The sequence below is a fragment of the Sebastes umbrosus genome, chromosome 12, assembly GCF_015220745.1.
Source record: "Sebastes umbrosus isolate fSebUmb1 chromosome 12, fSebUmb1.pri, whole genome shotgun sequence".
NCBI classification, from domain to species: Eukaryota; Metazoa; Chordata; class Actinopteri; order Perciformes; family Sebastidae; genus Sebastes; species Sebastes umbrosus.
In genome coordinates this window covers 23,567,302-23,689,197 of record NC_051280.1, presented here as the reverse complement: position 1 = coordinate 23,689,197, position 121,896 = coordinate 23,567,302, and the positions used below count along the sequence as shown (strand labels likewise).

The 121,896-nt window shown below is 40.2% G+C and overlaps 8 protein-coding genes and 1 non-coding gene across 12 annotated transcripts; 6 read left to right on the top strand and 3 right to left on the bottom strand.

Annotated features, from left to right (window-relative positions):
- Positions 1-301: 301 nt before the first annotated feature.
- Positions 302-8,350, top strand: stk25b (serine/threonine kinase 25b). 2 transcript variants are annotated; one of them, XM_037786533.1, is made up of 11 exons: positions 302-750; positions 3,086-3,316; positions 3,432-3,488; positions 3,600-3,708; positions 4,431-4,588; positions 4,893-5,078; positions 5,431-5,576; positions 6,522-6,627; positions 6,718-6,789; positions 7,788-7,924; positions 8,102-8,350. In XM_037786533.1, the coding sequence occupies exons 1-11, from the start codon at positions 721-723 to the stop codon at positions 8,214-8,216; spliced, it is 1,347 nt and encodes a 448-aa protein (XP_037642461.1). In that variant the 5' UTR covers positions 302-720; the 3' UTR covers positions 8,217-8,350. The 2 variants fall into 2 exon arrangements, with proteins under 2 accessions (XP_037642461.1, XP_037642462.1); XM_037786534.1 differs by having other exon boundaries at positions 303-750; positions 8,012-8,350.
- Positions 8,351-9,244: 894 nt separating this feature from the next.
- On the bottom strand, positions 9,245-20,774 carry sept2 (septin 2). Of its 2 annotated transcripts, none has more exons than XM_037787790.1 (13): positions 20,621-20,774; positions 18,747-18,788; positions 17,367-17,481; positions 15,333-15,419; positions 15,090-15,213; positions 14,714-14,848; positions 14,453-14,570; positions 13,322-13,423; positions 12,933-13,078; positions 12,345-12,467; positions 11,252-11,312; positions 10,799-10,895; positions 9,245-10,492 (listed from the first exon to the last, which is right to left on the bottom strand). In XM_037787790.1, exons 2-12 carry the CDS (start codon positions 18,768-18,770, stop codon positions 10,809-10,811), a joined length of 1,122 nt encoding a protein of 373 aa, XP_037643718.1. In that variant the 5' UTR covers positions 18,771-18,788; positions 20,621-20,774; the 3' UTR covers positions 9,245-10,492; positions 10,799-10,808. The 2 variants fall into 2 exon arrangements, with proteins under 2 accessions (XP_037643718.1, XP_037643719.1); XM_037787791.1 differs by having other exon boundaries at positions 12,384-12,467; positions 20,621-20,773.
- A 1,994-nt stretch (positions 20,775-22,768) lies between these two features.
- On the top strand, positions 22,769-22,840 carry trnap-ugg. The gene has a single exon. It is a non-coding gene; the product is annotated as a tRNA-Pro (tRNA).
- An 8,775-nt stretch (positions 22,841-31,615) lies between these two features.
- Positions 31,616-33,288, top strand: LOC119498020 (transcription factor Sox-14-like). Its single transcript, XM_037786485.1, has one exon. The coding sequence runs from the start codon at positions 32,094-32,096 to the stop codon at positions 32,793-32,795; it is 702 nt and encodes a 233-aa protein (XP_037642413.1). The 5' UTR covers positions 31,616-32,093; the 3' UTR covers positions 32,796-33,288.
- A 2,680-nt stretch (positions 33,289-35,968) lies between these two features.
- Positions 35,969-38,661, top strand: cldn18 (claudin 18). Its single transcript, XM_037786484.1, has 5 exons — positions 35,969-36,283; positions 37,407-37,571; positions 37,728-37,884; positions 37,977-38,090; positions 38,202-38,661. The coding sequence occupies exons 1-5, from the start codon at positions 36,064-36,066 to the stop codon at positions 38,290-38,292; spliced, it is 747 nt and encodes a 248-aa protein (XP_037642412.1). The 5' UTR covers positions 35,969-36,063; the 3' UTR covers positions 38,293-38,661.
- A 1,399-nt stretch (positions 38,662-40,060) lies between these two features.
- selenof (selenoprotein F) lies at positions 40,061-49,225 on the bottom strand. Its single transcript, XM_037788028.1, has 5 exons — positions 49,082-49,225; positions 45,522-45,689; positions 42,069-42,132; positions 41,484-41,533; positions 40,061-41,286 (listed from the first exon to the last, which is right to left on the bottom strand). Exons 1-5 carry the CDS (start codon positions 49,127-49,129, stop codon positions 41,155-41,157), a joined length of 462 nt encoding a protein of 153 aa, XP_037643956.1. The 5' UTR covers positions 49,130-49,225; the 3' UTR covers positions 40,061-41,154.
- A 1,420-nt stretch (positions 49,226-50,645) lies between these two features.
- hs2st1a (heparan sulfate 2-O-sulfotransferase 1a) lies at positions 50,646-79,591 on the top strand. The gene is made up of 8 exons (XM_037788040.1): positions 50,646-50,934; positions 51,069-51,246; positions 72,078-72,331; positions 72,466-72,551; positions 73,667-73,805; positions 73,998-74,095; positions 75,975-76,132; positions 78,034-79,591. Exons 2-8 carry the CDS (start codon positions 51,123-51,125, stop codon positions 78,255-78,257), a joined length of 1,083 nt encoding a protein of 360 aa, XP_037643968.1. The 5' UTR covers positions 50,646-50,934; positions 51,069-51,122; the 3' UTR covers positions 78,258-79,591.
- A 4,430-nt stretch (positions 79,592-84,021) lies between these two features.
- pkn2 (protein kinase N2) lies at positions 84,022-110,118 on the top strand. 2 transcript variants are annotated; one of them, XM_037787064.1, is made up of 23 exons: positions 84,022-84,390; positions 93,909-94,073; positions 94,353-94,488; positions 98,960-99,114; positions 101,607-101,736; positions 101,844-101,989; positions 102,292-102,505; positions 102,831-103,016; positions 103,191-103,300; positions 103,425-103,568; positions 103,744-103,819; positions 103,978-104,134; positions 104,250-104,376; positions 104,873-105,012; positions 105,404-105,479; positions 105,877-105,968; positions 106,124-106,300; positions 106,562-106,624; positions 106,704-106,780; positions 106,962-107,104; positions 107,246-107,353; positions 107,641-107,721; positions 107,811-110,118. In XM_037787064.1, exons 1-23 carry the CDS (start codon positions 84,370-84,372, stop codon positions 108,012-108,014), a joined length of 2,928 nt encoding a protein of 975 aa, XP_037642992.1. In that variant the 5' UTR covers positions 84,022-84,369; the 3' UTR covers positions 108,015-110,118. The 2 variants fall into 2 exon arrangements, with proteins under 2 accessions (XP_037642992.1, XP_037642991.1); XM_037787063.1 differs by lacking the exon at positions 84,022-84,390 and adding an exon at positions 92,427-92,571.
- A 281-nt stretch (positions 110,119-110,399) lies between these two features.
- gtf2b (general transcription factor IIB) lies at positions 110,400-118,718 on the bottom strand. The gene is made up of 7 exons (XM_037787065.1): positions 118,574-118,718; positions 114,768-114,880; positions 113,065-113,198; positions 112,750-112,896; positions 111,910-112,039; positions 111,344-111,625; positions 110,400-110,900 (listed from the first exon to the last, which is right to left on the bottom strand). Exons 1-7 carry the CDS (start codon positions 118,588-118,590, stop codon positions 110,767-110,769), a joined length of 957 nt encoding a protein of 318 aa, XP_037642993.1. The 5' UTR covers positions 118,591-118,718; the 3' UTR covers positions 110,400-110,766.
- Positions 118,719-121,896: the final 3,178 nt, after the last annotated feature.

Genomic DNA, 121,896 nt, shown 5'->3' with positions numbered 1-121,896 from the left:
TCATTGTTTTCTGTTGTTAATTGATTTCCAATAATAAATATATTACATACATTTGCATAAAACAAGCATATTTGTCCACTCCCATGTTGATATGAGTATTAAATACTTGACAAATCTCACTTTAAGGTACATTTTGAACAGATAAGAAATGTGTGATTAATTTGCAATTTATTTCATTGACTGGATTTTGTGCATGTGCAAATAAATAAATAAATATATACAATGGAAGATATTTTCAGGTGTCTGAGCCTAACAGAGCTTTAGAACTACAACTCCCACAATTCCCCCTTCCTCAAACACCCCACTGCGCATGCGCCCCTCCGGCTGGGCCATTATTTTGTCCTCCTCAAAGCTTCAAATGAACAACAGGCTAAGCGTTCCTTTGAAATGAATTAAATATTAATAGACGGAAAGGAGCAGTTCGTCTTCTTGTGTTCATCACCGCCGACATAGATGAAGTGTGTCGCTCAGTAGCTGGTTGTCTCGTTGTCCGGGGCTCTTCAAGTCCTCCGTTTGAGACTCGGGAGGCCGAAAACAGAGCGCGGAGTGACAGCCCCGTTACAGCCAGCAGACTGGGTGTTTATCTGGCTGGCTAGCCTCCTAGCTAGCTTTCCTAGACAGCTAGAAGAGGTGGAGGGAGAAAACCCCTGAAAGGACCATTTGATAACCTGGGAAAGAGAGAGCTGTGGCTGTCCCTGTCCGGTCCAGCCTGCTGAGGGGATGGCACACCTTCGAGACATGCAGAACCAGGTACACATCATCTCTACACCCAACTGTCACCTCCCTTCTTCTTCTTGTCCAAGACAAGGAGAACCCCCATGACTGTCAGGCTTTCCATGAATACATGGGTGGTGGGGTCTAAGCCAACAATATATATATATATACACACATATGTATTCTTAATATCCTTGACATAGTCAGCATAATACCTTCCTATTCATGTTATTACTTGGACTCTAGATCTGTGTGCCAGTATGTAATTCAGGATGAAAGTACAGTTGTTTTCTTATAATAGCAGAAAATTAGTGTTGATATTGGTGATTTGGAGGAGAGGAGGAACTTATAATTTAGTCATTACATTTCAAATGTTTTAAAGGTCCCATATTGTAAAAAAAAAGTGAGATTTTCATGTCTTTTATATTATAAAGCAGGTGTCAATGCTTTATAAATACTGTTAAAGTGACTATTTGTAACTTTCAGAAATGCTTGTTAACAGCGACACCTGTGGCTGTTAAGTCAACGAAAGTCAGCGTCAGGCTCGCGCTTGTGCTCGCTCTAAATAGACATGAACGAGCATCGCTCAACACAGTGAAACACGTCAGCTAAAACCACAATATCACCTGCTTGTTAGTAATGTTAGCTGACCAGACGAAGGTCTCTCCATGAACCACTGCTGATCCTAGTGTTGGCTTTTCCTGCTTCAGCCTCCGGGGTTGAAGCAGGAAGAGAAACGTTATTGTCTCCCGACTGCGCCCGCAGGGAGACACCGGCACCCGGTCGGAGACGACAACGTTTCTCGTTGCGGAGCCCCGTCACTTCACAAGACACGGGAAACCTCTGGTGGTCTGGAGGAGTTGCAGCATTTATTTTACTGCATAAACGTCCACTGTACTTTCACTAGATATTCTCAGAGCTACTAACTCTTCTGCGGTGTGTAGTGAGTGCGCGTTCACGTGTAGAGGTGGAGCGAGACAGCGAGAACGTGCGCGGTGTGTGACTGAAGGCAAGCAGGCAGCGGAGCAGACTCCGACCACACGCGAGCGCGCATAGGCGAGCGCGCATAGGCGAACGCGCATAGGCGAGCGCGCATGAGATCCCGACCCGGTAGATTTATACGTGTGAAAAGTTACAAACAGTCCCTTTAAACTATCAAAACGCTCAATATATACGGAGAAATACACACAGCCTGTATTCAGAAATTGTGCGTTTGAAACAAGCCGTTAGGATTTCTGTCCATTTGTGATGTCACAAATATACAATATTTAGACCATTACACGTTTTTTAAACATAAACATTCTGAATGTGTCCCAGTTTATTTCCTGTTGCAGTGTATGTGAATAACATCAGCTGACAGGAAGTAAACATGGACCCAAACTTTTGCCTAGCCTACTGTATACACACAAATATATGAATAAGTTGTCACATACTGTAGATATTAAAAGGTCCCATATCGTGCTCATTTTCAGGTTCATACTTGTATTTTTATGTTTCTACTAGAACATGTTTACATGCTGTAATGTTAAAAAAAAACTTTATTTTCCTCATACTGTCTGCCTGAATAAACCTGTATTTACCCTCCTCCGTTTTAGTGCATTTCAACGGAATTGCAACGGAATTGCGTTGCTAGGCAACAGTTTAGGTCCATGTTTACTTCCTGTCAGCTGATGTCATTTACATACACTAAAACAGGAAATAAACTGGGACACATTTAGAATGTTTATGTTTAAAACCGTGTAACCATTTACGTATTGTATATTTGTGACATCACAAATGGACAGAAATCCTAACGGCTTGTTTCAAACGCGCAATTTCTGAATACGAGCTGTGTGTATTTCTCCGTATATTGAGCGTTTTGATAGTTTAACAGTATTTATACCGCACTTAAACCTGCTTTATAATATAAAAGACATGAAAATCGCACTTTTTACAATATGGGACCTTTTAAATAATTTGAAATGTAATGACTAAATTTTAAGTTCCTCCTCTCCTCCAAATCATCAATATCATCACTAATTTTCTGCTATTATAACAAAAACAACTGAACTTTCATCTTGAATTACATACTGGCACACAGATCTAGAGTCCAAGTAATAACATGAATAGATATGAATATTATTGACACAGATAAGAAAGGTTAATGATCATCTTTCTATCTCAGCAGTGCACAAATAACATTATTATATAGGCCAACAGATAGGTGTAACTCCTCCTGTCCCATCTGATTAACCTTTTATACAAGAGCGTTATGTGTTATTTGCTCTTGTGGTGTTCAAGTGCTCGGCAAGACACACACACACTCCTATACACACATATGTCTCTACAGTCATCATGACACACAATGCTTTCTTTGCCGTCCCTGGACCAGAATACCCGGTTGGACCCCGAGGAGTACTTCACCAAGCAGGAGCGGATTGGGAAGGGATCCTTCGGAGAGGTCTACAAAGGCATCAACAACCGCACGAAGGAGGTGGTGGCGATAAAAATTATAGACCTAGAGGAGGCGGAGGACGAGATCGAAGACATTCAACAGGAGATCACAGTGCTGAGCCAGTGTGATAGCCCTTTTGTTACCAAGTATTATGGATCATACCTGAAGGTGAGATGATGACGCGAATAACGAGGCGATACATATATACACAGATTATTTCCAGTTATCAGCATGAAGATGCTTAGAGACACGCAGTATTTTTTAAATATTTTTTTCCTCTCAGTCGACCAAGCTGTGGATTATCATGGAGTATTTAGGTGGAGGATCTGCTCTGGATCTGGTAAGGAGACATATTTTTATACAGCTTACAAAGTGCAAAACTTGACTTGTTCTTGTCTCTCTCTCTCTTCCAACTTCCACATTTTTCTGATGTATTTGTTCCTCCTCCTAGCTCCGTCCAGGGCCTCTTGAAGAGACTTACATTGCTACTATACTGAGGGAAATACTGAAGGGGCTGGAGTATCTGCACTCTGAAAGGAAGATCCACAGAGACATCAAAGGTAATAAAAGTCCCTCGTTTTCCATTTAGCATCTTCATATTATTTCACTGTGTTATCCTGGCACAAAACATCATAATTCAGAGCTAATTTTGCAGCTTTTAACTGTCTTGATGTGACGAGGGAGCTGCCAGGTAACAACACGTATATCCAGTCTCAACCAGATGCTGCACCGAATAAGTCCACACACTGAAATATGCTACCAAGCTGCATTATTGTATTAACACCATCTGTGAGCTTGAAATCTCACAACATACTGTAGGTGTTAAATTTATATCTGCGTGTGTGTGTGTCTGGAGCTAAATGTCTCATCTCTGCAGCTGATGTTGTGTTCTTACATTTTGGGAATTATTAGAGTAAATAAATGACACCAAGATAATGGTCTGTTTCCATTATGTTATTTATGTCCTGATGACGGAAGCTGCTTGTGTTCGCCACAATGAAACTGGGGAAGAGGCTGCAAAATGTTGTTTGTCCTTCCATCTGTACTGCACAATATCCCAAAAGCTTAGATTTTGATAAAACGTCTTCAGGGAATAATTCTTGTTCTGGCATTTCAAAAACTACGCTCGATCGGCCTAAAAAAGGTGCTACAACACTTCTTCTTTACTCATGATTATCTCAAAATGAGACCATCATTCGTGCTGGATAAACTTGTTTTCAGCATTACTTGTTCTTGGGTTTTTTTTTTTAACCGTCTTTCTCCTTCTGTCTCTTTCTCCCAGCTGCCAATGTGCTCTTGTCGGAGCAGGGCGAGGTGAAGCTGGCAGATTTCGGGGTGGCCGGACAGCTGACAGACACCCAGATTAAGAGGAACACGTTCGTCGGCACGCCTTTCTGGATGGCTCCGGAGGTCATCAAACAGTCCGCCTACGACTTCAAGGTGAGGCCAGAGTCTGTGGACCGGACAGGAGAGACACCCTGTGTTACTGCTTCTTTGAGTGAACGCTGTCTTTAGGTTTGTTTGCTTGTTTTTTTTTTCCCTCTCTCACTTTTGGGTGAAAAGATGTTTCACGTTAGAACTTTGAGCCCATAAAGAGATTTGTTATTGGTGGAGGCACAGATAGGTAGACACTACATGACATTTTCAGCATGGGAAGAATTATCATTTTAGTTAAGGAATTATATTTTTCCAGTGTCTGTATGTGAAGTTACCATATTTACACATTTCACTCCCCCCCCCTCAGGCTGATATTTGGTCCCTGGGAATCACTGCCATTGAGTTGGCTAAAGGGGAACCTCCCAACTCTGACCTCCACCCCATGAGGGTCCTTTTCCTCATCCCGAAGAACACTCCACCCACACTTGAAGGACCTTACAGCAAGCCCTTCAAAGAGTTTGTGGAGGCCTGTCTAAATAAAGACCCTCGTTTTGTAAGTAACACACCTGCATTGTAGCAGAACTGAAATGGGTCCGACATGCTTGTTTGTGGATAAATAAGGGATAATCTGGGAAATAATTCCAGATTGGCAGATCATTTATCCTAGCAAATATGTTTTTGATTGGATTAGCAAGCCTTGTCCTTAATAGGAATTAATTTGTGCTGTGCTTTCTCAAATATTCAATCCAAATCACATTCTTGTTATGCACCAAAGATATGTTAAATCTAAGTAATGCGACGGTGGACTCGTTACTGAAGCTTCTTCTAGTATGTTATAGCTAGACAACTGATCCTAACTGTGTGAGCTCCAGAGTCACTGAATGTTTTCTACTATGTCTACACAGAGGCCAACAGCCAAAGAGCTCCTAAAGCACAAGTTCATCACGCGCTACACCAAGAAGACGGCCTATCTGACGGAGCTGATCGACCGCTACCGCCGCTGGAAGTCGGAGGGGCACGGGGAGGAATCCAGCTCCGATGACTCGGATATGTGAGTCACAACAACACACAGTCATACACTTGAGGATTTACATTTCCCAAAGGGTCTATGAATCACAGCCGTGTTGTTGAATTACTGACGTATTAGAGAATTTCAGGATGATTTACTAGAATAAGTAGTATCAGTAATGAACCTATATGTGTTGCGTATTTTAATATTTCTCTCAACTGTACAAGCTTGTGACAAGTACCAGGACTGAGCGTGTGGGCAGCTAACTCCACGTATATCGTTTTTTAAATTGTACTGCAGTAGGGATGACGTATTTTTGTAGAACAACCAGGAAGTTAGCATCACCCTGTGTTCCCGAGACAAAAAGCCAATGAGATTTTTCCATTGGGTTTTGGATTTTTGCAGAAAATAAACTCTATGGCAAACAAACATATATGATATTTACACGTTTTGTTCAGCAAGATGATCTCCACAAATGAACACCACTTTTCTGATTTTTGAATGCTATCGCCGGAAGTAAAAAGCTAACGTTAGGCTATGAACAAACTAATCCCACGGTCTCATGAAAGCGGGTATACACAACGAGGCCGTAAAGGCGGATGAGTCGGCGCGATGACGTCTCGTAGTCCGTTTATAAGACCTATAAAAGCTTCAACGTTCACGAGTGGAGTATTTACCGACATATTTTATGTCGTAGAACACAATGTTAAAATCTCTTAAGCTTGTGTTAAGTACTGACCTTATTTCAGACATCTAACTTAAAACCCATTCAAAAAAACCACTGACTTCCAGACGAGGGAACCGGAAGTGCTAAAAATAATAACTCATTCCCGGGTTTTAGGACTCATTCCTGTATCACTCTATGGAAACATTTTCTCTGAATGTTCTAAAATCAGGTTAAAATGAATTCATTCAATGAGAGTCGGGTCACATTGGTGTTTTTAAAAACCTCTTTCCTTCATTCTTCTCTCTCCATCCGTCCTTCAGGGATGCTGATGGCGATGTGGATACGTGTCCCATGTGGACCTTCCCCACAGTCAGACCCAACTCTATGAACAAGTTACAGAAAGGCTACACGCACACAGATTCAGACGTAAGACACACACAAACACACACACACACACACACACAGAGTACAATCTTTGTTTTGTTTTTTCCTAACACTTTTTTTCCTTCTTTCCAGTCAGGAGATTTGGTGAAAAGGCAACCCAAGTCACAATGCTTGTCTGCTTTGGTAACACCCATCTTCAGAGAGGTAGGCCCAACTGCAGGCGACTTTGAGCACAGTACAACAAGAGCAGGCCTTAATCTAAAGTAGTTAATCCTCTCTAAAAAAAAAGTGGCTTTTTTTAAACACATCCTCAATTTGGAACAGAAACTTGCTGACTGTTGTTGGACGAAGTTAAACAAGGTGTAATTTTAAACACCAGTGTAAGCCCTCCTTAGTGATGGTATGTGTACATAGCGCTGGCCTGAGGTTGCTCATAATAACTGCACTGGATCACCAAAAGCCCTTTTAGAAAATAGGCAGAAGATTTCTACCTGGTTTATTAATTGCATAGATAACGATACAAGTCTGGGTTGCAAAAGTGATATTATCTGCACTAGTGTTGTCAAAAATATACAGCTGCAACTAACAATTATTTTTTTCATTGTCGATTAATATGTTGATTATTTTCTCAATTAATCAATTAGTTGTTTTGTCTAGAAAATGTCAGAAAATGTCGATTAGTGTTTCCCAAAGCCCAAGACGACGTCCTCAAATGTTTTGTTTTGTCCACAACTCAAAGATATTCAGTTTACTGTCATAGAGGAAACAGAAAATATTCACATTTAACAAGCTAGATTCAGAGAATTTTACTTTTTTATATATATAAAAAAAAAATACTCAAACAGATTAATCGATTATAAAAATAGTTGGCGATAAATTTAATAATTGACAATTGATTGATTAATTGTTAAAGCCCTACAAAAATATAGAAGTATCGATACAGAATATTTGAAACGGTACTATACTCAGTTTGCGAAGTATCGAAATACACGGGTACCAGCTGCACGTTCTGCTCTCTCTTCTCTCCGACAACGAGTTGACACACACATACTGCAATGAGAGGTCAATGATTTATTGTTCAATAAAAATCTAATATTTTATGCTCTCAATGTTGTAAATTTTTCCCTGTGGTATCGGAAATCAATATTTTTCCAGGTACAAACATATCAAATTCTTTCTGTTTGATTTTTCTCTACCTCCAGTTGAAGGAGAAGCGGCGGGCGAGTGGCGGGGGCGTAGGAGCCATCGAGGAGCTGGAAAACGCCTTCAACCTGGCCGAGGAGTCCTGTCCGGGCATCTCCGACCGCCTCGTCACACACATGATGGAAAGAGTGTGCAGGTGATATACCAAACCAGTATAACCACAGGGTGCGGCGGAAAACATTCATTTATTTAAATAAATCCATTTCATGTCGTTCTTTTCCAGGTTTTCTTTAAACGGTAACACCACCCCGTCTTCGCGGTGAAACCCCAGCTGGATGTAACTTAACCCCCTGCTCCCTTTTCTGTCTCCCAGACCCACCCAACGCCTCAGACAAGGACCACAGAAGACCACCCTCTTCCAACCCCACCCCTCTCCTCGTATCTTTGCACCCTTCCCAGTCCTGTCCCCCAAGAGATCTTTTAATTAGTTATAATTAAATATTTTTACAGTTTTTCTTTAAGAGCGGAGAGTATTTAAAACAAAAAAGCCATGACATTTAGAGCGTTGTGTATACCTGTTAGATTGAGAAGAAAAAAACTATAATAAAGTCTATGGAAAAAGTCCCGTTGTTTGGTGTTACTCTGCTTGGTGCTCACATACAGACATTACATCTGTTCAGCCTCATAGACTAAACATATAGATTGAATACGCATCAACACTTCCTCCCACTGTTCAGAAGTGAAGTCAATATATCCCGGATACGTGAGCTGCCATCTTGAGATTTTGACGTCATCTGGAGCCAGAGTCTGCGCAGTAGTAATCGGGTGGTGGAGCCGCCGCAGCATCAAGGTCCCGCCCACCCCCCTTGCACGAACCAATCGCAAGCCGAGCACGGCTACAGCTTGTCAGCGAGAGAGAATCACAGCTGCCAATCATGACGTCGCACCGCCTTTTTATAGCATCAAATAACTAATTAAAAACCAAACTTGTCAGAAAAACAAACACATGAACATACATCAGCGTGATCAGAACTACCTAAAATGACAGAAACTGTCTTTGAGAAAAAATTATTCAACGTGTATTTCAACTTTTTAGTTTGGTCCATATCCCATTCATACATGTTAGAGCTCAGTCAAATACTGTAAAATGTACTGGTCATTAGGGGAGTATTCTTCAACATACCTATAGAAATAATTAATGTTAATATTTATGGAAGTTGAACGTGTGTTTATTTCCTTTGTTGATTGTTAAACTATCACATACACACACTCTTCTTTCTAAATAAAATGATGTAAGCTTGGGGTTTTGGTTAATTAACCTCTCCATACACTGTACTGTAATTACCCTGTTAGTCAGGGTAGGGTCATGGTGGTTTTGTCTGCCAGAGTCGATTAATCTCACTGAAATGAAACACACAACGGGAGCAGAGCACATCAGCTGATGTGAATGTGGACGAGCGTCAGGCTGTAACTCAGCGGGGTGTAACCTAGATAAATCAAATAAAAAAGGCTCAAATCACAGAAGAGATTAATAAAGTTTAATAAAACTTATTACAATATATGCATCAAGAACAATATTTGGTGCTTTATAATAATTGGCTAAAAACAGCACAAAGAGGAATGTCGAGAACTCACATCTTGGCTGGTGAGGGAGACGTTGGCTACGTTGACCTCATTAGGTCATTTTTTTAATCTCTGCGGTTGTGGAAAACCACAAAGTACTCAGCAGTTGGGACAGGTAAAACTTTATACCTCTTCACTGCATCAATGAAAACACAACAGTTAATGCTCCCTGGCACATGACTTCACTTTACAGTGGATAGGAAACATGGAGTAATTACTTCGAGTTGATTGAAAGCACCAAACGGAGGCATCGAGCCTCATTAGCACGTCCTTCATTTGTCTACAGGAAGACTGGAAGAGGTCAAGGCTCACAGTTTTATTTAATTCATATCTAACTTTAAAAGGAGCTTAACAACACTTGACTGCCATCGTACTTAAAGACACTGATCTGAGAACTGCACTAATGTTAAGTCTTTGACAGGAAAGGGAGAAGCTGATGAGCACTAAAGGGAGAATTCACCTGAAAGGTTGACCAGAAGGGGTCGAGAGTTGCATGCAGATGAGGTGGGTGATATGTTTTACACTGAGCAGGGTGGACTATTTAATGGGAAGCTTGTGTGGTCATTTCTTAACCAGAGGGAATATGAAATCATCTTTTCTCTTGACAAAAAGAACATCGAGATAATGGCATAAAAATGGCGGAAAAAGCTACTTTAGCTACTATTTCTCACCATAGCGGACTCTCCCAATGAAGCTCTTTCACAGAGCAAAGGTTAGCACGTGATCTGAGAGATGCTTTAGAGCTAAAAGCACTGAATACAAGCAGCAGTACTTTGGTTTTCTAAATAGCAAAAAAAAAAAAAAAGAGTAAGGGAACAAAAAAAATGGAAAATGAACAGTTTGTATCAAAGATATATGCCACCGTTTTAAAAGAAGGGTCGCGTGACTTCATTTGAGTAACTGGCAATAAAATGAAACAAAATTTAAAAAATGAAGAAATAGAACCGTGTGAAAATATATAAACATAACATTGTTTGAATATACTTTACTGTATGTATAAAAAAAAAAAAGACTCCAGATCCCATGTAGGATTGGAATAAAAATAGTGGCAAGCAGTACGAGTCAATAACCAGATAGCCTTTACACGTCCTCTGCTATCATCCTCCTCTCTCTAGTCAAACTGGAGCAGTGGCTCAAATACCTAGAGTGGAAAAGAAAAGAAAAAATTAACTAAAATCAAGCCTTACCTCACAGAAGACCAGCATCTACAGATAACAAAGTCTCATTTAGGTATTTAAGATACATAAAATGCAGATTCGGCAGATACTGTAAATGCAGAAAATGAGTTGCCGTGGCACATTCGTACGCGCCCATGGTACGAAAAAAGTAAGACAAGAACACGAAAATGTTCTTGCATGAAGCCCATTGGTCAGGAAATATAGTGTAGCGTATGCAGTGTGTCAGCGTTACAGTGAGTGTTGAGTGTATCCGTGGGTCTTGCTCCTACCGTAGACTTTTCACACATGTTGGCCGTCGCCCTCTCCGTCTCCCTGCTTCTGCATCTGGAGCTGCATCTTGGCGATCATCTCCTGCATTCGTCTCAACTGTTCGACACAAAGCATCAACATGTATGACATATGGGAAACAACAACTGCATTTTATTCGACTTACAGCCCTACTTTAATTGTAGGACAGTGAATGATCTTTAAAGGAATAGTTCAACAATTTTGGAAAACAGTTATTCACTTTCTTGCTAAGAGTTATATGAGAAGATTGATACCACCCTTCCTCATATGAGTGGTATCAATCTTCTCATCTAACTCTTGGCAAGAAAAGAAATAAATGTATTCCCCAAAATGTGAAACTATTCCTTTAAGAAACCTGGACAATCAAGAACGATGATCCACGATTTTTTTCTTCCCTTTTTAATAAGCCCAAAGTAGTGTGTGAAATATCTCACCTCAGCCTCCTTCTCCTGCAGGATCATATCCTTGTCCATTTCCTCCGGCTCCGGTCCCTTTCTGCATCAACACAACTACAGTTACTTTTGAATCAACCTCTAATATTTCTGCATATATATATGCCAATTTAAAAAAATAATCATTAAGTTAAATGCACAGTCAGAGAGGTTATAAATGTAGAATCACTTTGTGTGGTGATTTAAAGTCAGCGGAGAAGTTTGTGAATGTGTGCATGCCTGAAAGTGCACGTTGAACCATTTTAAGTTGTAGTATTAGGCAAACATGACAGAAGCCACATTGAGAAAGTGAAGAAGGGATCAGTGGGTTAGTTGTTCTTTGCAGAAGAGAAAAGTGGGCAGCTACAACAAGTAACTACAAAAGAGATGAAAGCAGGAGGATTCAAGAGAGAAGCAGCGAGAGTCAGGGGAACAGCGTTACCTCCCCCAAATGAACAAGAACGGTACCTCCAACAGTCCACTCATGGGATCGGACAAACCGAGACCAGACGGCGGGGCAATGTGAAGACAGTAAAACCACTGCTGTATCCTGGGTTTGCTTTAGAAGAAAGTCTAAGAGAATCTTTTTGGTCTACATTGAGGGTTAAATGATGATATGTCCACTCTATGTTAAATGACACACACAGTAATCCTGTTTACGACCTCTACAGATACTCAAACTACACATGCCATTTAGCTACCAACTAACCATGTAGAACCACAACCCACTACAGCCCACATCACTGGATCCACTTCGGCCTCTGAACTGATGTAGAGAACATGCAAAATGATGAGTTAGAGCTACTGTACTACAGAATGATACTAGTTCAACGACATTATACTGCATGAATCGAGAGCAGAAGAATAACTGGTAGTACATCTAGTAACTCAGCATCCATATACACAGCTCTGGATGTTTTGGCTGGGTTTTATCACTGTAATATCTGTGGTTTCCGTTGTGCACATGCCTCACTTATGGCATTTCTGTTGTTGTTGTTTTTAAACACAAATGTATAAATTATATACGTCTAATCAAAGGTTTTGCTGTTTGAGGTGGGGGAGGTGCAGAGAAGCAAGCTGACAGACAAGTACGTACGCAGGAGACAGAGGCAGAACGTAACCATGGGAGGACAACCTTCCACCCCGTTTGAGGCGGTCCGAGCGGAAGTTCTCGTAGTGAAGGTCCTGGGTCACTTCCTGTAGATCCTGCATGTGGGTTCTGTGGGGTTGTGGAGAAGTCACCAAACAATAAATACACTTGCTCAAGACATTTTTGAAAACCACAGATGTTGGCTTCACTGTACCTCTCGTGGGCAGAGGCTCCACCATAACTTGAGAAATGTCTTCATTTTAGCCCAACTTGTGTGAACCACATTACACTGCTAGTATCTATCGTTTTTCTCCTTTCCTGCCTTGGCTACAAACCTTTTTCTAATTAGCTACACCTTAACAAAAAAAAGCTATTGGCAGGGGTAGACTTGCTCTCATTGTGTTTGAAGGCATCCTGCCAAACAACAACTTCTCCAAGTTAGCCACGGTTTCTTTCCGCAGCATTTGTTGGGAAACAGATAGTATATACACACAGTCTGGCAGGTCAGTAACTCTCAATATCACCTTACTCTTGTCACTAAAACTTTGGAGAAAAAGAAAAAAGCCGTGGGTTTTGGCCTCCTCTACCACTCACATCAGCATGATCCGCAGCTTGAGGAAATCGTTGTGCTCTGGATTCTCCACTTCCACCACTCCCCAGGGGTACAGGCGGCCCCTCACCTTCTTGCCTTTGGCCTCAATCTGCTGGTTGGATCCCACCACTGCGAATGGGATGCTAGCCTGGAAAAGAGGAGTAGTTCATGTGTCTGCGGTCGTGGTTTCAACCACTCTCATAAATAATTACGACACTTAAAAAACAAATCCAGAGAGTAATGGGATGACTTAAGTGGAATTTTATAAGAGGATATAAAGCTGACTGCTTTTATCCATTACAAATTCTCAGTCCTGTGGTTGGCAAAACCATCAACTCGTCTTTAGCATGAAGAAATTCAAATTCATTCAGGGATGAAAATGAGGGTTTACCTTGAGGATCCTGGTCTGCTCTTTGAAGTCCTCATCCTCATCCGACTCAGCATCAGGAAGGTGGTAAATCTTGATGCCATGCTCATCGATCTCATCCAGAATCTTATCAAGAAGACAGGGACAAAACACGGGTTATTATCACCTGTTATTACCTGTTATATACTGTACAGGCTGTAAATCAGTGTCTCCCAAACTTTTTTTCTGGGAACCCACTTTTCAAAAATGACAAACCCAATTCCATGGTCCCGTTCCTGACCATTACCTCCCTTTCCGCATCACCTAGTATTATCTTGAATAGGTAAACCAGCCACGTTTTATAAATCCCATGAATGCATTTAGGCAGAGTTAACCGCTCTTGTTTTTTTCCTCATCAGTAAAACAAAGAGAATATACACTAGCCTTTTATATTAGATTCAATGCTATAATTAGGCTACAATTATCAGAACAAAATGAACATTCAGGCTCCCTCTTGTGGCTCAAAGGTGTACCGCAGATATAAACGTTAAGTAAAATACTATGGAAGAAATTCTGCAAACTTATTTGGCAATCCTAATAAAATCTCCTGCGACCCACCTGTGGGACACAACCCAGTCTTTGGGAGTAAATGACTATTTGAAATGATTATTTCCTCTTCAGCCAGGAATTAAAGGGATAGTTCGGGTGTTTTGAAGTGAGGTTGTATGAGTTACTTATCCAGAGTAGTAGGCTTCGAAGAGAACTTAGATAAGTTTCACTTTCAGTTCCCCGTCGGAGAGGGCTGTCTGACGGCAAGATAGTGAAAATATTCTAAATATAGTGTATACTTAAACTGATATTGATTTATTTTAGGTGAGCCTTTCTTTTAGGTGACAAAAATACGTTTTGATGCTGCTCCCTTACACAGCAGTACATTGCTCTGCTCCTGTGCTGGTACTCCTGTCTATTTCTCCAAGCTGGGGGCATACCAGCCGTCATCTACTGTAGGTATTACACGGACTATGGATATGTATATATATATATATAGTACTTCAGGTACAAACAGTATATTAATACACTGGGTGGCTAAAACAGTGACAATGAGCACATGATAGCTACTGTTTATTTCGGGAACTTGAAAAGATTGTGAACAATGGGTGACTCTGTTGTCCTCACCCTGCGCTTGAGCCTCTCCCTCTCTCTGAGGGTGAGCGTGTCTGCCTTGGCGATGACAGGAACCACGTTGACCTTATTGTGAATGGCCTTCATAAACTGAACATCCAGGGGTTTGAGGCTGGTCGGACAGGAAACAGACAGGCACGGGGTCAAAAAGAGACAAGAGAGAAATTCGAGCCAGTATTTATGAAAAACAAAGAGTGAAGAGGGCATAATAAATATAGTTAGTTAAATAGATAAGAACTTCATTGGAGGACTCACCCGTGGCCAAGCGGGGAAATGAAATAGAAGCAGCAGTGAACTCTATTGTCAACAATGTGTCTACGATTTAGACCGCTCTCGTCATGGAGGTAGCGCTCAAACTGGTCATCGATGTAGCTGATAATGGTGCTGAAACTGGATTAGAAAAATATACACACATTAAACATACACTACGTATCTCAGTATTGTACAAAGACTCACACACGCAATGAATAAATTCTCATTTGGACTTATAATATTTGAACGAACATTTATATTTAACTGTCCAACGTTAGTGTCTAATCACTGTTCAAGATCACAGGACTGTACACTGGGTAATTTAAACTTAAAAATACCTCATCTCTTCATCAGCATACACCCTGAAAAGATTTCATACCAGTCTTGGCTGTTGATGGCGTCTCCGTATCCTGGTGTGTCTACCACGGTGAGACGGAGCTTCACTCCTCGCTCCTCGATTTCTACCGTTGATGCCTCGATCTGAACCGTTCGTTCTATCTTTTCTGTTGGGAGAAACAAGATGCAAGAACTCATAACAATATGGGAGGACAAAGTCAGCCCACGATGAAGCACTTTTAATACAAAGTGCTTTAAAACAAGGATCATTACGGGTGTGTTTTACCTGCTGCTCCAGGGATGACTCTCTCGGGGTAAAGGTCAGTGAGGAACAAGCTGTTGATCAGGGTGGATTTTCCAAGTCCAGATTCACCTTTTGACAACAGAGGGGAGAATGAATCAATCATCATGCGGTCAACAACAGTATGAGACACAAAGTGAATAAATATTACACAATTGCTGAAAAAGCACAGTCAGGTTCTTGTTGGTGAAAACCTCTTCTAATACAGCGTTCAGTTTCAATGAATAGAACAAAGGAGATCCTCACTGTGCTGCAGGAAACAAGACAGCTGCCTGTGACGCACAGCAGGCCGCGCACCACACGGAAATACATGATACTAAATCTGACTTCAGCATTAATCTTTCCCAGAACAGTGTCAGCCCTAGTGCCTAGGAAAGAGTCAAAGTGTTCATAATCAGTCAGCCGCATTCAGGTGCTACGAGTCAAGAAGAAGACCACTGGATAGTTTCACTCTCTCACAAATATTAGAAGCAAGAACTAAGAACCTGGATAGATATCCTCTTCTAGCTGGACTCCATCACATAGATGAGAATCTGCACTGAATTGAAGAAACTATAAACTGAAGACTTTGAGACCAACTTTATTTGAATGTCTCTGCTGATATCATCTGATTATGAATGAACTAAACCATACAACATAATCAAACTAAATCTCAACTGGCTGCCTCTGAAACTGGCTCCATATACCAACAATAGGTGTTACGCTACTGTAAACACAAGACAACAGACAATTTAACATCCACAGTTTGACTGATGAAGCTTTAAATAAAAGCTGATTCCAAGACATGGATGTACCAGACTAAAAATAGCTTTCCACTGATTTTTTTCTGCAGACCCACTGAGCGTTGTTTTAGTCTAGCAGTACGCCTTACTTCTGTCTGGGAAATCCATAAAACTACAGCAGCAGTTTAGCTTAAGCAACAGCAGTGAACAATATTTTAGAAACTATATGTAAGAAACTATGTTCCTGACGTCTCACCGTCACAGAGTTGCAGATGCTGAGACATAAACAACCTAAAGCTTGTGAGCTTTACCCAGGAATGCTGCTACTGTGGTTCCCACCGGAGCCGTGACAAAAGATTTACACAAGTCTTTACTGTATCCTCAACTGGCAATTTTACAGAAAGTAATATATGGAAAATCCAAACCGACAAGTACATTATGTACACTACAGTTTCAGGGTCATGTGGAAGCGGGGCTTTAGAGGAAAAAGTACCAGCGTTTTAGGGCAAGCATAAAAAGGGATGCATACTGAGGAGAAATTATGAGTTTTCATAGTAAGTATATTGGTTCTATCTGTGGGGGAGAGCTGCAGCTATTTAAAAGTACAGTAAAACCCTGATATATAAGAACTAGAGTCACACAGAAGGTTAAATAAGCACTCAATGGGTATTCTTGCAGTAGAGGGACCAGCGGGCCTTGTCCACTGTGTGAATCAATCCCTCGAGGCCTACTGGCTACATTCCTCTCTGGTTTATTTTAAAGCAAAAGGATGAGCAGCATTGAGGGGAGCTTCTACCCTCCCCCCTTACCAACAAGCAGGGAGGTTCACACAGTCACAGTGTTCACATCAAGAGTTTACGCTGACGCCAGCTGAGCAACCACACTGATGTCACATCTGCCATTTTCTACAGACCAAAAGCCGTTCATGCATACTAATACACCTATGCATTACTGCAGATAAGCTCAAAGACAAAACAACTTGCTTACTCTCAGCATGCAAACAAAATGAGGCGAAAGAGTTGTAAAACAAGGCCATTATGAAAAGACAGCATATGACAGCAACATCTGTATATTGTGCAGGCTAATGGCCGAGAACCCATCGTGAATTTATCACAAAACAAACTCACTTGAGCCAAAAAAAAACATTCCTCAAATGTCCATGTTCACTCAAGCTGTCTAGCATGAACCTTGTTATCACTGAGATACACTATCATTTTCCAAACAAAATAAAATCAGCACCGCATGATGATGAGAAGAAAAGGACAAAACGAGAAAAGGCTTGAGATGACACACTCACCTACCACCATCAATGTAAACTCAAATCCTTTTTTTACGGACTTGCGATGAACCTGATTCGGCAGGTTGGCAAATCCGACGTACCCTGGAGTCTCAGGGTTGGTGAACTGTCCCTGCTGTAAACCAAAAGCAAAGTGCAAGGTCAGTAGAGTCATCATTTTTAAGAACATGTTTGGTGACATTAAAACTTAAAGGTGCAGTATGCAGGATCTGGCGGCATCTAGTGGTGCAGATTGCAACGAACTGAAATTTCTTGTGTGTGCTAAGTGTGTGGGAGAACTATGGTGGCCAACATGAAAACGTGAAAACGCAAATGGCCCTATCTAGAGCCAGTGTTTGGTTTGTCCGTTCTGGGCTACTGTAGAAACATGGCAGCCGCTCTGTGAAGAGGACCCGCTCCCTATGTAGATATTAACGGCTCATTATAAGGTAACGAAAACACACTTATTAATATTGTACTCCATTTCTGCCAATAGATCCCCTTAAATGTTATACACTGTTCCTTTAAGATGAAAGAACATGGCTCTGCACATACTTCAGTTAAAACTATTTTTGTCATAAATCTAAATCAGCATTAAGTTAAACATGGTTTGGCTACTGTATCATTATAGCAACAACATGACAGCTAATTATTAGTGCTAGAGCAGACACCATTGAGGAGACATCTGTTTATGAACAGGCAGGATATTTAGGAGGGCTACAGTGACTCCTCTGCAGTCTATTTGACCTTCCACCCATCATTCCAGTGTTTACAGCTCTTTCCTGCACAGAGCTAGATGTCAGTGAGAATGAGAAGTGGGCCAATATGGCAGCTTTTCAACACCCCTGTAGCAATGCTACACAGTGACAATGTCAAATCCAATACAAAAAGCTACATGGTTCCTTATTTAGTTTGCTCATTTTGGCCACACAGTCTTGAAAGATTTATGAACCCTCCCTTCCCTGTTCTTTCAGCAAAGGTTATGTTGATAAGCCCGATAAGCAGCGTGTTCCGGCTCTGCCTTCGGGCCTTTCAGCCCGCATAAAGCTACATCAGTGAGTCATGAGGATGGCGAGCAGCACACTGAACATATGTCCGAGAGACCCAGCTTTCAACGGATAATATTTGCGTTTTAAACAACACCACGATGCAGAAAATAATGTGAGGAAAAAGCGGAGAAGCACAAAATGTTCCACTGAAATTAGACGTGAGAATGCAAAATTAAAAAAAAAAAGTTCTGGACTGAATTAAAAGACAGCACACTTTATGTTTACATTGATAACAAAATAAAACCACAGAAGATTAAGTTTTAACTCCACGATTAGTCTAGAAGCAGAAGTATGAATCAGGTATTACTGCATACTGTAGCTGTTCAGATGGAATATATCTGGTTTCTGTTACCTTCATTTTGTCAGCCTGAGACATTTTTTCTCCTTGTTACACCTGAAAGAAAACACAGGATGTATCACAACTTATTCATCATTTTGCTACAATTCTGGCCTCTATGGACCTTTTCTGAAATGGAGGCAATTCATATAGACGCATACTAACAGGCCTGACTGTGTGAGAGACAGGAAGTCTGGTTTGTGCTCAGAAAGGTTTGTGAAAGTATGGTGTCTCACCACAAAAAACTGCATTTCCTGCTAAGATAGCTGCATTACAGCTGCGTCCCACTACAACACTATGATTTGAGGATAAGTCAAGTCAATTTTATTTGTATAGCCCAAATCACAAATCACAAATTTCCCTCAGGGTTTTTTACAATCTGTACAGGATACGACACCCTCTGTCCTTTACAGTGCAACCCTCTCTAAAAGAGATTAAGCCATGATTATGCTATTAATCCCAACTGGTATCATATGTTTACTGCCTTGGTTGCTGTGTTGTAGTTAAGTCGGTGTGTTATATTGAAACACACTAAATGATCTGAAACGGTTAGAAACACACCCATTGCACTCAGACTGCTAGGATGAAAACGACTGTGTTCACAGACTCAATATAAAATTGTGTATTTTTTACCGGCTGATTAGACAAATATATAATCAGCCGGTAAAAAATATACCCATATTATGAGTCCAAGCTAGTTTTAGATAGATAGATAGATAGATAGATAGATAGATAGATAGATAGATAGTAACTTTATTGATCCCGAGGGAAATTCAAGTTTCCAGCATCACAGTTCCATAGTGCAAAACATGTTAGTAAAAAGGCAGTAAAATATACCAGATATAAAAATACAAGGAGATGAAGAAAACTGTTAAAACTAAATATAATGCAGGGTAACAGCTGTGATACAGGACTATTAAAAAAGTGAATATAGTGCAGAAGAAAACTGTTAAAGATGAATATAGTGCAGGGTAACTCCAGTAGCTTAGTCTATGAAAGTGCACTGTGTGCATTATTATCTGTCCTGCAGACCTGCAGTTAGGCTCAGACACCTGAAAACCTCTTCCATTGTATATGCTGCCACATTCATGACCAATATATAAATATACTAGGGCCAATCGATTAAAATATTTAATCGCAATTAATCACATGATTGTCCATAGTTAATCGTGATTAATTGCAAATAAATCACACTTTTTATCTGTTCAAAATGTACCTTAAAGGGAGATTTGTCAAGTATTTAATACTATTATCAACATGGAAGTGGGCAAACATGCTTGCTTTATGCAAATGTATGTCTATATTTATTATTGAAAATCAAGATAAAAAGTGAATATAGTGCAGAGTAACTCCAGTAGCTTAGTCTATTAAAGTGCTCACTGTGTGTATTATTATCTGAAGCTAGTTCTAGCTAATTGAATAAGCTTTGGCCACTTTAGATTTAGCATAGAAACATGTAAAGCTAATGCTAACTACAACTAGCATTGCCAGCTAACAGTTAGCTTAACGTTAACCGTTATTTGAATGGGAATTAGCTGGTTGTTTAGCAACGGCTATCACAACGGCTATCATAACGGTTACCCAGTGGGTGTAATCTGTGCTAAAGCCGACATCTGCACATAAAACAACCTATTTTAATGTATTGTTCTTGTAATAAAAGCTATTTGACAAGCGAACAGTCCTCTCTAGCTGTTCAGTAAAGCAAAACAAGTGAAGCAGAGCGTTAATTACTAACTAACGTTAGCAGAGTAGCTTCTGCTCACAGGATGTGAACTTACACAGCTCGGTTAGCTCATGTTAGCGTCGTCGGTTTAACCGCCCTTAACACGGAACTGAGACAACTTAGATGATGAATAAGTGATGAATTAGAGGGAATAAAGGAGTGTTACCTTTTACAGTCTGTCCGCAAGAGAGTACAGCGCCGATAGAGAGACTCGGAGAGGCGAGCCGGAGATGAACAGCGGACTTGGCGGACACCTCAAATTCTTCAGATTCCGGTGCAGCAGCTTCCTTTAGCTCATAGACCACAATGCACCGGGCGAGAGAGCAGCACGGCCAACACTACAACATGAAGACTTCACCTCATATATGTTGACACTTAAAGGTCCCATATGGTAAAAAAAGTGAGATTTTTTATGTTTTTTATATTATACAGCCGGTTTAAGTGTGATTTAATACTGATTTAATTCAGTTTTTATGCACCAAATATCTGGAACAAGCTCCCAGAAACCTGCAGGACCGCTCCAACTCTCACTTCTTTTAAAACAAAGCTTAAAACTTTCCTGTTTGCGGGTGCCTTTTATTCTGACACTGCACTATAATTTTTACTCTTTTGAGTTTTATGCAATTTTAGCTTCTATCCTAGCTTTTATTTTTAGCTTGTTTTTATTTTCTAATCTTTAATGTTTTAATGTTTTTATGTTTTTATAACTGTTTTAATTATTTCTTAATGTTCTTTTGCATTTTGTCGCAATGTTCTTGAATGTTTCTGTAAAGCACTTTGAATTGCCCTGTTGTTGAAATGTGCTATACAAATAAAGCTGCCTTGCCTTGCCTTGCCTTGTTAAACTATCAAAACGTTCAATATATACAGAGAAATACACATAGCTCGTATTCAGAAACTGTGCGTTAGGATTTCTGTCCATTTGTGATGTCAGATATATATTCAGGCACACAGTATGAGGAAAATAAAACATCTTGTAGTGTACTGTTTAGCTGTAAAATGAGAAAGTTTGTGACCCGGCAGCCATGTTGAGATCAGTTGAGGAAATACCAAGCACCGCCCACCAGCCGGAGCACAGCCAATAGGAACGCTCTCTTTCTGAAATGACCTGTGATTGGCCAAAGTCTCCGGTCACGGCTTTTTTAAAACCTGAAAACAGAGTCATGAGGAGGTGCAGAAGTCCTAGTTACCTCTCAGAACACTTGAATTACAATATGCTGAAAGGTTATTATGGAATTTTTTCCCAATGATGACAAAAATATACTGCCTACTGCCACTTATATATCACCCATACACTGTCACGGTGCTTGATAATAATGTTTATGATTTTAATGAGCATATAAAAGCTGATATTATAAATACGACGTGTAAGCAGGTTGACTTTAAAGGTCCCATATCGTGCTCATTTTCAGGTTCATACTTGTATTTTGTGTTTCTACTAGAACATGTTTACATGCTGTAATGTTAAAAAAAACAACTTTGTTTTCTTCGTACTGTCTGCCTGAATATGCCTGTATTTACCCTCTGTCTGAAACGCTCCGTTTTAGCGCATTTCAACGGAATTGCACCGGAATTGCCTTGCTAGGCAACAGTTTGGGTCCATGTTTACTTCCTGTCAGCTGATGTCATTCACATAAACTGCAACAGGAAATAAACTGGGACACATTTAGAATGTTTATGTTCAAAACCGTGTAATGGTCTAAATATTGTAGATTTGTGACATCACAAATGGACAGAAATCCTAACGGCTTGTTTCAGACGCACAATTCCTGAATACTTCTGTATTTCTGTGTGTGTTTCTCTGTATATTGAGCGTTTTGATAGTTAAACAGTATTTATATATCACTTAAACCTGCTTTATAATATAAAAGACGTGAAAATCTCACTTTTTAAAATATGGGACCTTTAAAGTAAACAATCAATCTGGTCGCTGCTGTACATGGATAAAAATGGATATGCACAATTTGACTTCATCTGAAATAGCTAGCTAATGTTTTACAAAGGGGTATTTGTCATTTAAGCTCATTTGAAAGCTGTTAGGAACTTTTTTTTCCATGCAGACTTAACGTTAGCTCTTACAGTAAAGAGCTCACTGGTTACAAGCTAGGTTAGCTAGCTATAACATGGATGCTTAAAGAGAACAGCTATAGCTAACTTATTAACTTGTTAACTAGCGTTAGCACTATTCCTCCTGGTTAGTGTTTTGAAATACTGTACAGTTTTAATGACAACTTCTCAAAGCAGTACAATTTTAAGATATGCAGACCGCCTTAGAGTAAAAATATAATATGTGCTTCTTTCCCATAATGCATGTGGCTCGTTGGTCTAGGGGTATGATTCTCGCTTTGGGTGCGAGAGGTCCCGGGTTCAAATCCCGGACGAGCCCAAGTTTTTTCCCAGAAACCACATTGTTTCTATCTTAGTATTGTCTATCATAATTTAATGCACTCTTGTACGTTTATACTTTTTGTTCTGTTGCAGAAATAGACTTACCGAAGCTCAACTAGTCATGATCTAAAGAGCTTTGTTATGCTGCTGTCTAGTGGACTTTAGCAGTACTACAATTAGGGGTTTCTGTTTATTGTTTCATTGTTAAGGTCCTATATTATAAAAAGTAACATTTTCATGTATTTTATATTATAAAGCAGGTTTAAATGATATATAAATACTGTGAAAGTATCGAAACGCTTAATCCACAGAGAAATACACAGACCGTATTCAGAAACTGAGCTTTTGAAACAAGCCGTCAGGATTTCTGTCTATTTGTGATGTCACAAATATACAATATTTAGACCATTTCAAAGTTTTAAACGTAAACATTCTAAATGTGTCCCAGTTTATGTCCCCGTTGCAGTGTATGTCAATGACATCAGCTGACAGGAAGTAAACATGGACCCAAGTGATTCTGTTGCAATTCCATTGAAATGTACTAAAACTGAGCATTTTCAGAAAGAGGGTGAATACAGGTATATTGAAGCAGACAGCATGAGGAAAATAAAGGGTTTTTTAAACATTAAAGCATGTAAACATGTTCTAAAAAGAAACCCAAAATACAAGTATGAACCTGATAATGAGCATGATATGTCCCCTTTAATATGTCATTTTGTATATTAGCTAAAGGTCTAGATCCTATGTGTTATTTTTTGCACAAGATGCCTTTTCATCTAGCTACATAAACACACAATTTAGTCTCATGTAATCTAATTTGAGTCCCCCACAATATCTTCATACAACAGATATATTGTGTCAGTAAACACACCCACACCTCAGACTGTATTTACCCAAATGCAAAATGTTAGCAGTTTAGGTATAGGATGGAAAAAGGGAAGTAGTGCATGCACTGACATATTTCAGTTCCTCTCTCTTTACCTGTGTAAGGGGGAACTTATCATCAGATTTCCAAGAGCTAAAAAAAAACATGCTTACAAATGAACACAGTCATACATATACCTGCCTTATGCACAGTCTCACTCCAGTGTTGCAGGAGGAGCATCATACGATACTTAAAGATATGCTCACTTTAATGCCGTTCTGTCTTCACCCAGTTGGGGCTTATCTGAGCTTGCTGTTGTGACAGCATCTCGGCTCACCTCCTCCCTCCAGTCTGGCTCAGGACCGCCACTGCTCTGCTTTAACACCAGTCCAGGCGATATCTCAGTAAATACCACTCTTTCCCCTTTCTGTTACAGCAAGCATATCATCGCCACAGGAGCTACACTATTTCCATTATTTCCATAAGCCTCTTAGTGGCACCATGCTCTGTCATTTGCAGAGTGGCTTCATACTATGAAGTGTGTGAGTTTCTATATATTTTAAGTGCAAGTCTTTCCTAAACCCGCCCTGTAAATATGGCAAAAGGTTTCTGTTCTACATATGAATGAGAATGGAAGTTGCTTTAAATGGATACTGTATTCCCATTACTCAGAGAGAGGAGGTATTATAAAGGTAAAGGACCATACCAGTGTTTTTGCACGTCCTGTCACATGCTGTGTTATTTCCACTTTCTGGGCAGTTACATGTTTCCTTTCACTTCTTAATTTGCTTTATAAAACTGCAAGAAACTTGGTGACGTGAATGTAAAAGACAACATATTCTGCTTTTATTTTATATTATTATATACTTTATTTTTGTCAAATTTACATTATCATTTTGGGCTTCAAAAGTCCCCACTGCAGCTCTGCGCAATAATAATGTGTAAATGGACTGTGGCTCATGATTTAATAAAAAGAAAAAAATGTATGAGTGCTCCTCCTTTATGTGAATTAAATGGACTTGCTGCTTGCCTTATTGCACCTTAAAGGACTTAAAGAGATCTAATAAAAAGGCATAAATAGAGCCCGTCCCCCGTTTACTTCCTGTTTTACAACAATAACATCACAAAAAAAGAAGAGGTGATGGATTAAGATACCTGTCAAGCAAATGTCTAATGCTTTTCAGAAATAAGTGGAAACCTGCAGCGGCTGGTGAAATGTAAGAAAAACACATTATAAAATGTAAATATTACAGAATACTTAGTAGTATAGTAGTATAATAGTAGTTACAGAGGGAAAAAAAGAGAAAAGGATGATGGTCATATTATTGTTTTTAGAGAGTCTGTGTCTAAACATTTACATCCTTACCACCTTACACAATGCTATACTCAAAGGTGTATCCCTAAATACATTACCAATTATTAATAAAACATGAAATAATACATTGTAGATCAATGGTGATGACAATAATACCTGTGTTTTCAGGTTGTTAGCCTTTAAATAAAACTTACTTTTTATCACATTTATTAATACTAAAATGTATGTAACTGCAAGCCAGGCATGATTGGCTTTCAATCCCATAACTTTTATGCAGTTTAAAGGAAAAGCAAGCAGAGAATATACGCCAAATATATTAATTCCTCACTTTAATTACTAATCTTAAAGTCATCCTCTTTATACCTGAAGGTACTATTGGATTTGTTCTCAGGGTCTCACGAAATCACAGTAATCAGGCCAAGAGCTGATTTTCTCTGCTTCCTAATTATTGGCAGCGTTATGAACCTCAGGTAACATCTTTTAACTAGATAATTAATCCAAATATCTAATTAAACGTGGCTCACTCTCTTCTGAGCTTGACTCGTGTGTTACCCTCAGAAACATCACAGATTCTGAGTTAGGTCGCTTTAGTGCCAGTAAAAGACTGTCTATAGTTTATTAGTCTTCTATAGTGCAGATATGGAGGACGGAAGCTGCCAAAATAACAAATTAATAAATGAGTCAATAAATAAACGAGCCAATGAATAAATAAATGAGTCAATAAATAAACAAGTCAATAAATAAATGAGTCAATAAATAAACAAGTCAATGAATAAATGAATCAATAAATAAACAAGTCAATGAATAAATGAGTCAATAAATAAACAAGTCAATGAATAAATGAATCAATAAATAAACGAGTCAATAAATAAATAAATAAATAAATAAATAAATATTAAATAAATAAATATGCCATTAAATGTACCTAAAATAATATTAAAAATAAATGTAGGCATTAATTAATTGATCAAATGTGACATAAATTGATACTTCTGTTTTAATTTGCTTTATATATTTGCCTTTGTATTATTTCCCATATCTATACTCTTCTATTTAATTTCCCCTTTTTATTTATTTCTGCAGGATTTTCATTTTGCATTCCCTTCCCCTATTTATTTTCCCAAACCTATTTATTTCTGTATTCTTTTCCTTATACATTTCTTTACACATGTCTTTATGCATTTCTCCCTCATTATGCAAATGAGGGGGCTGTCATTCAGCATGTGTCATGGGGTCAGACAGCATAGATAATTTGCATAATGAGTCAATGTGTAAAGAAATGTATTAAGAAAAGAATACAGAAATAAATAAGTTCAGAGTCATGACTTTGGAGATAACTGTCTCTTCACACAAACATTAAAAAAAATCATTTTTTTAATGCATTCGAGCCGTAATCATGGTTGAGTTTCCTCCTCCCTCCATCGCCACGCCATCATCACCCCCTTAACCAGCCTGTCATTTAAAGTAAGCAGCCGCCTGCTTAGCCGGCACCTTTCACTTCTCAAGCAGGACTTAATTTACTGCAGGACATTTTAAATCTCCTGCCTCTGTGGCACTGAGTCGCTGACAAATGCCTGGTTGCAAATGTATCTCATTGACTGCTGACTCGGTTGTATTACAAGCCGGCTGATAGGCGCTGCCACAGTAATGTGGCCCTCAGGTTTATCCTCAGATGTTGGAGCAAGTGTATTAATTTAGTTTAGATGGGGCCTTATGAAAAGTGTAGTGGCAGGCAGCAGATCTCTCTCTCTCTCTCTCTCTCTCTCTCTCTCTCTCTCTCAACCTCTCGGGATTGAAGCTATCTGCCACAGAGCCGAAGCATATTCCACCATCAATGTGTCAGGGGGAAAAGCTATTAAAACCGCTTTACTTTTCCTAAGTATCACGAGAATAAGCACAAGATTTAGTGAAATCCCCCCCAGAGCACTGGAAATCTCAGGGATTTTCCCCCTGAAATGTTTCTTAATGGGCCGCTCAGAAGTGTCAGAAACTCTTGTTACACTTCAATGTAGTTTTTGGATTTCAGTGTATTTATTTGGAGCTGAAATGACAAAATTTGAAGTATGAGTGCATCTGAACTTTCCACATAATCAGATGGAAACCATTCAGCAATTCACTACTATATACAATAACAGTAATTCCAGTATGCACGTACTGTGTAGGTTACGTTTCTTTCTTTTTTTTTTTAAATCTCTCCATTGAAATGACAGATTTTCATGAAATAAAAGTGTGTATTGATACTGAGAACATTAAAAATGAATCATGTTGAGGAAGGTTTACCATGATGTGCAGCAAAGCATTGATCTGATGAAGCAGAGTTTAGACCTGAGCAGTGGGCCACATTTACACACGGGGACCTTGGCCTTTATCTTGTTAAGCCAGCGATCCCGACCAACATTACTGTCTTTAAGAGGCTGAAGCTGGTTCAGTCTTAAAGCTAGAGTGATGATACCAGCTTATCAAATAAGATTCAAATCAGATAGGCTAAATTTTGGTGAGGAAAACCTAGCATGGCCATTTTCACAGTGGTCCCTTGACCTTTGACATCAAGATGTCTGAATGAAAATGGGCTCTATGAAGGTTCCTCAAGGTCTTGGTGTCTTTATGTGGTATTTTGGAGGGATTATTGATCAGTTTTATCAATTCTCGAGTGGTAAAATTGGTTGAATTTAGCACCAAATCTGTGTAACAAATGGTATCAACCCCAAAAATTGCTGCAACAACTTATGAAACATAATAGAGCATTGGAATGACCATCATTTTCTCTCTTTTTATTGTTTCCTTAAGAAAAATGACTAAGACAACCTAAACCATAACAAATGAAATAATATGTACAGATAGTAACTTTAAATTGAAAAACAAAGTATTCAAAAACAAGGGAGAAGGAAAATAATGATAATAATAATAATAATAATAATAATAATAATAATAATGATAATAATAATAATAAATAAATAAAATATAAAATTAAATGAAAATTCTAATAAATTCTAATTACAAAAATAAAATGAAAATAAACAATAATGAAGAAATATTAATAGATACAAATATATAAATGACTAAAATAAATTCACACACCAGATTCAGGTTAATTTTCTCTTGATGGACTAATCATCGGGGTGCTGGATGCAGCAGCTTCTTCTACGCTTATGACAGCCAATGTGAAGAAGAGCCATTTGTTCAGGTCTTTTTCAACAAAGGAAGATGACATGCATATTATAATCTATCCAAAATGTATAATCTCCTCTATTAGTATTATTGGACTCTCCCATGGAGCTGCCATTAAAGCCAATATAACCTGAGTCAGATAATGCAGCAGCATCACTGAACAATACAGTTGCCTCATACTTCAGCCATTCAGAGAAAGAAAGAAACTGCATTTCACAAGATAGGCAACAATCAGCTCTGCCAGTAATTATTCACTTAATCAATACAGTAAATTAGTAGGACACATTAGCATTTTCTTCTCCAGCGTGGAGTCGACTTGATGGATTCTTTTCTTGTCAGCCGTTGGCACACACTCCCCCGGCCCCGAGCGCCCGGCCTGCCTCTCTGTGTCGCCTTTCATTCCCTTTTCACCCCCGGGTCTTTCTGTACCTGTCAATTTCTTTCTACAGTGTGACTCCTTAATCCACCTGAGTGCATGGAGGACAGTTTTGACATAAGAAGAAAAGATAGACTCCTAAGGAGAGGACCAGTATCTTTAGAGCCCGGGGGATAACCGGATTACGACAGCCATTTTGTGCTGCTGGCAGTTTTTCTTATTACCCTTTTTTTTCCTCTCCCCCCTCATCTCTCCAGAGTTGAAATGCTGCCCTTTAGAAGTCACACCAAACATTGACTAGTACACAAAAACACATAGTCTCTGTGTTTTTCCTTCAACTGAAAGCTTTGAGCAGAATAAAAACGTAATCTTGACAGACGATAGTAACAGTTTGCGAGGAACAGATTTCTCCATACTGCCCTTCAGGTGCTCTCATGTTGTTGTTGTTCTCAGGACAGTTTTTCTTCTCACTGTGGAAAACTCTCTGAAACATGGTTCCACTGTGAAGGTAATCATTGTCTCTGTGTGGCGGTGGGTGCCTCCTGTGTGTGAAGGCCTGAACCTACAGCTCAACAGATAACAGCACAGACAGATCAGCTGTCTGACCCCTGCTGCCAATCACTTTATCCCTCCGGCCCGTCTGCTCAGAGGAAAACCCGGAGAAAAACACTCTCTGAAGACGTCTTATCATCTCCACCACCGAGGCAGCGAGCACCACTGGATCTTTTGTGTCCATTTACTTTGCCTTTGAAGAGGCCTGCGGTGCCTTTGATTGTGGGAGGTAAATGAAATAAAGGCCTCCTTCCTCGCTGGTACCCTGATATCCAAGTTTATCACCGCTACCAAAAAACCTAAACCCAGAGCTCCAACTAACCGCCACAGGTCTGTCTACGGGGAAAACACATCGTGCTTCTGTCCTGGTAATAATCCTTTTTTGCAGGAGCCATTTTGGGTGCTGGAAGCTTCCACTTAGACACCCAGAAAGACGGTATTGAATTGTAAAATGAGCTTCCTGAGTCCATACAGTAATCCCCCTGTTGTTACCTATGAGCTACATCTTCTAAAGAGTAGCAGTGTACACATGCAGTATATAATTCATAGTTAAGTTATAGCTCAGACTTTTCTCCATCAATGTCATTTCAATAACAGACGAGATGGCTAAAGCGTATAAATATATACAGTATTTGATCAGATAAGGTAGAGTAATTATGACAACCAATGAGTCACCCAGTGCCGGTGAATTACGGCTGTGATTAATATTGATTTTGTAGAGTATGAGGGAGGGAGAGGTGAGCCGCTTGTACACATATTGATATATAAGAAACCTGCGTGGCATCATGGGAAAGAATTCAAATGAGTGATTGGGTCAGTTTTTAGGACTAGTTTTTAAAGTACGAATTGGGAGTGGTTTTGCATCAAAGATGGAGGAAAGTTTGGAGTCTCCACCCACTGACCGATGTCCTATTTGGTTTAATTTTCTTTAATACCGGGTCGTGTCCGCTGCATTTTGGAGCAGAATTTGGTAGTTTTAACAACTTTGGGGCGGTTAAATTCTGCACTTAAAGGCAGGCTCTGTAATCTTGAGAAACTAACGTAGAGTACCGTAGATTTTAAAAATGATCCAACCAAAAAACACAGCCCAGTGTTGCCAACTCTTTTCCAATGAAAATAGCAGCACTAGCTCCAAAAGTCCCTAAATCTATAGCGAGAAAGTCACCAAGTCGGCAACACTGACCGTCCGTCCCTTCAGGCCTCCCTCCAAATCCACTCCCACACTCACTACGTTCACAATGAACGAAAACAACGAATAAGGCTATTGTTAGTTCGCTGTGAAGCAAGCAGCCTTTGGAAGACTTCGGTGACGTGCACGGGCTGAGTGCACGCAGGCAGGCAGGTCATTTTAATCAGGCCGATTGAAATGATTGAACGTGTTTATGACAGTCCTGTGACAGCCACAGATACTGGATTTATTTTCTTTCTTTGTCACAGCATTTGATTTATTGATTGCTGTCGGGATGTGATGAGAATTTCAACAAATATAACAAAAAAAGTATTTGAGCAACACTACCAACCCTTTAAAACATCGATTTCAGCCTGATTCATCTACTTTTTGACCCAATTTTCCACCAAGATGCAGTTTTTCTCCTCCAGAATGTTATTCCAGGTAGATTGGGGAGGGATTTGAAACAACATTTTGACTCTCAAATTGGGATATAAACCAGTTACGTTTATTTTGTGGGTCTGTAATTTCCTAATCATTTCCTTGGAAGTTTCCTGGACAGAACAACCTGATACTAATTATGACAGTTATTTTAGTTCAGTGTTTTTGTTTTTCAGAGGATTTTCCTTGAAAGAAATGCTCCATTAAAATAAAACTTGCAGAAAATACAATTAACAGTTGACCATGAAAAATCCAAGTAATAACAACATTTAGAGTCAAGTCTCATTCAGTTGCACGGGGTCCATTATGATGTGTGTAAGCAACATAGAAGGTCAACTTTTTCGTCACTTTCATGCCAAATATTTGTAAAATAAAGACAAAAAAGATGATGAGATGAGCAGCCAGTGATTGTTGGTTTTGAAAACTGTCACTAAAAGTGTCACTCAAAAGCACCAAATAGCTCCAATAAGTTCTGGAACAAATAAATATGTCATTTAGTGTAGAAATGTATATATTTTGTTCAATTTAAAGCCAATTTAAGGGTAAATAGTGGGGGGGAAAATGTGGAATCGAATGGTTTAATAAAAGAGATGAAAACACTTTGATTTGGTGCAAAACATAAATCTATAAGGACTTTTTCTTGCTAAAATGCTGAAAGGATTCTTCTAAAACAGACTTGTGAAGTTCATTATTGAGCAAATGAGCCACATGGGGTCACTACAGGGCAATGAGGTGCAAAATAACTCCCATATTTTACTACCTTATTCCTTACAAAAACCTTCTGATTTCTAGCTTTCTGCATGTGTTGTGCAGCAGATTACTCTCTTCAGTGCCTCAGTAGGAGAGCCTATAAACTGTTGGTAGAGGGAGAAGAAGGAGGAGGGAGTCCCTCAGAAATGTTGTACAGTCACTTCTTATGAAGGGATTACAGTGCTCTCTCTCATTCCCATTGGCTTGGCCCTCCGTGACAGCGGTGTGGTGATGAGTGGTTGACATGCCCAGCATCATCATCCATAACAAGCTTCACAACTTGGTCTCTGTGTGACTCCCATTCATTCATGCACCCACAGGCTTTGCAGCTTTATGTACTTTTCAGTTCCACTTTTGTGCGCAAAAATGCTTCAGTCAATTTGGAATCTTCTTATCACAGACACAGAGGAAACATTTCTCAACTGAACCACTTTTTTCACCTTTTTACGCACGAGATGAGCATCCTGGAGAGGTGACTTCAGACAGAGGAAACATTTCTCTATACTGACCACTTTTACCTTTTTACGCACGAGATGAGCATGATCTTCCTGGAGAGGTGACTTCATTTAAAGTGGTGTGTGTGTTTTTTTTTTATTTTTTATTATTATTATTATTAATGAATGTGTCAGCTTCTGAGATGGCCAAACCTTCAGATCACATCAAGAGACCCATGAATGCGTTCATGGTGTGGTCCAGAGGCCAGAGGAGGAAGATGGCTCAGGAGAACCCAAAGATGCACAACTCTGAGATCAGCAAGAGACTCGGTGCTGAGTGGAAGCTGCTGTCAGACTCCGAGAAGCGTCCGTACATCGATGAGGCCAAGAGGCTGCGGGCTCAGCACATGAAGGAGCATCCGGACTACAAGTACCGACCCAGACGCAAAGCCAAGAGTCCTCTGAAGACGAGGGACCACCGCTTCGTGTTCCCGCTGCAGGAGCACTTCAAGGGCTTTTCCATGGACTCCTTCCTCGCTCCCGTCTCCTCCTCCTCCTCCTCCTCCTCCTCCTCTTCCTTCTCGCAGTTCAGCACCGGAGCTGTCCAGAGGATGATACCGGAGATACCGATACTGCCCTACGGAGCGCACACGTTTGGGTACCAGACTGCTGGAGGAGGGATCGGAGGTCTGGCTTGCCACGGACATCAAAACCTCCACACCCACCAGTCCTCCTCCAGTCCTCCAGGATACGTGGTTCCGTGTAACTGTAGCGCTGCCTACAGCTTACAGCCTCCTCAGGTGGCTTATATCCTCTTCCCCGGAGGAGGGATGACCAAGAGCGGCATCATGGACTCCTACTCTTCACCCAGCTCCTCTGGGTGACACACAGACAGGCTGGATGGATGGATACACTGAGGAGCAGGACGCACCGGGCAGAACGGGACAACTTTGCGCACAGGACCTCAGCATAATATGACAAAATGACATGAAAAGAAACAAAACTACATGTTTTCATCCTACCAATGTTACATCCAAGTAACAACAAAATTTAGAGACTTTTTTTATGGTTTTTGCTCATCCGATGAGAGGGTGTCCAGGTGTGACAGGACCTCCCCATCCCATAATATGACAAAAGTAAAAGAACTACATGTTTTTATCTTAGAAATATTACATCAAAACTGAATTTGATGTAATAGATGTTATGTTTTTTGCTCATCCGATGAGACAGGACCCCCCATCCCATAATATGACAAAAGAAATAGAACTATACATGTTTTCATCCTACCAATATTACATCAACAGTTGATCATGAAAAATCCAAGTAACAACAAAACTTAGAGACTTTTTTAATGTTTTTTGCTCATCCTATTAGAGGGTCATAGGACAGAGGGTGTCCAGGTGTGACAGGACCTCCCCATCCCATAATATGACAAAAGAAAAAGAACTACATGTTTTCATTTTACCAATATTACATCCAAATGAAAATGTAGAGATTTTTTTAAAACGTTTTTTCCTCATTTGATTAGAGGGTGGTATACTGTGAAGGACAGAGGGTGTCCAGGTGTGACATAACCATAATATGACAAAAAGAAAAAGAACTATACATGTTTTCATCCTGCAAATATTACATCCAAATAACAACAAAATGTAGAGACTTTTTAATGTTTTTCCTCATCCAGACAGATAGAGGGTGTTCAGATGTGACAGGACCACCCCATCCCATAATATGACAAAAGAAAAAGAACTACATGTCTTTATCTTACAAATATTACATAAAAAAGGAATATTATTCTAGTGTTTCTGAAGATATTAAACACACGATGCAGACAGGCTGGATGGATACACTGCAAGACGCACCGGGCATAACTGAAAAAGTTTGCGCACAGGACCTCAACATAGTATGACTAAAAGAAAAATAACTACTTGTTTTCATCCTACCAATATTACATCCAAGTAACGTCAAAATTTAGAGATTTTTTATGTTTTTTCCTCATCCGATTACTGTGAAGGACAGAGGGTGTCCAGGTGTGACAGGAGGACCTCCCCATCCCATAACATGACGAAAGAAAAATAACTACATGTTTTCATCCTACCAATATTACATCAAAACTGAATATTATTCTAGTGTTTCTGCAGTTAAATACATTTAGAAAATGCCATAAATTGCTGTTTACTGAGCACCAAAAGACACCACAAGTCTCCACAATACACCAATCTCTTTTAACAAAAACAGAAATGGAAACCAGTTTAAAATAAAATGCACGAGGCCCACATGTAACTCTTTTAAATAATTGATCAACATCAACAGGTTAACTGACCTCAGATAAAGATAATCATAAAGCTGCTGTGGATATAAGACAGCAGAGGAAGCCAAACAGCTATTCAATTAATAGAGAAAATAATCAACAGATTAATAAACAATGAGCCCTAGACATATTTATTAAGACATTATCCATAGGCCTACATTCTTACATTTGGACAGTAACACCTGTTTGTCTCCAGACCAATATACATGTCTCAGTATGTAGGCCTGTTTTTTTTTCTTTTGAAGTGGAAATAATAAATGTTTCCATTAATAAATGTCTTATAATTGGAGTTTTTTTCCTGTTGTTTTCAGAAGATTTGTGTAAAGACTGTTTATATGAGCAGCTACATCAGTTTTGGATAATAAGTCAGTTGCTGTTCAGTGAACGATGTTGGTGTGAAGTTGAATCATTTTATTGATATTATAGTTTATATTTGAGACATTTTTCTTGCATTTTTTTTAACGTCTACTGATTATCAATGTGTTCTTTTTAAATGTGTTTTGTTAGATGTCATTTTATATCAGTTGTAATAATAACTGGGGGGAAGTGTGTTCTCATGTTCCTGACACCCTGAGCGTCTCTTATTTAAACAAGCTGACCGATAAGATGTACAACAGAAGTTTACACAAACAGATATTATTATAATGCAAAAAAACAGAAGTTCAATTGAAGTGACAAACATAACATTAAATCCTCTTTAGTCCCATCATGTTTGGAGACTGCTGTAGGAGTTTCGTTGTGTGTGTTTGTGAGAGGGAGAGCGAGAGCCAGGCTCACGATAAGAGAAGAATAGAAACTTCTCTCCTCCCCAGTTGTTGACAGAGCGATAAGGTGATATGTTGAATCATGGAAATCGTATGAGGTGCTGTTTGTTTCAAAGTTAGTAAGAGGGAATGAGTCGTCACACTGAAACCACTGAGCTTCGGTCTCCATGTATGACGACTCGTGATGCTCGTCCTGTTATCTGTGATGTAGAGTTATTAAACAGGAAGGATGCTGCATCTGTATATTTGGGTCATTTGGAGGTATCTTTTTGCCTTTATTAGATTTTACACAGTAGAAAAGCAACATGACTCAGGCTGGACATGAATCAGGGACGTTGTAATTTACATGGTCGGTATCTTAAAGTCTTCACCACCAGGACGCCCCAGTCAGAGGAGAGAAAGTGCCAGATGTAAAGATTTCCTCTTGCTGAAGTGTCCTCAAGCGAAACACCAAATCTTAATCAATTCAAAGGTCCAGGGATGCAGCTCTGTAGCTGAGCTTGACCTCTGACCTTTAACATTACTGGTTTCTCACATCTGATATGAACTTTTACGTTCTTTTCTAGGATAATGTCATAATCGAGAATCTCCACTTGTCAAGTGTGTTATTTTCTGGTGTGTTTGTCTCGCTTCCTGTCCGGTGGTCCGTTCTGCATCATGTTTTAGTGTGTGAGGGCGTTGGCGGGGCAAATAACTGCATCATTTACTCACTGACCAACCGTCGGCGGTTCACCTGAAGCCCCGTCGGAGTCAGTGATTCAGTTTCCCGTATTTACATTTAAACAGTTCTTATTTAGGTGCCAGGTGCGCCTATCACCACTGTGTCCACACCTCTCAGCACAAAGTAGCCCAACCCACGCTGCTGTATCACCCACTGGGCGAAACCCAACCGCCTCCACCCAACGCCGCCATCACTACAAAGTGCCACTTTTCATCCTCTGCCCGCACACCACACACCTGCTCACCTTTGGCACCAACTCATTTACACAGCTATACTTCAAGTATTCATCTATTTAAACTGGGCACAGACCATCCTGTGCCTCCCAGTATATTTCCTAACATCTGAAGGAGGAAACAACAATGGCGCCTTCGGTTCTGCAGAACGGTGGATTCATTCTGGGTTTGGTCGGTGCAGCAGCCCTCATCGCTGCTACTGCCATGAACAAATGGAGTGTCAAGGACAGGCAGGGGGACGTGGTGACGTCTGTTTACACCTACAAGGGTCTGTGGCAGGACTGTGAGACCGCTTCGTCAGGGTTCACCGAGTGTCGCCCGCTCTACGGCCTCCTGGGCTTCTCAGGTAGGACGAGATCTCTTGTATTTTAATGTGCAGAGCTTCTCCAGTGAGTTTGAGGCCATTGCTATTCTTATAATTAAACACAAACTGTATCTAGAATAAGTCTCCTTCACTGTCGAGGCCACAAGTTAATCTTTTGAGGAAATTAAAGCAGTCTTGGCTCTGGAACAATGATGCAGCGAGTAACGAAGTTTCAGGAAGTTGTACGTTTCGCGGAAGTTCTCTCACTATTTGTCAAGATCCAAGAGGGCCTAACTACTTCTTCTCAAATGAACAAGGAAGGAGGTTTTTCAAGTCGTATTCAGTTGCATTGAACCATGATGATGTGTGTAAGCAACATTTAGGGGGGCAACTTTTTCCTCTCTCTGCGTCACTTTCATGCCAAATATTTGTAAAATTAAAAAAAGGATGATGAGATGAGCAGCCAGTGCCTGTTGGTTTCTGAAAACTGTCACTAAAAGTGTCACTCAAAAGCACCAAATAGCTCCAATAAAGTTCTGGAACAAATATCATGTAGTGTAGAAATATATATTTTGTTCAATTTAAAGCCAATTTAAGGGGAAAGAGTGAAGGGTAAAATGAGGAATCGAATGGTTTAATAAAAGAGATGAAAGCATTTTGATTTGGTGCAAAAATTAAATCTATAACGATTTTTTCTCGCTTAGGTGTTGAAAAGATAAATCTCCTTGTAACTATTTAGTGTAAATTAGTTGATGATATTTTAAAATAATTTCTGTCGTCCTTACACTAACTCTTGCTCGGGCGTCGAGCCCACTCCTATCTGTGTTTGCATTAGCCCTGGTGCATTCTGGTCACTATAATGGACAGACTTAGTCAACACAGTTATCAGAAACAGAACAAACAACAAGCAAAGGGCAGGTTCCTACAGCACACCTACTGTAGGAGAATACAGGTCACATTATCACCTTAAATACATCATCTTCTCTGGAAGATTATTATGATGCAATATGAGGTCTAAAGGCAAAAGTCTTCTCCTTAGATGCATGATTTATGCCACATGTGATGCAGATTATTGTGCAATGTAGAGCTTCTTGGTAGAGTAAGATACAACGAACTAATCAGTAAATTTCAGACTCAGTATGAGGGTGTGTTTTCCGTCCACTAGGTGCTTTCCAGGCCGTGCGAGCCCTGATGATCGTGGGCGTGGTGTTAGGCGTCCTCGCGGCGGTGATATCCGTTTTCTCCCTGACCTGCCTCACGATGAACAGCATGCCAGACACCACCAAGGCCAAGATGAGCCTCACCGCAGGCATCATGTTCATCATCGCCGGTATGGTTACAAATCACATGAGAAACATGAAGTTTCACTCTGACATCTCTGATTGTTATGGAGTTTCACATATTAACGGTTTATTTGTGAAGTAAATAAACAACTTTTTGTGTCACTCTTGTGTACCCTCTCTCTCTCTCTCTCTCTCTCTCTCAGGTGTGTGTGGCATCGCAGGAGCTTCTATCTACGGCAATCAGATTGTGGCCAGTTTCAGGATGTCCACCAACTATGGAGGAGGAGGATACGGAGACAACATGGGTGGAGGGATGGGAGGAGGGATGGGAGGAGGGATAGGAGGAGGAGCGATACCCAGGTAGGACGTAAAGATGATTATTTTGTTTGTGTTTAGGGATTTATTATTCTCATGCAGGACCTATACAGTATACGTGTCGTTTGTCTTCACAGATACACATTTGGCCCTGCTCTGTTTGTAGCCTGGATAGGAGGAGGCATCCTGCTGATAGGTGGCATCCTGAAGTCACTGGCTTTCAGGGAGATGGTGAAAGATGAGAAACCACAGTGAGTCGCCTCCTCACAGATTTATAGTTGCTCACCTACTAACGTCTGTGGATTTATTTTGAGCGTGTTTTTATGCTCTTTTTACAATTATTGTTGCCTCTTTCTTTTCAGTTACCCGGGTGTCGCTTACAAACCTCAGCCCCGCACCAAAGCCGACCTCGGTGATCACCATTCAGAGAGCGGCAAGAAAGACTATGTGTAACTCCAACATTAGTGTTTACCAACCGTGTGCTTTTAGCTGTTCCCGTGCAGCATGCTTTGTATGTTTTTTTAGTTGCCTCACATTCAATTCTACGTATTTACTATCTGATAACGGGAAGTCAATGATGTCTCACATTGTAACAGCAGTCCAACATGTGGAAGAAGAAGTTTAAAGTTGTGGCCAAATATGTAGTTTTCACATGCACATCTCCGTGGTTACTGGATATTTATAAATGCTGTATGTAATTGAAACTTTTTTTTTTACTTGAGCTGTGTTAAATCATTTTATTTTTATGTTAATAAAACACTGATTTGTGAAATATGTGGTTTGAATTTCTCCAAGAATATAAATGGTATAAGAGAATTTAAACGCATCTGATTATTGACATGTGAAACTCATGACTTATATACAGTATAAGAGTAAAGGCATTATGCACCAAGGTTATAATAGTTTAGAATTTACAATTATTTTTTTATTTTAGCTTAGACTTTGATTTCATTTAATTTTAGTTGGTTTTTAAAGTGCGTTTACTAGTTTTACTTTAGTTTCAGTTTCTGAGAAAGGTTTAATTTGAGTTTTTTATATATTTAGTATTTGTTAGGGCCATAACAAATATAAAATATAATTTCTCAAGTATGTAGCCATATACATGCAAAATACATGGCTGGAAAACTGTAAGAATGGTCATGTTTAATGTTTAATCTTAAATTGCAGCATACTACCATCTCCTGGAACGTTCAATTTCTGTTTCAATGTCAAGAGAATAGACGGAAATTCATGCTGTCTCCTTTTTTTGGTAGTGATATATTATATATTATATGAATACTTAATTAATGCCACCAGAAATTAATTTATGTTCATTTTTTTTTAATAGTTTTTAACCAGGCAATATCATTTCAGTTTTGTTTTTATTTAAGGTTAACGTTTTTATTTAGTTTCAGTTTAATAAAAATGTTTTTCACTGCTTATTTATGTTTTAGTTTCAGTTTTAATTTACTATAATAACCTTGCTATGTGCTTGGTTTAAGTGTTGCTACTGGATCTGTAGCCAACTTGCTGTAATGATCTGCTCAATTTAAACAACTGCCAACAGCACTTTTCTTTAAAAAGAAGCTGCGCAAAGTAAAATCAGGAGTTACACTGCTGCTCTTTGTTTATCCAGACTGGTAGCTGTATAAAAAAATGTAACAGGAGAAGCCAAAGACGGTAAATCCAGGTCAGGGTGTCTCTTGATACAGTATATTCCTGTTATCTATCAACACTTTCATGCTGCATCGTCCTGTACTGGAAAAGATGGTTTTTGGTTCCCTTTCATGGAATAACCGATAAGAAAATACAGGGCAAAATCTACCATCCATAGATAACTGTAATTATGTAAGGAAATCGTAAAAGGGATGAGCATAAATATTTTTTTCCTATTTGAAAGGGAAAAGCTTTTTACTCACACACATAGATATTAGTGTAATAGTTCTAGAGAGATATATTTGAGAGCTAGTTTTGGCAAAACATTTAGCAATTTAGTGTGAAGGAGCCACTTTCTAAGCCTGTTTAATATGACTGCTTTAGTGTACCTGCATGCAATGTGTCCACCTGTTGGAGCAACTGGGTTGCAATACTGTTTCATACCACTAGATGTCAGCAAATTCATGTCTGTGGTTTTAAATCAGTATGAGGTGAGTCTGAGATCATAGAGTAACAAAGATGATTGTGTTATTATCATACGCTTCTGTTTACCATTAAAGAAATAAATTAGCTACTGACAGAAAAATCATCGGAGACTTTGTTTATTGTTGCATATTTAAACGGTCACCTCACTCGCTCAAAAACAAGCATCCAAAATAAACCCAGTTTCTCTTCAGAGCAGAAGATGCCGACAAACACAAACTGAACATCAGAACTCACATCCCAAAAGCTGGTTTACTGTGAGCTCTTCACTAACGGGTGCTTCGGCAAAGACTTCTGCATCTGGAGAGCAACTAGGATTCATTCTTACTACAAATCCCATCAGTCATAATGTTGAGCGTTATAAAAAAATAATCATACGAGAATATCAGACAGACAGAAGGGGAACATAAACTCCCACAGGTAGACAACGAAAACAGTTCATGATGTGCATTATTGTTTTTCAACCCCTCCCCGCTTTGAGCCATGATTCATCTGTATTGTCGATCATTATTTTGAGTGTGCTGCCTGTCGGGGCTCCGTGACTCTCACATAAGTTATTTGGTAAAATCCAGACAAGAAATTCTGGATTTTCAGATACAAAAACAGTCATATAGTGATTTAACAACCATCTATCAAGGCCAAGTTGTGTACAAATTGGTAAATAACTAAAGGGTCGGTTCACCCAAATTATGAAAAAAAGCATGTTTCTCAGTAGCTCCTAGTAGACTTTAGCCATAAGGATAGTTTTTATTTGCTTTCAAGAGTTTCTCTTGAGATTTCTGCTGCAACCTAAAGACAATGGAGGAGAGTGTATTTTTGTTTGTTGTACTCAAAAACATTGAAAAATTTGATTTACAGTGACAAATCTTTCCAGAAATAGTGTCTCAGTTTTCAGTGGAACTATTTCTTCAGCAGAAAGTAGTTCCAATGAAAACCGCTGACAGTGTGTGAGGTGGTTTATCTGCAGTGACCAGGACACAATTTATAGAAAGACAAGTTGCTGTTGGAATATTTTAAATGTCATTTTTCAGTGCTGCGAGCACCACAAACAAGACTCCATTTACTTGAAGGTGGAGACAGAAATCTCAGACACATAAAACAGAAAATATCCGCATGGCTACACACCACTAGAGGTGTTGTAATTTGGGTGAACCGACCTTTTAACTAAAGACTAAAAACAAACAAACATACACGCCTCTATATCTGCTCTAGTTTCTCACTCAGGAACTCCTCCACGCTGTCTGTGTTCCACTTGAGGATGCTGAGCTCCTCAGCAATGTTCCCGTTATCGTCCAAAAGCTTTAGTACAGGATCTGAGCCTCTCACGTACTGCAGAGTGGGAGGAGGAGGGGAGGGGGGGGCGAGAGAGAAAGTGTTAGGAAGACAGGTTTTCCCTCAATACTAATGAAAGATATTCAGAGACATGGTTGTGTGAGTCATCTGATTGACATAATCTGATTTCTCTTTGAAATTGCATATTTTTATCCAGATGTAATTTCATGTGCGTGAGATTATATCATCCCTACCTTGATCTGAAGACCCTTGAACATCTTCGGCTTGTCACTCCTGACAAAAGCTGGAAAAAAAAAACACCAGTGAGACAAATGTTAGGTAATGAATCAGTCAATTAGCCTTTCTATTTTAGCACCGAGGTCTGTAATTAGTGACAACTGCGAAACCTCCTGGGAATGCGGCGTTAACAGCGGCGGAGACAGTTGAGAACACAGGATGGCTACAGCTGAGGAAAACAAACGACAGCCATATGGCGCAGACGGGGCTCCAGACGTCTACCCCCATACTGAGGCGAGCTGATGTAACTCCATCAACGTAACCTGACACTGAATTAACCAAATGTTACACTGAGCAGAGATGGGAGGTCTGCTCCCAAGACACAGGGGGAAAAAAAACAAAAAAAAACTTCAAAAGCTTGTTTGAAAATCGGCCCTCGGGCGTTTTAGACCACCTACTGCCAAACGTGATTTCAGGAGGATACGTTTCACACACACATTCCCATTGATCAAGACACAGAATCACACAAAGCTTAGCTGCAGGAAAGAGCTGAAAAAGGTAATAAACATCAGAGTATAATCATGTTCCAATAGAGAACTCACCTTGGACTTGAGGGAACCTCCCCAATTTTCATCCACACACCTCAAGGATGGCCCCACCATAGAGCTGTGAGCAGAGAGACACATTGTCAGGTAGTCCATAAGGAGTTTTTTTCCCCCACACACATCAATGCCCGCACACAGAGACAGAACGGGCTGCTGCTGCTGCTGCTGGTGCTGGTAGGACGCCTGGCCCGGAGGAGTAATTTGATTCAGCCAGACTGATTCATAAACGTGTCCAGGCGACTCCTTGGGGGTCATTAAACCGTGAGGCTGTGCATATGGAGCAGGGCTGATGGATGGCCGTTTGTGCAGGACTCACTTGTAATCAGACCTCCAGCACCAATATACAATAAGTTAGAGGAAATTGGAGTGTCACGGCAGTATTTCACGACCACGCTCGCCGTTTCAGTCAAGAGGAGAGAGAGTGGTAAATGGCCTGGGTTGGCCGGTTTCACGCGGCAAATTAAATTACGCATGCAAAGCTGCGATCGTCTCTCCCGTTCCTGCCCTTCCACCCGTCTTCCTGTAAACAATCCAGCAATGCTGAAATTAAATTTCAATGCCTTTCATTTTACCACACATGGCAGATCAGAGAGTCAGAGTCACGACTCTGTTGAGAGCGGGAAACTAGGAAACAATTGATGGAGCGCTCTAACTGGACTCCTTGGAGCATTTCAATGTTTCAAAATGCTTCCTAATGAGCATAAGCATGAAAAGTATTACTTTCTCAATTACTCCATCCATGTATTCTCTTTATCTCCAACAACCTCGCAGGCTGAGAGAAACTATGTTCACCAGAGCCTGAAACATGGTGATGTTTTTAAATGAGGTAGTACGGTCAATAAAAGAATAAAAAAAAAAACAGGTCCTGATCATAAATAAATCAACAGTTTTTTTCCTTCTAAGTTTAATTAGGATATGTGATATTTAAAACCACAAAAATCAAGACTTTCAAACGATGTTGTTTTTTTCCTCATTAATTGGGGATTATTCTGAATCATTCAACCCTTCTTCAACAAGACAACATAATGATTCTGTAAGCCTCCAAACGCATTTTAAGAACATTTTTGGTGCGAGTCAAGATTAAAGGATAAGGCTGGCAATATTATACATTCTCTTATTGTTGACATGAAAACACCTAAACTAACAATGCATTAGTGTGTGTCTCAATGCTTTCTGACTTCCCCAGCTTGTGGGCGACCCTCAGCCCCAAGCCCACTAGTTCCTACTGAAGACATGCATCTTTAAAAACAAGTCACAAATATAGAGTTGCATGTTTTAAACAAGGCTAATTTATAATTTCCTAAAGCAGCTGGGCACTGCAGCTTTCTGCAAACGTTGCCCCAAAACTGCATGTGATTATCATAAAGTGGGCATGTCTGTAAAGGGGAGACTTGTGGGTACCCATAGAACCCATTTTCAGGTTAAGGGAACCCTTTGAAAATGGCCATGCCAGTTTTTCCTCGCCAAAATTTAGCGTAAGTTTGGAGCGTTATTTATCCTCCTTCCCGACAAGCTAGTATGACATGGTTGGTACCAATGGATCCCTGGGTTATCTAGTTTCATATGATACCAGTATCTCCACTGTAGCTCTAAAACTGAGCCCACTACAACCTAAAAAATCGCAAGTTGCATTAATGAGTTCAAGAAATTAGTGCCGTTAAAACAAAGTTGTGTTAACCCGTTAACTTTGACAGCCCTAGTCATAACATATTTAAATTGTGCTTGTTTTAGGATTTATATATGCACTTTGATATATTTTACACTTTTATCTGTTTTGAATTCAAGAATACATTCTTCTATTGGCATTGAAAAGTGCTATATAAATAAAATGATTCTGATTATTTGTTGGGGACTATTACTTGTAAGTGGGATTGGGTCATTGTTGGTTTTGGTCTTTTCATGGGATTCATTGATGATAAGAAAAAATATAGAACACTGCCAAACGTATCCTCTATGGTTTAAAAGGCCTGAAATGAAGGCTTCTCTTATGTTTTGTTTTTGTCAGTCTGGCCTGAGAGACTCTCAGGAAGGTTTTCCTGCTCTACAGAGACATGCAGTATAGTGGTTAGGTCTTTGAGAGGATGTGCCTTCCCAGTATTTGTTTGTGGTGCTAAACCTACAGTTCATAAAGTTCCAACGTTGAATACCCAAAGGTAAAAAGGACAAAGATGAATAATCTCAACTTCACCGATTTATTCTGGCCCTGTCAAACAAACATGCTAATGGTTCGGCCCTGGTGGCTTTCATCAGAGCATCATCAATGCTGGGACCTACTGTATATGTGCACCACGGTGCTCTGCAGAGAAGCGAGCACACATTTGAAAATGAGTAACCGAAATGCCATCCATGCCCAGTGAATCTTACTAATTGACAAGGCTGCGCAATAAGCCATTTCTCAGAGGGTTTAATGACACGGCACTGATGTCAATTGCGAGACTGAAAGAATTCTTAAGGCAGATAATTGTTGCTGTCTGAGGAGAAAATGTGCTTAGTGACACTGTCGTTTCTGCTGGTACCCTCAGAGTGCAGCTTGAGACACAGACAATTGCTCTTCTAAGTGACATTTTCACTCAAATCGCGAGGAGGAAGAGGAGTAATCTTTCCTCTAAGTGTCTGTCTGAAACAGAGTTATCGTCAAGAGGTGTAATGAGGTGTGCACTTCACTTTCCCAAGGTGCAGTTGCTAGGATACCGCACACGCTCTGGGGGCTTTGCTTAATCAAAGAAGAATTACATTGTTTTTCCACCATCACTTGACTAGGTGTTTATCCTTCAGAGCCGAACAGGGACTCCTTTTGAATCCGCTGTAATCACTGGAGCACAGTTACACCTCCTCGCTGCTTACAGAGAGGTTTGTTACCGCAAAACTTGGTATTTTGACCCCCGTGGGGGAGTGTCAAGCTAGGGGTTAAGGAGGCTCGACTCCGAACATCAGAGAAGGAGATTGAGACGGACGGCCACTGACAGAGTTTGTGTGTGGCAGCTCAGATCTGATGCACAGCTGCAAACAGTGTCAACAGACCCAGCGACAGGGAGGCTAAAATGAGGTTGTTTTTAGTAGCAGTTCAAATGCCGGAGGTCGTGATCCTGTCAATAAACGTGACACATTCTGACCCGGAGGTCCTCCGAGTGCTGCTACTGTCCACTGAGGAGCCTGTCGTCTGTGAAGCTCAGCAAATAACTAGAGCCAGTTTGTAGATCAGCTCAAGACCCAACAATTAATAAACTACCTGTTGTGCGTCATCACATTTGTCAAGTCATGCAGCACAGAATAACAATAAATGCCTTTCATTTGATCATTTTACTACATGCGCATTTGTTTACCTGGTTTCTGGTTACATTTCCTCCATTCTCACTACAATCTCCTTTTATAAGGTCTTTGTAACACACCCCTCCCTGTGACTGAATATAGACAGGCAATTACTTTCTGTTTGCCTGTTGTTCCCTTTACCTTGCGCCCTTCCATCTGGGCCTCCTGCTGGCAGCAATGCCCGCAGTCGGGCTGGAGCTTGGTGAGGCTGAACTCCCCGAGAAGGTCACAGGAGCTGCATAGCAGGTTGCTGGAAAAGCCCAGCTCCCGGCACGCCTCAGACGACAGATCGGCACTGTACGCCGACAGCTGGGGAGAGGAAGGGAGAGATAAGAGTCCCACAGAGAGGAACAAATACAAGGCCACGTTTTAATAAAGTGCTTACTTCTCATATGCAGATGCGTGAGAATAAAAAAGCCGATATGGCCGTCCTTGACCAGAGAAATACAATTTTGTCGACTAATCGATTAGTTGATTTTTATTCGACAGAGCTGTAAAATTGAGTTTCTCCACAAAGAATCACACAAAAGCACCCCTTTAAATCTCGTGTTCACCAGAGATGTGCTCATAAGTTTCTTAGAAATTAGTCATTCAGCATGGAAAAAGAATAAAAAAAAAAACTGACTAAAGAAGTTTTAGTCGACTAAGACCAAAACGACCAATTAGTCGACTAAGAGAGAGGCAGACCTAGTTACTGATAAAAAAGCCTGAAATTAGGAATTGACATTGTGGATAATTGAATGCTTTAAAAGTTTAATAAAATCCTGAAACAAACACAGATGAGAACTGTGATGTAACTTGTATGTAGTGCTGCGAATAACTCTAAATTACAATGACGAGTTCTGTGTTATTCAGCCTATAGGACAGTAGTGCTAAAACTACAACATATCATCATCTATGATCTGCAAAGTTTGTATTCAATTAATCAAAGAATCTAAGCCCTCAGTGACATCTTAAGAGTCCTTAATGTCTCTCCCCATACTGCCATTGTCAGGTTTTCCAGAAAACTCTAACTGTAACACCTCCAAGCAATTAGATATTCTCGCTTTCATTTCCCTACAGGCGAGACGGCATCTTCTTCTTCGCTGGAAGTCCACTAAACCTCCCTCCAGCACTCACTGGCTCAGTGACACCAGGTCCTTTCTAAAGCTAGAGAAGATTTAGATATACAGTGGGAGCTAATTCTGATAAGTTCTTTAATAAATGGCAATCTTTTCTATTGTTCTTTCACTGTCTTGCAATCTCTGTCCCCTGACTGACGGACCCTCCTACCCCTTTTTTTCCTTTTGTGTTAGTGGGATTGAACTTTGAATAGTATGATTTCATCTTTAAAATGGAGAAAGTATGGCTTGTCTTTCTTTTGATCCATTGAGATGCAAAGTACACGACTTTGATTACTTTATTATTACTAGGTTTCTACTTTTTGACTGATTCTCATTGTTAAATTGACATAATTTTCGCTGTAACTACATAAGTTCTTAACAAAGCATTTGTTTGATTTGTGATGTGGAAAGAAACTGTAATCAGCAAATGTTTGGTATTTTCCTTTGATGAGGACTTGTAATTCATACTGTGCAATATTTTCAGGTGGAATTTCATTTCATTATCACTGTGCAATATCATTTTTCCACTTGTGCAATTTTATTAATAGTCTGTTTATTGTGATTACAGTATATACCGCTCCTATTTTTATATTTCCTTATAGTTAATTGTTCATATTTTGTTTCATTTTGTTTAGCTCTTTTTTTTACTGTGCTAGCTTCTTGTTTTTTTGCACTATCCCCTTTGCTGCTGTACACTGCAAATTTCCCCACTGTGGGACTAATAAAGGAATATCTTATCGTATCTTATCTTAAAATGGATTATCAAATAAGAGCATTAGACTCAATTAACTTTGACTTAATTATAAATCATTTCTGCACAATTCTCAGGTAGAAGAGATGTGCTTGTCTGGTAGGAATGTGGGTAAACAGGCAAGCTAATTAACAGTCTGGTGAGGTGTGTTCATCCTGTTTGCAGCTAAAGAACAAACTGTAGTGAAAATGTCCTGGACCTGGTGTCATATTGAATAACAGAGGACTCCGCTGATGCTTCAGGTACTTTTGTTTTGTCCATTTTTCCTTGACAGACAAGCTAATAATGACCAGGATTGGATAAGGGCCTTGTTTCAGGACAGCACGGTTTCAACATTTTATTGAGGAATTATGTTAGTGATATTGACCGGAAGAAAGTTTGGTCCTTACCGCAAAAGTTCCTTCTAACAAATAAGGTAAAAGAGGTGTCATTTAAGTTGATCCACAGATTCTATCCAGTGGAACATTTCTTACAAAAGTTAAAGCGTGACATAGATGTAAATTGTTCCTTCTGCGAATCACATTCTGAAACTTGCTCTCATTTATTCTGGTCCTGTAAATATACATGTGTATTGTGGAAAGATGTCAATAATTTTATACGTGTTAACATTTTCTCAGATTTTGCACTGTACTATAGAAATATTATATTTGGTTTCTATGATTACAGTGAAAAAGACAGTAATGCATTTTTTCTTATTAACTTAATTTTAATTCTCGCAAAGTTCCACATTCACAAGTGCAAACTTACCAAAAAAAAAAGCCTAATTTCTTTGTATTTATGAAAGAAATGGAATTATATCTGTCAAAAAAGCAATGAAAACAATGAATGTATGCAATATCTTTAAAGTTTTTAAGTGAAATTATTGTCATACTCTTGGGTTGTCTTTTTTTTTATTATTATCTATTTTTTTTATTGTGTTTTTTTTTTTTTATATTTTATGTTGGTTTTGTTTAATTTCTGTTGTCCTTTTATGTTTGTCACAGCTCTTTGTTTATGTTTCCGCTATGCTTCTTCTGTATGTAAACGTGTTTAATGTTTTCTGGTGTTACTATGTATCTCCACTTAATTTAATGCTTTTATTGGCCTTTTATTGACTGTATTTGTTACCTGTTTATGTGTCTTTGTCCTCATTTGTTTGTTGTGTTTTTAGCTTGACAGCCCTGTGCTTGTCATTGCTACTTTTAATGTATTTTTTATTATTGTAAAGCACTTTGTGATTTTGTATCTGTGAAAGGTTTTATACAAATAAACTTTACTTACTTACTTAATATACTGTCATGTTGAAATAATAATAATAAAATAAAATAATGAGCATGAGTATTTACATCCGGGTAATCTGTTGTCTCTTTCAGGATTCAGGAAACTAGTCATCTCAAATTACCCCATAGAAATACTCACCTATCTAATGTGAGCTGTATCTGAGCGTGTGTATCTGTATTATGCACTCTCTTTCCTTGTCACTGCGGTTACTCTATGACTCTAGCTGGAAATAATAACAATCTTTTGACTAGTTTCAGGCGTTTAAAGGCTCATTTAGGACAGATTGTGACGGGAAACATTTATAACACCGGAAGTATTGGTTTACAGTTGCCTTTCTCTTTCAAACACACACATTTCGGCAAACCAGTCAGTTTATACATGTTATATATAACATAAATCAGTTATCTAACACATGAATCCGTCCTCCAGCAGGGCTCTCAGGTTAGGACGAGAGAGCCACGTCATTTTGAAGCTCAGCAGGATGCGGCTCATAAAACTGAACATCACGTTAAGACAGCTGACAACCGACAGCTAGGATAACTATATAAAGCTCCACAGTTGTTTATGTTCAGTGTTATTGAACTCACCGTTTGTAGCAGCGAGAGGAGCCACAGGAGATAAACCTCTCCCGACATCTTAGCCTGCTTTGTTAGCGAGAACTACTCTGAGGACCTCTTTAGTTTCCGGAAGAGGCTGCCCGCGCCGCGCCTGACCGTTAAACTTCATAACTCTATAGCGCCTCTCCAGTGGCTCCCTGTGGATTTATAAACATGGACATTAATTACTGTTTTTTTGTTTACATTTTCATTTCTATTTATCATTGTTGTAGGTCTATGGTACGACGGTAGTATTAGGGCCACATTGAGGAAAATAAATAAATCTGAGATTTCGAGAATAAAGTCATAATATTATTTTCTTAGTTACAACTTTATTCTCGTAAAATTACGATTTTATTCTCGTAAAATTATGTCTTTTTTCTCGTAAAGTTATGACTTTATTCTCGTAATATTACAACTTTTTTTTTCTTGAAATAGTATGACTTTATTCTCGTAATATTACAACTTTTTTCTCGTAATATTACGACTTTTTTCTCATAAAGTTATGACTTTATTCTCGTAATATTACGACTTTATTCTCGTAAAATTACGACTTTATTCTCGTAAAATTACGACTTTTTTCTCATAAAGTTATGACTTCATTCTCGTAATATTACGACTTTTTTCTCGTAAAGTTATGACTTTATTCTCGTAATATTACAACTTTTTTTTCTTGAAATAGTATGACTTTTCTCGTAAAGTTCTGACTTTATTCTCATAATATTACGACTTTTCTCTTGTAATATTACGACTTTTTTTCTCATAAAATTATGACTTTATTCTTGTAATATTACGACTTTTTTTCTCGTAAAGTAATGACTTTATTCTCGTAATATTACGAATTTTTTTCTCGTAAAGTTCTGACTTTATTCTCATAATATTACGACTTTTCTCTTGTAATATTACGACTTTTTTTCTCGTAAAGTAATGACTTTATTCTTGTAATATTACGATTTTTTTTCTCGTAAAGTAATGACTTTATTCTTGTAATATTACGAATTTTTTCTCGTAATATTATGACTTTTTTTTCGGAAAGTTACGACTTTATTCTTGTAATATTACGATTTTTTTCTTGTAATATTATGACTTTTTCTTGTAATATTTTGACTTTATTCTGTAAATCTCATCTCTTTTTTCCCTCAGTGTGGCCCTAATACTCCGTAGTACATTTGCACTTTGGTCCTCACTGCATTAGACTTATATACTATATACTTAGACTATAAACTGTGTTACCTTCATCACAATGATCAAATGTTTTGTGGCTCTTTTGATAGTAAAGGTTGCTGACCACTGTCATAACTGATCGTTTTTTTTTTTTCGAAACAGTTCGACGCTTTCTCACATAACATCGTTAATTTAAGTTATATTATTATTTTTTTATAAATATTTTAGTAGTTTAGAAGATTTTAATTTCATTTTAGTTCAGGCATATTCCATAGTCGACTCAAAATGTCTTTCTTCTTCGCCGCTCTGCTGTTACCATGGGTTACCATCGGTTCGAAAAAGTAACGGGCGACATCTGCTGGATGAGTTCACGGTCAGTTTGAGAAAATCGTCCAATCCGGTTTGAACAGGCAGCGACTCTCGACGAATAGATATCCTCGGCTGTGTTGGTGGACTGTTGATACATCCAATGGGCCAATGAGTGGTAGTTATAGTGTGTCCGTGTGGTGCGGTGGTGGACACACACTTGGATGGGACCAGGACAGCAGCGCTACATGGCAGGCGACAGCGGCTGGTACACCCCGGAGCGACTATCTGGACAAACCGTTAGATCTCTACGACGCTCCGCTGTTTGGAATTGACGAAATAACCAAGCTGAGCATGAACGCATCGCATTTAAGGTAATCAGAGGATATATACAGTGGGAGAGATATCTCCACACACACAGAGGGGGAGAGAGAGGGCCATGCTCAGACACTCTTTGTAATCACCGTCGTGTGTGTGTGTGTGTGTGTGTGTGTGTGTGTGTTTGCAGCGTCTCCTTCTCTGAGCATGGACTGATCAAATCAACCCCTCTCTGGATGATTTGATGGGGCTGCTCCGAGTCATGATGCCGCCCAAGTTGCAGCTGCTGGCGCTGCTGGCGTTCGCAGTGGCCATGTTCTTCCTGGAGAACCAGATCCAGAAGCTAGAGGAGTCCCGGGGGAAGCTCGGTAAGTTGCAGCTGCAGCACCGATCATCACATCCCATATAGTCACACAAACACCTCCAGGAGCATGCACCGCAGGCCAGGCTGGCTGGGTGTCACATGCACATATATATATGTGCATCACCATTGTTGTGCATTTGTGATCAATGTGCTGAGAGAGCTGCAGCACTTTCATGCAATGTTTAATGATGTGCAAGCTGAACTTTGCATGACCAATTCAGAGTATTTGTAGTAAATTGAATGCCTATACAGATACCTCTCATATTAATCTGTGCAATGCAGTGTGGGATTGAGGAGCTGTCTTCAGCCTGTTGCCCCTGTGGCAGTATGTGTGTGTGTGTTTGTATACTTATGCAGCTGCAGAAGCAAACTGTTATTTTCATCATTGGTTAATCTGACAGTTATTTTCTAGATGTGATGAATGGTTTGGCTTATGCAATGTCAGAAAACATTGGAAAAGATATTCAGTTTATATAATGATTTAAAAAAGCTGCAGAAAAGCATTGCAAATCAGTGTATTTATTCAGAAGCTGGAACTGGAGCATGTTTGTCATTTCTGCTTCAAAAATAACATAATTGATTAACTGATTTTCAAAATAGGTGCATCATTGGTTAATCTGACTGTTATTTTCTAGATATGATGAATCGTTTTGCATATGCAATGTCAGAAAACATTGGAAAAGATATTCAGTTTATATAATGATTTAAAAAAAGCAGCAGAAAAGCATTGCAATTCAGAAGCTGGAACTGGAGCATGTTTTGTCATTTCTGCTTCAAAAATAACATAATTGATTAACTGATTTTTTTAGAATAGTTGCAGATGTATTTTCTGTCATCGACTGAGATTAGAAACCAGCAGCTAATTTGGAAGTATAGGATGTGCAGTATTGTAGCTGGTGGTTCTGGAGTCAGCCTGGAAGATGGGATGGTCACTGGTCACTGATGAATAGGGATGCACCGATCCGACTTTTGCAGTGACTTTGTCGTCTTCCAGCACTAGGATCAGCATTGATTCATGGAGAGACCTTTGTCTGGTCAGCTAACATTACTGCCAAGCAGCTGAAATATAGAGTGATATTGTGGTTTTAGCTGACGTGTGTCGCCTCACTGCTTTGACGGATGCTCGTTCACATTCAGGTAGCGCGTGCACATGGGCGAGCGCGAGCAACAGGACGCTGACTTTAGTTGATTTAACGGCCACAGGTGTCGCTGTTGCAACCAATTTCTGATTCTTACAAACAGTCCCTTTAAACTGACTTAATTTTCGCTATAACTACATAAGTGATTAACTGATTTTCAAAATAGTTGCAGATTTATTTTCTTGTCATCGACTGAGATTAGAAACCAGCAGCTAAAGTGGAAGTATAGGATGTGCAGTATTGTAGCTGGTTGTTCTGGAGTCAGCCTGAAAGATGGGATGGTCATCGGTCACTGATGAATAGGGATGCACCGATCTGACTTTTTCAGTCTCGATACCGTTAGTGTTATCTGGGCTTTGGGTATCGACTGATACCGAGTACTGATCCGATACCAGAGTTTAATTAATGAGCTGTGTGGAAGTGACTGGGATCATTCTATTAGGCAACATCAGGCTTGACTTAAACATTGCTCTCCTAACTTTGTAAAACAAAATGTAACAAATAAATACATAGATACAAATTTAGTGAATTTTTATTTATTATTAAAATAATAAATTGTACACCAGAAACCTGGAAAAAAAAATCTGAAAAATGAACAGGAATTACATTTCAAGTAAAAACCTTTTTAATGCAGCATCAAATTGGTCAAAACGTAAACAGGAATTAAAATCCCTGTATATAATGTATATAAACATAGAATTGAATTGAATAGATCGGCCCCATTGTCACCGATATCTGATCCAGTAATTGAGTCGGTATCGGTCCGATATCCGATCCAGTATCAGTATCGGTGCATGAATATACAGTACAGGAAACCTTTTTTTGCTCCAAGTTAAGTTTTTAGTGATATTCTGCATACATCGGGGACGCCACCCTGCTGCAAATCCTCTCCTGCCCCTTTACCAAACTCTCCTCTCCTCTGATTGAAACGTGGCCCGGCGCTGCGTTCAAATCTCATTGCTCGCTCCCATCAGGGGCTCACTCCCAATAAAGATCTGGGACATTGCAGGATTATCCCTCTGGTGCCTCCACTGTGGGGATTTTTTAAGGAACAGCAGAGCGGTGCAGACAATCTGAGGGTGCAGCCAGCCAGCGTACCTCGGGGGTTCAAACACCACCTCTTCTTGTATCATTTGATGAGAGTTTGGAGCCTGCTGCTGAAGAGACAATTTTCACTGCAGTCGTTTTGACACGTTATAGCAGGAAAGGCACAGGTGTAATCAATACCATTAAAAAGGGCTGCGGTGAATTCCATTTAGGTGAGGCACTTCCTTGTGTTGTGCATGCTGGCTCATTCAAATGGCTTACAGGGACGACACTTAATGAGACAGAGAAACTGCTCATTTTATTGGTAACACCTGTGCTATGACTGTGAAAAAAGACCTATTACACTTTAACTAAAGGCCTTTTTCACGGAAAACATTTTTACTTGCCACAGCAGGAAAAGCACAGGTGTAATTAATGAAATAAATTATGGCTGAATCCATTTAGCTGCTTTGATTTCAGGTTTGTTTTTCCTGCTATGACCTGTCAAAATGTCTGCAATGATAAAAGGCCTATTACATATTTTAAAGGCCCTGCTCACCCACACAGGTGTCATCCTGGATGATTAAAGTGAGGGCTGTCACGATCATGAATTTTAGTTGGCGATTAATTGTCCTACAAATGATTGCGATTAATAAATTAAATGTCTTTTTCTGTTCATTTTATGCCATGCAGTGTTGCTGTTGTGTTTGGCTTTGCAACTAAATCCATGTTGTTAGTTTCAACGGCTGCTCATCAAAATGATGCCAATTAATCTCCTAATAGTTTTGCTAAACTAATGTTTCATCTCTCGCTTTGCTGCACAGATTTATGTTAAAGGAGCAGTGTGTAGGATTTAGTGGCATCTAGTGGTGAGGTTGCAGATTGCAACCAACTGAGTACCCCTCCGCTCACCCCTCCCTTTCCAAGCGTGTCAGAGAACTACGGTGGCCTTCAGTTACGTAAAAACAGTAAAGGCTCTCTCTAGAGACAGTGTTTAGTTTGTCCGTTCTGGGCTACTGTAGAAAACATGACGGACTCCATGAAGAGGACTCGCTCCCTATGTAGATAGGCTCATTCTAAGATAACGAAAACACAACGATTCTTATTTTCAGGTGATTATACACTAAAGAAAAATAGTTATGAGTATTATATTCCATTTCTGCCAAAAAGAAAATCCTACACACTGATCCTTTAAATAGCTTGATCTAAAACTGTTGTTTATGTAACAACATGGTTCAAGACTGTTAATTAACGTAGCTTTCTTTGGTTTTGAGGAACTACAGAGACAAACTAAAACATAACCTGTACATTTACTGTACTGTGCATAACCAATGCCTGGACCCAAGCTACTCTTATAACACCATGCTTCCATCCAAACATGTTTATGTGAATTATCTAATTAGAAAAGCTGGATGGAAGCGACAACTCCAGCGTAACTTTCCCCAGAGCTGTGAAACACACTGCTGCACCCGTAGGGGAGACTCCCCACTATAAATCAAGAGACCCGTTATCGGCACCTCTCTGTCATCATGTTGCTTCGTAAGCAACAAATATGGTCTCATATGAGCTGAAACACAAAAACCTGTCCAACAGCTTTTTGTTTCCATGGTTTTTTCCTGCCATTGGGACCTTGGGTTCAGGTAGACAGTTTAATTGCCTCAACCAAGCTGAAGCAAACGCACCTAATTCCTTTTCTATTAGTAACAGTGGCTTTAAATTCCCTTTATTGTGGAATCTAATGACTATGCAAAATGATCGCGGTCATCTAAAATAATCGCGATCACGTAATAATTGCGACAGCCTGGGTTACTTAGACCTCTGCTCAGGGTGGCGTTGGGTCATTACTATGCTAGTAAATATGACAAACTCTATGTATTTATGAGAGTGATAAAGGTGCAACAAAACTAACAAGAGAGTCAGTGAAGCCCGGTCTGTACAGACCCACACAGTCATGAGAAGAGGTCTAATTAGCCCAAATAAGTGAAAACACCTGTGTGTGTGAATCACGACTGCGTCGGGGCTTGAAAGGGCTGCAACTAATGAACATGCTGATTAATATGTTGTCTTTTTCAGTCAGCGCTGTCCTACCGTCTGTCCTGTGTGACGACTTCAAATACCTTTTTTTCTCACCAGCTGTCTAAAACCCGAAGATATTGAATTTAGAGTTACAATAGACCTTTTCAAACTTGACAATTTAATTATTCTAAATGGGCAACTTTGTATTTCCTGTTCCAATAATTGTTAAAGTACATTTTCAAGCAAAATGCCCATTATTTGAAGATTCCAGCGTCTCAAATGTGAGAATTTACTGTTTGTTTCTTGTGTTAAATAATAATGGTAACCGTTGAATAGATTGTTGGTTGAAGAAAACATGACATTTTCACTATTTTTTAATGTTTTGCGGACCAAATGATTCATCAAGAAAATTATTTGTAAGGAAAATAATCATTAGTTGCAACCTTAATTAAATTTCTAGTGCTATAAAACGACAATGTTGACGATCAAAATTGTTCAAGATTAATTTTCTGTCATGAATCGACCAATCTTTTCAGCCCTGAACATTTTTGCTTGATAATTTATTTATTATCAGGTTTGTTAATTGATTAATCAATTACCCAATCAACATAAAAATCATCATTTCACTAATTAGGGCCTTAAATAGTTGATGTCATGCCGCTTTTACTGGGATTACAGCTGACATGATTAGTCGATTCATCAATTAGTCGATTGGGAGAAAATTAATCTGCAATAATTTTGATAATCAAGTAATGATTTTAGTCATTTTTCAAGCAAAAATAATAACAATTCACTTGTTCGAGCTTCTCAAATGTGGGCATTTGCTGCTTTTCTTTGTTTTCCATGTTTGTTGTCCTGGGGCTAACAGGTAGGCGAGTACAGCTTTGTCAGATGAGTCAAGGATGAGGTCAGTGTTGGGAAGTTTCCAGGCTAGATAGTGAATAAAATAGTTAAGAGTCATCTTCATTGAATAAACTATCCCAGCTGAGTTTTCACATGTTGGAACAAACAGGAGTCCTGGGGGGGTATAGATGGCTATATTGGCCTGCGACATGGTTTACTGCTGCTGTAAAGGGCTATACTTTACACCTAGGGAAAATCCACACTCTCCCGGGCTGCACACACACACACACACACACACACACACACACACACACACACACACACACACACGATGCTGAAACAGAACCTGAGAGGCCTTTCAACCGACTGCCCACATCACGAGAATCTGTTGACTTGGCAAAAAGCGCTCTGATGGATGACCGGACTGAGCAGACGTCTGAATTATGTGCTGCATAGCCAAATAGTTGTGACTGAGGATTCAACGGGCACGATGCTGACAGACAGCCACAGGGGCCGGTCACGTTACCAGGTACGCCTGCTGCACGTCCATCTGTGCAACAATTAAAAAAAAACAGCCTAACAACCACAGCAAGGACAGGTGGCGTCCAAACCCAAATCACATCTCCGTGAATGACTGCTTTGCGTGGTAAAGACGGAAGAAGCTCTATATGTCACCTTCCCGGCTGCATCGTGTTTTCACATGTTCACAATTAACATCACGCGGGTTGGTATGGCCGGCGCCTTCTCCTATTGCCTGACACGCAGGTTGAATCATTTCCCCCATTAGACGCCCCCCCGCAGCGCAGACAAGCTGTGATTTGCTTCCAAGCTAATCGTCCTCCCAATGTTTCCCCGAGAAGGCTCCTGCATTACAATCATGCCGCGGTGCAGCTGTGTGTCCTGCTGTGGGCCTAATCCATTATTCTGACGGTATTTCTCTCCGGCTGCTCACCGGCACTGCTGCCGGCTGGGTCAACAGTAACGCACACTGACTGTGCAGGGATAGATGAATGGAAATAATAAAGTTTCTTTAATAAAGAGCAATGAGCGGGGATTCAGGGCCTCTTTACCCGTCAGGGTTGCCTTTAACTCCCTCTCTGTCAGTTTCAGACGCTCACCTTGAAGGATTTCACGCTATTATTTTTGTAGTCTGAGACTGACATTGACGTCAAAGAGGAGACGAGTGTCTGAATTTTATTCAACTATCTGTACTTTTTAAAACCGCTCCTAAAAGGCTCTAACCAGAAGGATGTTCTGGTTCTTATAAAGAGCTGAAATGAATTGGCACGTCAGAATAAAAGTATGTAAATTGTCTTGTTGAATAATTTGTACTCGCCAAAAAGATGAATATCTTTATGCAGGGGGATCATGTGGACATCTGCATGACTGTTCTTGTGAAAATCATACAAATAATATGATTTCCTCTTTTAATCGTTTGCGTGTGCAGATTATTTTGGCACTGATTTAAGTACATAGCCGACATTCAGGAGGTTGGATGTAGTAGGTCTGGGCGATATGACTGAGAAAATGTTCATTACACAGTCAAGTACACCGTTATTTGTGGAACACCTGTCCCCGCTACCTGCTTTTATAGATTCAAGCCACGCTGAACTTATTTCCTCTGGGAGGTCATTCATAAACACGAAGACAACCCTCGTTTCCATCGTAGAAATCCCAGTTTTTCTATTCTGTTTTGATCCTAAAAAAAACAGTTAATAATGTGTAGCCATAGGTTGCAGGTTAATTCTAGAGGTCATTGATGGCATGTTGAGAGCTGCGTAAATAGAAACGTTGCGTATTAAAACTGTCACCTCGTGGCCCTTGTAACTGTAGCAAACAACCTCTTCACCTCTGTGCCCTGCAGGCCGTGTGAGGGCTGCGTGTCACCCAGACACTTTTACCCCCACCCCCCCCTCAGCGTCATCGCCTTTTTATCTGCTGCCCGTTATTCAGCCTGATTAAAGGAATTCAATTTCCATCTGTTGCGTGGTGATATTTAGTCCCAGACACAAGCGGCTCTGTGATGAGCTCTGAGAGAGAAGAGAGATGCTGTTGAATGCTGAAGAAGGACCGAGATGCATGCGCTCATTGTCGCCGTGTTTGCAGAGCTGACGCAAGACTTTTAAGCATTCATTTGTCACCGCGGCCCGTCGCTCCCGGGCTTCGGGTTTGACTTTGATTGTCATGCCAAGCACTCGCAGCCCGGAGCCCACCCTCACACGGCCTGGTCAGGAATTTGCTCTTGAGAGGACGCCGGTCAGGCATCGCTGGTCTGTCCTCACACTGCGTGGACTTTGATTGGACGACTTTATACCGTGGAGCCGCCCTGCTTCTGCTGCTCAGACCCCCCGCTGCACATCCTTCATCCTGTCACCGACGAACCTTGAGAGCTGTGTTTGAAATTTGACTTTATTGATGATCCAAGCATCTACCTTTCACTCCCACACATTTGTCAAGTGTGTGTCAACTGGTTTCACTCAAAGGGGCTGCAACACCAAACGGTTGCTTCCTCTTTGAAGCTAATTGGTGACACATTGGTAGCACTAAACTAGACTGAGCCACGCAGCTCCACCTCAACCTCCTAAACGTGCAACATCCGTCTTCCTCTCGTTGTTCCCCTTATCCTTTCTGTGGACACGGCAGCACTCGGATTCCCTTTGAACTCTCCCTGACACCCCACATCTCTGTTTTTAGCTTCCCTGAGGGGTATAAAGGGTGCATGAGTCATTTGCTTTCACTCTGCACGTTGGCATCTGCTACCACGAGCAGCCGGTAGCGTCTATCGCCTGGACCTGCCTGCTCAGTCGCTCTCCGAAACACGCCATTTGAGCGGCTAATGGAGGGGGGAGCCCACAGCGGAGACGGGCGTAGGTGTCGGGGATGGATGTGTTGTGGGAGGAAGGGAGGCTGAGTGCTAATGGTCATACTGGGCTTCTGCCGTATTGTTAGAAGCATGCTTTGATTGAGGATTTACGGCCCCTGGCGCGCACTTTTGTCTGACAGGGGAATGTGTTCCCTGCAAAGTGGCGCGTACGGCAGCATCCGGAGCCAGCGCAGTGGCGTTTGCCGCCGTGGCAGGATGACAGACAGGCTAATCGGGGTGTTATGGACGGTTTCACACCCCGGATGTAATTGGAGGCCGTTCTAGAAGAACACCCCCGCTCCAACACACCCACCCATCACTCCCTCCTCAGCTGGCCTCTCCACCTCTTCACACAGACACACTTTCTCCTCCTCGCAGCCTCCTCGTCCGTCTTCATTTCTCCCCGTGTCACCGTTGGGCAGAAGTGTCAGTTCACTCAACTCGAAGAAATGGCCCTCGAATAACATGTGCAGGCCTGATTATATTGAGTGGAGCTCTGACTGATGGAGTCATTGTTTAGTTGAGGTGATAAATCAGCAAACAGTCCTGCAGAGATGCTCACAGTGAACATTGATCCTGAGTGCTGTGCTGATGTGACTTTTCCTTCCATGTGGTCTCTGAAATAATCTGTTTTTCATTCTCCACGCTCCGTTTTAATGATGATAAAAGCTACAAGATCAAATTTAGACACTCCGGAGCTCGCACCTTTGCCGTACCTAGTTAAAGCCTGTGGGGGTTTTAGACTGATAATGGATCCTGTGGTTGTAAACACGTGACAGCAGGTGTCAGTTTCTTCGCTGCAGAGTGAGCAGTGTTTCTTTTTTCTCTTCAGCTCCTCTTCTGACAGGGGGAAACAGCTAATAAACCTCTCTCATGATTATAACTTATAATGACAGTACTCTTATCCAGCGCCTTCTGGATCAATAGTTGTAAACAACTTCTTTATTTGCGTGCCGTGTCTTCTTTGTGATATTCAAATCCCTCTTGTGTTTTACTAACCCCATTGGATGAGCGCCTGAAAGGAGAATATCCGCCGCTGGCTTTCGGAAATAAGGTGCTATCAAAAGGAGGAGGAAGTGTGGAAGGGGGATGAAATGAAAGAGATGATTTAATTTTCATTGCGACAGAAATATTTAAAGCCCCGGCTTGTGAAAATCATAAGCCCCTACAAAAAAAAAAAAAAAACGGGACGAAGAAAGCCGCCTTCAGCATTTTACAACCAATTTCATCAGAGGGGGGATAAAGGAGGAAGTGAGGTGGCCGAGCGGCGATGCCCTTCTCCTTTCTCAGTCCCCAGTTCAACTTTGCTCCTATTAGTTGTAGAGCTGGCTTAAAGCTGCCTTTATCTTGTTTTCCTGTAACACCAGGCGTCCTCAGGGACCAACTGTTAATGTGGTGCTTCTACACTTTCCCCTCCTCTCCTTGTCAGACTTCACCTCTTTTCTACCCGTCTGTGGCCTGAAATCAAACTCTAAGTTCATTAGACAGAATACAAATAAGTACATGGCAAACAGCTGTGCTGTGTGTGTAAGACCTTATTAATGAAATATCTGGGTTGCTGAATATTCAGCTCGTACGCTCAGACCGTCCCCTGCTGAGCGAGGATCAGTAGATTTATGCGTCTGCATCTCTTTCTCTTTTTCCTTGTGGTGTTCATATTTTTTCTCAAACACTTTCAGTAATGCTGCACACAAGGTTGACTGATTAAGTGTTGTTTTTTATTAGACTAGTGTCTATATCTATCCTGTCTTGCCTCTCACTAACATTAACGGTGAACCAATCCAATCCACTGGATTAGTGTTGCTGCTGATTCTGACCTTATTAAACAGATTGGGTCAGATCTGTCAGACGTGATTGATTGAACAATAAATACCGTCTCTGTCACTGTTGTTACAAAAAATGTAAATACAGTTTTATAAACCCAGAAGAATATAAAATAAATTTGCACAAGCATCAAAATAATGTTTCTGTGGTAACGGTTTTACTCATTAGGGTTGCAGCTAACAATTATTTTCATCATTTATTAGTTCGCCAATTACTTTTAGGATGAATCCATTAATCTTTTAGCCCATTAAATGTTAGAAAATAATGAAAATGCCCACGGTAATGTTTTCTCATTGCTTGTTTATTCAATTTGCAGTGATTGAGTGCTATATATTTACGTACATTTATATTAACCTAATGAAATTGGTCTTTTTGTGACCAAGACTGTAATAAATTAACAATGTACTATATTTTAATAGTAATATACTTTAAGTTTAACATAGTAATATAGTCACCAATAGTTTATTTTAACACTGAACTTTGATTGATGTTGTAGCATTTTTTTAATTTGATTTATTTATTTAATACAGGCAAAATACACATAACAAACATGACAATATGATGACGCGACAATATAACCTCACAGAAAGAAAAAAAAATGAAAAAAAACAAAGGAAAAGCTTAGACAAAAAGAAGATAAAAAATAAATAACAAGTGACAATAATAAAATAGGATCCCTTCAGTTATTCAAATAATTGAGTTGACAGTAGCGATACATTTAAAAATTGAAATATACCTATGGCAGGTAGAGTGTATTTAATATTTTATATATTCCCACTCTGTATTGTAGCATTTTATTAGAATAATAAAAGTGCAGATTCTCACCTGTAAATCAGAATATAAATGAATGATTATATTTTTAAAAAGAAGCACACGTAGGGCAGCCTCTATGTGACTTTCATTACCAAAACCTGCCGCCTACATTACCCACAATGCAACTTGAGCAGCAATGGTTTGGTCAGAGATTTGGGGGTGTTATGCTAGCAGCGGCTAATGTAGCCTCGAGCTGCTCAGGCAGAGACGAGGAGCGGACTACAGAGCTCTGGTTAAGATCACTTCTTGCTAAATCCACATCCTCAGATTTTCTTCTTCTTAAAACTTGAAGGTTACATTCCAAATCGCATACTTTCTTTTTACTCTTAGTACATACTGATGCTGCCCTTACAAAGTACGCACTGTTGCATGCAGTATGCATACAATTGGGACATACTACTTTTGTAATGCGCCTTGAACTTTGACCCTCTTGCTCACAAACCTGCAGTACGGAGGATTGTGGGTCGGAATAGCCAGAAAAGCATGCTGGCTTGCATACTGCAAAATGTGACCGAATGTAGTAGGACGTCCTGGTATTTTTTGGCATACTGCATTTGACATAGATACTATGTATTAGGACATACTAAAGCTTTTTCTGGCATACTAAATAGTATGGGTATTGGGATGCACAGACAGGCTGTATTTGAAACCGCACACTATACTAGTAGTACGTACTGATTTGGCCAAAATGTAGCATGCAGTATGCGAACAAAAGCAAAATGGACAGTATGCCAAAAATACCCGGATGCCGTACTGATTCGGAAAAAATATCCAGTATGTATCGGACCAGTCTACCTTGCTACTGTATCCCACAATGCAAAGCGCTGGATCGGTCACTTTCGGTCATTTTTGTGATGTAAAGTAGGAGAAGTTTGCTATTGTCCGTGTTGTTTACTTCCGCTTTCCAGAACCGGAAACCTGCGAAACCCGGCCTAGCGTACTGCAAAATAAATCGGTTTACGTTCCATACTACTACTACTAGTAGGCGGCTTCAGACCCAACCGACGCTGCCTCAAATGACATCACTTCCTGCTTGAGCCACAAAAGGCTTTATACAACTGTGTACACATATAATAGTACTCCCCAAGTCCTGTAAACAGACTTTCATGTGTGAAAATTGGTGTAGTTCCCCTTTAATATTGCAGTGAGCGTGCCGGAGATGAATACATCATATTAAACATATATATATTTATGGTGGATGGACAGTGAAAGAGATTTTAGTGGGTAAATCAAACTGAAACTAAAAGCCATAAATCTGATTTTGAAAAGCGAGGGGGTTGTTTTAGCACCACCTTAAGAAGTGATGTGTATTTACAGCCTCGTGTGACCGTACACACAGAGGAACGATCCAAAACAATGCCACATATTGGAATCAGTATCTAGAGAGTGAAAGTGTGATCCTCTGATGGGGAACAGCGGTACAACATCCTCTCTGGATAGATGGCCTGCAGACGCTCAATATAATGAGATGAAAGCAGAGATGAGACACACAGATATGAGCCTGCAGAGATGAACTGGTGTCATCGTGGCAGCGATGTTCTGTATAACGCCGTTCTCGCTCGTTTTTTCTGTGTGGGACAGATTCTCTGCGGTGTTCACCTGTCCCTCCCACTCATCATTAAAACTATGAATAGCTGTCGTGTGCTCTGTCTTAATAGAGTGTGGAGTTCTCCCCGGACTCCCATACATGCATTATTAATTATCTGTTGCAGGGCCGAGAGACGGGAGAGGGAAGGGGGAACATCAGATATCTGGGTTGGAGCTTTGCAACCAGATCTGCGCTGTTATGCAAACATTGTTTGTTGTTATATTAGGAATATGAGGGCTCTGAGCAAAACTGGGAGTTGTGTTTCAGTGTGAATCTATATGCGTTCAGCTACTGTAATTTCTCCCACTTTTACGCGCTCACAGATTTGACTGCGGTGTTTGTGAGGCTGTGGTTTCTTTTCCTCTAACAAATGGCTCTTCTCTTGATAAGAGTTACCCAGATATTTTTCTCCCTCGTTTTGATTAAATGCCTCCGAAAATGTTGGCTAATTCCCACTGCTTAGTCATTGACGATCTGTGCCAAGATGAGATCTGTTCCAATCAATCGCCAACCCCCCTCCGCCTCCCCTCTGCAACCTGTCAGACCCGCCTTTACTTAACAAGGCAGGGGAATGATGGGATCTGCCATCTGTGTAAATTGCTCCATAATCTCATCTGACTGGCTGTTTTCTGATGAAGCAGACAGAACGTGGCCCCCTTTACTCTTTCTGTTTTCCCAGACATTATTGGCTCACCCGTCAGACGGCACTACCGGCTTCGATCGCGCAAAAGACATATTAGGGGAGAAAGTGGCAGGTTGAACCATGCCGATTATCATCTCCATCTATCCCGGATTGTTATCATTAGTGTAGGGACATGGCTTGCATTTAGACTAGGTATTATAAATGGGCCACATGTGGCCGAAGCTTATTTAGTGTACCCTCGAGTTTAGTCCAACAGCTTGTTTTTCATCTGTAGTTTGTGAACTCGACAGAGCGCAAAGCACCCCCGTCCTCAGCTGCTGTACATTTAGAGCCTGTTATAAAAATAAAAAAAAAAGGTCATTTCTGAAGTTTAGTGTTAACATCTTCCTCCTCAGTAACACTCAATGGAGTAATTATGGTCTCAAGACTCATACCCCAAACCACTTAACCACTTTAAACCGTCTGCCCAGTGTTGTCTGTCAGCGCTGACAAGGCTCAGTTTGTCTCGTCTCTATATATGAGGAATGCTTTGTCGGCATTCTCTGACAACCGCACTCTTGTTTTCAACATCGCCGCCGGAGGAGAAAGAGCCGTTTCCATGTTTTTCCAGGATACACGACCTTCACGTCGTGGATATGTTGAACTCCAGGGCCCGGCGGCAGGCAGCATCTCTCCGGAGGACGGAGCACCTCCATCGTGCACCTGCCGTTGTGTTTCCCCTCACCTTTCCTGCTCTCCTCTGTGCCTCCTAGTAAAAGCAGAACTACCGTGAAAGTCATAACAATGAAAAAGTCTTCAGCTTGTATTTCACGCGGCCTCACAAAGCAGCGGTGCCAAGTCCAGGGCAGGAAATATCACGTCACCGTGCAGCTCGTTATTTACGAGAATCTGCAATGTAGCCAGACATTTTATTTCACTATACTTCACCTCGCTGGGTGCATCAGTTGATTTGAATTTCAATAGTGTGGAGCCTTTTCTGTTGCTCATATTGCCGTCTGACTTTAATATATTGTTCAGCACCATTTCTAGCATTCCCAATCAGACTTTTATCCTTTTTTATGATAAATCTAGAGGACAAAACAGATAGAAACTCCCTAGATCTTCCTGTAGAGAAGACATCTTTGTGTGTTTCTGTGCTTTGCTGTTTCTCAGTGAGTGTCATTCATTCAGTGACTCTCGTAGCTGGATTACCAACTGGATTTGGTCAATTGATTAATTGCCATTTGTCAGGAAATTTGCTAAAGCTGCAACAAGTGATTATTTCATTGATCTATTCAGCTTTTTTCAGAATAATCGATACATAAATGTAAAACAAATAGCCACCAAAATCTCTATGAGCCTAAGGTGACGTCTACAAACGTCTTGTTTTGTCCAAAACTCAAACTATATTTCGGTTTAAAATCATATAGAACAGAGAAAAGCAGCAAATCCTCACATCTGAGAAGCTGGAACCAGCAAATATGACATTTTTTTTTATGACTTAAACAGTTTATTGATATTAATGTCATGCATTGTAAGATAATCTTGTCACCTGGTCTTTTGGGGTCCCCGTGTCAAAACCAAGTTGTAAGGTTTTTACTATGTTAGTTTATATTGGGGAAATATTGGGGCTTGGGGATGCGATACACTTACCGTGCACGGCAGCTGGATTCTCACAATGTCACCAGATCTTGCGAGAGTCACAGGATCACATATCACGTGAAAATCCATCTCGTCAGGCTTCAAGTAATACGTTTGTGTTCGGCAAAAGCCAGATCACGGACCAGTCGGCATCCTGTGAGGAGCTACGGGCCACTACGGGCGTGGCTTATGTCTGTGTGAAGACATGGAGTGGCGGTTGTTTGTTATAAACAACAATGGCGGCTCCTGAAGAAGTTAGTGTAGATGCTGCAATAGCATCAGTTATATCAGAACTGGAGATTTTTTCTTCAATGAAAGAAGAGCACAGAACGGCACTGAAGGCGTTTCTCGATGGAAAAGATGTTTTTTCGCTCATCTCCCAACTGGCTTCAGCAAGAGTTTGATTAACAAATGGATCATCCAATCACCTGCCAAGTATTTTTTTAAAAGTGCCTGCCCTTTCTCTGTTCTGTGTAACAAACCATCTGGCACGTCAGGTTAGCGACACACCAGTTCGGTAGTGATACTGACCTTATTAAGTGGACTACCAGACTACATCCATTCAGTCATGGCAGGCCAATGACTCCGTTTTTTGTGCCACAGCAAATTGGTATACCAGTTTCAAATGTAGGAAAAAGAGATCACTAGTGTGGAATCAGTACTCTGTGTCGTTGAGTTGAGGTGTTGGAATCAATCATGAAGCTGCCATATGCAGTCTGTCGTGTCACTGTATTTAATGGGTGCAACAGGATACATACACAATGCACAGACGGGTCAGTGGGACCCCAACAGCAAACTTTTACCCTGGGCCCCCTGACGGGTTAATCCTGCCCCGGCTGTTATAAACAGTCAACAAGTTGTTTGGCCACATTTTCGTGACTTTCCATGTTACTCAGACCTGGTCCTTGTGTCTTCCTCTTTCCTCTGTCCCCCCGACCCTCCCACCTCTCCTCTCTCTTCCAGCTGTACTGTGCAGAGCAGACAGAGCACAGTGAATGAGACCTTTCATTCAGTGTCAGTGTCACACTTGTGTGTCAAACCCACAGGGGGAAAAATTGCCTCAACTTCAGCAATTTACAAAAAAGCTCTCCCAAACAGTTTCACATGAACTCAAATGCATCTCATCTTTCTCTAAAACAAGAGAAAATCTATGAAATGCTGCGTGTAGCATAAAAGCATTGGTGTCTAGTTTAGAGGAAGTTTTATGTTTCGGCGTGCGTGGTTGTGTACGTCTCTGTTCCTGCTCTCATACTGAGCCTGTTTGAAAGCTCCGAAGGCGTTTTTGAATGCGCCGAACACCTTCACAATCACTTTAATGAAAGCGCTCGTTTATCCGTCTCCTTTTTTCAGCTCTCTGCAGCTGCCAGCAGCAGCGTTGAGGCGCCGCACAACAGCTTCCGCTCACAGCATGTTTCATATTCCCCGTCATCGCTTAAATAACAATGGCGAGGCAGGTTCAGCGCTGTTAAATCAGGCCGGTCTGACTTTATTCCTGTTTCCTGTGATGATCCGCCCTCTGCTAAACGGATCCCAAGACTGAATTAGAATAATTAGAAATTCGGAAGGGCAACGGTTTATCCAATTGTTGGTGAGTGCTGCAGTGGTGACATAACTGTCCCCTCGAAACCTGGCACCGCAAAACAGCAGTGTGCCCAAGTCTATATAGAGGGAAGAGTGAGGAACAGCACCAGCAGCAGCGGCAGACTAACTCGATTTTTATACAGCAGCAACCTAGATCTCCTCCCTGTCATCCTTCATTGATTTTGCAATCCGGCGGCATCCGAGCAGAACCATACAAGCCGTACACCTCAGTCTGCCGCTGATAGCCAATCTCTATTACCCACCTAGCCCAAGGCTCCGGTTCGAAGGGCTAACCCTCTCAGGGGGAGCAGACGGAGAGGGAGAGAGGGCTCCGACCGGCGGATCGGAGCGATGATAGATTTATGTGCCGCTTGGAGAAAGGATCATCTTCTCTCCCCCGTTTTTATTATCCCATCAGATCTGACGCGACGGCAATAATACATGACGGCCTGTCACATTTTTGCAGATCTGGCGGCGAAATATGAATGATGATTTCAAATGCCGCCATCTAATCAGCCATGAAATTGCTTCAGTAAATATGTTCAACTACCTCCTGTCTCTCACTTTGAATGAAACTCTGAGTAATAGGCTTGTAGTTGTCACAATGTTTAAGACCCGTGTTGGCTTCACGGTTCATAATTAGCTTTTAATGCACAGAGACGGCTTGAGGGGAGGAAACTGACGGAAATGTGGAATGAAAGGAGGCCCGCTGTGTGGCCATAGTAATTCAGGCTTTTGTTCTCTAATTAAATGACCTCAGAAGGGAGCGCTAAGCTTAAGTTTGTGTGTGTGTGGCGCCCTCTGATATGGAGGTCTCTGCCAAGTGTATTCAGCCTCGCAATGAATAGGGCGTCTACTACAAAGCCTAAGGAGCCCTCTCCGTGCCCGCTTCGCCTCCTTGTTGGTTGTTGGAAACTTGCCACAAAACACCATGTCTTTAACAAGTGGTTTCTGGGCCCCTTCGCATAGTTCAGGACGTTGTAGTTGGGGACACAGTAGCCCCCGGCCTTTTTCTCACTCTCACCCACCTTCTCTGAAATAAAACTGAGACATTGCCAGACTTCCTTGCGAGCTTGAACTTCACAAAAGCTTAAATTAGTGTGTTTATGCCACAGCAAAGCAAAAAGAAAGCTTACATGATGATGCATGCTCTCCCGTTTGGCCCAGTTCAAAATATGGACAAGAACATAGCTTAAGTCTGTAGCAACAGAGTGCCAAGTCACTCAATTAACACATATTCTCTCATTTAACTCTAACGGTATCCAAACATTTGTCTTATTTGTCCATCTAGTTTATGAGATATCTTGCTCCGAGTCACAACAGAGGTGTATAGAATTTAATTGGTGGTGCTCACAGCAGTAAAACAATAAATTTAATATACTCAACAGCAAGATCTCTTTCAGAAACAATATCCCCGTTACTCTGGATAATCCACAGACCTCGCTGTCAACAGTTTTCACCGAGAGCTTCTTCAATGGAAAGTTCTTCCAGTGAAAACTGTTGACAGCGAGGTCTGTGGATTATCCAGAGTAACAGGAACACTCTCTCTCTGAAAAAAACACATCGCTGTTTTTCTTTTCTTTTTTTTTATGTGCTGCTCACTGTAGTGAAAAATGTCAAACGAAACTCTGTGCACCTGAGATATGTGAAAACCTGGGCAAACCACGAGAAGTAAGTGAGAAAGTCTGTGCCTGAATTGGACCAAAAAAGGTGCCAGTAATTCAGCAGTTTCAAAAACTATGACTAAATAAGCAACAATCAAAAGTTAAACCTGCATTAACATGTTTCCTTGGGAGCATCAAAACCCCGCCTCATATTGACATATTAACACAGTTTAAGCTGATATGACTCACAAATAGTTGTCTGTTTACACATCCGGCCAATATGGAGCAACATTAACATTAATTTTGAAGTTATGGCCACCTGGTGAATGTCAGTCCAAATTATACTCTCTACGGGCTCTGTTTTTGGTCTCCACCAACTCCTGAGGGGGATATCTGGCTCTTTAGCTGCTAAATGCAGCTGCACACATATGCAGATGTGTGTGTTGCTGCCGGAAACATCACTGATGAAAGCCATAAGAGTGAACAAAAACATGCAAATCGCAGGCCTTAAAAGCAAAACGATGAACTGAAAGACCCCTAAAAAGTCCCATAGAGCTGAGGGGAACTGCAGTCAGGTGATATATTTCTGTTGGTTTGTCACTATGAGCAACATCTTTTACATTACACATAGTCATTTGACCCACTTATAATATAAAAATATTGATTTAGAGCTGCTTTAAAGTAAGGAAGAAAACATATTTAAGAGTTTAAACACCAACTCGACTAATCTGCGTCATCAGGACTATGTGGAAGTGGTTAGATGGGATTTGACTGACAACACAAGAAACCCCACAGAGGTCATTTAGATTCAAATGTTGCTGAATCCCGATCGGTGCACAGAGGTACGTGACGTCACCTTTTCCCAAATGAACCCAGTGAGAATAGAGTGCTACAGGAATGAGTCCTGAAAACCCGGAAATCAGTTAGCATTTTAGCACTTCCAGTTCCCTCTTATGGAAGTCAATGGGTTTTTAGTTATAAGCCTGAAATAAGATCTGTGGTTAACACAAGCTGAAGAGATTTTAATGTTTTGTTCTACGATATCCCGCTCCTTTTACCTGTCTTAAAAAAGGCGGTTACTGACAAGAAAATCTAATCTGAAAATTGTCAAAAATCCAATATTCAATGGAAAATCCCATTGGCTTCTTGTCTAGGGAACCCAGGGCGAAGCTAACTTCCTGGTTGGCCTACAAAAATACGTCATCCCTGCAGCACTCTATAGCACAGATAAAAACACAAATACAGAAATCTTACATGTGAAATAAACACAGCTATTCTAACTGTAAGACCCGTCGCTCCTAGTAAGAAGCTGATTGAGAAAGTCTGTTTCCAGGGCCTTTAAGACTGTGAAGCAGACATCTGGTACTACGCTTCAGACTAAAGGCGGCTAATATTTATGACTTGCATTGTCACAGGTTGCAGTCCGACTCTATTTTTTGTCACTGTCTTTCTCTGTCACCCTTCACTGTACTCTGTCATAAAAATAATCCTGAAAGGACATCTGAGCCCGAGCGATGAAGTTCCAGCATAGCAACTGTTATTGCTGTTGTTGTTGGTTAACGCGTGCTTTGGAAGGAGGCGTGAATGAATGTGTCCATTACAGTTGTTCCGCACGCCTGACAGCCTTCAGCCATTACGGCCACCTGGCACGTCTCCACCGCGCCACCGGCCTTGGGGAGGGAGGGGGCAGCAGCAGTTGCGAGCGTGGGGAAGCGGCGCGGCTCCGTCCGTAACCTGATCCAGCTCTGATGAGTGGAACATTAACAGCTGCTCAGGAGGGTGTAAGAGAGGGGGCACAGCGAGAGCATTTCTGTCTGTGTGTTGTGTTGCGTTGTGTGCGTGCCCACGTGTGTTCGCACAGATGAAGGCGAGGGCGGCGGAATCGCAGTTGACATCTTAATTGGCCACCGGAGCCAGATGCCAGCCTGTAAAGCCGGCCAGTCCAGGCTGCAACAGTGTCTCAGCAGCCAGGCAGGGCTTTAGGGAAGGGCTTTAGGAGCCCGCTGGCTCCACCGAGGGCTCCCACGGGTATTAGGTGCTCCCTCCTCACACACACACACACATAAACACCCTTCTTCTTCTTCTCGCTCCATCCTTCCTGCGGAGCACTTGGAGGCATTGTCAACACCAGTCAATCTGAGGCAAAGAAAAGCCCGAGGGCAACAAAGGCCCGGGCTTCTTTGTGTTGAATCTATTCACACACCGAAGCAGCGAGGTCTGGCTTCTCTGCCGCTTCATGCAGTGTTTGGATTGAGATACCTCCGCCCTCCTCATTTATAGTGTATTGATGTCCTGTAAACGTCCAGTTAGCTATCAAATAACTGTAGCCTTACCGTCTAACCACCAGCCTCTAACCTATTCACCCTTTCACCCTCGTTATATGATCCTCTTTTCTTCCGAAGAGGAATAAGAAGGAAACTAGGTTGGAGAAATCAATTCCATCTTAGAGTCTGTCTGAAGCACACAGAGATGTACTCGGCCACATGACGGTACATGTATTTGATCTAAAACGGGAGCTTTACAGACACTTCTTCACTGTGCGGTTGAATAAGGAGAGTGAAAGTAAAGGTAAGGGACTGATATTAAAGTGGAATCTGATAAGCGAACAAGAGCGGCGGCGGCGGTACGGCAGCGTGAAATAGGCTGCTCACAAAATGATTAACTAATATTCCTGTTTGACATTATTCTTGATCCTCGGTGTGAAGCAGGAAAGGAGTTTTTAGCTATCTGTTCTCCGAGAGAGACTGTGCTCGGGTGAAATGGAAATTCATTTTTAATGAAGTTACAGTTTAATCTCACTCACACACACACACACACACACACACACACAGCGGTGTTACTTCTGACAAGGACAGATTCATATCTTTATGTGGATTAGGTTTAAATTTAATTCTAGATTTTGTAGAAGAGATGTCAAATATGCTTCAGCTCAGTGCTATTTGAGTAAATGAGGCGTGTCAAACAGTGACCCGTGTATAAACAGAGATGTGGGAGTTGGAGAGAGATGGTAGTGTTTTTGCTTGCACCCACGAGTTTAACTCCTCGTATTTTTATTTTTGGTGCCGGTCCACATTATACAGTATTTATAAGCGCTTCCTGGCACTTTTTAAAGAGAAGTTCTTCATTCACGTATTCTGCTCCACAGAGAGGTCAGAGGTCATGTTCAGCTCCAGAGCAGCACTCCTGGATCTGGTTGGAGTTCATATAACGAGGACACTTTTCTCCTAGTCTGCAGTATTAAGGTAAATAAAAAAACTTCCTTTCGTCCCCTCCAGAGCGAGCCATCGCCAGACACGAGGTGCGAGAGATCGAGCAGCGGCACACGCAGGACGGCCTGCGGGAACGGGACTCGTCGTCCTCGTCGCCGTCCGAGAACGAGGACGACCTCGTCATCATCTACAACCGCGTGCCCAAGACGGCCAGCACCTCCTTCACCAACATCGCCTACGACCTGTGCGGGAAGAACCACTACCACGTCCTGCACATCAACACCACCAAGAACAACCCGGTCATGTCCATACAGGACCAGGTCCGACACTGACACCTTTAACATGAATTCACTCTTTCATTAATAATGTAGAGGCCTCATATTCCTACATTATTGTCTCTATGGTAAACTGTTTGTACTAAAAAGAGCATTTTATTTTACCTGATTTGTTTCAGGTGCGGTTTGTAAAGAATGTGACTGAGTGGAGGGAAATGAAGCCGGCTTTCTACCACGGACACGTCTCCTTCCTGGACTTCACCAAGTAATTACATTGTCTTGCATTATAATGGCAACACTGTAAAAAAACGGTTTATTCACCCTGCTGTGGTTTTGTGCAGGTAAACTCCCCCTTGTGGTCATTCACAGCGTTTCACTCAAAGTGTAGGGTATTGATCTGAATGTAGCACAAAGTAACATTGCTGATCCTCTAACCTGTATGTTTTAACAACAAAATAATCTCATTATTGAGCTCTTAAATCTGCAAACTGTCTTTAGAATTCATATTAAAGCAGCAGTAGGTAGAACTTGAGCAAATATGATTTAAAAATTGTTATTTTTATAAAATGGTTACTATATCCTGACAGTAGTGCATGAGACAGGTAATCTGAAAAAAAAAATCATGTTCCTCTGTGTCCTCCGGTGCTCCTAATGGCATCTGCAGGATTTCACAGAATGGAGGAAAAATCAGAGCCGAGCTGGAGCCTTGCCGTCTCTGAGCAGCTGTCAATCACTCGCAAACTCGATTAAACGGTCAAACTGGGCAGCGCTGATCAAATATGAATCAATATTCTGTTACTGTAATGCCTATTTCTCACCTCAAATGTTTTCAGAAACATCTTGTAGTGTACTGTTTAGCTGTAAAATGAGAAAGTTTGTGACCCGGCAGCCATGTTGAGATTAGTTGAAGAAATACCAAGCACCACCCACCAGCCAGAGCAAACTTTCTCATTTTACAGCTAAACAGTACACTACAAGATGTTTCTGAAAACATTTGAGGCGAGAAATATGCATTACAGTAACAGAGTATTGATTCATATTTGATCGGCGCTGCCTAGTTTGACCGTTTGATCAGAGTTTGCGAGTGATTGACAGCTGTCTCCGTTGAATGAACAGCCAATAGGAACTCTCTCTCTCTGAAATGACCTGTGATTGGCCAAAGTCTCCCGTCACCGTCTAGATTTTCTAAAGCCTGAAAGCAGAGCCATGAGGAGGTGCAGAAGTCTAGTTTTCTCTCAGAACACTTGAATTACAATATGCTGAAAGGTTATTATGGAATTTTTTCCCATTGACGCCAAAACCATTCTGCCTACTGCAGCTTTAATAGTTGGATTCAAGTCCTGTTGAGTGTCTCAACCCAATCACTGTCATTTCTGTCAGGTTTGGGGTGAAGAGGAAGCCCATCTACATAAACGTGATCCGGGACCCCATTGAAAGGCTGGTGTCATATTACTACTTTCTGCGTTTCGGAGATGACTACCGGCCCGGCTTGAGACGCAGGAAACAAGGAGACAAGAAGGTTAAAATCCATCAATACTCTCTTTCTATTGTTTAAATAGTCTGTCTGTCTTCAAACAATAGTCAGGTTCCTATATGAACACTGAAACAGGTTTTGCTTGCTGTAATCATTCATCCGGTTCATGCTGAGTTTTTGAAAATCAGCATGAAAAGTATGAAAGTTAAATTTGACAAGTAAGTGTTTGTGTTTCAGACGTTTGATGAATGTGTATCAGCCGGCGGCTCAGACTGTGCCCCTGAGAAGCTCTGGCTCCAGATCCCCTTTTTCTGTGGTCACTACTCTGAATGCTGGTAAGTGTTCAAACACCTGCAACATCATATTTCCACCTGTGCAATTGTGTGAATAGCCTGTTTATTGTCAATACTGTATATATTGTTCCAATTTTTAATATTCCCCTTGTTTATATTGTTCCTATTTTTATATTCCTTCTATTTAAATTGTTCATATTTTATATGCCTGTCTACTTTTGTTGTTTTGCTTTTTACGCTGTATTGTATCTGATTTTAGTTTTTTACTGCTGCTTCTTGTTTCTGCACTATCCCCTTTGCTGCTGTACACTGCAAATTTCCCCACTGTGGGACTAATAAAGGAATATCTTATCTGATCTTATCTTACCTGACGCTGTTCAGACAACACTGAGTCAGAATTATAATTTGAAATAACAGGAAGAAAGCTTGATTTATAATAATAATAATAAATAATACATTTATTTATAAATCGCTTTTCAAAACAGATGTTACAAAGTGTTCACAAGACAATAAAAGCAGATAAATAAAGCAAAAAAATATATAAAACAGAACATCACAGTACATATCGATAATAATAAAGCGATAAAATGGTAAAACAAGGTGATTAAAAACAAATATATATATATATACATAAATGTGTATAAATGTACACATGCATACACAAACAGATGTATACATACACCCATACACACATGCTTCACCACACATAAAAAACGCATACAGACATATAACATTGGGACCTTATAAGAATGCTATATCCTAAAATAATGTTTTCAAAAGTTTTTTAAAGTGGATACAGAATTAGATCATCTATATTTTTCTTATTGTCAACAAGTTCCATGAAAAGAACAAAATGAACAATGAGTTGATCTTCCTAACAAGTGTTGTCATTGTATGTAAGCCTGTTGTATCTTATTCCTCTGTGTCATAGAGCCCCATTGTTGTCCATTCTGGTGCATTAATCACTCACTGGCACACCAAATTAATCCTCAGCTGAAATAGCAACAAATTTACCAAATTATTTTGCCTTTCCTGTGACTTTTATTTCATGTTAACGTATTAAGTTTAAATGAGTGGCTTATAGGGGTTATGTACCACAGATCGGGGTAGAGAAACCCATTGTTGGTTTTGGTCTTTTCAGTGGGATTTGTTGGATTTGAGAAAAAAAATCACCAACCTTATCCTTTTTTTCACCTGAGGCAGTTCAGAGAGTTCAGGAGGGAGGCTGTATCAGTTTTGTTTCATAACAGCACAACATTAAACCTCTTAGTCCTTTTCTATCACTCATCTTCTCAAGGTCTCTGATAGCTCTCTCAGCCTTGATCCGTTCTCTCTTCACGATGATCTGTATCAATCTCTCTCTCTCTGCCCTCACTTATCCCTCTCGCCCTCCCTTAAATCTCTCCTTCACTCTCTTTGCCCTCCATCTTTTAACCATCTTCCCCCCTGAAGCAAGTTACTGACTGAAGGTCTGAGTCTCTAAGAGATTGAGTTCACTGTGGTGCACTGGCAGCTTATTAAAGCACCTTGGAAACGTAAAATAAATACTGAAGACAAAAAGGTGCTGCCAGGTCAGTGTTTAACGAGGCTTTGCCAGAAAGTTACTTTATAGGTCTAAACAATCTACTTCCTTCCTTATTATTTAATTTCCCGAACATGACAACACCTGCCACTGACTTAATTTTTTTTTTCCATTCCTTCCTCTGGTCCTCCTGCTGTCTCAACCCTCTCTGGACTCTGTTCACGTCTCACTTAATCATTTTTCCTGTCACTGTCTTTGTACCTTTCAGCTCACTCTCTTCCTCCCCCACAATTTCTGTCTCTTTGCAAATGTTGTGATCATTTTACATGCAGCAGAAATGTCACTATCTCAGCGGGATATGAAGAGAAACTAACCACAACGAACATGATCTCTGTGCAGGAACGTGGGCAGCCAGTGGGCTCTGGAGCAAGCCAAATACAACCTGGTGAATGAGTACATGCTGGTCGGAGTGACAGAGGAGCTGGAGGACTTTGTCATGATGCTTGAGGCCGCGCTGCCGCGTTTCTTCAAAGGAGCCACCGAGCTGTACAAAACAGGTGCCGCATCTGCTAAATAGTTGCTGTTGCATATTTTTGTTTCCCCCTCACCAATATTCTAATATACTGAAAAGCTACTTAATGGCTCCCTCGCATTGCAGCGCTAAAAGTGTCTGTGTGCTGTGGTTGCATATTAGCAGTCTGAATTGCTCCCCTGAGAATTGAATTGTGATCAATATGCACTCGTGCCTCTCGCTGATGTAGTTACAGATTAGTTACGAGTGCAGCCAGAATGAATAATGGAGGGTGCAGAAGAATTAAATCTGACAGTGATGTAGATGTGCTATGACTCAAATGTGATGTTAGCAGCAGATACACCCAAGTACTCAAGTTAATCAGGTATTTATTTAATGAGTTTAAAGACTGAATACCCCCACCCCCCATAAAACAAAACAAAAAAACAGATCTTAGTATTCTGACTCATGTCACAATAATCATTTCAGACGTTTTGGGAAATACACTTACTCGCTTTCTTAGTGAGAGTTAGATGAGAAGATTGATATCACTCTCATGTCTGTACGCTCAATATGAAGCTACAGCCAGCAGCCAGTTAGCTTAGCTTAGCATAAAGACTGGAAACAGGGGGAAACAGCTAGCATGGCTCTGTCCAAAGGTAACAAAATCTACCTACCAGCCAAGACACCATTTAAGTACTGTTGCTCCGTCCAACCAGACATCAATATGATAATGCATCAGCAATCACTTAAGACTGTAGTTTGATTTTATGATTGTTGCAGCACCAAATACAACTTATATAATCATTATAAGCCCATAGTGAAACATATATGATACAGAAATTGTGTCACCAAACAGTACATGCCACCTCACTGTGGGCCAATATTCATCTCTCTCACACATAATGCACGCATATACGCGCTCGCACACACAGAGGGAGAGTCTATGTTACTGTGTTAATGGAGAACCTCTTTCTCTTTACGAGCGCCAGTCACCTCTCACCTTTCACTCACTCAGTCAGTCAGTAAGAGAAACAGATCTCAGTCAGATCAGCATCCCGTTGCGTGCCAGGTAGCGCTTTCTTTCAGGGCTTGAGCCCTGTTAAGCCCATGCATTAAAACGGCGGTGCTACCAATACTTCTAAAGCTCACAAACTAACACGTTGAATCTTTGATTTATTTTGTTTTTGGACTGTGTTACATGTGGGACTATTTCTTGACCGGGTGCAGTGATGTTCTGGTGTCTACGCTGGTTGCCAGTTGTAAACTCACAGTGGCGACAAGACTGAGATGTTGCTGCGCCCCGGCCAAAGAATAGTCTCACTTTTAAACCACAACTTGATGTCTTTACACTTACTATACGGATCAAACAACTGTTAAACAACTGTTTCCAGTCTTTATCCTTAGCTAAGCTAATACTCTCTTGGCTGTAGCTTTATTTACCATAATGAGAGTGATATCAAGCTAATTCTTAGCAGGAAAGCGAATCAGCAATCTTTCAAAAATACTCTTCCATTAAGGATTTCATATTTACAGCAAGCTCATTAGTGAACTTATTGAATTTTATTTTACTTGCAGATTCATTACATGGATACGGCTTTGAGCCTGAAACACTGCCTGTATCGAATCTAATGTCAGTTATGAGCAGAAAAGACTTCATGACTGCATGTCAGATGGTTTCTTGTAGGATAACAATGACGGGACATCAGAAAACCTGGTCATTAGAATGATTCACAGTTTAGGGCTCCACATGAAGTTGTGACATGGAGAGGAGTTTGTTATAAGTTGCCAGTAAATAGTGCCAATGAATATTTGAAATCCTGTAACAAGAAATAACTACTTCAACTAAAAAAACTACTACTACTACAAAATAAAGCTGTAGTAACATTAAACTGAGTTCATGTACCCACCAGACCTCTTTAATCCTCCTCTCCTTTTTAATCACAGGAAAGAAATCCCACCTGAGGAAGACCAGCGAGAAGAAGCCGCCCACGAAGGAGTCCATCGCCAAGCTGCAGCAGTCGGCCATCTGGAAGATGGAGAATGAGTTCTACGAGTTTGCACTGGAGCAGTTCCAGTTTGTCAGGGCGCACGCTGTCAGAGAAAAGGACGGCGAGCTCTACCTGCTGGCACAAAACTTCTTCTATGAGAAGATCTACCCCAAAAACTAAAGAGGCACATGTCCGTAGAAGAGAGGACACTGGGTACAGGCTCAGGTGGATAAAGAGACTAATAGACTACAGGTGACTGGTTTGTACTTGTGATTGAGAACATAACGTGGAGCTGCAGAGCAACCCGCCTCTGTTATACACGTCTGTGCCAGCCAACTGGACAGGGAGCTCGTGTTTCGACAGCAGGTTGTGTTCCCAGCAGCCCCGGGGGCCTCCACTCCACTTCACTTTCATGTCAAAGGTCGTCTGCGTAGAGGACCTCTGCCGGCACTTGTCCGGAGACGGCCCGTCGGACCTCGGCTCCTGATTGGCTTCGCTGTTCTCCGATCCAGAAAAAAAACATTTTCATCGGCTCTGTGCTGTTTGGTTGTGTTTGGTTGTATTTTAACTCTTTACTATGGTTGTCTTTTGTATGTAAAGACGGTGACATGTTCCATGGTGACACGACATCTCCACGTCTCACCACCCACTACTACTAACTTAAAGAGATTTTAAGTGTAAAGAAACTGACTACTGTGCTGTATTATTGGACTTGAATGAGATCTTTTGAGGTTTTTATGAAATAAAAATCCTGTGACCATGGACTATTTACTGGGACAAGTGTTTTATACTTGATGTGTTTGTGTTGGATGTAAATGCGCAGCTTTGCCCCGAGGCTTTTCCTCCGTAATGAAGGTACACATGATATCACTGAAGTGTGTGAAGATGCTGCTGCTGTAAATATTTACTACTTTTTCAGTCCTACTCAACCATAAACAGATTTGCTACCGCATAAAATGAACACATTTGTACTGTTAACACCCTTTTAAAGTTACAGTCTGTGCATTTTATCAGTTTGTTCATTGCTTTCAACTCTTTCATTTCACTTTTTAGTCTGCCTTTTATTTTCTGTCATTTTATTTTCATCGTAGAACCAGTTAAACACGGGCGTCCACAAGTATGTTAGCCTGGAATATGATGACACTTTGGGAAATGCATTTGCTTTGTTGTTGAGTTAAATCATGAGTTCGATACTCTAATATCAGTCCCTTACATATAAGGCTGCAGCAGGTTATCTTAGCTTAGCATAAAGACTGTAAACAGGGGTTTATAATGGCCTTTTATTGGCTGATTAAAGTGTCTTATTTACTCTTCACAAATTGCTAACTAAAAGTCAGAAAAGATGAGCTGCACAGATGTTTTCTACTGGATGTACTGCTACATCACAACTCCTGAAGTATTTAAACATACATATGACTAGGTACTCATTTTTATCTGTTCCTTCTCTACACCCAGCTCTCCTTGTTTTGCAGCTTTTGCCAGATGGAACATAAAAACATCATCTTTTGATTACCAAACGAAATACACAAAACATTTTTTTTAAACTACCAGAGATGCATGTGTGTTCTTTAATATAATAAATATGTTGGTGCATCATCACCACCATCACCATCATCAGGTACAACAGAGCAGGGAGTGGTAAAGACAGATAAAGCCGCTGCTGTGAAAAATTAAAGCTGGATTATATCCGGGATGGTATCCTGCAGAGGGAGATAAAGAGCTGCCAGGTCTGCTCCTGCCTCACACTGTGTGTGTGTTTATCCAGTTTAACATCATTTTCATCTCCTCCTATAGTATTCTTTCAGTATTTGATATAGTGATTGCAGCGAGGTAAATATGTTGCTGCCATAAAACTTAATTTATTATAAAAGCACAGAAGGTTGTCATGCCAACCTGGATGTTTATAACATGTTCTCTTGTTGTAGAAAGTCACTATCTTGCTGCTGAAAAAGAATAAATTGAATAAGACCATGGTTACGTGAGGTGAGAGGAGTCACCAGAGAAAGTTTATGACCCAGTGCCGCCGCCACTCAGCGCTACTCATCCCTGCTCCCACATAATCCCTGGACAGTCATCAACTATTGGACTCATCCCCATTAATCTCCGATCGTTTTCCAGTTACAGCTTCCTGGTTTTGGCCCTCTGACCCTCTGACCCAGATAAACATGGAGCTTTTCAATTGGTTCCTTGATTCCTTTTACAGTGTAGAGTTTTATGTGGGGATGTCAGGATTTAGAAGGAGTCAAATTCAACTAATCAGCACCTTTTTTACCACTTTTTGTGACCTCACTTGACCAGAATGACGTGTGTGTGCAGAGTTTGACACTAGAAGGCTGTTTTCACATTAATCTGCCGGAGGGGGGAAAGTTAAACGTGTGTGCTTAAGAGCATGATTTTGTGACATCACCACAACTAGCTTGGATCCAAAATACAACACAAGAGTAATGTGGAAACACTTAGAAAGAACCTTTCAGTGAAGAAGGAGACATTGTGTGTCTTGTAAGCAAAAAATATGAACATAGATTCTGAATTGTTCAATGAAGCAGAAGGAGTAGATGCTCTTTTAAGAATTTCTTACAAGGAAAAAACATATCCGACACAAATTATTATTCAAAGCAGAGTATTTATATATGTCTTAAAACATGTATGTAAGTATTTTTGTCATTTTAGCCTTTATTAGATAGTACAGTACAGTGGAGAGCTTACAGAAAATGAGGGAGGGCAATATTCAACAAATGTCCCAAGCCGGTGTTGCACAAAATTCTGTGACCTATAGGAATTTCAGCAATATTGCCACAGAATATAGCAACTATATACTGTATAGTATATATATATTTGCTAACACCTATCAAAATACAGTAGGCTATGTCATAAAGTATGATGAAAACATGTGCAACATATGGCTGAAAGTCCTCGTCAGGTCACAGAATCTGACGGGTCACAGGATTTGGTGTAACACCGGACTTAAAATAGGCGGAATAGGCACCATGGTCAGGGTCCCAGCCAGTGATGGAAGAAGTATTAAGACCTTTTACTTAAGTAAAAGTAGCAATACTACAGTGTAAAAATACTTTGTTACAAGTAAAAGTCCTGAATTCAAAGTCTCTAAAAGTACAAAAGTATTAGTATCAAGATATACTAGTATCAAAAGTCAACAGTAGGCTGCTCACTGCTGGTGAAGGTGGAGCTAAGTTTAAGTACTTTATATACTGCTGGGTAACTTAACCTGTGATAATACATCCTAATGTATTAGATTTATTTTTTATTTTCTATGAATAATGTGAATATACAAAGTAACTAAAGCTGTCAAATAAATGTAGTGGAGTAAAAAACAATATTTGCTTTCAAAATGGAGTGGAGTTAAAGTATAAAGTAACTTAAAATGTAAATACTGCCTCATAATTGTACTTAAGTACAGTACTTGAGTAAATGTACTTAGTTACACTGGTCGCAGCCACCTATAGGCTTCCTTATGCATTAGAACCTTGTGGGGCAATACCTGCCTGCCTGCCCAATAAAACGTAGTCAGCATACTATAAATCAGAGCATTATCATCATGTTTATTATGGGTAATAATAATAATAATAACAGAGCTGGAGAACCAACACAGACCTTTCTGATAAAGGCAGATATTTATTAACCAGATGATACAGAAACAGCGTTACACACCATATCATATCCGGTCTTTCCTCCCACCAAACACCCATTAAGTGTAAGTTGTGGATATTTCTGACACACCATATTGATCCAAATATGAAAGACAAAACCATCCCGTCCTGTCTGTCCTCAGCCAGCCTCTGGACAGCGAACACATCATTCACAAGTCCACCTAACAAGGCCTCTGCCATTTTTTATTATGTGGACAATGCTCAGTTTATGAGCGTTGTTGTCCCCACCAATAAATATTTGAGACACCGTGCCATAAGCACAGAGAGAGTGCACCGTCCCTGAGACATATGGCGTGTGATGACTGTGTCCCTGAGGGTTATGTAATGCAGCAGTAAGTCTTCTCACCGAGGTGTGACATGTCATGTATACCAGCCCCGGTGGAGGAGAGTTCAGTGTTTGTGTCCTGGGGTTTCTTCATCACGGCTCCTCCTCATCTATCTGGCAACTCAAAAGTAAACTGTGACTCTCACAGTGTTTAATATTGGCAGCTTTTGTTTGCACTGCAGCTCTGGTTGTACAGCAAGTTTGTACAACATCTGCATGATCCTTTTGATTTGAATTATCAATATTAAATGGTTGACTGTCTTCCTTAGGGGCATTTTACTCAAGTAAAGTACTACATTACATTACTACATTACATTTTGAAGCAATATGACTTTATTTGAGTACAGTATTTCTGCTTTATGTTAATGCATTAAAAATAAATATATAATATTTATTAACAAATAAATAAATAAAAAAACTCAGAAAATATTTTGTTTGCTTTTTGGAGGGGGCTCATTCTGAGTACTTTTATGTACTCAAATGTCTCTATGTTTGAGATACCAACGTCAAATACATTTTGCTGATAATATGTACTTCTACTTCAAAAAAAGTAAAAAATAATACAATATTTATAAACATATAGCAACTCCCTTACATTTCAGAGGGAACTGTTGTATTTTTTACTTCTTTTTTTTCATTGAAGTTTTGCAACTTTTACTAAAGTCAAATATCTCAATACTTATTTCAAAAAAAAATTTTTTGTTTTTTTTTTACATTTTTTTTTTCACTGAAGTTTTGCAACTTTTACTAAAGTCAAATATCTCAATACTTATTTAAAAAAAGTTTTTTTTGTTTTTTTTTTACTTTTTTTTTTTTCATTGAAGTTTTGCAACTTTTACTCAAGTCAAATATCTCAATACTTATTTTAAAAAAAGTTTTTTTTTTAATTTTTTAAAAAAAAAACGTTTTTTTCATCGAAGTTTTGCAACTTTTACTAAGGTCAAATATCTCAATACTTATTTCAAAAAAGTTTTTTTTTTTTTTTTTTTTAATTTTTTTTTTCATTGAAGTTTTGCAACTTTTACTAAAGTCAAATATCTCAATACTTATTTCAAAAGTTTTTTTTTTACATTTTTTTTTTTTCATTGAAGTTTTGCAACTTTTACTCAAGTCAAATATCTCAATACTTTTTTAAAAAAAAGTTTTTTTTAATTTAAAAAACAAAAAAAAGTTTTTTTCATCGAAGTTTTGCAACTTTTACTAAAGTCAAATATCTCAATACTTATTTTAAAAAAAGTTTTTTTTATTTTTTTTTAAAAAAAAAGTTTTTTTCATCGAAGTTTTGCAACTTTTACTAAGGTCAAATATCTCAATACTTTTTTCAAAGATTTTTTTTTTTTTTTTTACTTTTTTTTTTCACTGAAGTTTTGCAACTTTTACTAAAGTCAAATATCTCAATACTTATTTCAAAAAAGATTTTTTTTTTTTTTTTTTACATTTTTTTTTTTTCATTGAAGTTTTGCAACTTTTACTCAAGTCAAATATCTCAATACTTTTTTCAAAGATTTTTTTTTTTTTTTTTACTTTTTTTTTTCACTGAAGTTTTGCAACTTTTACTAAGGTCACATATCTCAATACTTCTTTCAAAAAGTTTTTTTTGTGTAAATAAATAAAAACAAAAAATATTTTGTTTGCATTTTGGAAGGTGCCATTCTGAGTACTTTTATGTACTCATATGTCTCTATGAGATACCACAGTCAAGTACATTTTGCTGACAATAAGTACTTAGTGAATTAGCTGCTGCAGTAATACCTCTGTACTTCTACCATGAGAAAGTTTTGCAACTTTTACCAAAGTCAAATATCTCAATACTTCTATCAAAAAAAAGTTAGGACAAATTCATTTTTATAAAAAAAAATGTAATTTTAGTGTTGATTTCAGGTTAATAATATGAAGTTGTGTGTGTTAACTGTCCGGGCTGAGAGAGGGCAGCAGCCCAGCAGCAGCAGCTCCTCTGGGCGGACGCTTCCACTCTCTAAACCACCGCCTCTTTCTCTCAGCAGCACTGGGACTTCATGCTCCAGCTCTCTTTTTTTTTTTTTTTTTTTATTATTTATGGACCCCTCTCTAAGGACGGTGTGACCGCCTTCAATGAAGTGTGAAGACGACAACATGGGAGGCCCCGTGTACCCGAGATGACCGATGCTTTTGGTCCAAATAAGCCCGTCTTGAAGAGGGAAACTTTGAAACAAGGAGCTTGTTTTCGGAGCTCCAGCCTCCTCGCCTCCTCGCCTCCTCTCCTCCTCCTCCCCTCCTCTCTCCCCGTAGGAGCTGATTCAAAGGCGAAAAAAAAACCAAGATGGCCGCCGATTCCGTGCAGGTAGGAAAAGTTGACAACTGTTGCGAAAAAGTGCGCAAAAGTTTCTCCAGAGGGGCTCAACTTATAGTCTTATATCCTTAAAGTTGAGTCGCTGTGAGTGGGTAGTGTGTTATAGACGTTAAGGAGCCTCTAGCTTAGATCTCAGAGGGGTTTGTGTGGGATTTATCCCTGGATTGAGGCCTGGGAAACAACAATTATCCCAAAGTTACTTTCTCCTGAAATATTTTTAAATTTGTAACCGTTGGTTTTAACCGTTAACCGTTGATTAGTGTAACGGCCGTGTTTGTTTTAAACGTTAGTGTCGCTGTAACGTTTGTTAAATAATGTCTCCTTGAACGTTAACTAACAGCACTAACGTGAAGTTATAACGTGAAGTTAACCTGCGTTACTGTTTGGGGAAATAAACCGTGTCCCTCCATGTATTCATATTAAACCGGTAACGCCATATGTTTTATCAGTAATGCAGTTAAAATAGTTCCACCTCCAACTGGTTTGCTTGACTTTACGTTTATTTTCAAACACGTTACAAACCGGATGAACTGAAAACACTTGCAACGTAAAAATAAGTCTATTCTAACATGTAAATGTTAACATTTTGTCTGTTTTCAATGAGGATCAAGTGCTTGTAAGTAAGCCTTACTAGTCATTGTCTCATTATTCTCTATCAACGGTCATGACTCACTGATTAATGTGGTTTCACTTGAGTGACGTCACACCTGGAATAAAGTCCTGCAGACTAAAACACAAGTCAGTCCACACAGACCTGCAAGTCATCCACAACTTTATCCAGAGTAAAGTCAAACATAGGCAATATCTTCCAAAAACTAGTATTCACGTCAAAGCTAAGACCACTCTGATAATATAATAATAATAACAATAATCTTTATTTGTATAGCACCTTTCTAAACATAGTTTCAAAGTGCTTGCACAGATACAATGAAATACAGACAAAGTAAAAACAACAATAAAAGAACAAAACATAAAGACCAAATAATGATAAAACTAAAACCCGTAACCAGTGGTATCAAAACAATAAGTTACTACACATATACCAAAAGAGGACAATATAAGGTGTGGAGTATTAGGGCCACATTGAAGGGAAAAAAATCTGAGATTTCCAGAATAAAATCATAATATTACGAGAATAAAGTCATAACTTTATGATTTTTTTTTTTATATTATGAGAATTAAGTCATAACTTTACGAGCAAAATAGTTGTAATATTACGAGAATAAAGACATAACTTTACGAGAAAGAAAGTCGTAATATTACGAGAATTAAGTCATAACTTAAGGAGAAAAAAAGAAAATTACAATTACTACTTCATAATATTATGACTGGCTGACCCCTGATATAGGACTTCTAGCCGTAGCTAATTTGCAGACCTTGTCCCTGGTTAGCCTAATAAAAATACCTAATACCACATCATACATAAAACATCGTACATTACAATCAATTTACGTATATGTATGTTCCCAATCAGAAATCAGTGATCACATGTTTGGTTTAGTTTCAGCCAGTGTTTCACCTTTTCACTAAACCTTTTCAGGTCAGGTTGTATTTTTATTTACGTTGAAAAATGTATTCCTTTTACTGAAAAAGATGACTGACCGACTCTGCAAGTTACCATTTGTTGATCCCCTTGTAGTGCTATTCTATTGGTATTCATTTTTGTGACAAAGTACAGCTGGGGCGAGATTGTTCACACATTTAAAAAATAAATCAAGTTGATATTAGAAAACTTGATAAAACTGAGCAACTTATACTAATAACAATAATTTAAATGTTTCTCAATAATTTCCCGGGGCGGGAACAGACTGAGGCAACAGGTGGCTGATGCCTTTACTGAAGCAGTTTAATCATAAAATGGCTTATTATACACTTAGATTTATTTTAGTCACTCGGCACAGGCTCAAATGCTTTATCTGTGACGTACATGGGTGACCCAGCCTGATGAACTATATTTTCTAGCATGGGTTTATATAATTTAAGTGGTCACAGTAACCCATATTATACTTAGTCTGAATACAGTAAGCTGATGGCAAAACAGCTGTAGGCTAGCTAGACCATCTGTTTCCCTTTCCTTATGAGGACATAAATGCATAAAGATGTCCTTTATTTGGGATCTCATCACAGTATTGGTAAGGTTTATAATCAAGCCAATCATTAAACCAGGCTAGATGATGTAAAGTTAAACTACTTTATCACCAGAGCTGGCTGAGAATGAATGACACTACGTTACATATTGCAAATCTCTTAACACATGATATATGATTTAGAGTTGATAAATGATGATACAGAATAATTGTTAAGCCCTTCCAACAACAATATACTTCAGAATCAGGTTTATTTCGGCATGTATATACAGTACATACAAGGAATTTGACTCTGGTTTTTAATGCAACTCTCACAATGAATTAACACAGAATAGAAATAAAAGAATAAAGAATACAATAATAAAAAAAATTAAAAAAAATTAAATATCTATATACAGTCAAGTGTTCGTACAAGTCAAGTGTTCAGGAGTTGTAAAAAATACAAATAGTGCAAATGAATAAATACTGGATGGATATACATGGACTATATGATTACTTACAGCATGTACATGTGGAGATGTCTATATACTTTATGTACACAGTGTAATATGCACATAAAGTGACAGATGATCTTCAGGACTAACAATTTAGTTTCAGGACATTTACTTTATATATATATATTTATTACATGGCTTTGTTGAATACTCGATTCTGATTGGTCAATCACGGAGTTCTACGGTCTGTTGTTTCTATATAGCAGACCGTTGCTATGTATAACAGACCGTTGCTATGGGCGCAATTCTGATGTCGGACTCTGGCGGATAGTTTTTGAGTCAACTTATTGATTTCTTAAGTAAGTAGCCGTGTAATAAGCGGGATAATGTACAGCTAGCGGGTCATTGTGGTGAAATAAACCCTTTCAGGGCGATGCAAGACAGTGCGGAATTGCCCTGTCTGGGTTTATTTCAAAACAATGACCGGCTTGTTGTACATTATCCCTTACATATTTATTATTTAATATCCAATGTTATCCGTGCAAAAGGGGATAAGTCATTACTTAAATTTCTTTTAAAGGACAGATACAAATGCAAAGACAGTTCACTGAATATACTAATATTACAGTTAGCATTTGTAGTATGAATTAATCTGCAAGGCTTGTCCCCAGATGGGCTTTTTGTTTAAAATGAAAACCAAAATGTATGTGTAGTTAACATCCATCTGTTTGGACTGAATGGAAGCTAGCACAGTGTTTGGACTGTCAGCATTAAGTTTGTTACTAGTGACAGCTGATAAATATCAATAACACAAGCTCAGCCCCGTGTTGTATTCCTAAATGAGATCAGATCATAATGCATTTTACATATTAGGACATTAAATATACCATCTGTAAGTCCTGCTTTCTCTATTAAAAGATGCATCTATGTTTAGCTGAGGTCGACCAAGCCAGCTAAACTTTAACATATATCACCATGGTGGTTTATATGGAGCGGAACCAGATCAACTCAGCAGAGCAACAGGTGCTTCACTGCAGTTTATCGCTCGTTCTCCTTTGTGACCCTGTGGCGTCAGTTTTCTGGACACACAATAAATCGACTGTCTGTCCCGCTCAGAAATGACCGTTAACATTGACCTGAAGTGCAAGACATTACCTACAGTTTGACTTGACGTGGGATATGTCTAATGCTCGTGTGAAGGCTGCATTTGTAGGATCCGCGTTTATTAGCCTGCGCTGCTATTTCTGGTTGCAGCTGAGCACTAGGCTGTGGTCAATACTCTGCAGCCAGCTGTGGGGTATGACGGCCGGGTGTCAGGTTGTAGGTCGAGATAGGCCTCTCGCAGAAATGGCAAGGGCATGGCTTTTTAAGCATGATGCTTGGATAGTGGCCTCAACTTTTCCATTGTCCTATTGTCTGAATGGGGCTCTTGTTGTTGGACTTGGAGCTTTCAGACTTAAAGAGCAAGTTAACCTGCTTACACTTAGGCTCAGACCTAATGTTTGCTTTTACCTCACAGTTTCCTTTCATGTCTTGGGCATGAAAAGAGCTCTCAACATGTGTATTTAACAATTGCCTTACTTTTGTAAGAATATAATCAACAGTTTAATAATTGTTTTAATTAGGGGTGGGAAAAAATCGATTCACCCATGTATCGCTATTTATTTATTTTTTTACAATTTTGAAATCAATTTTCTTACTGCGAGAATCAATATATTTGAGTCTATGCAGAGATAGTAGGAAGTCACCTCCTTTTAATGTTGTAGTCTGAGTAACGTGACGTCATATCCGTTCCGTATCCGTCAACCAAAACAAACCGCAGCCGGCCACAGCAAGCCGAAACGCAAAAGTAGAAAACGGTGGAGGGTCTGCTGGGATACGACCTGCACCCTCACATTTTAAATCCAAAGTGGTAAACACTACACATACAGTAAATGTTGGGTTCACACATTGCCAGGAAAAGCAGAGCGAAAGCTGCATGCTAACTCTGTTATTTACAGGAATCGTTATCATATTGCGGTAACATGCGGTCAAGCCAGCCGTCACTCGCATCTCCGTGGTCAAATTGGCCGACGCTACAACTGTAGAGCACCCATATACTGACATTTATGTTTAATGCATTCCAACGGCCCCGATGGAGCTGACCATGGATGTATAAAGAGAACGGAGCTGATGGGAGAGCTAGCGACGGACTTGGCGAAGTTAGCGGAAGTATACACGTGTGACTTCGTCTGTTTTTCAAAATAGGATGTTAACAAAGGGTATATACAAAATACATATATGAAAATAAGATTGATTGGATTATATTCACCGGCGTATAAAACAATACATGTCCCATGTAATATCGAATCGCAATACTTAAAAATCGCAATACATATAGAATTGGCACCCAAGTATCGTGATAGTATTGAATCAGGAGATAGGCGTATCGTCCCAGCCCTAGTTTTAATACAGTCCCTAGCTACAGATATACATTTTATTGCTTTTATTTTGTGGGGATAATCAGACCTTATTCTATCCATCTAGAAAATTAAGCACCTCTGTGTCCTTTCAGTTTTGTAATATTGAATCAAACATGTAGCTTAAAGGTTTCAGATACAGTCTTTTCGTTTGAGCCTTGAACATTTCACAGAGCAGTGAGCAGAGCCACACTGACAAGAACAAGTTCCCTCCATCAATCACAAACTGTATGCATTGTGCTGCAACGAGTGGAAACATTTGCTTACAGTTCCTGCTTCACTTGTCTTTGAACCTAATAAGTCTGGAGTTCTTGGCGTGGCGTCATTCCCCTGACAAGGCAATGCATTTGAGCAGCAATAAATGATAAGGGCTGTACAGGTAAAAGAGCAACTCGAGGAAGTGTTGCAGTTACAGAGAAACAAGAGGTGAAACCAATCTTGCAAATGAGCTCTTGTTTTCTTTCTTTGGATATAGTTTCTTTGTTTGATCTCAAATTAAAGCGCAGACCTTGTGGGTCTACTAGCTGATTTATTTTCCACCTTATCTGATTGGCCTTTCATGGATTTCCTTGTATTGTTGCGCTGTAAAATAGGCCCTTTAGGGTGTCCTCACGCTGTCCTCATACCACGTCGGGCAAACATGGCTACAGTGCAAACAAGTTTTGCAGGGCAGGGAGCTGAAGAAGAGAGCTGCTTCTCCCCCCCCCCCCCACACACACACACACTATTATTCCACTTCCAGGAGTTGTGACCTCCATTTTACCTTATGAGTCATCAAGGAGCCAGGATACGTGCAAACTATAGTTTCCTCTGAGGTGAGCACCTATAGAGGAGAGTGGGAGGGGGGTTTCACACATCCCTTATTGTACCAATCTTGATTATTTTCCCAACTTAAATCATTCAGAAGTAGAGTAGCATTTACCCTGAGGAACTGTGTAGCTGAGGCACCCAGATCCTGACGCAACTTGTCTTACGGTGATCAATTGAGTTAGTAGATGACGGCCTAAATGATACCCACTAAATATGATGGCTTTTGCTGTGTGAAATGTGGCCTCTCTTCTTGGAGAGAAGGTGGATGTGGTCTTTGTTTGAGGCGAGGTGGCCAACCTCCAAAATGAAACATTGTGGCCGGGAAACCCTGCATTTTCTGTGGAACTGTAACATGGAAAAAAATAGTTTACAGCCCATATTAGGGGTGGGAATCACCAGAGGCTCCACGATATATTATCCCAATACTTAAACCTGCAGGAGGCAGAATGTTTTTTGGCATCTTTGGGCAAAAATTCCATAATAACATTTCAGCTTATTGTAATTCAAGTGTTCTGAGAGATAACTAGACTTCTGCACCTCTTCATGACTCTGTTTTTAGGCTTTAAAAAATCTAGCTCGTGATGGGAGACTTCGGCTAATTGCAGCTCATTTCAGAGAGGGAGCGTTCCTATTGGCTGTTCATTCAACGGAGGCAGCTGTCAATCACTCGCAAACTCCGATGAAACAGTCAAACTAGGCAGCGCTGATCAAATATAAATCAGTATTCTATTACTGTAATGCCCATTTCTCGCATCATATGTTTTCATAAACATCTTGTAGTGTACTGTTTAGCTGTAAAATGAGAAAGTTTGCTCCGGCTGGTGGGCGGGGCTTGTTATTTCCTCAACTGATCTCAACATGGCTGCCGGGTCACAAACTTTCTCATTTTACAGCTAAACAGTACACTACAAGGTAATTCTGAATACATTTTAGGTGAAAAAAAAGTCATTATATTAACAGAATATTGATTCATATTTGATCAGCGCTGCCTAGTTTGACCGTTTGATCGGAGTTTGCGAGTGATTGACAGACAGCTGCTCAGAGACAGCAAGGCTCCAGCTCGGCTCTGATTGGTTGTTTTCCTCCGGTCTGGGAAATCTTGCAGATGCCATTAAGAGCACCAGAGGACACAGAGGCACATGATCTTTTTCAGATGTCTGCCTCATGCACTACTGTCAGGATATAGTGATGTTTATAAAAATCACTTTTTTTAATCATTTGCTTCAATTCTACCCGCTGCTGCTTTAAGTCACGATACGATCTTATTGCGATTTTAAACATTTTGCGATATGCTGAGTATTGTGATAAGATATATTGTGATTTATTACCTTTTTACAACGGCAAATTATGCAGTTTGTCAACATCTGTTTTATCTAATAAGTTACAGTATTCACCTCAGAGTTTTCATTCACATATCTTGAGGTCAGAGGTCAAGGGCCAGTTTTTCCTCGCCAAAACTTAGCCTAACTTTGGAGAGTGATTTAGCATTCTTCCTGACTAGCTAACGTGGTATGGTTGGTACCAATGGATTCCTTTGGTTTTCTTTATGATACCAGTATCTTCACTCCAGCTTTAGGACTGAGCTACAACCTCTGAAAGACAGAATAGTGGCCGAGCCTGCCGGCGGGTCGTCATATTGTTAAAGCTGGGCAGCCTGGGCATACAAATTTCAGCTTCGTCGGGCGTCGTTTGCCGTGCGGTGTACAGGGGGGAACGAGAACTGGTTAACTCCTCCCGACCAGCCATCGGACAGTTGGATGAATTCATAATAATTCATAATGAGCACTTTTGTTTTGAAAAAGCTTTGTTTCTCAATAGATAAAACATATAATCAAACTTCCCCATCATCTACACTGAGACTTTAACACCACTCCTTACTGTGTTTTGAACCTTCTTACAATTGTGGGGGTGTCATTTCACAGCTTCTCTCCTCCACCACACAAGTTGCTTTGCAGGGGGGAGGCCACAATGGACACAGCCAGTGTTATGTTTTTAACTTGGGTTAATTTTAGACACAGTCCTCTCCCTGGAGTGAGATTAGGTCCCATTCTGGGCTGCTCTGACCTCACAGAGTTAGACGCTAAGAGGGATTTGGCCGTCGCTGCTCAGACGGTTTATCTTCCCTGTTGATGTCAATGGGCTGTGTGAGAAAGAGAGGGCTGTAGAAAATCGGATACCAGCGGAGTGAATGAGCGTGGCTTTGGATGCAGCCTCTGCCAGCTATCGTGTAGCCTAACCTTTTGTGGTGGAGGATATCATTTCTCTTAACAGAACTTCAGTGGAGTTTATGTAATGATGGTTAGTGCTGGTCAGCAGAACATGAGAGGACGGGTTGGTTCAATTGATCTAGAGATGGAGTTGGCAGACACCGATGAAGTTCAGGTAAGGCAGAGAGATTAGTGAAACATGGATGTTATGTCTCATTGACTTGCTCCATCCTCTCCTCAGGCAGTTGTATTCATAACAGTAGCCCACTAAATTGAAGCTAATTGCATTAAGCCAAATGTTACTGAGTGTTTTTGGTTTGACTGCTTTCTTTTATAGTAAAGTCATTATAATGAATGCAACAAGACACAGATCTCGTGGTCGTCACAGAGTGGCGATGTGCTGTTTTTCACATCTCATTAACGCCCTCATTTTATGAGTGGTATAAGTTAATTTCCACACACTTAAACTCTGGCTCGGATTCAGAGGTTTCCAGCGAGCTCTGGATTGCTTTTTTATACGTGTTGAGTTGGTTATCTGGAATCGCATACAAAGTGTGATTTGGAGTGAGTGCTTTTTACACTGATGATTGAATCACAATTATAACTAATTGAGCAATTATTAATACGGTACCAAAGTGAGGGCAGGTGTAACGTTTTGGTTTGTAATTTGGCCTGCTTGCTCTATGATGACTCACTGGTTGAAATGTTGTGGTTTCATAGTTGTAACCATGCAACACAATTAAAAGGTGTTATTGTCCCACAACATATTTTCGAACCAAAGAACTTACACTGAGTCCTCAGATAATCACAGACGTACTCTGTCATCAACTAGTGTAATGTAACTTTAAAGCCGAAGCCATTCAGGAAGTGACGGCTAATCCCTCTTTAGTAACGGTAACGGCTTTAAGGATGCATGTAAATGGCGTCTGACGCCAGCAGTGAAAACACTGCGTACAGAGGTTAGCTCAAGATCAAAACACACCACCACTGGGTCGATCTCCCAGTACTCAGGTTGGGCTGCCGGTGCTGAATCTCATGTTCTGTCAGAAGATATTGTCAGGGCATTTAAGTCATTATAACTTTTATTTATTTGAAATATGTTGATTGGAGAACTTGTAAATAGGAAATTATTATTGATGCTCAAGATTAGATCACTCATATTTCACACAGATTTTAGCGGTTATTATGAGAAACACAGTGACTGCTGGGATGAAACTGTCTGGAGCTCCGCCTCTGTTTTTATCGCTTCCTTACTGCTGTCATGAGCTGCCACTCATGACAAAACGGAAATGCAAAATTGTGGCTGCTTTCTGTTTATATTGATAAGTCCTGTTGGTTAGACTACTTGTTGACTGAGTCACTGACCTCTGTATGTCCTCTTCCTCCTCTTTCTCTATCATCCCATTTTCCTTTTCCTTCTCTTCCTCCCTTGCTGACCTCCTCTAAATTACATTCCGCATCTTCCCCTCATCTCCTTTTTTTTTTCCCTCCTCCTCTGCTGTCCTCATACAGGGGGATGCCAGGGGCCAACTGGTGGCGGAGCGACTGGGTCTGGGACACAACCTGGACCTGTCCGACACCATGGTTCAACAGAAGCTGGACGAGATCAAGGAGCAGATCCGCCGCGAGATCCGCAAGGAGCTGAAGATCAAAGAAGGTGCAGAGAACCTGCGAAAGGTAAAATCACTGAATGTTATTTCTCTCAAAGGCGTATTGTTTTAGTCTTCACTTCCATAAAGTTGGATTACTCATAAGAGATAGATCAAAGGTCAAAATCGAAGACCTTTTACAACTGATTCCATTGGCTCAGTAGCACTCAGTAGCACTCAGTAGCACTCCCCATGACTAGTAAACTGACATTCATGATTCAAACTGGTGAAGTTTCTCTTAAAATCTTTGCCATTAGATAAATTGTCAGATTTTCTCACATCTCCTCCTCCACTCTCCTCCCTGCAGGTCACCACAGACAAGAAGAGCCTGGCTTATGTTGACAACATGCTGAAAAAATCGAACAAGAAGGTCGAGGAGCTTCACCAAGAGCTGCAAGAGCTCAACGCCCACATCGTGGTCAAAGACCCTGAAGAACTGCTAGGTAACAACAGAAACACTACAGCAAAGCAGCCCCAGAGGATTTAGTAAACATTAACCAAGTAGTAAAGACAGTTGACATAAGCTAAAGCTATACTCCACTTCTGTACAAATACATCATTGTTGTAGTTGTGTGCTTTTAGGTCAGCTCCTTGTATCTAAGCATTGACTTGTAGGGTTAGTTACATATTGCTTCACATACACTGTACGATCGATTTTAGCCCGTTTCTGGCCCGAATTTTGAGCCAGACGTAATTTCAGCTTCATCAGGCGTCGTTTGCCGTGCAGTGTATAGGGCGTCGGAGGAACGATTAACTCCTCCTAACCGGCCGTCGGACAGTCGGATGAATTTCTGGCATGTCAGAAATTTTGGTTGGCCGTCCACAGGCTCTCGCACAGTTGAAGCAGAGCCACGAGCTGAGTCCCCAAAGTCAGGGCCTTTTTTTCTCCCCTTTTTACAGTAATCAGAGCGTAGCTATGAAGATAATGTACAATAGATATAGTAAAATGTAGCCGGCTTAGCTCCAATTCTCTCTGCAAAATGGACAAGCCATACTGTCCACATCTTCCTGGCCAACTGCGAGTCCATCTACGCCGGCGCCTCTTTTTTTTTTAGACGTTTCAGCAGACAGGATGGCACAGATGATGAAGGTAGCACGTTTCTGTCTTGTTAGCATCGTGACCCGTACAGACCTCTGCTAGGAAACAAACTTTACCTGCCTCGGAGCTTTCAAACAAATCTTTATTGACAACTGTCAACAGCTGGAAGGTATCATAAATCGTGAGATTTGGCTTTACATCGCAAACGATCTACTCGTACAGTAGGAGTGGGAATTACACAACAACGTTTGTAAAATCGTACAGCGCATGCCCAGCTTAATTTTAAGTTTGTTGCAAATGCATATTATGGCTGGGTAGATGATTTTGTCAGAGAAGTGTCAGAACAGCACCTATATGAGCACAGTGAGTGTTTGGAGGTGACTCACTCTCCAGAGGCTGACATTGTTGCATTCCACATTCCTCCGACAGTTACAATGAGCTGTCGATTGTTCCCCTCCGAGGCTGTTGAAAGCCCGCTCCTGTGCGTCTGTCGACGACAATGGAATTTGGAGAGAGTTACCCGCTGCATAATATAGATTTGTTACAGTAGTCGCCTTTATGTAGCATTTGTTGGTGTGCGGGTGAATTCAGGAAGAGCAGGAATGGTATTTGTCTGCTTGTTACCATCACATCCCCCCCCCCGGTTCAGTTGACAATAGGAAGTAGACGAGGAGGGGGAGGGAAGGGAGGTCATCTTGGTAAATGGTTATCTTAAGTGGGAACAAATTTAGCCTGACTTGGAGACTCTCAATCTGATGAACGAGGGCTTTCTTTTTAAGTGACGCGACGCCAGCGGAATGTCACCGGCTATCGCAAAAAATGATGGAGAGGGACCGAGGTCAGCCGAGCTCCACGGTCATGAGACAACTTGTTGAAAAGGCGTTTAGCTCTCGAATCCCACTAGAGACAGCTCTTGTTTCCTGAATTAGTAGGAAATAGTTGCTCTGTTGCCTCTGCGAGCAGCCAGAATGTGTTTTTGTTCCAGGAGAAGGTTGAGGGGGGGCTCTGGTTATTCTCCGCCGCTCAGCCGAGGCCAGAAATGGACCGACTCGCTCTCAGGTGCTGTCTGCGAGCAGCAGCAGCTCTGACACTGGCGACTCTGCGTCACATATGATCTCATTCATAAAGAGAGACTTGCCCTGAGATCAGCAGTTTACACCCTGAAAACAAGTCCAGTCTGTTTTACTTCGAGTCATCAGATCAAGTGACAAACCACCCACGCCAGTTTTAAGTCCAGCTCGCCAGATCATGATGTAATTGTTAGCGGAGTATCGTTGGCGTTTTTCTCGCTGCCTTCCCATCAGATACAGATGGGGTTAATCTGAGGGAGGGTTCCCCTTGTCAGCTGTCCAGCAGTGACATCAGCCCTGCAGCTATTCAGTAGCTCAGTATCTTGTCCTCTGGCCCAGCGTGGGCTGAACCGCGCAGAGAAGGAGGGGCGGATGGGGGGGGGTCCTTGAATTCTTGGCTTGATGTGACCTTGACCAAACCGCCGCACCCCCCCACGCAGAGAGGAAAGCCCCGAACGTAGACTGGATGACACTTGCAGCACTTTCGCACGTGTGTTTCTTAACGTGATCTCAAAGTCATCACTGTGAGGCTACAGACTCCTATTATGCAATGTGTATTTTATGAATACTAAAGTCAGGTCGCTGTTACATTCTCACCTTGCTCCACAGGCTTTTCCACACACGTGTTATTTGGATGAGAATCTACAAGTGCCTACTCTGTTTTTCCCGTCTAGCCCTGCCTCTTTCTCTGTGTGTGTCTGTATACTAGAGGGTTGCCCCAGGAAAGGCCAACATCCTCCCCCTCCTGCACAGAAAGCTCAGCAGCGATGCTCTCTCAGCTTATTAAGGGTCATTAGATGAATCATTTAGACTTTCAGTTCAAAGAGTCACATGGTTTCCTTTTTTTGCCCATGTCCCGCAGGTGTTCAAAGGAATCTTTAGACACTGTTTTGACGAAACATTCAGCGGGAATGAATCACAGACCCGCCTGCTGGTTATTGTTATCTGCGTTTGGCAGCGTCTTCCAGAATAAATTATTTTCCTCACCGCTGTTATTTCAGATAACGCCAGTCGGGCTCACTTAGATGAACCCCCTGCAGGGTGATCAGTATCAGTGTTTACGTCATGTGTGACTTGTTTTTCTCTCATGGGACTTTAAAAATCTAAAAGAGAATTGAGCTAAAATACTTTCGGTTATATACATACGGGTATATTACTTTCGTAGGTCCGGCATTGTTTGCGTTTCGGACATGGCACCTCTTTCTAAGTGTACTCTTTGGTTCCTTTTTCAAAGAGGAGTTGTTGTATGACAGTATCAACACTGAAACTGAACTTGCAAGTCAAGTCAGGAGAAGTCAGGCAGGTTTTTTTGCCCACCTCACCTGTGTGTGAGAATGTTTCACTCTGCTGTGCTGCAGCAATCAGCCTGGGGAGGGGTTTTCTCTCTCTGCGCCAGTTTCGAGTCCAGACATGACCAAAAAAACACTACAAAACAGTGAGCTCATCGGCCAGAACTGTGGTCCAGCTCGGGGGATAGAAGATTTTCATTTTCACTCTGTGTGTCTGCGGCTGTATGTGTGTGAATTCATTAGCATAAATAGATATTGGCCTGGTATCAGTGTGCTGTCTCAGCTGCTTTTACAAACAAAACGCAATGTAAAAACAAAATTTTAAATATACATTGTTGTGGATATGTAGTAGTCATAACTGTTTATTTACCGGATTTGCATATATGCAGTAATGTCACTGTAATATTGGAAGTTGTCTGCAAGTCCACACTTGTTGTTTTTCAGTTACTCAGAAGAATAGAGATGACTGCAGGGTTTCCCTCTGCTGTTAACGTGTGAACAGACTTCAGTATGGAGGATGGAACCTGATAAAATCCAAAATAAATGAATAAATAATTTGCATTCCTTTGCAAATTGCAATTGATTGCAAAAATTGCTAAAATGAGGCAGAATTGCATCAAGAAAAGTAAAAAGAAATGTGTAAAGAAATGTATAAAGATAAGAATACAGTAATTAAAATAAGTTTGGGAAATAAATAAGGGGTGAAATGCAAAGGAAAAAGCATGCATAAATAAATAAATAAATAAGTACATAAGTAAATACATACATTTAAAAATGAATATAGAATATATAAAAAATAAATGCAAAAATAAATAAATAAAAGGGAAAATTTAACAGAAGAGTAAATAAGGGAATTAATACAAAGATAAATAAATAAATAAGCAAATTAAAACAGAACTATTAATTTGTCACATTTTGTCAATTAATTAATGGCTACATTTATTTTTAATATTTTAGCTACATTTAATGACATTCATTTATCTGGTCATTTATTTATACATTTATTTTTTATTTTGGCGGGTTCCATCCTCCATTCTTCAGGAGAGAGCCAATGAGATGACAGAGAATTCATTTGAATTGGCAGTGATTGCTGTGGTATTATAGTTCCTGTATATCAAAGCTATCTCACTCTGACACCATTTATTGATCTGAAATCCTTCTTTATGTCAGACTCAACGTTGTTGGCTGGTGTAGTTATTTCTGTGTCGAGAGTTAATTGGCGTCTTGTGTTAACAAATCTTATCAAATTATAAACAGCAGATCTTTCTGGATACATTATTTGACTACTGAAGTTGCTACCCGACGTGTTTTTGTAAGCAAAGTTGACGCTGCAGGACTGTTTAGAGCTAACTTCAAAATGGCTGGCAGCCAAAAATAGCACACGCATGCTGAGTTACTATTTACAGTCTGTGTGTATTTGTGACAAACTCTAGTAGCACATACAGAGTCATTTATCTGTTGTTGTTTCCAAAAAGTTATAACTTGTGCTTCTTTTTTTTTGTGTGTCTTTACCCAGAATGCCCTTTGACCCCAGATACCCCGAACAGTGAGGCGCGAATGTGCAACAGCAACAGCCGCCTGGCCGCCCTGAAAAGACAGAACGACATCGAGCTCAAGGTCAAACAGGGAGCCGAGAACATGATTCTGATGTACTCCAACGGGCCCTCCAAGGTGAGACTCAGCAGGAGAGGGGGAGCAGACACAGTTAATTTATTTTGGCAATAACATTATGACAACACCACTAAAATCATATTAGGCATTAAACACGAGCAGTCAGACGATCATAAAGGTTTTAAACAAACCTTAGCCAAACTTATTTAGAAATGAGAAAATGAGTAAGAAATAGCAAAAATATTACCCAAACTATGTGTTGTAAAAATCAGTTTACAAATCAACTTCCACACAGAGTGTTCCTGTGCAATGAGGGATTATCAGGGACATTTCTCTTTATAAATGTGTGCTCACTTTCTGTTTTAAGCGGTTTAGATCAGTGTTTCCCACCGCTTTTTGACCGAATAATCCCCCTTTTAAACAAACCATTATATTTGTCAGCTGGTTGTGACCAGTTCAACTCAAAAGGTTTCTTTCCTCTTGTTTGATTTGAATTGTTTTAGGGGCCTATTAATAAGGGATAAATATCCACACAATTATTACAAGAAATCATACAGTTAGAGGAAAATCTGAAGTGAAATGTTTCCCATGTCCTCCTCTACTAACCTCCTGACCTGTTAGGTTTATCTTGCGACACCCTGTGAGGGTCCACACCCCCAGGTCTGGAACCGCGGTTTTAAATAAATCGTTTTTAATAAGAATTGTGTTGTTCACAAACTGCCTAAATGTCTCACTGTTTGTGTTTCTTGCCCCGTTGGACCTCATTATTCAGATCTCAGCTATTACTTATCGTAACTGATTTTGGCCAAAACTGGGAAAACAAGACTCAAGTGATAATATATCTTGATTGCATTTTTTTTAAATGACCTTTTTGTCAGTTCAAGAGGAATAAGGAGCCACCATAAGACTAGTTGATTTTAGTCTCCATCATCAGGTTGTAGGTTTGTTCCAGACTCATAATCACAATGCTTTTCTATTTATTTTGAACTTAAGGTAACACAAGAGTGTTTTTTTTTTAGAAAGGCACCGTGGTCCTAATAATCGCATGAAAACTGGAGTGAGCAGGTTGTAAACCAGTCTGCAGGTGGTAGAATGATGCATGGTGGGTTTACAGCTTCGCTGTAGGGGAGGAGGAAACATGAGAAGGCGCTGACACATACTGTGTGTCATGTGCACCGCTGTTTGTTCACAAAGCTCTTAGTGGCTCCTCTAATGCTCACAGAGAGGAAAACTATCATTTAGTTGGGAGGTGTGCTTGTGTGTGTAAGTTACCAGAACTGATAACAACAGCTGGAGCACTCATGCTCATCTTGACTCTTGTGCCCGTCAGTAGTAATTGAAGCCACTTTGTAGTAGACGGTTTAGTAGAGTGTAGGGTTTCAGGAGTAGTGAGTCTCCACTTTGCCAGTGATGTAATTCTGCTCTTCATAATATGTTTCTGTGGTTATGTTAGGTGTTATTTAATCCAGCATGGACTGATTACATTTCTCATGCTTGAGAATCCCTTTAAAGGAATAGTTTGACTCTTTGGGAAATACGCTTATTCGCTTTCTTGGCGAGAGTTAGATGAGAGGATAGATACCACTCTGAAGCTACAGCCAGCAGCTGGTTAGCTTAGCATAAAGATTGGAAACAGAAGGAAGCAGCTACCTTGGCTCAGCCCAAATTTAATAAAATCTACAGCATGCTCTCAAAAACTGTGTCATAGAAATTTGTGTTGATATGTGACCAGCTTTAAATTAACAAGAACAATTTTACAAAGATTTCTAGACAAGGTCATTATGAAGTATTGACAACTTTGGGATGTCTAACTTGGGTTAATGTCAGGTCTAATTTTAACCAGACATGAGTCCTTGACTTTTGCTCAATAACACAACAGTGTTCAAGTGAGTATGTTGTGGAAACGAGAGGTGCCAGCAGAGCTTTAGTGTGTCACTGACCTACAGTAAATGGGATTGAAAGCCGCCACATGATCCCCACTGTCAGGAAGGTGGAGGTCGCTTACGAAACAACTGTGACGTCCCCGGGTCAGTCCGTCAGTCAGACAGACAGAGGCACCTTCCAGTTGGAAATAGTCCCGTCCTGATGTCAGAGAGGAAATGCCTGCTGGACAGAGGTCTTTCCTGCGCGCGGCGGCGCCATCAACAACCAGGATTTAAACTTCAGAGGAACTCTGGGTGGAGTTTGCTTACTCCACTCTGTGTGTGTTTATGTGAGTGTGTGTGTGTGTGTGTGTGTGTGTATTGGCACATATGAGAGGGTCAGCAGCAATTACAACACACAATGAGATTCCACCTACTTTTTTTTGATGAATAAGATTTTCCATGTGGTCACTCGTTTTTTGGCTCCAATTAAGGGCATGAACTGCGCCCTGGCTGTTTAAGTGGACGAGGGAGGGATGGTGTTCAATTAGGGTCATTTATAAAGTCCTGACATCCAGTTATTATACGGAAGAGGAAAAAAATATTGAAACCGTCGATTCATATGTTGATATATAGCAATATTTCACCCTCAACAGACAGTGATTGTTTCATTTCTGATTTTGTTATCAGGATCGTAAGTTGCTAGCGACTGCCCAGCAGATGCTTCAGGACAGCAAGACGAAGATCGAGTTCATCAGGATGCAGATCCTCAAGTCCAGCCAGGCCAGCGAGATGAGCTTCGAGAGCAACGATGTGATGGGTGAGCCCTTCACTCGCACATCAGTGATCGATTTAGAAATAGCGCACACAAGGTCTTATGAACAATTCCGTCTAAATGAAAGAATCCCGTACTTCCTTCTCCTCCAGACAAGCCCATCATCAGCCCGTTGGACCTTCGGGTGGAGGAACTGTGTCACCACGCCAAGATAGAGTCCGCCGTGGCGGAGGGAGCCAAGAACGTCATGAAGCTCCTGGGCTCGGGAAAAGTCACAGAAAAGAGAGCGCATTCAGAGGTAGGTGTTTGTGTTTTATAGTATAAACCACCGAGGAGGTAGAGTATGTGAATTTATTTATACCCATCTAAAATTCACACCTTCCTTCTCCATGGTGATTTCAAACGAGCAGGAACGAGATTCTCATCCCTTTTAGACCTGATGCATTTTCACAGACTTTAAATGAAACTGATCCCTGCGCAGCTGCTTTGCTCCATTAAAATACAATGGGCCGTGTAATTGATGTTTCTCTCCGTTTCTTTCCTTCTCCTACTCATTTCCACCTCTACTATTTCCTTTCCATCCCTCCTCCCTCTCTCCAGGCCCAGGCTCGTTTTAACGAGTCCAGTCAGAAGCTCGACCTCCTGCGATATTCCTTGGAGCAGCGCCTCAACGAGTTGCCTAAAAACCACCCTCGCAGCAGCAGCATCGTGGAAGAGCTTTCCCTGCTGTCCTCGCCGCCCCTCAGTCCCAGATCCAGCATCATCTCCACGCAGAACCAGTACAGCACGGTGACGAAGCCCGCTGCACTCACAGGTAACTGGACAAAAGACACAATGATGGTGATGGTTTACTCTTAATCTTGATATCCCAGCACCATCCTATTCTTGACCACCATAATATTCTGCTTTATACCAGTTGTTAGTTAGCAACCAGTTAAGATTTAAAGAGATGCAGGTCACTTCTCATCACTACATCTTGTTGTTATTATTACCCAAAGTAATAGCCTTCACCTGATACATTTTGAAAATATATTCAAATGCATAGACCAGCTATAATGTGCAAAATGGGATAACTGGACAACTTTGAACGAGACAGATTGTGTGATAAATGGTTGTACATCGTCCCACCTCACTTCCAGGCACGTTAGACGTCAGGCTCATGGGCTGTCAGGACCTTCTGGAAAACGTCCCGGGTCGTTCCAAAGCTGCGTCTGTCCCGCTGCCCGGCTGGAGCCCCAGCGAGACGCGCTCGTCCTTCATCAGCCGAGCAAACCGAAACCGCGGTGTGAGCTCACGGAACATGACAAAGAGCGAGGAGCTCTCCAGTGAGTAGATCTAAATATTGATAAAAAAGTAGTTCTGTGATTACATAATAGGTAAATCACAGCTGGACCTGTAAGGGAAATGACCTTGTCTAATACCAACTGAATTACAGTCACAGTCGGGGCATTGTTAATACATCAGTAATTAATAAATAACGTGTGTGTATGTTCCCTCAGATGAGATCAGCGCAGTGTTGAAGCTGGACAACACGGTAGTCGGACAAACAAGCTGGAAGTCGGTCAGTAACCAGGCCTGGGACCAGAAGTTTACATTGGAGCTGGACCGGGTAACAAACACACACACACATACACACAGTTCTGCCCTTGACCTACATCTGTGCTGTTGACTCAGCGTTGTGTTTGAGCAACACAGTCGGCGTGTTTAATATCTGTTTGTTGTGTGTCCTGTAGTCACGTGAGCTGGAGATCTCGGTGTACTGGCGCGATTGGCGTTCGCTCTGCGCCGTCAAGTTCCTACGACTGGAGGACTTCCTGGACAACCAGCGTCACGGGATGTGTTTGTACCTAGAGCCACAGGGGATGCTGTTTGCTGAGGTACACACAAACCATAATGAACAGAAATTTACAGTTAAAGTAATCTTGAAGTGTTTGTTGATATTCTCGTCTTGTTTGAGTACATTCTATATATGTATATACGTCTATAATGGAAGTGTTTCCTACCGTACCACTTGCTTCCTGTGTTGTTTAAATTTTCCTTTCTCTTGTTCAGGTAACATTTTTCAATCCCGTCATTGAGAGACGACCAAAGCTTCAAAGACAAAAGAAGATTTTCTCGAAGCAGCAAGGTGAGTCAACATTATCTCACACTTATTCAAGATGTACTATTGTTGGTGGCTAAAGAGAAGGAGAGATTGCAATATTTACACGTATTCCTTGTTTTTCTCTGACCCGTTTCTTAATGTCCTTTATAAATATCATCACCTCTTTGCCTCTTCGTTATCAGGTATAACCTTCCTGCGAGCCCCTCAGATGAACATCAACATCGCCACCTGGGGCCGCCTGGTGAGAAGAGCCATACCGACCGTCAGCACCAACTCCTTCAGCCCGCAGGCGGCTGAGACCGGGACAAGCAGCCTGCCGGGATCACCCACACCCTGCAGGTACTCAAACACACTCACATACATACATGGACGAAGGATATTCAGAAGTACTCAACAACTCACACTAAAACTAAGGAGAGAACAAGGTGTTAAATGTACCTCTGCTGATACACAGTGACCCGCTGGTGACCAAGCTGGACTTTGACAAAGAGCCCACCCCAGGACCCAAACACTACCCAGTACCCGACGACATCAGAGAACCACTGGTGCAGGATAAGATGCCCGACAAGGAGGAAGTACAGGTACAGTGATCTAGTTGACTGACTCATTCATGATGTCAGTTCATGTTCGCTGGAGCTAAACAAAACAGTAAACTATTTTTGAATACTGTCGTCTAATAAAATAAGACCTTAGTCATGTTTTGACTCATGTCCACCTCACTATGTTGTCACCTGTGATCATCAGTAGTCACCCATAACCAAAGAAGAGCTTAGTCGAGGAATAGTCACAAGATTTGTTTGACTAAACTATATAGTTTTATGTATTGTTGATTTAATAAAAAATTAGCTCTTCATTGTTATTGCGTCCCTGCAGATGAATACAGCCATGCAGATCTTATTATGTAGTTATTATCAAAGCATATTTGTGAATATTATTAAGACACAATAGATGTAACTATAATTTTACAGTTATAACTGCTAAAAACCCATTCCTTGTCATTTCTAGTTGACCAAAACAATGATTTTTACGTTTATTCACTTTTCTACTACCCTCCTTCTCCGCGTTCCCTCTCTGCAGGATGCCCTCGCCTCATTCGACTTCTTGAACAAGAGGAACAGCATGGCGTTGAAGCCGGACCTGGACAGAGACCACTCGGAGCAGGAGATGCAGCCTCCAGACCTGGAGCTCATCGCCATCCAGAAAGACACAGAGATAAGGTTAGGAGAGCCACCTGCTCGTCTTGTTCGTGCTACTTTTTTAAAGCTTTGTGTACATTTCAAATGAAAGTTAAATGAAGAGAGGAATATCTTTATTTGAGAAAGGCGTGCCACCGTTGTTGATTTTGTTGTTACAATTCTTGTAATCTTCTGTTCAGTTGTAATGTTCTCACATAAAAGAGTTCAGTGGAGCTGAGGTAGTAACACGGCTGTAAACACTGCCCCCTGGCTGTGAGTGTTCATGCCTTCGAGTTTAACTGTCATATTTAAAACTGAACCGTCGTTGTCTGCTGCAAGCTGGTTCTGTATTCAAACCTTCAGCTTTCTGCAGCTCTCTCTACATTTAATTCATAATAGATATACTAATGTAAACACTGATCATTTTTTCCAGGGAAGAAGAGCAGTTCCTCTTCAGTCTCCAAGACTTCAAATGTGTGGCGGTCCTCGGACGTGGTCACTTTGGAAAGGTACGTTTCATTTGATCATCTAACAACTAATTCTCATTATCAATTGATCTGTCTCTTATTTCCCTCGCTTGATCGTTTTGTCTAAAAAAAAAATTCCAGAAAATTTCCCAGAGCTGAAGATGACGTCTTGTTTTATGTGACCAACAGTCCAAAACTCAAATATATTAAGTTTACGATCAAAATGCATAAAATCCTCATGTTTCAGAAGCTGGAATTGGGAAATGTTTGGCATTTTTGCTTGAAATATTAAACAATTTGTAAATTCTAAAAATAGTTAATTTACTGTCAGTTGACTAATTGATTAATCAACTAATTGTTTCAGCTCTAGTCAAACAGAGCAAAGCAGGCAGAAAGTAGTTTCTTTAAAGTGTATCTTTCCTCTGCTCCCCCTCCTCAGGTGTTGTTAGCAGAATATAAAAGCACAGGAGAGATGTTCGCTATCAAAGCGCTGAAGAAAGGAGACATTGTGGCTCGTGATGAGGTGGACAGGTAAACATTAGTTTCTGCCAAAAGTACTTCAGTACTGCTGCGATTGGAAATGTAAAGAAAATGGTGATATAATTGTGTTTCTTAGAGGAGTAGTCAGGTGTTGATGTAGAAGAAGTTTCATTTAACTCACACAGTCTCCTCCTCTCTTCTGCCAGTCTGATGTGCGAGAAGAGGATTTTCGAAACGGTCAACAGCGTCCGCCACCCGTTCCTGGTCAACCTGTTTGCGTGTTTCCAGACGCAGGAACACGTTTGTTTTGTCATGGAGTACGCTGCGGGAGGTGACCTGATGATGCATATTCACGCTGACGTTTTCTCCGAGCCTAGGGCCATGTGAGTGACCAAAAATCAGACTTGTCGTGTTTCTTGTTTCTGATTGGCTTATGGGTGCCTTCATCATTGGTGGGCTGTGGCGTTATTTTCATATTGTGAGCTCAATTAAAGCCTCTCTCAACAAGACTTCTGAAAGAACTGGCTTTTGCATATTCTCTACAAAACTTCCCCCTCAGTGTGTAATACTTGTTTCCTCTATAGCCTTTCTGTTTTCTTCATATTCAGTAAAACTAATCTACTAGGTGCTTTGTTCCCTTGCAGATTTTATGCAGCCTGCGTCGTATTGGGATTACAGTTCTTACATGACCATAAGATTGTATACAGGTAAGCAGTTTGAGTCATTCAGTTCAGTCCCACACACGTCGGGAGCACGAAGTCTTCAACAATCTGTTTTCATTTGCAGAGATTTGAAGCTGGATAACCTGCTGCTGGATACAGAGGGCTATGTAAAGATTGCTGACTTTGGGCTTTGCAAAGAAGGTAAAATGGAAAAACATATTATACTGCAGGTTTTATACTTCAAGATTAAACAAGAAAATGTAAAACTTCCGCTCTGAATATTCTTGACCTATCAGTTATGGATCTCCCCTACCAAGGATTAACAGGGAGATACTTTTTGGAGGATTGGTCCTTTATTAAACTGACTCTGTGTTGCTTTCAGGAATGGGTTTCAGGGACCGCACCAGCACGTTTTGCGGCACGCCAGAGTTTTTAGCGCCCGAGGTTTTGACCGAAACGTCGTACACTCGCGCTGTGGACTGGTGGGGGCTGGGCGTCCTCATCTTTGAGATGCTGGTCGGGGAGGTGAGCGCTTGTTTCCTCAAGATGTTCAGTGTGATTAATGACTTTACAAAACCTTCCCAGGCCTTCAGTGATTTGCATGTTGTCATGTCAGCAGCAGTTGTCACGTCTTCATCGTTTACATCTTGGCACGTCTCTTTTCAGTCGCCCTTCCCCGGTGATGATGAGGAGGAAGTGTTCGACAGCATCGTCAATGACGAAGTCCGCTACCCACGGTTCCTCTCGACCGAGGCCATATCCATCATGAGGAGGGTGCGTATAGAGAGACTGAGAAGGAAGTGATCGAAATCAAATAGGGATGTTAATAATTAACCGTTTAAACTTTAAAACTAACGAGAGTCGGTTATCGGTTCATTCAATATTAGCATCCCTAAATTCAAAACAGCTGAATAATCACAAAAGTGCAAACTCTTGCTTGCATTTCCCTCTTGACAATCACTCACTGTGTTGAGTATGAGAGGATCTGATCCAGTAAATGACCCATGTATGTCCCAGGTAGTGTTAATATTTACTGTATTTATGCTTCTCTTTGTGCTCAGCTTTTGAGAAGGAGTCCAGAACGACGACTGGGAGCAGGAGAAAGGGACGCAGAGGAGGTTAAGAAACATCTATTCTTCAGGGTAAGCGACCAAAACACAATTTGCACCATCATTTTGTAATAAATAAGAAAGAAAAGAAACACTAATGTGACCGTCTCTGTTTGTGGCAGAACATGGATTGGACCGGACTGTTGGCTAAGAAAGTGAAGCCGCCGTTCGTGCCGACCATTCAGGGCGCCAACGACGTCAGCAATTTCGACGATGAATTTACCTCAGAGGCTCCGATCTTAACCCCGCCCAGGGAACCGCGAGCGCTGAACTTGGACGAGCAGAACATGTTCTCTGACTTTGATTACATCGCTGACTGGTGTTAGCTCCACCTGACCCCCGTCTATACACACTCACACACACACACACACTGTGAACCAACCAACACAGCGATGACTGTAGCTCACATCATTTTTAAAACTTTCGTCTCCCTCGCCCAAAAAATGTTGAGGAGCAACGAGCCTTCGGGCAAAACTCTGTGCCATTGAGAAGAAAGTCCAGACGCCTCCCGAGGACCCTCCCCACTTATTTTTTAATCCACATGAAGAACGTTTTTTTTAAGAAAAAAAAGAAAACAAATGAAACTCTGTTGTTGGAGAGTGAAGGAGGAGGAATGCTTCGTCCTCCTGCGCACGTCGTCGTCGTGTCCATTGTCTGACCACTGAGAATGTTTTTCATATGAACTCCTGAGAAGACGGCAACATCACAATCATGTTATTCAGTGTCACTGTCTTCAGCTTTTCCTTTTGATCTGTACAGATTATATTCAGTCGTATATTTTATTGTTTTTCTTTCCTTTCTTTATTTGCCCTCGCCATAGCTTCAGGACATTTTTATCTCACTGTAAAGTTTGACATTTCCGCCAGGTGTTCAGTGAATTTGAAATGCTCAAAGCATTATCGTCACTGAGCGGTTCAACTACAACAAACATCTTGACTACTACTGCTGCTTCCTCACTTGAAATCAAAAGTCTTTACACTACATTTCTTTTTGTCCACAATCTGTTTTAAAGGTGCTATTGATAACATTCAGCCACTAGATGTTGCATTCACTTCACAACAAGTGGTTGCCAGGCACTTAACGTCAAACTCAGCCAGTTATTTTTCCACACTACCTGCCAACTTGATCGCTGACGACACCGAAATACCACATGATACCAACGTTGTTGGTATCACAAGCCTTGTTAGAAGTCTTAGATGTCTTCTACAGAGATAAAACATTCATTTCGGACCAGTCAAAATTCTTTAAATGATTAATTCAGTCATCATTCTTTGAAGAAATACCATACTCTTTATTCAACGCCTTTCTAAAAGCTCTGTGGATGAAATATCCGTCTACATAAAATGTTATTAATAACACCTTTAACACTTTTCTTCTTACTTAGCCTCCATGTCTGCATACAAGAATCCACATAATAATAGTACTCTTCAGTATAAAACAGAAGTCCATCCAGTGTTAACTGCTACTTTAGTTGTTAAATTAACTTCCATCACTATGTTTTATTTGGAACTTAGTATTGGAAATGAGTTGATAATTAAAAGATGCCTTTTGGCCAGAAGAAATGATGTAAAACTCTTTCCTATTCCTTTCTGTCTGATGCCCTCTAGTGGCTCTGTAGATATCCACCTGATCTCAGCTCTAATGATCAAACTGCTGCTTGGTATTGCAGCATCTTTAATTATCTTAATTATGTTTTTCAGAGCGGAGTTCAGTTGGATTTCTTTTATTTGTTTTTTGGTTTTCATTCCTCAATGAACAGCCGGTTGTGGTGAACCTGAGAGCGTTGTTCTTGTTACCTCAAAGTAAAAACACTAAAGTGAGTCGCACAGTTAAAAGCTACCAAAACCAAATTCATCCTGTCCCTCTTGAAGCAGCAGACAAACAACTCCTCACGGTTAACTCAAATCTGATTGATGGATTGACCGTGAACCCGATGACAGATGAAGCAAAGATGTGTTGTGCAGAAATCCATAAGACAAGTGCTGTTTTTTTGGGAAATATACAAAACTATTCCAGGTTTCTGTCAAAATGCAGTTCAAATGCTTCCCACACCGACTTCCTGTCAATTTGCATGTTTTATAGAAACGGACTCAAATGTTGGAGACCTGTTGATATGAATCACTACAGGGGAGGGCAGGGTATATTATATATACATACTGTATGTACACAATTAAGCTGAAAGCACTAATTTTATCAATAGTTTTTAATTATCTACGTTTCTTAATGATGAAAATAGATTGTACAAAGTTTTTTTTTTATTCTTTGCTTGTGCATGTTGTTGCCAGAACAGACAAAAACTTTATGGATGGTACACCAATACTCAAGTCACACAACTGTTGCAGTTCACCCCGGTGTAAAAAAGACAAAAAAGGCATTTCTGCAGTCATTGTTGCCCATCATGAATGCACAAATTAAACATTTGTAATAGTGGCTTTGCTTTGCTTTGTACCCCTGACACTGAATACATCCTATTTGTTTACTCCAGGTGGGTATTTACAAGTTTACCTGCCATTTGTTCACTCTGGAAATTTTTTTTGAGGATGTTTTGATGTATTTAAGAGCTCACAAAGAGACCGTTTTCTTTCATTTGACGACATTCAATCTATAAATGACCGAATAGTAAAACAGGTTTTATGTAAACAAATGTTTAATGTTATTCAAACCATGAGCTGATTACCATGCTTTAATGAAAATCTTTTATTCTTTTTAAATTACTTGGAACAATTCAAACTAACTAACAAAATAGAACCAGGTCATTTTTCTACAAAAACAAAGTTTTATGTATACAGTATGAAACCAGCCTAAAATTGCAAGCAATTACATGTTCCAACTTGGACATATATACATGATACAGTATATCATTTGAGTGTATATACTGCAAGTACAGTCTGCAAGCTGTTTTTCTTTTTTTAAGCACTGGAATGTGTCCGTTATATTCCTGCGAGGGCGCCTCGACAAAGGCTAGGAGTCTTAGGAGGGACAAGGGGAAACCTTCCAAATCCAACACAAACATGATTTTTTTAAAGAAAGAATACAATCTTGTAAGTACAGCAGAAAAATATCACTGTCGCTGCGTCTTCACAGTTGGGGCAGCTTGTCGACGGGTGTGTCGAATTTGAAGTCTGGAGGGAAGAGTTCTGCGGCGCGGGGGTAGATGAGTCGGTATGACTGTCTGATCGTAACATCCGCGACGCCGGCGATGTCCCCGATTTCTGTGGACGCAGCAGAAACAACGTTCAAAGAATCTGAAACTTCTGTGGCTCAACAATGTAAACAAAGTGGAAATACAATATGTCAGAATCCTCTTTTTTTTTAATCCATTCAGAAAAACAATACTATACAATACTTAATATAATCTCAGAAAATATAATGCATTGTTGTTGTTGTTGTTGTTACACCGAGTAGAGGTTTATGGGTATTCAAACCATCAACAATAAATCGGACAGATAAATGCTTCCCTTATTTAACACAGATTTTACTGTCTGTATACCTGTACTCAAGTCAACTTTGTAATGCATTGTTGTTTTAGAAAATGTATTTTATGCATGCCAGGTAGGTTTGGTTTTTTACGGGACTTACAAATACATATTTCCCCCCCGCAGGTTGCAACACAACATTTGTCTATCAGCAGTATTATTATAGCATCACCACTCACCTTTCTGGGTCTTCTTCTCTGCAGATGCCTGGGAGGCCATGTAGATGGCTGCCGCGGCCACCGAGATGGGGCTCCTGCCGGGCACCAGGTCGAGCTCCACGGCCTTCCTGGCGATGAAGGTGGCCGCCATCTGCACCTGCTTAGGCAAGCCCAGGTTTGAGCAGAAGCGAGACATGAAGTCTCCGGTGGTGATGAGGTCCACGCTGGTCTCCAGCGCCTTCAGGATCAGCTTGAAGCACCTGCCGATCTCCTTCTTGGAGATCCGAGAGACGGCGCAGATCTCTGCGGGAGGGAAGGAGAGACGGAGATCGTTTGGATGGAGGGACGTCAAAGAAAGGTGCGTCTTTTCAGGTATTTTTTTTCTCTGTTTAATCTCCACTGAGACGTCCACACAGTGAAATTAGATCAAGTTCTCCATCATGTATCCTTTACTTCTATAAGTCTTACTTTACCAGTGACCAGATATTAAGAAGTAACATATTTGTTTTGTTTTCCATCAATCATTCCTTAAGAGAGGTCGTATATTAAATAATATGGCAGATAGCTATAGAGTGGTTCATTCTGACCTTTAAATGTTCTTGGTACACCTTCTTGTCTGCAGGCGATGTAGAGACAGGCCGAAGCGATGGCATCGTTGGCTCGCCCCTTCAGGCTCTTCTGTTCATAAACCTGCTTGAATAAGTTGTTTGTTCTGTCCTGCAAAGCAAAAACATTATTTACAGAAAACTATTTATTTCCATCCTCTTAGTAGAGATCTTAATGTTCCCAAATTTAATCACATTTAAAGTTATTATTTAATAAGGATTAAATAGTGTTTGTCTTCACAAACCCAAAATAGAGTGTTTTTGTAAATTGAATTATAAACAACTGTGAAATAGTGCTGGACTTTTTTTAAACACCGACTTAACCTTATGCTGTTAAACTAAAACAAGATGACAAGTTATGATGATTGAGTATAAGTGAGGCTAACCTGTGGCTCTTTCCCTTCATATGTGGCTCTTCATTTCACATTTTCTCTATTTCTGTTTGTCTTTTTTATTTAATGAATTAATATTTTATTTTCATCATCATGTACATTATTGAGGCAACGTCTCGAGCTTAAGGAACAAAACTGCAGACCTTGTATATCCCTTTTATACAGGAAACACGCATATGTGTAAACTTTGGCAGAGAATCCAGTCTGCAGTTTTGTTTCCGCTTAAATGATAAACCACAGAATGACAATTACCATTGTAAAGATTAGTTTCAGTTTTCATTCACCCCTGCTCTCTCGTGCGTAAGAGTGTTTAGTGCGATGTGACATGGCTCTTTAAAAGTGGTACAGCTTTGTATCTGACTGCTTAGCTTCACTTGTTTTTAGGATAATCTTTCCAAAAGCACAAAATCAGATTTATTTTAGAACTTACTATGATGTTTCTTGGCAGGTTGATGCGATCTGCCATGGTGCTGATTTCTTTGAAGGCGTTGAGCATGGCCCGGTCAGAGCTGCTCATGGTCCGTCGGTTCTGGTACTTGGAGTTACCGAATTCATCAAAGCTAGCTGCGCCAGTTCCCTGTGGTGGAGACAATGGATGTGTAGCAGTTAAAGTCACTGTAGTCGGATTTCGAGAGACTCCATAACATGGGGAAAAATGGTCTAAAAATATTCACACCACTGGAAATTTTAGTTTTTAAAACAGAATGCACACATCAAGGCTCATTTTTAACGACGGACGCTTCACCTTGCTGATCATGGTGGTTAGGTCGCCCCCGTTGAGCAGGGGGTTCTGGGCGTCTCCCACTCTGGATGGATCTTTGAGGGCTTTCTCGTTGGAGAACGTTCTCCACTCTGAGCCGACGTCGATTACACGGTCACCTGAGGAGAAACGGTTGGGATTATTTAAAATAAATAGGATGTATAAAGAATTAAACCTAAAAATTGTACAAGATCAAATTCTGAAACGTTCATTGTAACAAGTTTTAATAGATATATCTGCTGCATGTATATAACATTTAAGTTTGTTTTAATGTATATACTCAATACAACCAACATCTGTGTTGTTTCTGTTTTTTTAAGCCAGTTTTTCAGTCTTGTGAATTGACGGCTACACCTGTTGCTCTAACCAGGTTACTTTAGATACATGAGACATGAGAAGTGAAATGTGACAACAAACACTGAAGAGTTGATTTCAGAAATAGAACATGGTAGTTTTATAAACCTGACAGATTTTGTTCTTGTTCTGTTTTTGTTCATGTTCAGTTCTGTTAATAACCTGCACATACAAACAGTAAGTGCACACAAATATAGTGCACTGTGCTCTTCTGTCTGTCTGTACCACTTCCCTCTGGAATAATTAACCAGGAGATGGTGCCAGCACAAATCCCTCATGCAAACCGGTCTACCGGAATATATACTGTAAATATTGTCTTAATCCTTCTCTGTGTTTCTTCAGCTCGTCCCTGTATACTGAATCTAGCTCAAACATTTTACACATCATCCCTTCCCCCTCTTTTCTAATTTGCCTATCACTGTATGTTGTGAGGCAGAAATGCGGAACAAAATAAAATCTAAACAAATGTTCAGTCATTCAATTGCGTCAAATTGGAGATGTACAAAAGATAAAAAGGTGTGACAACGGCAGGGCCTACTGCTAGTTATCATGACTGTCTGTTCTTGGAACAGTGTAGCAGGATCGAGGATTAGATTTCTGATATTTTAATCCTGTTAGGCTTTTTTTTTACCGTCCATAAGTCTTTCTAACATCTCGAGGCAAAGTGACATTCATCTCCTTAGAGGACAGCCAAAGCTATGGGAGCAGGAACAGAGGGCACTTTAGCTTGCATCAGACAGCGGCTGGCGTCTCTCGTCTCCCACCTGACCCGGTCTCTGCTCAGGGGGCTCGTTAGAGGAGAACTGCGTGTGTTCCCCACAGCTTTGTCTTACAGTCGCCATCACATGTTAAAAGGATTTTTGTTTTATACACTTTATATCAGTGCCTGTATGTGCCTTGTCAATAAATTACAAGATTGATTAAACACTAGACTAGGCTGTTGAAACACTTCACTGTAGCGTAGATTAATATCCAGAGGCAGGTTAAAATACTTTACAGAGAAATAAATGTAGTGTGGCTAGCTTTTCAAGATTTTAGCTTTGGAAACCAAGTCATCGCTTTGTCAACTGCGTCATTGTGTAGCCTGTCGAATCAGGTGATCACATGCGGAATTATTTTAAATTCGCTGACCTCAAAACCAGACAAACAGGTTCAGGAAGACGTTTCCTGAGAAACCTCTGTGTGCGATGACGACTTTGATTATGTGACTATGATAGAGTTCAACTGAGTCATCTTAATATAGGAAACACAAAGGAAACTGAATGGAAAGGAAGAATGTCTTGTAACACTGAAAATAGGTTGAAGTGCACATGTTCGTAATGTGTTATACTGACCTACTACAAGGCCACATTCGGGGCAGATCATGTCCCCTGCTCTGTAGTCCTCCACCAGTATGGCATCAGGGTGGTTGGGACACTGAACTCTGGGAAGGGCCAGGGCATCTCCGCTGCAAAAAAAAGAACATTTATGTGATCAAACAGCTCAAAATGGGAAAGGCAGGAAAGCAGGCAAACATGGGGTGAGGGAGGGAGGGAAAGAGAAAATAACTTGTAATAGTCAATTTGTAATGACTTGTTAAAGATCAGTCATAGAAGGAAACAGCAAATGAAAACAAAAGGAAAATAAAAGCTAAGCTTATTTCCATTTCTAATACCGCGGAGAGGAAAATCTAAATACACAATGTTCCCTAGTCCAGATGTGTCATTTTCACTTTACTTTCCCCCTTTTTAAAGCTGAGAAGAAATACCAGGGCAGAGCAGGCTGAAAGAACAACACAGGTTGAAGCAGGCAATGACGACATGTGAATCCAAACATAGGAAACAATATCCAAGATCAAAACAGGTTGAAGCAGTATTAATCCGTGATTAACTGGGTCAACAGCAGTCACATCCACATCAAACAACCTGAAGGCAACGCTAAAGACTGCAGTAACTTAATTAGGACTGCAACTAACAATTATTATTGATTAATCTGCCAATTATTTTCTCTATTAATTGTTTAGTGTATGAAATATAAAAACAGAACTGTTCAGTTTTTCAGAGCTTAGAGTGAAGTCCTTAAAGATATTAAACCTATAGTTCTCCTCACATTTTAAGAAGCTGGAGTCAGAGAATATTTGAGATTTTTGATTTAAAATAACTTTAAAGAGCTATCAAAAATAGTTGACTAATGATCTGTCGACTAAACTGATTAATCGACTAATCGTTTCAGGTATAATCTTTTTTTTTTTTTAATATTTTATTTTCAAATTTTTTAGTTAACGAAATATACAAAAAACAAAACAGACATGGCTTCAAATTCCCTCCCTCTCCCAACCACATACAAACTGAAAAGGAACCATATACTCAATAGGAGGAGTAGGCTAGTTAACTATCAATTAAATTAAATCAGAATCGTGTTTATTGCCAGGTGTAAGAGGTATACACTAGGAATTTGCTTTGGTTTTGTTGGTGCAGGTAAGTGGTATAATAACAAAAGGATAGATAAAAACGTTAGAATAAAAAAATTGAAATTCTACCAATATACAAATAAGCTATAAACATGATAAAGGATAATAAAAAAAGGATAAAAAAAGAACAAAAATTAAATACACAAATAAAGAAATAATAAATAACGAGATGCAGTTTTCTGACTTAGTCAGATGACTAATGATGTATCAAGTCTGACTGGTATAACCTTGATATAAAAACAACATGTATACGTTGCCTCCTGGACTAAATCCAACACGTTAAACACGCAGCGATGATGTGGCGAAAGCAAAAACAGATGATCCAAAGGACGTCAGATCAGGAGCCTACCAACTATTGTTCTACATTTTCCGCTCTCTCCATTTACATCTACAAACACTCAACTAAATAAAGCCAATAAAGTCTACTTGCTCAGTGTGCGAAGTTCACTGTGTTGACTGTGTTGCGTAAAACGCAGACGAGCTGCACAGAAAAACATTTGTTTACAAAGGAGTCCTGCTCTCAGACTGCTGAGCTAACACGTTAGCATAAGTTTCAACTACACTAATATTAGCTGGATGTGTTGTTTAAAGAGCCCAAAAGAGGCAAGGCAGCTTTATTTGTAGAGCACATTTCAAAGTGCTTTACATAAACATTCAAGAACATTAAGACAATTAAAACAGTTATAAAAACATTAAAGATTAGAAAATAAAAACAAGATACAAATAAAAGCTATAGGATAGAAGCTAAAATAGAATATAACAAACAAGAGTAAAAGCTCTAGTGCAGTATGAGATCATTATCTGGTTTAATTAAAGGCAGCAGCAAACAGGAAAGTTGTAAGCTTTGATTTAAAAGGACTCAGAGTTGGTGGTCCTGCAGGTTTCTGGGAGCTTGTTCCAGATATTTTGTGCATAAAAACTGAACGCTGCTTCTGCATGTTTAGTTGTGACTCTGGGGACACTAAGCAGACCTGATCCAGATGACCTGAGAGGTCTGGATGGTTCATAACATAGCAGAAGATCAGAAATGTATTTTGGCCCCTAAACCATTTAGTGCTTTGTAAACCAGCAGGAGTATTTTGAAATCAATTCTCTGAGAGACAGAGCATAAGTTTCAACTTCACTAACTACACTAAGCTGGATCTGTTTGTTAATAATAGAGCCCAAAAAGAGGAGCCTTAAGTAGAGGAAAACATGAAGTTAAAGTGATAATCAAGTGAAGCTATTGAGCTCCAGCACAGAGGTGTGAGCGAGTGAGAGAAACAGTAACAGAGAGAGTAAGAGAGAGAAACGGTAACAGAGAGAGTAACAGAAACAGAAATAGAGAGAATAACAGAGAGAAACAGAGAGTTACAGAGAAACAGAGAGAGTAACAGAGAAACAGAGAGAGTAACAGAAACAGAGAAATAGAGCGTAACAGAGAGTAACAGAAACAGAGAAACAGAGAAACAGAGAAAGTAACAGAGAGTAACAGAGTAACAGAGAGAGTAACAGAGTAACAGAGAGAGTAACAGAGAAACAGAGAGAGTAACAGAGAAACAGAGAGAGTAACAGAGAAACAGAGAGAGTAACAGTAACAGAGAGAGTAACAGAGAGAGTAACAGAGAAACAGAGTGAGTAACAGTAACAGAGAGAGTAACAGTAACAGAGAGAGTAACAGTAACAGAGAGAGTAACAGAGAGAGTAACAGAGAAACAGAGAGAGTAACAGAGAGAGTAACAGAGAGAGTAACAGAGAAACAGAGAGAGTAACAGAGAGAGTAACAGAGAGAGTAACAGAGAAACAGAGAGAGTAACAGAGAGAGTAACAGAGAAACAGAGAGAGTAACAGAGAGAGTAACAGAGAAACAGAGAGTAACAGAGAGAGAAACAGAGAGTAACAGAGAGAGTAACAGAGAGAGTAACAGAGAGTAACAGAGAGTAACAGAGAGTAACAGAGAGAGTAACAGAGAGTAACAGAGAGAGTAACAGAGAAACAGAGAGAGTAACAGAGAAACAGAGAGAGTAACAGAGAAACAGAGAGAGTAACAGAGAGAGTAACAGAGAGAGTAACAGAGAGAAACAGAGAGAGTAACAGAGAAACAGAGAGAGTAACAGAGAAACAGAGAGAGTAACAGAGAGAGTAACAGAGAGAGTAACAGAGAGAGTAACAGAGAGAGTAACAGAGAAACAGAGAGAGTAACAGAGAGAGTAACAGAGAGAGTAACAGAGAGAGTAACAGAGAGTAACAGAGAGTAACAGAGAGTAACAGAGAGTAACAGAGAGAGTAACAGAGAGTAACAGAGAGAGTAACAGAGAGTAACAGAGAGTAACAGAGAGAGTAACAGAGAGAGTAACAGAGAAACAGAGAGAGTAACAGAGAGAGTAACAGAGAGAGTAACAGAGAGAGTAACAGAGAAACAGAGAGAGTAACAGAGTAACAGAGAGAGTAACAGAGAGTAACAGAGAGTAACAGAGAGAGAAACAGAGATAAAGACTTCTGGCAACATCTAAACAGCTAGCTAAGCTAAGCTATGCTAAGCTAAGTAGCTAGCTAGCACAATACATCGTCCACATCAGGTTAATAAGGTCGTGATATTTAGGATTAGCGCTCTCATCATGTCTAACTAGATCACCTTTATAAAGCTACGCTCTTTAGAGCCCCACATGAGGAAGGAAGAGGAGTTATATCTGGTTTAAAGTTGCTACGCACCGGCTCGTCGACGCCATGTTGCTCCTCTGTCCGTCTGATCCTCAAAGAAACAAATGAACGCACCACCTCTATTTATAGCTTCTCCTCTGCTCACGTGACCGCTGGAGTACGGGGAGCCGTGAGGATCAAAATAGGCGAACTGTTATTCCCGTTTGTATAACAGAGTGTGTTTGTCGCGAAGCAGTGTCAACACAACAATGCTGATGTCTATGGCTATATATTATATATTTATAATGTATAACATGTGATGATTTTAGTATTTTATATGGAATTATGTGGAAATCTTCTTCTATGCAATGTGCCCATAAATTCCAGAGATCATGTGACACCCAAGATGAACAATTAAAGAAACAGTACATTCAATACCAATTTACATACAGTGAGATGACATACAAAACCACACACACATACAATACCAATTTAATAACCGGAACAAAAAATAAATATATATATATATACATATACATATACATATACATATACATATACATATACATATGTACATACATATACATATACATATATAATATTAAACTATCGTACCAGAAGCTTAAAATTTCTGTATTTTGAGGAAATTTATGAAAGTAAAAATGTAAAAATAAAATGAAAAAATAAATAAAATAAAAATAAAAAATACCACACACTCATACAATACCAATTTAATAGGAACAAAAATATCCATTGATAACTTGATAATGCTTTATTGAGTAGCTCTGTAATTTCCTACGAAGGAGCTCTGTAATTCCATGCTGTATATAGCATGGAATTACATAGCTCCTACATATTATATATATATATATATATGATATTAAACTATCGTACTAGAAGCTTAAAAATATTGTATTTTGAGGAAATTTAAGAAAGTAAAATTAAATAAAATAAATAAAATAAATAAAATGATGTATTAAGTATGCGAGTCGTAACCACGAGAACAAATAGGTGTAAATATTCAGCAAGCTGATGGGAAAGGGGGTATATTTCGAATATAACTCATTGAAGCTTCAAAGCCCAAAAAAATGGTATTCGGGACAGTCCTAGTATAAAGTAACAGAATATACTTAGCACAAACCTTATATTTCACCAGAATATGAGATCAAATGTCAGTGTGTTTACGTGGAAACCCATTATTGGCTTACCAATAAAAACAAGATAAATGCTTTCAGTTTTTATGATAAAGTTTTATAAATTTGCATTAAAAACTTCTGTACTGCAACAGTGAATCACTAAACTGTACTCATTTTTCCTGAGAAGCCTACAGATAAAGAAAGGGCCTGTGATTTTGCTTTCAGACAGTGCCAGTCTGTGTCTCTGACTCTGTACCAATCTGTGACTGCTCCTCTTCATCATACTTCCCAACCAGGCCTGTGAAGGAAACCACACAGTGCCACAAAGAGACACTTGATGTGGTCAGGTTTTGTGGTAACAGAATGACAAATCTGTCTTCATATCAAATATCTATGAAATAACTATCATATAAATATAAATAACCCACTACTTATAATATGTTTGGCAACATACATTAATTTCTAAGAAAACATCTTTGGAAACTGAAATTAACTGAATGACTGTAATGCATTATCATTACCTCAACAGTGCCAGTGTGCATCAGGACAACAGCAGGTGGAGCTAAATAACCTTGTTCCAGGATGATGCTTACGGTGATTCATTTTCATGGACAGATCATCCAGCCCTGATCTCTCTCTCGTAGTGATTTTGATGTTTAAGTCCAATGTGAATGATTGTGACTTGGTGATTAAACAGCCGGCTCATCAGGACTGCAAATGATAAGCGACATCGGAATATATTTGTTTAAAGGTGCTGATTAGGAAACAATGTTGAGAAAACGTGTGCACCACCAGCTATTCTATTTTTCACTATTCTTTGTCTGAAAAGTGTCCCTGAGAAGCATTCACAAATCTTCAACGCATGATTTCTGATACACTACTACAGAACCTCTGCTGGACTGAACACCACTGTGGAAACTAAACTTGCATAAATAGTTACAAGTCACAGCATGACTGATATCACAGACACACCAAACAAAATGAGAGCGAGCAGAAATCTGTATGCCGGTATCAAAGCAGAAGAAAAAAGTGGCATGTGTTCCCCGAGTCTCTTTCTTTGTCTTTGTCTCAAACACAAATACACACACAGACAGTGCTGACTACCTCAATGCCTGAGAAGCTGCAACATCATATCACACCACACCATGTCTTCTTATTGTATGTCAAGTAATAACAAAGGATCCACACGCAAGCAAACAACCCGTGTGCACACGTGTGTGTAATTTGACACACACACACACACACACTGTTTCTTGTCTAACTCTACCAGAGAAACTCTTGTTGACTACATTCATACCCCAAAAAACCCTAACCCCACCACTACACCCTTACAAAGTTTATTCAAGTGTGTTATTAGTATACTTCTTTAAAACTTGAAATTAGAGAGTATGCTTTCAGTTGACTTTTTATGTACTTATCAGAGATATACTTAACAAAATTATACTTAATTGGCTTATACTGACTAAGTATACAGAAATGTCAAAAAATACTTGGCTTACGGAAAAGTTTACAGAAAAGTACATTTGGCTAAGTACTATAAGTTCACTTAAAGTAAACTTACGAGTATACTAAAAACTATTAAACTAGTAGTTTACTGAGAGTATACTATACTTTAAAGTTTACTTTCATAAACTAAAAAGTGGGCTACAAGTATATAACTAGTAAACTAACAGTATACCTATAAATAAGTTCACTTGTAGTATAGTTCATATTATAGTTTCAGTACAAAATACAACTTGGATGTAAACTAGTTATGTTCTCAAAGTTCACTACTCTTACATTTAAAGTGTACTTTTATAAACTAAAAAGTGGGCCAATTTAGCCCCAAGACGTATTGAACTAGTACACTTACAAGTATACTACAAGTACATTAATACTAGTATACGTATTACATAAAGTATACTTGGGATTATACTTGAACTTTACTTAAGTTTATTTCATTAAATAAACTTGAAGTATGCTTCATTTTTGACACCAACTACTGAATTTCCTACCCCACTGTGCGTGTGTGTGTGTGCGTGTGTGTGTGTGCATGTGTGCGTGTGTGTGAAAATGCTTATGGTGCTTACAGGAAATTAATCACCATGGAAACAGGTTTGTTTGGGTATGTTGTTGGTCTGTGGCTTTGCTCTAAAATTGAATGACGGTGTATTTTTTGCTTCTCCCACACACAGACCCCACATGTGTCTATATCTGGTGTGCATTTAACCCACCAGCTAATGTTTGTGATATATACTACCCGGTATATACTTTACAAAT

Excerpts from the sequence above, each read along its gene's own strand:
- stk25b (XM_037786533.1), top strand. The coding sequence starts at position 721 with ATGGCACACCTTCGAGACATGCAGAACCAG. Across the intron at positions 6,628-6,717 it reads ACACGCACACAGATTCAGAC|TCAGGAGATTTGGTGAAAAG; the intron begins GTAAGACACACA and ends CCTTCTTTCCAG. Across the intron at positions 7,925-8,101 it reads ATGATGGAAAGAGTGTGCAG|ACCCACCCAACGCCTCAGAC; the intron begins GTGATATACCAA and ends TCTGTCTCCCAG.
- sept2 (XM_037787790.1), bottom strand. The coding sequence starts at position 18,770 with ATGTCTCAGGCTGACAAAATGAAG. Across the intron at positions 12,468-12,932 it reads AAGCTGCGGATCATGCTGAT|AACCCACATGCAGGATCTAC; the intron begins GTGAGTGGTAGA and ends ACAACCCCACAG. Across the intron at positions 10,896-11,251 it reads TGCAGGAGAAGGAGGCTGAG|TTGAGACGAATGCAGGAGAT; the intron begins GTGAGATATTTC and ends TGTGTCGAACAG.
- LOC119498020 (XM_037786485.1), top strand. The coding sequence starts at position 32,094 with ATGAATGTGTCAGCTTCTGAGATGGCCAAACCTTCAGATCACATCAAG.
- cldn18 (XM_037786484.1), top strand. The coding sequence starts at position 36,064 with ATGGCGCCTTCGGTTCTGCAGAACGGTGGATTCATTCTGGGTTTGGTC. Across the intron at positions 37,885-37,976 it reads GGAGGAGGAGCGATACCCAG|ATACACATTTGGCCCTGCTC; the intron begins GTAGGACGTAAA and ends TTGTCTTCACAG. Across the intron at positions 38,091-38,201 it reads GTGAAAGATGAGAAACCACA|TTACCCGGGTGTCGCTTACA; the intron begins GTGAGTCGCCTC and ends CTTTCTTTTCAG.
- hs2st1a (XM_037788040.1), top strand. The coding sequence starts at position 51,123 with ATGGGGCTGCTCCGAGTCATGATGCCGCCCAAGTTGCAGCTGCTGGCG. Across the intron at positions 51,247-72,077 it reads GGAGTCCCGGGGGAAGCTCG|AGCGAGCCATCGCCAGACAC; the intron begins GTAAGTTGCAGC and ends CGTCCCCTCCAG. Across the intron at positions 73,806-73,997 it reads GGAAACAAGGAGACAAGAAG|ACGTTTGATGAATGTGTATC; the intron begins GTTAAAATCCAT and ends TTTGTGTTTCAG.
- pkn2 (XM_037787063.1), top strand. The coding sequence starts at position 92,482 with ATGATGGTTAGTGCTGGTCAGCAGAACATGAGAGGACGGGTTGGTTCA. Across the intron at positions 92,572-93,908 it reads CAGACACCGATGAAGTTCAG|GGGGATGCCAGGGGCCAACT; the intron begins GTAAGGCAGAGA and ends GTCCTCATACAG. Across the intron at positions 106,301-106,561 it reads TTCTCCGAGCCTAGGGCCAT|ATTTTATGCAGCCTGCGTCG; the intron begins GTGAGTGACCAA and ends GTTCCCTTGCAG.
- gtf2b (XM_037787065.1), bottom strand. Across the intron at positions 113,199-114,767 it reads CGAATGTGGCCTTGTAGTAG|GTGACCGTGTAATCGACGTC; the intron begins GTCAGTATAACA and ends GTTTCTCCTCAG. Across the intron at positions 111,626-111,909 it reads TGTACCAAGAACATTTAAAG|AGATCTGCGCCGTCTCTCGG; the intron begins GTCAGAATGAAC and ends TCCCTCCCGCAG.